This window comes from Astyanax mexicanus, chromosome 5, assembly GCF_023375975.1.
Source record: "Astyanax mexicanus isolate ESR-SI-001 chromosome 5, AstMex3_surface, whole genome shotgun sequence".
NCBI classification, from domain to species: domain Eukaryota; kingdom Metazoa; phylum Chordata; class Actinopteri; order Characiformes; family Acestrorhamphidae; genus Astyanax; species Astyanax mexicanus.
Window position 1 is genome coordinate 26,082,252 of NC_064412.1, and position 128,272 is coordinate 26,210,523.

Genomic DNA, 128,272 nt, shown 5'->3' on the forward strand with positions numbered 1-128,272 from the left:
TTCATACCACTATTTAAACACAGTAATTGGACAATGCAATCCAAAGGACTAAGAAAGCACACAGACATAAAACTATGTTCTAGGGCTTCTATATGATAAGCAAAGATTGTGTAGGGGTAGTTGTACCTACAAAAAGTTTACAAAACTGCCTGTGAAATGATAAGTACATTTACAGCAGGCTTTTCTATCCTCTTTTTAGTTTTATATAGATGTTTTAGATGTGTGCAGAAATCACTCCTGTATGATTTGAATTTCCTACAGATGGTGTTATAGACCACTGTTTTAAATCAGTTCAACATCTCAACAGTTACGATTCATAGTGCTGATATGTGCTTTTCTACTATATTGGAACTTATTTAAATTAGAGTTATTTGCATTTTATGACACAAGAAAACACACTATAAATGTATAATTCAACAAATTTTATTTTTTGTCACCATCTTCTCACCATAACCATCACTCCAAGTACTGTTAACAGAACTCCAACTTTGACCTTGCAACAATCTTTTTCTTTTTGATTCTTAAAACATTTGCAAACACCACACTGGTACGTCTGGGGAACATCAGTGGAATATGGGCGGACATCTAAGACTACACAACGATCACATTCAGGAGAACAGACAAATGGAGACAAGATAGATATAGATATATAATATATAATAGAATGGAAATATAAAATAAAAATATAATAATAATAATAATAATAATCATAGAATGCCAAAATAAACTTGATAAAAACTTTACTCAAAAGAGAAAAATTCTTTACATTTGTACACAAAGTCCAGTGGCAGGCACCTGTTTTGCAAACACTCAACACAGATACAAAAATCGTATGTTTCAGTGCAGGAGCAACATTAAGCTACTCAATGTGATAAAAAAATAAAGAGGTTAACAGGACAAAGGGATCGATGCTGGTTTTTCTTCCTGTTTGTATTCCGATGGGCATGTCCATGTTGTAGTGTAATGCAGCATTTTGTAGTGTTTTGTTTGCACAGCGACTACTGGGTGAGTCTGATGAAGCTACGATGCATATTCTGAATAGAAACAGACGTCAACACTCATAACACTTGTTTGTCTTAATGAGGTAGTGCATGAAACATCTATGAAACCACAACGGCTGTCTCAGTATACTAACAAACACTGTAGTTTTTTACACAATGTAGTGTTCTCTGAGGAGACAGTTTTAAAGGTGATCACTGTTTTGGGCAGATGAAGGTGCTTTACTGGTTGATCACAGTGACCTCCATGACAGATCAGTTAGTCTTTTCTTCCTAAGTGCTTCTATGTCACAGCGAAAATGACAAGATGGAGACAGGTTCACTTACTCATAGCCTATTGGTGGCTGAATCACAAACATGTTCTTTTTTTTGACATAAAATACACTTGAACCAAAACATAATGAAAACAGTTTACCTCAACGTGTACTTATGATACAACGACAGAGAAATTCCAGGCCTAAGAAATAGTGCTTTTGGTTCCCATCCGCCTTACCTTGTTTTTACGGTTTTCACTGTTTTTTTTCATAAAATATATTTAAATATGATATGTTAATTATCTCACAGTATTATACAATCCAAATGCTTGAGGAACGTAAAGGTGAAAGGACTGTGGAGGACAGCAAGTCTGGTAAGTGTTTTCTTGTTCTAGTGTCTTTGGTTCCTGAAGTGAACAACTGGAAACATTTAGAGGGGTTGGAAAACGTCAGCATAGGTAGTTTAAGAAAAACAAATCGTTCTTTTTACTTGATTTAACAGAAAAAGAACTTCACTAACCCCTTTTGATTCAGACTTAATTTAAGTGGTCAATAAGTGCTTTAGTGAGGACAGTAAAAAGGGACAGGAAAGGGAACTTTCTTAAAAACAGATAGTCTGAGTCTGAGAGTTTGACCCTCTGGTTAGTGTAAAACCATGTATTTTCATGCATTAGTGTATAGGTGTCATTTTAGTGTTTACTTTGTAACGGACATTTAAAGGTATCAATGGACCGAAAAGTCAAAGTCAGTTCCTTTTAATCACGTCTCTTATTTCTGCTGCCTCGTCCACCTGACCCCTTCTTTCCACCTTCCTTCCTGCCTCCTAGGCTTGGTTTGGAAGGGGACTGCTGAGGGCTCAGTTCATCGGTTTCTTCAAGCTCTTCCTCTTTTCCTGTCTGCTGGTTGACCTGTGTGACAGCCAGGTAGGGGTGTTGAGGCAGTGTTGAACTGGGTGAGGCGGCTGTGGTGGTTGCAGCACAGACAGGAAAATCCTGGGTACCACTGTTGGACATTGCTCTGTATTTTAACCTTAGCTTGTGCGGCAGCGCTGTAGTTTTCACCTCTGCTTGGCTTTCACCATTTTGGCAAGCACCACTGATGCCGGTAGCTGGGCAGCAAGCAGACAAATGGCCTGCATGGTAGCCACCGGTTTCTGAGGAAGAGGATGATGGGGATTCGTCATCGGTGGAGGCCTCTTTGTCTGAGCTGCGAGGGTCTCCATCACTTGAGGATGTGTCCTTGTTTGAAGAGGTGTGCTCTTGATAGAAACCGTCAGCTCTGGGATCACCTTCGTAGGTCAGAACTGGTGGCTCTTCATCCATAGGGGTGAGGTAGGGGATCTGATGCTGGTACAAGTGAGCTTTGCCAGTCTCACTGAGCAAATCTGGGGCAAAGGAGTTTGGACCAGAGTCTTTACGAGCTTCTAGTGCCTCTGTTTGGTGCTCTTCCAGGCGTGCAAAACGCTCTAATTCCTCATGATCCAGCTTGCCTTTAGTGTATTCATAATTTGGTGAATCCAAAGACCGCCTTGCTAGCTGTTGAGCAACCTCTGAAAGGGTCTCTAAACCATCTGCTCTAACAGGGAGGCATCCTCCTGTTTGGGTGACATGAGACACTTGTCCATTCTGCTGTGACAGCAATCCTGGGTGCTGATCTGCACCTTCAACCCTCTGGCTTTCAACTGGGTAAGAATTGCTGCCAGAGCGGTACAGGATCACGCTTCTCTGGGCTGTGGCAGGCTGAGTAGAAGGGCTGGTAACAGATTCTTGATTGTCCGCTCCGTGGAGATGACGGTTCTGTAGCTGGCTGAGACCATGATGACCACTGAACATGCCATTCAGAACACTTGTCTCAAGTCTGGTAATGTCCATACCTGAACTTTCTCGCTTAATATCATACATCATTGGCTCAGGGCTGTCCCGAGATGATCCGTCAGACATGTCAGACAGGGAGCCACGAGGGGAATACTTGGGTAATGGGGTGTGACGTTCACCAAGTGTAGACTGTTCTGCCTCTGAGGAATCTGAGTTCATCATGACCTGAGAGGCACTGGAGTACCCGCTGCTTGAGAAATAGGGGTTTCCAGGTTTGCCCCCAGATGTACCGTTGCTTTCACCAACCTCAGTCCCACTGCTGATCTGTTGGGACTTCTCCATGTATGAGGCTGTGCTGATGAGCCCGAATCTGAGCTTCAGCTGCAGAAGTTCAGTCTTCAAGCGAATGTTCTCCTCATTCAATGCAATCACCCTGTTCTCCAGCACCATGTCGTTGAGTCTACGTTTCTCCCTAGACCGTTTGGCAGCTTCATTGTTCTTGCGGCGTTTTTCCCAATAGGATGCATCTTTCTTTTCTTCTGAGATGAATTCCCGCTTTCGCCGACAGTTGGCGTTGGGCTTTGGTTTAATGAGCCTACCTTGCCGAGAAGAGTTGCTGATTGGAGGTGATGACAAATCCTCATTGTAACTTGAATAAGTGTCTAACGTGTCCAAGTTGTCATTAGTGGATTGAACAGACTGATTTTGATTTTCCATTGTATTGTTGCAGAGTTGGACTCAGCTGACATTGAAAACAGAGCTTTAAATATTAGTTGATGAATAATGGGTGTGGGGTTCTCATTCCGGTGTTCCTCCCAGAAGGAATCTTGTTGAGTTAGCTTGTTCTTTTCTCTCCTGTTCAGATTTATTGTCAGAATCTTCAAGTGTCTAAATTGGCAAGAAAGATTAGGAAGAGGTGGAACTCGATAAAGATGTCCCTCATTTGACAAGTCTTTGTGAATGTTAAGAAATAGTCTACAAATAGTATGATGGATGGTGGTGGTAGGGATGTGAATTTTCTCTTATGGAAGGATCCGGTTGGCCCGTTGATACGCCTGTCTAGGTTCCACTGGAACTCAGTCTCGAGATGCAACTGTGGAAACAAAGAGGAAATAAAGATTTATTTGAAATAAAGATTTATTTGATGCAATGATAATTTTTTTTTACTACATATACTATAGTTCTTAGTAGGTTTTAGGGTACTGTCTTTACATTAATAACTCTCTACTGGGACCTACTTTTAATAAAACAAACTGTAACATTGTCAGAAATGGATATTATTAATGCAATACAGCTAACTGTAACTTTTTTGACTTTGCCCTTATTCTGAGTAGATTTGTTCATTTGATGAAATGTGATCAAGTGCATCTGCAGTTGAATAATTGATCACAAGGAATGAAAACCAAGTTGTAAGAATGTCTATTTAAATCCATGCTTGCATTCAATAATGTTAATGAGCTCCTGCAATTTAGCTGGCACAAAATACTGGCTTCTTTTTTTAGAACCTTGTACAAGTTAGTCCCAGAGGACACACTCACAGGCTTTGCATTCGTCTCTCGCTATCTGTGGAGCTTTCGAGAAATATGGGTCAGGAGAGTGACGGAGTGTGGTGCGTAACAGCTCTGCAGTAAAGCTGCTTATTGTGTAAGACACTGCACTGTCACATAACCACACAGCACTGTCAGCCAGCCAGGACTGCAGAGCCAGCGCTGGAGACAGCCAGAGACTGTTGGGACACACTCACCTTGACAGCCTCAAACACCTTCTCAAATAACCAATGCTGTCAAGGAATATCTGCTCTGAAACAGGCCTTTCTACAGAGACAATGTTCTGTTGTTTCAAGCTCAAAGACAGGGCCGGATGTGCCCATACAACCACCTCACATCTAAAAGTTTTATTGTAGTTACACTTTTGTTACCTGCCGAGAAGCAAACCTATATCAAAGTGACTTCTGATATTTGGGTTAGAAAATGGAAATGTAATATGATATACATTTATTTTAATGTGCTACTAAGTGCGTATAGCACTAGTTAGGTATTGGTATTAGGTTATTTTCACAACAAAAAAAGAACAGAATCTGTAACTCCAGCTTCAAAAATGGTGCCACTTCTGTTAGTACACTAGTATTATTATTTAACTCTAACTAATATCTAACTACCAATAATAGGTAAGGAATTCAGTAAAACATGTTGCTCAATAAACGTGTCTTTTTAATGTATATGGTATTTTTAGTCCACACTGTATAGCGGTGGTGCAGATATAGCTGGTTGGAGATTTTTGATGGATCTGGTTCTGCTGAGTGTTCCCAGAGGGTAGTAAGTGCGTGTTATGTAACTGCAGACAGTCTACTGCATCTCACTCCTGAACTCCACTCAGCACTATGCTGGAGCTCAGCTCCCTCTGCTAATTCCTAACTGTGGCTCAGGAGGCTTGGAGGGGTTTGGGAACACTGGGTTTTCCGGTCGGACTGTGATGCATTCCGATCAGGAGCACGAGGCAAAGAAAGTGTCCCACTGACCTAAAAACGGTCAGCTCCGTAAACACTGCGCCGCCACTGATGCTGTGCCGGAAAATAGGTCAGTGGGACGGGGAGAGAGAGGGAGAGAGAAAAGGAGGCAAGGCGGGGCGAATGAGCTGGGAGGAATTATAGTGTGGACTAAAAATAGCATCCGGGCGAGGGCGGAGAACTGGATTTGGATTGGCAGATGAGAGTGGAATTCAGCAGCACTGCGGTGCCGGGTCGATAGAAAAAAAACCTGCTAACGTCAGCACTGCTCTGATTATTCACACATCACAAGGTTCCTTACTCTAGAACCAGCACGTACATCACATTCAGGACTGCACTGTTCCCTCAGAATTTCTAAACAGGGTCAAATCTGGATGGAGCAAGTCAAAGTTCTTTACATTTATGGCTATGTAAGCAACCATTATTTAGAGGTTCTGTAAAGAACCCACATTGGCTCTAACATACATAATAAAAAGGGGGCAATTAGGACTCCTAAATTTTGCTATATACAGAAAAGAACAATATAAATGCTTTAAAAATGAAACCCTTTTCTGTTAAGTATACTTACAAAGAGTTTTTAAGGGTTCCCATTTACAGAACCATGAAAACTTAAACACACACTTGAATTTATAAATCGTTATTTTCCTTGTTAAACAGTTCTTCAGATACAATTAAATAAATGTGGACCCTTACTGCAGAGCACCTATTTTAATAATACATTTGTCTAGAATCATTATATTATATATTAAAACCAGTTAGATCATGCTATACAGAACTGAATTAAGAGTGCTTTAAGGAACTGTAATAGTATACGGTACATTACAGTATACTGCACCATTATATTTAAGTTTATTTAAAGAAGCAGATACATGATAACCTTTTTTGTATACAAAGAACCATTTAATGTCAGGATCATAATGCCATATATTAAATTAAGCTGTTACAGAAAAAATTCTTTGATCATAGTTTAAGGCTAGGGTGCTAAAAACTTTTTCTGCAGTCAGAAACTCTATGTATGTAATAATACAGGAAGCAGATATTTGATATGCTGATTGCAGATGTATTTTTACGGAAATTGGTGATACATAACGACGTATACACTACAGAAACATGTTGTCAACCCACCTGGATCAGCATTAGAGTAAAACATAAGTAATAGAGTAAAAAAATGCAAAACATTATAAAGTGCTAGATTTAGCGTAACATTTAAATTCATGTTTAGACATGTTTATGTGTAACGTCTGTCACATATCACATGCACCTACTACATTATATTATTATTAATATTATTATAATTATATTACTAGTTATATATGCTGATTACATACAGCCCAGTTCAGTCTGTATTGAGGAAAGAGTTATTAGTTATATATATATATATATATATATATATGAATGAAATTGTATTTTTTAAAGAAAATGTATATTAATGTTATTTTTTTATTAATTTTACTGTTTAACTATATTTAAAATAAATAGATTATTTGTCATATTTATTTTTTAGATTATTTATTTATTTTCACTCATTATAGAGTTTGGCTCCTTAAACTAAATACATGTAGTCAGAAGCAGGGCAAATTGGGTTAACTCATTTATCACAAATGAACCAAATTAGATTATATAATCGCATAAATTAGTTTTGGGGCATTTGCTAGTGGACACAGAACGCTTTCAGCTCTCAGGCTGTTTAGTGAGTCATGCAGTGTGTGTGTAAGATGATTTACAGCATATGCTATGGCCAGGTGTGTGTATTTGTAGCTATATGCGTGTGTTGTTCGGCAATAAATCAGACAGAGGATCGGAATGGGCTGTTTCAATTATTTGAATCTGTGATCAATTATTTAATTCGTTTAAGTTCACGTGCATGCTTTAACTGTATTAATGTTTATAGCACGTTTAACATATGTAGATCAATCCTGCTTTTTACTAAATTACAACATACTCAATAACCTACAGCTCCTGTGGGAATACAGGGTGAGTCGTGCAGAGTGAGTGGTGCAGGTGGAGCTGTGCCGTGGACGCGGATGGGAGTCCACGCTGCCTTCAGAGTGAACGGCATTGTCTGACAAACACGTGGACTGGAAAAAAAGATTTGGAATTGTATCCATGAATTCTGATTTATTTTGTGCCGCAGCTGCAACTGAAGTAAATATATCTTCCTAAATACCCCCTGTTCTGTTACCCACAGCAACATTTACCCCTAAAGTGTAAAGGAGGGGTGAAAACCTGTCTCGCCATGACATTGAACATGAACAATGCAGCTATCAGACGGTCAGCGCTATTTTGTTTTCCCACCTGCATTTAGGCCAAGTTCCGCCTAATGCGGTAACTGATTGGCGGAGAAACTGTACTTATCCAATCGGAGCGCCGTCTAAGCCAAATCACAGCCAACCACAGCCCAGCTAAGGCGGGTCATGTTGGAATACGGGTGGAAACGAAAACAAACGCTAGCACGAATATTTACGAATAGCTTAGCTTGTATTCCCCCTAATATTCATATTTATATTTCACTTTTTAAATAATTTTAGACACCTGTTGTTATGTTTTAACCCGTTTAAAGTCAACACTACCTCCAAAAGCCACAAACTCTGTCAGCTTTCGCCGTATAACGCAGATTTAACGTGGTCGCTGGTTGTTAGCTGGCCACCACACGTTAATGGCGTTCACAAACTGCCAACTCGTTCTCATAAAACAGTGATAAATAAAGAGAAAAAATAAACACATATCACAGTTCAGAGCGTATACTCACCGAAACAAAGGGCTGCTCGCTTCATTGAGAAAAGAAGAATCCGATTTGGGGTGAAAATGTGGGCTTTTTGTTCTCCCCTCAGAAAGTGGCGCGTTCAGCCGCTGCCCTGATTTCAGTCCAGTCTTCAGATTTCAGTGATTCTTCAGTAAATTCGTGACTAACTTTAACCCGGACTCCCTCCTCTGTGGACGGTGTGCTGCTATTTGCTGAGAATCCCTCCCCGACTCGTGTCCTCATGTCGGATGCCTTGCTCCAGTTTCTCTCTCACACACACACGCACGCACACACACACACACATACTCACACACAGTCTTGCAATGTGTGTTAGTAGGTCAGCGGTTGCGTAACACAAGCTTTGGGTGCCTGGTCACGTTCTTGTTCTCTTTCTACCCACCACAAATCAATTAAAACGCGCCTGGGAGTGATTTCTGAATCCAAATTAACATCTAATCCACTATCCGTGCTTCATTTTCGACCACTTGTGCAACATCACGCAGAAAGAGTGGGGCAGCCTGGCTTGTTGTGGATTACACAATAGGAGCAGAATTACATCACCCAGAGTTTCCTTTTACCGCAGGAACACCAGACTGTGCACCAGGAAGACCTGCTTCTGAAAAAGGCCTAGTAGACACACCTGTCAGACAGGTCGTTTTTTTTTTTTTTTAGAATATTAGGAAAAATAGCTGAGTTTATTGTATAATTCCTAAATTGACATCTTATTCGAATGTCCTGTTCCACCATATATGGTGCTGTAGTGATTTTATTTAACAACTTAGTACATCTACTAGAACACATAACACATGTACTCTTTAAGGTGGAACAAAAAAAAAATCTTTATTTCCTTTATTTTTGTGGGTTATTTTGGGGACAGGACAGTACTAGTGGTGTGAGGCAATCTATAACTATATAAGCTATGATCTATAATAAACCTATAATAAATATCAGATTCCAATACAGGATTTAACCTGATAGGCTGTTGTTTATTTATCAATATTTGAGGTCAAAGGTTGCTCACTCATAAGGTTGAACCACCTGCCAGGGCTAGCAGATGGATGGATTGTTGCTGATATTGTTGTTGTTGTTGTTTTGCTCACCTCTCTGCCCATCTGTTTGCTGACAGACAGGCAGGTGGATGGACAGAATAGAGAAACAGACAAATGAACAAACAGAGATGAATGCACAGATGGGAAAATGGACGCACAGACAGACTTACAGATGAATGGATAGACATGAAGACAGACAGGGAGAGAGAGAGACCGATGAACAAGCAAACAGAAAGACAGACGCAAGCACAGACAGAAGGACAAACAGACCAGAGAAACAGATAGATAGTCAGGAATACAGATGGACAAAAGGATAGACACAAAGACAGGCAGAGAGAAAGTAAAATGTACAGACAATGCACAGACATGCACATGGACAAACAGACAGACAGATGCACAGACAGGTGAATGAGATGAGCAGACAGACAGATGTATGGACAGACAGACATACATAAATACAGAGGAATGGACAGGAAGACAGACAGATAGTAGAATGGACAGACAGGGAGACAGGCAGACAGCTGACTGGACAGACAGACAGACTGCATGGTGTTCCCTTAGAGCCCCAAATAGTCTCTCTGTAGTTTGCTAAACTGTGTTACCTCATGGTCATAGACACACACACACACACACATACAGACATATATAATAGGGTAGGGGGTTTGCTCTGCCCCCATTAGACCCCAGACCCCCATCCCCCAGTCTGTGTGTGTGTGTTGTGTCTGAGACTGCAGCTGGTTGGTTTTGAATTAGACCCTCCCCTCCCCCTTTGTTCACCCCCATTTGCTCCCTGTGTCTGTTAGGGTTCCCTAGGCAACCGTTACGCTGCCTGCCTAGCAACCCCCACCCATCTCAGCACCGACTCACTGAAGCTCTCAGAGACGCCCTGTGTGTGTCTATAAGAGAGAGAGAGAGTGTGTGTGTGTGTGTGTGTGTGTGTGTGTGTGTGTATGGATTATGAGGAAGGATGCAGTGAAGGCATGCTAACCCTCTGCAGAACAGCTATTTTATGATCCCCATCTATTATTATTATTATTATTATTATTATTATTATTATTAATAACAATATTACTTTTCACAATGTATTTGATGTATTTTATATTATTACATAATTATTTTCGCTGTCATTATTTATTGTTTTAATTATGTATTTTGGTGTAATTACAATCCCAGGCCCAAAGAAATTTGTACAATGTGTACCATGTGAATTAACTGAATACAAACAAAATCAATTATTTTTAGATGTTGAAAGTAATTTTCAGAAAAATATATTAACAATTTCAGAAAAGATATGAACTGATTTAGAGTTATTATCTCAAAAGATGATAGGAGAGGTTGTGTCTACCCTTTTTCTTTATTAACAGGCTTTAAATCTGGAAGTGAGGAGTTTTGCAAGAGATCATTACAGATTATCATTAAATGTGTACTATTTACTTTATACTTTTGCAGTTATTAAATGTTTATTATATAAGATTAAAGTGTTGTAAGTTTGTAAGTTGAGAACACTTAATTAGAAACACACCTGTCTGATAAAATTCTTCTGATTAGTAGATCTGAGTAACTGAACACTCAGTTCCTCTACAGGATATTATTACACCAAATGGTTATGAAAACAATACCTTATGCCTTTTGTGTTTAAAATATATGTGTTAAAATCACACATCATTAAAATGGTATTCTTCCCAATGTGCGACTATTTTACCATCATCAACATTCTGTATAAATCTCAGAAGACTTAAAGTGAAGGTTAACTGTTGGGTTTAATGTTGTTTTTGGTATTAAAGGTGTTGTTTATTAAATGCGTTTTTCAGTTTTAACTACAGGTGTTGTATTGCTAATTGCAGTTGTGTTTATTACAGGTGTTGTATTTTAATGTCATATTATACAGAATGTCATATTATCTGTTGTTGACTTGTTAATTGATGTTTTTGGGTAAATAATCAGTACTACACTTATTGAAGCCCATTGTCACTTTATTGTGATGTCAGTTTATATAAATATAGAAATAAAAGTATAAAACAGTGGTGAGATATAGGCTATAACAATAAACACATACATCAATATAATCAATGTAAGACAATTAATAAACTTTTCACTCTGTACTGTTACATAATCACACCTCTATTTTTTGAATAGATACACATATTGGCTGTGTTTATTTGTTTGTACATTCAGGGCACCGGTATTAGGCTGACCCACTGGAGCGCATAGAGAATCGGGTGTTGAAGAAGCAGTTCTGAAGTAGACATTTGGGTCACTCTGGGGAATATTACAGTCTGGGGAAGATTGTGTAACCTCTATTCCACTCAGAGCCCACTGCAGATCTCTCTCTCCTCTCTGTGTGTGTGGCCAAGACTGTGTTCTGTTCACTTTCTCTCTCTCCCTGCTTTACAGCTCCCTCTGCTGTTCCAGATGGGTGACACTTTAATTTACAGCAGATAAACTCAGAAAACCCTAAACTCAGGCTCCATCCCAATTGCGTACTACACGTTAATACTATAAGGTACATACTCAAAGGTGCCAAAAGTATTGACATTCATTATTCAGGTAGACCTATAGACACAAGGGTTTAAAAGTAAAGTATCAACTCAAGCTTTTTATCAAGTTAAAATGTAAAAGTGTAAAAGTACTTAAAGTATAAAAGTAAAAGTAATATAAGGGGGAAAATAACAATAATAAACTTAGGCTGTGCCCTAGGAGCCTAATGTGCACAACCCCCCGCCCAGACGCATATATGCTCATTGAAAATTAATGCGTTTTAATACAAGGTAAATATATTAAGAAGCTTAGTTGAGACATTTGGCTCGAGTTCTGAGTCTTTGCACGAATCATACTAGGCTACATACGTCTGCTAAATAGCTAAATAGGAGTAACACGACTATTTTTAAAATACAAGGAGTAGACGCTTCAGATAATTGCATTAAAATTTAAGGACTAGAGGTAAAAATGAAAGTAAAAAATAATTACTCCAGTTTAATATACATATAAAAAGTACATTTCTATTTAAGTAAGGTATCAAAGTATTTTTACAGAAGGAGATAAAGCATTGCTATACAAGTTCATATGTTACATATGCTCATTTCGTCACTGTCCAAACAAAACAGTTTTACAAATTTTACAGGATTATTTTGAGGGTTACAGGGTTAATTTCAGGTCATTCTGAAAAATATATATTGGTCCATTCATCAAGAAAGTGTAAGGGACAATTTATGTGTTCAAATTATGTAGTAAACTAAAATTTAACAAAATTGACATACTTTGTTTTCATTGGACAGCAACAATATAATATCAAGCCACTTTTGCCGCTGCACTTGCTTGGTTATGTGCCATTTTTTTTTCAAATATTGTTTCAGAAGTAAGCAGCTCCTCCTTTCCTTTTTGCATTGCATTGTACAACATACTTCATACTCAAAAACTAGTTAGTATTAGTAATTAGTACGCAATTGGGATGCACCCACTTACTTTAGAGTCCTGAGAGGATATGAGTTAATTTTATATATTTACATCAATTATCTCTTTTATATACATGTCAGTATGTCTTTGGGTGTGTATCAGGCGTGCCTTTTCATGTGTAGTGCAAGGTGGTCCGAGCGGCTAAAGGCCCGCTGGCACAGCATACATTCATATGGCTTCAGGCCAGTGTGTTTACGGTAGTGACGTGTCAGTTCGTCAGAACGAGCAAACTTCCAACCACACCCATCCCAACTGCAGCTGTACGGCTTCTCACCTGCAGAGAAACACCATCATGAAACATTTATCATAACATTTATCAAACTGTATTCACAAAGTGGTCTCAACTTTTAAAACACAGTAGATTTGCTCACATAGTAACAATGAATATGCAGAACATGTTTTTTAGTTTAGTCTCCAAACCAAATAATATACATACAGTATATAAGCCTACAGAAGTTTAGTTCCACCCATTGAGTCTACAGCAATATAGCCCCGTCCATTCTATCCTTAGCTTAGTTTATCTCCACCCATTCAGCTTACAGTTTAGTCCTGCCCATTCAGCCTAGTGCAGTTTATCTCCACCCATTCAGTTTACACCCATGCAGTCAATTAGTAGCCTATACAGCAGTTCAGTGCTGCCCATTCAGTGCACAACAGTTTAGCCCCACCCATTCAGCTTGCAACAGTTTAGCCCTGTCTTTTCAGTCTAGAGCAGTTTAGCTCCCTCCGTTAATCATACAGAAGTTCAACCATATATTTTCAGCCTACAGCAGTTTAGCCTCACCCATTCAGTCTATTGCAGTGTAGCTTCTCCCATTTAGAATACCACAGAACCTACTTATTCAGTCTACAGCATTCATGTCAACGCTGTCAGTAAAGCACTGTTAATCAACACACCCATTTATCTTGGTTGAAACACAATTAGTTAATCAGCAGCTATCAGTGTTATTTGTGTATGTTAGCTAGCTAACGTTATGTGGGTATGTTAGCTAGAACTATAAAAGTTAACAAAACCCACCAGTGAATGGGAGAAGTATTCATTAATTCTAGCAAACCACTTTTGGCAGGCCTCCTTTACATTGTTTGCATTGTTTGGTATCTCTGTGTTCAGAGCTGGAGGAGTGTTACAGCAGCTAGCCTCAAAGTTAACATATAAAAGTATTGCTAGCCATGTGCTTCTCACAGTTTCATTATGGCTGGTCAAGCACACAGCTTACCTGATATTTGGATGAAGAAATGTAATAGATATTTCAGCTTTGGGCAGAACCTGCCCACTGTGCAAAAGGACACTGGGCCAGATCCGTTTTGAATTGTGCCGGATCCGGGCCAGATCCTTTTTGCTATCTGGGTGGTTAAAATGCACCCTTCCTACATGCTACTAAATTCACAATTTGTATGATCTGCCATTGACTGCATCTTTTCTAATGGCTTCTGACACCATCTATTTGCATACGGAGTGCCCCCCACACACAGCATTCAGAAAGTTAAGTTACTTCGCCACCTCTCTATTACTAAAGTCAACTAAATTAATTCTGCATTAGCATTTTACCTAAATTCTTCAATAAGATTTAAAAACACTTGTCTGTGTATGTTTTGAGACATCCTCACCTGTGTGTGTGCGCAAGTGTGCTTTTAGGTGCGAGCTTTTAGTGTATGTTTTTGTGCAGCCTGGGTAACTGCAGCAGTGCATGGCCACCCTCCTCCTGCCCGCTGTTCTGCGGCTGCGCTTCACCTCCACTGCAGCTGGGGGTGCTGTGGAGTCTGGTAAAACACTGGCAGAGTGAGAATGGGAGGATGGGAAGTAGCCATATCCAGCTTGGGGTTGATAGGGCCTGGAATGGGCATGGTTTTGGACAAAAGTGTACTGGTAATTAGGGAGCGGGGCTATCGTTTCCAGAGGCCCAACCCCCTCTGACAGGTGAGTCACATGGGGATAGTGGTGTCCAAACTCCCATGACCTCGCTTTACGGTCAGTTGAGTGAGGGAAGCTGGGCAAGTGGGATGTGGGTAAGGGCTGGACACCCTTCCCATGATGCTCTGCACTGTAGGTGGTGCTGTAGAGCTGCGTGGGCAGAGATGAGGTCACACTCTCATTGGACAGAAGATTCACCAGAGGGCCTGTATGATTGGCAAACTGGATATCCAGCCCAGATGGTCCCCTCTGCCCACCTCCGTCCTGCAGCAGAGAACTCTGGGAAATGTAGTTCTGAGCACTGTTCTGGTCTGGAGATGTGCTCCCCCACTCAGACAGCAACAATTCCATATCCCAGCATCCCTCATTGTCCTGGGAGTGTTGTTCCTGGTGTCTTAGGTGTTGAGCGGCATCCACGTGATCTGTGCTCACAGACACGGTTCTCTCAGACGGTGAGTGGAGGCTGCTCATCGGACAGTCCTCATACTTCCACATCTTTAGGAGAGAAGGGAAAGAAAACTCCATTAAACATTTGACTAGTTTACTCCCTTTCCACAGATACATAAGGTTTCTTCTGAAAATGTGTTAAAGTTATTTGCTGGTTAAAGTCTTTTTTTTCATTGGTACATATCTAATTGGCTAATCTTGTAATATAGAACACAGACAAAGTCTGTCTTCACATGGTGGTAATATATTCCTCACGTTAACACTGTAATTTTTGTATTTCATTATCTCTTTAAAACACACACACACACATTTATTTATTTTGTACTCTTTTTTTTTTAGCACCGCACAGTGATCCATTAATGTAAATAATACTTACAATATTATTGGTTGTAGTAGTAGTTGTAATATTGTGATAGTATTGTTATATTTCTATTTCTATTGCTATTGCAGTTTCTTGCTAAGTTTGCCATTATTATAATACTTAATAATATTGTTTCAATTGTTACAAACTTTTGATATTTCATAAAAATATTACTACAGAGCTATATTAAATTATACATAGCTTTAATTTTTGTTTCTCTGAAACAGTTTAAACTGCATACTGCATTTAAACTGCATTTGATTTGTGCAGGTTTGCAAACAAAATTATTCATTTGTTTAATTTATTAATTTAAAATAATAATAAGGAGAAGAAGAAGAAGATTTTAAGTCTTACCGTCATGGTTTGTGTAGTGTTGCTGACGTTTGAGAAAGAGCTGAATGAGGGAAGAACAGCTTGAGTTACAGCCATCCGCATACACTGCCTAAAACCCAGATAACTTCAGGAGTGTATAAAGAGGTTCCAAGTTTGCTTCTCCAAAAACCAAATGTAACCAGTATCTGCAATAGCAACAGTGCATCGACTGATTTACTAGTGTTCCTAAAGTACAGTCTGTATTTACACTCAGAAACAGAGCAGCTCAGATCCTCACAGTTACAGTTACTCTATCTCTTACACTCTGTTCCTCGCTCTCTCTCTCTCTCTCTCTCTGACACTATCAGCTGTAAAGTTAATTGTAAGACCCCTGCGCTCAGACAGTTGTGAACTAAAGGGCAGGGCTGCACTATGTGTGCTTGTGTATGTGTGTGTGTGTGTGTGTGTGTGTCATGACTGTTTAGAAAGTTTTCATGCACTTGTGCTACCTCCCCAGTTTCCCCAGTCTTGTGTGTGGTCACGTTTGAACTAGTGAACCATTTATTTATTTTATATATTAACAGTAAAAAAACAGCCCAGAAAAGTGCCATTTGTAAAGGGAATAAAGATTGATTAAACAACCCAAAAGGAATTCACAAGTGGTTGGTCTGGTGTTTCTAAAAGGTTGCTATTCTTGCTTTACTATTTATGTTGGTTGCAGTCTGCTTGATGTGGAGCTCCATGTGCTCGCTTGGTTGTTGCAAGGTTGTAGGGGTAGTATTCCAAAAGAGTGATGTAAGAAGACATAATAACAGCAAACAAACATATGACAAAGTTCTGCCATCCTATTTGGAAATAGTTGTTAAAAAGTGTTTGTTATGTGGAAACCTTACAAAAAGATATACATAACATTAAAAAAATACAAGAACATCTTTTTTGACTGAAGCATGGCTCCTCAGTTAACAGACATTGCTTAGGAGTGATGTGGGAGGAGCACCATCTACTTATCCCCGAAAGAGCATCTCGGACTCTGGCTGCTGATGGCAAGCAGAGTGATCCAGAAATCGACTCTCTTATCACAGTGACAGCATCTTAGCTCCTTAGCACTACTTCACTTGCACTATCCCTAGAGGTAGTGTAAAGACACTGTGTTCGGACAAACAGTAATAGTCAATCTATTATGTTAAACAGTTGAGTCAACAGTAGGGTCAGTTTATCGTGTTAAACAATGGGGTCAAATCATAGTGCGAGAACCAATAGTAGGTTTGTTTGTTTGCTTGCGTTATAAAACCACTTCAGATGATCCAAAATGCAGCAGCGCGTCTGGTCTTCAGCCAGCCAAAAGGGGGAAAAATGTCACCCCGCTGCTCATTGAGCTCCATTGGCTACCAGTTGCTGCTCGTATCAAATTCAAAGCTCTTACAAACGCCTACAAGGTGATGACAGAACAGCTCCTTCCTACCTGCACTCGCTCCTGAAGGCTTACGCTACCTCCCGGCCGCTGCACTGCTCCAATGAACGTCACCTCGCTTTGCCAAACATTCACACAAAGCAATCCAAACTGTTCTCATACAGAGTTCCCCAATGGTGGAACAAACTACCTTCCACTACCAGATCAGGAGAATCTCTCACTATCTTTAAGAGCACTTAATCTCCTAACACCTCTAACTAACTACTTCTAACCTCATTTCCTTCTTCAACCCCATTCCTCCTCTATTTCCAGTTGGCCTATTTAGGCACTGTCTTAAATGTGTTTTTTTCTTCTATTACGTTTTTGAACTTCAATTACTATATGTACATAGGCTTGGACAAAAGCGTCTGCCAAGTATAATGCAATGCGATGTAATGTAATGTAATGTCATGCCATAGTGTTTATTCTATGGGCAGTATTAGAGTTAAAGTTAGAATAAAAGACAGTTTTAGGGTTAAGCTACATTGTTAAAACCAATCAGCAGTATCACTGTTAAAGTTAGAGTAAAAGACAGTTTTAGGCTTAAGCTACATTGTTAGAACCAATCAGCAGTATTAGAGTTAAAGTTACGGTTAAAGTCAGTTTTAGGGTTAAGCTACAGTGTTAGAAACAAACAGCAGTACCAATGTTAAAGTTAGAGTTAAAGTCAGTTTTAGGGTTAAGATACAGTGTTGGAACCAATCAGCAGTATCAGTGTTAAAGTTAGAGTAAAAGACAGTTTTAGGGTTAAGCTACATTGTTTAATCAGTTGTTGTATCAGTGTTAAAGTTAGAGTAAAAGACAGTTTTAGGGTTAATCTACAGTGTTTGAACAAATCAGCAGTTGAACTTAGAATTATAGCCAGTTTTAGGGTTAATCTACATTGTTAGAAACCAAGCAGCAATATCAGTGTTAAAGATAGAGTTATAGACAGTTTTAGGGTTGAGCTACAGTCTTAGAACCAAGCAGCAATATCAGTGTTAAAGTTAGAGTTAAAGTCAGTTTTAGGGTAAATATACAGCCTTAGATCCAAGCATCAGTATTAGTGTTAAAGTTAGAGTTAAAGTCAGTGTTAGGGTCAGTCTATAGTGTTTCACAGTATTCTAGGGGTCAGTTCTGAGAAGCTGTGTGTTGTGGAGGTGATTACGGGGGGAGGCTCGACGTGTAACCTTCTGCCCTGAAGCTGATAACACACACTCAGATCTACAGTCTTTCTGCTGGCCTGCCTCACAGATAAACACACTCACACACACACACACACTCACACTCACACACACCATTCAGCTACAGCTCAAAAAGGTAGAGCTTCAGTTTACTCATCTGTTTTACAGTGAGGATCAAAGAGTCAGGCAGAATAAACAACAACAACAGTAATCATAGAATGGTAATTTATTCTCTTTAATGTTTTTTTATTTATGTATAAAAACATTAGCTAGAATGAGTAGTAAAAATGGCAGATGTTTAAGAACAAAAAAACAACATTAATACACATCATACTAACAATTAATAATAATAATAATAATAATAATAATAATAATAATAATAATAATAATAATATTTTGACATTAAGGTGGAATTATCTGTGGGTTTTTAAGCAGAAATTGTACAGTACAGTAGGTTATTGTTTTTTCTTGATATTTGATATAAACTCTATTTCTCATTACTATACTATAAAACCATTAAACACTATTCTGGAATAAAAACAAAAAAATAACAAAACTAAATCTTAATAAAGCCCTTAATAAGTGTAATTCAGGACACCAGAACATCAGCCCATTAGCCCTGCCTAATGTTCGTGAGTTGTTTAGGGAAGTAAACGCTTTCACAAGACTGGTGGGTGAGAAACAGGATGGTGAGAAGTGTCAGGTGTTCTGAGTGTAAGCATGAAAAAAATTATAAAAACATGTTTTTGGACTTTTTAGCGTTTACCAGTATTTTATTTTTTGTACCTCAGGCTAACCAGTAGGAGGCAGTGGAAGTCTGGTGATCCACACAGATCCAGATAAGTGCTGTTAGAAATGTCCAGGGTTTTAATTTGTACACATGGTTTTAAAATGAGCTTGCTGTGCTCTAAGATCAGTAGGAAGATTTTATTGAGAAAACTTCCTGGAGCATGTCATAATTTTCATCTTCAGTTTCATCACTGTTTTATCAGAAGTGTTGTAGAAGGTTTGATGTTCTAATAGGAGGGTGCTGTGGTGTAAGGATGCTGTAATGGTTCTTCTAATAGATCTTCTAATGGGTTTCTCTAGATAGATCTTCTAAAGATGGATGTTCTGATAGGAGGGTGCTGTGATGGGAGGATGCGCTAATGGTGGATATTCTAATGATTGAATGTTGTGGTGGGAGGGTGTTCTGATGGCTTGATGTTCTGATGGGAAGGTGTAGACATATGGATGTTTGCATGTAGATGGTGGATGTTCTGATGGTTGGATGTAGATGGGTGAATGTTTTGATGGGTGAGTGTAAATGGGTGGATGTTATGATGGGAGGTTCTGATGGTTGGATGTAGATTATGTATGTTTTGATAGGAGGGTGTAGATGGTGGATGTTCTGATATGTGGATGTAGATTATTGAATGTTGTGATGGTTGTATATGGATGGTGGACGATTTGATGGGTGTATTTTGATGGTGGATGTTCTGATGGTTGAATGAAGATTATTGGATGTTCTGATGGTTGTATATAGATGGTGGATGATCTGATGGTTGGATGTAGATGGGTAGATGTTCTGATGTGATGATTGAACGTAGAAGTTAGGTAGGTGAATGATCTAAAAGGAGGACATTTATGGGCAGATATTTTGAAGGTGGATGTTGATGTGGAAATCAGTGATGACAATGTGACTCTTGCTCTGTCAGAAGGAGAGGAAGTTGATCCGTGGGGCCGGGTTGTCTCAGAGGGAGCTCTCTGCCATTGTTCACAAATCTTTCATCTTTCGATTGTACAAGCACATACATCCTCTCTCTCTTACACACACACACACACACATAAACAACCACTCACACAGGAGGACGTTACTGCTGCTGCTGCTGCTAGTGAAGAATGCTGTGTACATTTATCTTACTCTTCTGTTTCTCTGCTGATCTCTTTGGTGAGTCACTTTAAAATGTTTTGAGAATTGTTACTTTAAGGGTTTATCAATGATTGACCACATCAAAGTCTGATCAGGTTTATTAAAATTTACATGTGTAAATATAAGTGACAGTGATGGTAACAGTGGGAATAAAGCCAAGACTTGGCCATTTATTACTGGCTGTGAGATCACTGCTCATTGAGTGTTTAAAGAACCTTTGAGCAAGACAAAACCAAACTGATTCAGGTAAAACCTGATCTTTATCCTGAGAAACACACTTGATAAACCTAAAGCTGAGAATTTAAGGTGAAATGCCACATTTTCCTCAATCGTTTGACAAGCAATTATTGATCTATTAATTTAGCAGATGTAACAAACAGTAGGATGATCCAAACTTATGTTAAGTACAAAAATAAAGAAAACAAAAGTGAGAATACAAAAATCCCTCACGCCTCAGAAATCTGAACCCTGATTAAACTTTCTTTTTTTGGTTTTACTTCTAAGCATCAGACATACACTCACTGGTAGAGATACTAAGAGCAAACAGTAATTGCTCAATCTGCAGTTAAGGGCTCTGGAGTAATTAACCCCTAACCTCCCAAAGAACAACCAAACTAGAGGAACAAAACTAAACAAAAAGTATTGAGTCATTTCTTTTTAGTCCAGTGTTATGCTCTATTCTTCCATGTTTGAATTCTTTGGGTGTAAAATAAAACACTGAAGCACCAGAATGAGAGGAATGATCTACAGTTAAACAGCCTAAGGTCTAAACCAACACAGCACAAGCAACTTAATCCCAGAGAGTCAATAACAGAGTAGACATTGCAAATTGTTACACCTATAGGCCTATCAAACTGAAACAATGGTTCATATTTCAAACAAAATGAGAGCATGGAAAATATTCAAAAGTTTGACAATGTGATAAGCTAGCTACTATGATCACCTTAGCTATTTACACAACATTTTTTTCCAAAATGTACCCAACTAGTTGGCTTCAAAAGAGTGTCTTATACATTAGTGCAAAGTATCCTGAGCTAATCTGCAGACTTATGCTGTTTGTTGAAGTAGGTATGTTTGTAATGTATAAGAATTTCTGTTGTGTCTAAAATCACCACCATACTGTATAGAATGATGCTTCTGTAGTTTATAGAACAATTTTTGCTAGGCGTGTACTTTCTCGACTACTCACCTGTGGCCCACAGTGGACTTAATAGTCAATTAGTCTATGCAAACTTATCTACACTACTGAAGACTTACAGGGTACAAGCTACATCAACCATACAGAGCATGAAATGGTATTGTCATAGTTAATTTCTTAATCTCCAGACTTTGGATTGGCCGATCCCCCTGGCTCTCCCCCTGCTCCAGTGCTGATCCAGGATCAGAACAGAGGTTCTTCCTTGGTGTTGCGGTGCCAGACCCCACAGGGTCACAAGGGTCGACTCTTCAAGTTGTACAAGACACAGGAGCTGGTAGACACGGTGCAGTTGGACGCAGAGCAAACACAGGCTGAGTTTCAGCTGCAGGATGGCACCATGGAGCAGGAAACCTACTATTGCTGCCAATACGACAACAGCATGATCAGTCCATACACCACCGTTAGAGCCCCTCCACGTGAGTTCACATTTTATTTACACTTTTTTTTTTTAGAGGATCCTAACTTGTTGGTAACACAGTCATTAAATGGCAGTCTCTTAATTCTAGACATTCTAGCATTAACATTAGCCCAGATAGCATTAGAATAGTGATTGTCATTCTAATTCTAGTTCTGACAGCCGCCTTCAGTACCACAGCAACCACCTTGCAACATTTAATCATCCACCAGTATGACAAAAAAAAAACAGATATTAGCTTCCTACCCACTCAGTACCTAGGAACTACTCAGCATGACGTAACAACTTCGAAGCTTCCGGTATAACAGTTGAGATGAGACCACAAGAAATGCACCTTTGGTCAACATACAAAAAACCCAGAGCTTAATATATATATAAACATAGGTCTTAGATCACCACTGAAGGCCAGCTGAGGTTATTTTAAGGCTCCTGCTCTGCTGTTTGGAAATGTTCGAGAATTGTTTTCAACATTGAACAGAAAGAAGAACATTTAAAACTGCAGAATGTTTCTATAGCTCGTAATTCTGTTTTGCTTTTAATTTCTCAGCAAAATTGAACAGTAAAGATGTAAAAACTCATTCAGAATTGGTTTGTTGAGGTCAGAGAGATGTTTTGAGAAGATTTAGTGTTTAAAACATTTTTAATTAATTGCACATCACTAGAATGTGGAGGAATATATTTGTATGGTTTCAAAAATAGTAGCTTTGCTCAGATTTGACAATATTTTACTATCAAAAACATTTCATGGTTTGGACAGTAAATGAAGCATCTATGTTTGTGAGTAGTGCTGGATAATATGTCCAAAATTTATATCACGATATATTCCTTAATTTCAGTCGATATGATATAATTTCAATATCGGTATAAATACTTTAAAGGCCTCAGAAAAGCTACTAAGAATCCCTTCAATGGAAATCTGTACCTACTACTGTCTGAAAATTCTAAAAAGTCTTCTAAAAAGTCTCCTCTCACAAAAACTATATAATACTTTAAATATACAGTATTGTGCAAATGTTTAGGCACCTGTGGGAATTTCAGTAAAGAAAAAGCTTCTTACCTGTGAAGTAATTGGTTATAAGCTCAGTAAAACGCTAGCATTACAATAAATACAAACAGCAATTTCACAAAAAGCAGAGCTTTTACAGAGCTGTTTTCCTTAAAAAAATCTCCTAATCTCTCCTCATCTGAGTTTAATAGAGTTATTTCTAGTTCTCATCATATCAACACCTGGTTTGGTAAATTGGTAAATTTGGTAAATCAGGTGAGCTGCTGGTGGAACTGAACGTAAACAAATGCTGGCTGAGGGCATCCAGGAGAAATCTGGAACTACACTTTGTTCTTCAGCTTGGCTCACAGGATATAACAAACTTAGTTAAAAATGAGAATTCCTGGTTACGTTTTACTGTACGTATGTTTATTTGCATCTGTTTAAAACATAAGTGGTGCTTTTTTGGGGGGTAAAAACACTCATATTCCTGAGATAAATGGATTAGTCTAATTTGCTTTGGTGCCTCAAACTTTTGCACAGTAACTTTACTATATATCCCCGTCAAATAAGCAAACCTATAGGCTTTATCAACTATAAATAACTTAGTTACAACATAAGCTACAAAAGTGCTTCAGCCAGAATAAGACAGGTTGGCTCCAGCGCAGGACATTGTGTTCAGCTCAGACTGACACCAGTAAAAAACGCCTGTCCGTGAAATCACTGTTATTGAAACATTTCTTATTGAGATAAATACCGATATCAAATTATTGACCAGGCCTATTTGTGAGAACACTTGGCTTCATTCACTACCACTTCAACAAAAAGGAATCTGAGGCTATACAGGGAACCGTTTCCTACCTAAAACTATGCTGAATGAAAAAGTGTGTGTGTTGAGTAATCTCAGTAGTGAGATCTGATTCAGCACTGTCTGTGTGTACAAACTGCTTTGATTTACATCTTTGTTAAATACACTTCAGGACAAAATTAAGGAAATGACCTGAATTTGCAGTTCATTTTAGCCAAAATTGATTTTACAAATTTTACAATTTATAGTTTAAATCTATAATTTAAAGAAATACAAGAAACAATAAAATAATTTAAACAAATCTGAAATTGTTGAAGAATATATTTGTCATTTGTAATGCAACTGCCTTGCAACCACAAAGCAAACATAAAAGGCGTTATAGTGTGACAAGCTCTCATGTAGAGCATGTCGCTGAATGGGTATGTGCAGTAGATGTCCCATTGACTTCCCTGTAGAAAATAAAAATGCTGAAAAAGGGGAGAAACCCAGATTTAAGATTGCAAAAATGCCAAGGACAACAGTAAGATAGAAACAAAGTATGAATATAACAAATTAGAAGAACAAAATAACAACTATTGCATAGAACAACTATTTAATGTTTATTTTGTGAAAACTTTACCTCACAGGCATTCGGATGTGTTTAACATTGCTGTGTGTGTAAAGTGACGGTTACATTACAACCACAGGCATCCTGCTGAGGTCTAAACTACCCTACTACACCCTTCTCTCCCAGAACCACACACACACACACACACCTGCCACAACACACCATAGCCACCTCAGTGAGGCTCCAATCAGTTTAACCCCAAAATATATTAAAACTGCAAGATGAAAACTTTAACACTGATTTTTTTTTATAATAAAATCTCTGTCTATATCTTTCCATCTTTAACCATTCTCTCCTTTACAGCAGGCCCTATCAGGCCCCTTACTCCTCCTCAACTCTTAGTTACGCCTTCTGATGGCCGTGCCATACCTGGTCAAATGATGCACTTCCACTGCCAGGTTCCCCCCACCTCTCTAGTCCAAAATCCACTGACATTTGTCCTGCGGAGGCGACCGTGGGGGGCCCATATAGATCAGGAGGTTGGCCGTTCCTCTAGCCCCCACTTTAAAGTGGGTCCAGTGAGCCAGAAGGAGGGGGGCACCTACACCTGCCTGTACCAACGCACCATGTCAGAAAGGATTCAAAACTCTGATTCCAGCTCAGCTGTGGCCGTCAATATCGCAGGTGAGATTCTAGTTCATACAAACAGGTTCATGCAATCAGGTTCAGGCAGTCAGGAGCAAGTAGATTGGACAGTTTTATTCAGATAGCCGACAGTCATGTTTCACAATCAGATGTTGGCAGTTGAGTACAGACTGCTGGGTAAATCCTGTACAAATAGCTTCATAAATTTAGGTCCAGTCAGTTGTATAGACTGACAGGTTTAGGCAGTAGGGCTTATACGGTCTGGCCCTGGTAGTCTGGTTTGGCAGTTGGGTTCAGGCAGGCAGGTTCAGACAAACGGGTTTAAATAGTCAGGATATGGCAGTATTTAGTCTAATTTGGTAACCAGGTTCAGACAGTCTGTTAAATACTGTACAGTCAGCTGTTTAAGGTCAGGTCCAAGTTGGCAGTCAGGTTCTGGTGGGCAGGTTTAGACAGTCGAGTTTAGACAGTCTGGTTTAGGAAATCGAGTTTAGACAGTCTGGTTCAGGCAACCAGGTTTGTACAATCTGGTTCAGGCGATCAAGTTTAGGCAGACTGGTTCAGACAGTTGGGTTTAGACTGTCAGGTTCAGGCAGTCGAGTTTAGACAGTCTGGTTCAGGCAGTCAAGTTTAGACTGTCTGGTCCAGACAGTTGGGTTTAGAGAGTCTGGTTCAAGCAGTCAAGTTTAGACAGTCTGGTTCAGGCAGTCGAGTTTAAACAGTCTAGTTCAGGCAGTCAAGATTAAACAGTTGGGTTCAGTCAGTCGAGATTAAAGAGTGTGGTTCAGGCAGTCAAGTTAAGACAGTCTGGTTCAGGCAGTGGGGTTTAGACAGTCGGGGTCAGGCAGTTGAGTTTAGACAGTCTGGTTCAGGCAATCGAGTTTAGACAGTCGGGGTCAGGCAGTTGAGATTAGAGAGACAGGATTAGACACTTGGGTTCAGACAGTTGAGTTGAGACAATCTGGTTCAGGCAATCAAGTTTAGACAGTCTGGTTCAGGCAGTCAAGTTTAGACAGTCTGGTTCAGACAGTTGGGTTTAGAGAGTCTGGTTCAGGCAGTCAAGTTTAAACAGTTAAGTTCAGGCAGTCGAGATTAAAGAGTCTGGTTCAGGCAGTCGAGTTTAGACAGTCGGGGTCAGGCAGTTGAGTTTAGACAGTCAGGGTCAGGCAGTCAGGTTTAGACAGTCACACTTATGCAGTCATGTTCAAAAAGTTATGTTTAGGCAGTCATGGTCAGGCAGTCGAGATCAGAGAGGCAGGTTCAGACAGTTGGGTTTAGAGAGTCTGGTTCAGGTAGTCGAGTTTAGACTGTCTGGTTCAGACAGTTGGGTTTAGAGGGTCTGGTTCAGGCAGTCGAGATTAAACAGTTGGGTTCAGGCTGTCGAGATTAAAGAGTGTGGTTCAGGAAGTCAATTTAAGACAGTCTGGTTCAGGCAGTCGGGATTAGACACTTGGGTTTAGACAGTTGAGTTTAGACAGTCAGGTTCAGGCAGTCACGTTCAGGCAGTCACACTTATGCAGTCATGTTCAAAAGTTGGGATTAAACAGTCAGGTTCAGGCAGTTCAGTTTGGACAGTCTGGTTCAGGCAGTCGAGTTTAGACAGTCAGATTCAGGCAGTTTGGATAAGCAAGTCAGGTACATGGAGTCGGGTTTAGACAGTTGCGATTAGACAGTCCATATATATAAACAATCTAGTTTAGACTGTCTGGTTCAAACAGAACTGTGACAGACTCAAACTGAAGCAATTTAGGCTGGTTTTGGAAAATGTTGTTCTCAGGCTACAACTCTGTGTTTGTGTGTGTTTCCTCAGCACATCTTCCTCCTCCTCAGCTATCTCATGACGGTGAAGGAATGTTAGTTTGCACAGGTTCACCTTCATACCCCGGTGCACACTTCTCCCTGTACCGCCAGGGGGCAGATGATCCTTCAGCAAGGAGGCACGCCCCGATGGTCAAGCACAGTGCACAATTTAACGTGTCAGAGGTGCACAGGCAGGTGGGGGGTGGGTACCAGTGCCAGTACAGTGTGCTGTTGGGACATGAGTGGGCACACTCTGAACGCAGCGCTGCCATAACACTACCCTGCCCTACAGGTGTGTCTGTGTGTTAGTGAGTGTGTGTATTAGTGTGTGTTGTGCAGTGTGCTATAAGTGGCTCTTTGGTTCAGTTTTTAACTGCAGAAAAAAATGCCTTTACCAGCTTCTGTAGCAACCGTCTAGAAAAAACATGACAATATAGCATATTTAAAAGACGTCCAGTAAAAATGTTCATGTAGAGAAAGACTTTATTAAATATAGAAGGCTGGACACCACAACAAGCAGTTAGTAACAACACTTGTTACAGCATAGTAGCAGCCCCATGGAAACCTCATGGGATACCTAATATTCTTGTTAAATTTCATACACTATCATAATTATATTAGTCAGCCAACACTTCTACACAGTGTTAAACACTAACTCTCTTTGTCTCTCACACATGTATACAGGCTCTCTAAAAATATCCTATGCCTCTTTATTGTGTGTGCGTGTGTCTGTGTGCAAGTGATGTAATACATCAGTGCAGTTATACTGGTAACACTTTGTAATTGTCAGTTTGTGTTTAGCACTGAAATGTCTCACAGGTGTAGAATGACTGACTGTATGTAACACAGCTTTACCTGTTCTGTGTTTCAGGATCAAGTTTTTGTAGCGTCCCACCCACAGGTTACATCCCACCATCCAAAGGTACCATGCAGTACATACAGTACATTATACAACCTCTGTATCACATGCACATATGCACTTACCTGTTTCAGGAACTATTCAACCACCTACAGTATATTTCATGGAGACCTGAAAAGACCACTGAGAGCATATATCAGCAAAACACCAATGGGCCAAAACAATAGAACCTAGAGTAGAGTAGAGAAGTAGAGTAAAACTGCTTATTAACTGCAATTCCAAGTTGAATGTGACTGTATGTCATGCCTAGTGGCTGTTCTGAATTTTAGGGTGTGCAGCGATTTTTTACGCCGCACACTCCACAATCACAGTGGTATTTTTACTTTGTTATATTGTCATTTTTTTACTCCATAGCTTTGTGTAAAATAAAAAATAGCAATAAAAAAAAGTATGTCTATTTCCCAGTCCAACTCGACAGAGCCTGAGAAAAATGGTGGGAATTCACCGGCTCAAGCAGAGAATCTAAACTCTAGTGCCATTACCACATATCTTTAGAGGTCTGTAGGGTCTGTTGCTGTACTGAGCACAACAAAATGGTGCATAGTACTCTTGTTAATGTGTTTAGTGTTTTTCTGACTAGCCTAAGGGTGCACTCTTCTCTCCAACAGGTGATCGAGTGGATCTAGCTCTGATTATTGGATCCGTCTCTGCTGCTCTGCTGTTCATGCTGGTGGTTGTAATAGTAGGCATCGCTGTACACAAACACGGTGTGTGAACACACACACACGCACACACACACACACACACACACACAAACACTTACAGTAACATTGTGGAATTTGGCCAAGAATCCTAACTAACTCTATTTCCTCCCATTTTCTACAGTTAAAGCTGCAGCAGTGAAAAGGAGGCAGAGGTAATTAAACATGCAGTGTATTTAAAAATATATCAAAATTGTTAAAAGTGTTGAGGTCATAGGTTCAATTCCTGGTGATGCCACCGATATGCCACAGTATACCAAATTGTGAGAATATAGAAAATAATGTGACAGTGTGTGAGAGCATGTGACAGTATATGAGAATATTTTATATTATGTGAGAGAGTGACACTACATGAGAGTATGTGACAGTATGTGAGAATATGAGAGAGTGTGTGCCGGTACGTTACAGTATGAAGGAGCAAGTATGTGACTATATGAGAATGAGCGAGAATGAGATTATATGACAGCGTGTAAGAATATGTTACAGAATGCGAGAGTATGCGACAGTTTGAGCGAGTGTGTGACAGTGTATAAGTGTGTGAGAGTATATGTGAGTATGTACCAGTACATGAGAGTATATAAGATAATATAAAAATATGGTAGAATATGTGAGGGTACAAGTGCAAGCTTTTTCTTTGTATAATCTCCTTGTATCTGACTGTACAGAGAGCAGGACACGCTCTGGCAGCAGGTTCACTCCAGAGACCACATCGTAGGTAAGTGAAAGCTAGATTATTGGATAATTCCCTTCTGTAGACCTTGCATTCAGCTCTGTTGGATGTTTGATTTAAACTTATCATATTTTATATGTGTTTTATGTTGCAGATCTCACACTACAGAGAATTAACTTCAGCCCTTCGGTAAAATTGCACACTATGCCTTTCATAAACATCATCTTAATACTGGACCCTGAATAATTCACAGTGGATACTGAATCATACAAAGTAGTTTCTGAGTAATACACAGTAGTTAACTATGAATAATTCATATTTAATACTAAATAATCCATAGTATGTACTAATTAGTTAATAGAAAATACTGAATAGATACTTAATACATGCAGACTAATTTATATTACAAAATGAATTGTTTATTGTGGACTATAACGGAATAATTCAGTATATAAGAAATAGTAAATAGTGGATACTAATAAATTCATTGATGATACAGGATAATTCATAGTAGACACTGAATAATAAACATGCAGTTTCAGGAGTTAATAATTTGTACATTTTGTAATTTCAGGATAACTTTGCAGAAGGAAATGGAAGAATTTCAGTCTCAGAGCCCATCTACGACTGTCCGTTTTCTACATTTACCAGCCCTTTTTATAAATGAGTCTACTAGTGTGTATGAATGATGAGAATGGCCAATCCATGGATAGGACCATTACAGGTGTAGGTGGGGCATGCAGATGGCCTGACTGATCAGAGGCGTGAGAATATTTGGTTTGCACTGAACCTGACACTCAGGTAAACACGCCTCTCTTACATAATACAGCAACTCATTTATACTCCCATAAACAGATAAATACACAGCAAAATGTGTACTTTTTCAGTTTCAGGTGCTTATTAGACAGTGTTAACTAAAAGCGTACATTTGCATTTGTTTAATTGCACAGAATTTTAGAAATGGCTGGAATCTCCAAGCTCCACCCATAAACATAGTTTCTCAATAGACTGTTACTCAGTTGGACAAACTTCATACCACCTCTAAATGTTTCACTCTAAATGTAGGTAATGTGATAAACACTGAGGTGGAGCTACAGTCTCTCATTATGCTGAATATATAATAATACTATTCTAAATGTAGGTATTAAAGTATACACTGAGGTGGAGTTCTTTAAAACTTGTCTTACTTATAAACAGCTTGGACAGTTTAGTTAAAATTCAGTGGGCATATAATGTATTTGAAAATGTATGTGGAATAAAGTTTGATCTATGAATAACACAAGTTAAAAAGTATTCATATCTCTCTTTTGCTCTCTCTGTCTGGAGCTTGCACTGGTCATATATGGACTTATGCATTACTGTATAATGTATGTTTACAATTACCTAAATGTTGTGTCATGTTTATAATGTCTTTTTAAATAAATTATGTTTTTATAAGCAGTGTTGTGATACATTTTGTTTAAATTTCATTTGAAAAAAAAAAAAATCACATCCAGCTTCCAGCTTCCAGTTTCAGTACAGATTGTTGAGGGCTGTAAGGTCACTGTGGCAGGACTCATCTTATGAGGTAGAAATTTCATAAACAGTAAAACAGAAGCACATTTAGCTGTGAGTTTATGACCCTGTTTGGTGTATTAATATTGGTGTAGTAATAATGCAGTTTTGTCTCTAAATAACTGAATAACTAACTGTGCTTCAATAACTGAAGTGTCTCTGTGAAAAGAAAGCTGTAAGCAGTTTCTTAGTTTCAGTTTTAGTGTGATTTTCAGAATTACACCTTTGCCCGAGGTTGTCTAACCGTTATGTGAACATGTCTACACATTTTGTGCGAGTTCACAGCTTTACAGACGCTGTGGCTACAAGTAAGCGTTAACTAAAGGAAAAAACACCTTACCCAACAGAGTGTTACATGGGCGTCCACCTGGATAGGATGTTGTGTGGCAAAAGCAATACATAATCCTAAAACATTATGTGGCCAAATTAGGTTTTTATAATAATACAAAAATCAATGTCAAGTCAGCAACATTAGAAGAAAATTACCACTTTTCAGTCCTCCAAGGCTGTGTGTGCAGGCTATAACACTGTATAACACTGGTTAGATTATTATATATATTTCAGAGTAACCGGAGCATTTTGTTGTATGACTTAATAGTTTATTTCATTGCTGTTCTAAAACCTTGTAATTGTGTTGTATTTTGAGACCATTTGAATCTGGTATTTCTTTATATTGTGTCAAAATTGGATAAGTACACCAAAAGAAATGCTCCAAAATTATGTTAAATATTAAGCGATTGTTGGCAAAAACTGAAAAAAAAGTGTAGGTGACTTCCTAGACATTTTATGCCATTTAGAATTCCTTGTAATATTGTGGCTGTGACTAATTAGTTTACTGTGTGTGGCGATTCCGTACCTAATTGTATTAGTTAGCTAAGAGACCGTAATCATCTCACTCTGTCTGGCAAGTTAGGTTTCTCTGTGCTTAATTAGCTTACAGTCTTATTAGTTAGTATATTCTTATCTTAATTATCTCACTGTCTGTTTAGTTAGCATATTATGTGCTTAATTAGCTTACTGTCTGTTTAGTTAGCATATTATGTGCTTAATTAGCTTACTGTCTGTTAGTTAGCATACTGTGCTTAATTAGCTTAGCGTCTTATTAGTTAGCATATTCTGTGCTTTATTAGCTTACTGTCTGTTTAGTTAGCATACTCTGTGCTTAATTAGCTTAGCGTCTTATTAGTTAGCATATTCTGTGCTTAATTAGCTCACTGTCTGTTTAGTTAGCATACTTTGTGCTTAATTAGCTTAACGTCTTATTAGTTAGCATATTCTGTGCTTAATTAGCTTCCTGTCTCATTAGTTAGCATACTATTATCTTAATTATCTTACTGTCCGATTAGTTAGCATACTCTGTGCTTAATTAGCTTAGCATCTCATTAGTTAGCATATTCTGTGCTTAATTAGCTTAGCATCTCATTAGTTAGCATATTCTGTGCTTAATTAGCTTAGCGTCTCATTAGGTAGCATATTCTGTGCTTAATTAGCCTAATTAGTTAGCATTATATGTACTTAATTATCTTACTGGCTTTTTAGTCAGCATACTCTGTGCTTAATTAGATTACTGTCTGTTTAGTTAGCATACTCTGTGCTTAATTAGATTACTGTCTGTTTAGTTAGCATACTCTGTGCTTAATTAGATTACTGTCTGTTTAGTTAGCATACTATGTGCTTAATTAGCTTAGCGTCTGTTTAGTTAGCAAACTATGTGCTTAATTAGCTTAGCATTAGATTAGTTAGTATAGGCTGTGCTTAAATAGCTTATGTGCCTATTTAGTTTGTGTTGTGTTTAGTTAGCGCACTTACAATAGTGAATTTCAACAGTTAGGGTCAGGAAATGTTAATGACGACTAGATGACGTTTATGTGTGACCTCAGCTATTGCTCCAGCTTAATCAGTTGTGCTCATCTGGACCGAAACTGTTAGTGATAAGGACACTGAGCAATAAAGGAGTTTACAGCTCCAGCAGAGCAGACACTATTGGACAGAGACGAGGTGGAGATGAGTCTGGCCAGCTGGAGTGTTTTGCACTGTTTATCTCAGGGTAGCTTAGTTTGCTCTTGGTTTGGACTGAACGAAAGGGCCTCACTGCTCTGTCTGCAGCAGACAGATCATCTGAGCCCAATGCAAATGATTTTGCCTGCATTATCAGCACTGCCAGCCTTTTTTTTTTTCCTGCATTACACCACTGCAGCTCTGCCTCAGCTGACTGTCTGGTCCTGACTTGACAAAAAAAAATATATTTTTGGTTTCTGAGTTTAATTGTACATATTGTAAATGTAATTTTATTCATATTTTACTGTGTAATGCTTTTATTATGTGGATAAAAGTTTTGAGATTTTGCTCCGTTCCTTAGAAATTAGGTGTATTCATAGACGTTCATAGTTTACTTTGTTTTGTTTTAGGTTTGTGTAGCACTGCTGTTATCCAACTCATCCCAGAAATATTGAATGGAGCTATGGCTAAAAAAGAACACACTTTTACTGGACTGTTATAGTGTGGCTGTAGGGAGGGCATTATGTCTTTATATCTATCCCACATCAGACATTGATCATAGTGCTGTAGTTTTATGTTTATTTGCTCCAGATTGTCCTTCTCTATTCACAATATATTTTAATACAACCGGAATAAGGCAAGGCATGTGTTTATTTGCACATCTGTGTCTGCAATGGGTACAGCTGAGTGCAATAATTAGAAGAAGTGCCCCAAAACATTTGGTCATAGCTTAAGTAGTATGTATTGTATGTTGGTTTACCTGTGGGTGCATTTATACACACTTACATATATGTACCTACATATGCATAGCTATATATAATACAAAATACCATGTCCTGACAAATTCTGAAAATGAATGTGTGTGTGTGTGTGTTTGGGGTAGATAAGGTGCTGCTGGCTCATTTGTGGCAGCGTGTTCTCATGCAGCTGCTGATAACTGCTGCTGTAAGACCGAGGCTGATGAATAATTAACAGCAGATTGGAGGGCTGTTTAGACGAGCTTTGCTGGATCATTCTCATGCTTCACTGACGATGCTTTCCCTGGGAGCTCCTCAACTCCACCCACCGTCTCTATAGAGACCCATCTGAAGGCTTATATTGGTGCACTGCTGAGTCAGGAGAGCTGCTGATACTGTACTGATAATTCAGCTGGATTTAAGCCATTAGAGACCAAATGTTGCTGTTTGAATATACATTAATTTAAATTGGCAAAATAATTTTTACTACTAGTAAATATATTTAAGCTTCTTTGATTTTTACTTTTCAGAAAGGAACTCATAAGCTAATAACGCACTCAAGATCTGTCAGTTTTTTTTTTTTTTGCAAAAACAAGATAATTAAGAATTTATTATGCATTGTTGGAGCAACTGTCTCTACTGTCTACAAAATTATGGCATAACAAAAGTATTGGACAGCGCACCACTTTATTTTGATTTCTATCAATCTAGCCCACACGTGGCATTAGGCATAACGTCATAGCTTCATGTTTTTCTGCTTCAGAGAGTCCTATTCTATTGGCAGTACCTCTCGATTTTATCGTAAATATAAGTTTCCCACTAGGATGCACCACATGAACACCCCACCTTCAAAAGTAGGTAGCTGAAGTTGGACAACAAAACTTTCAATGCTGACATTAAAACTTTCCAACATGGCTGATCATATCAACAGTAAGATATAAAAATATAATGTTCATTATATGCCTGTGAAAAAACATTTTGAACACAGTTTAAAATAAATATACATATATATATATATATATATATATATATATATGTATATATATATATATACTGTATATATATATATATACATATATATACAATATACAAAAATACATCATTTGAGCAGACTGAACTCAACTATTAGCTCATGTTAGCTAATGTTAATTAACCATCTCTAACGTATTAAAAAGATGTTGATCTTAAATTATCAGGATAATTTAATCCTAAATATGTACCAAGAAATGCAAGCAGAGTGTCACGTTTTCATGTATTTCGTTTGTTTATTTACTCTCCTTGTGTTTATCCTGTGTCTCCTCCCCTGTGGCCTACCTGTTTTGTAGCTCCGCCCTCTCTTCCCAGGTGTTTCCTGTTTCTAGTCTGTGTCCGTTGGTATAAATAGTCCCCCTCTACTGGTTACCTTCGTCCGTGATTGTGCGTTGTTGACGTCAGTCAGGTTTCGTGATCCCCGTGTTTTCTCTGATCTGTTTCTTGTTTTTCTTTTATGTATGTTAATAAATGTAACTCGCACTTGCGTCCGCCTCTGCGTCCTCTCCCTGTTCCTGCACCTGACAGAATCACGGACCAAAATATGGATGCAGCGAATAACTCTTTCCTGGGTTCCAGGTTAGCGATCCGGCGGATCCCTCTCTCCTCCAGCTTGCAGGTGGGGTGCCCCTCTTTAGAAGCCTCTACCAACCGTGGCCGGAGGAGGCGAAGAGGACCGCACGTTCCGGCTCTACCTGCACCGGCCGGCCCTGTACCAGCGGCTCTCGCCCCGGCGGACTCCGGCAGCTCAGCGGCTCTCGCCCCGGCAGCTCAGCGGCTCTCGCCCCGCCGGACCCCGGCAGCTCAGCGGCTCTCGCCCCGGCAGCTCAGCGGCTCTCGCCCCGGCGGACCCCGGCGGCTTAGCGGCTCTCGCCCCGGCAGCTCAGCGGCTCTCGCCCCGGCCGTTCACGGCAGCTCAGCGGCTCTCGGCCCGGCGAAATCCGGCGGCTCGGTTTTTTCCGCATCGGCGGGTGCGTGCGCTGCGCGCGCTCATGGACTGTTTCACAGACCATTTGAACTACCCAGGACATTGCCTAGGATGGCCCCACAAACTGCTAAAACTTTTGCCAGTCCTAGCCTTCCCTCCATGTTGTTTGTTGTTCCTATGTGCATTCCAGTGTTAGTTCCTGTTACTGTTAGTATTCCTGTACCCCTGTCAAGTCATGTTATTGTGCCCATTCCAGTCACCGTGTTTATATCTATTCCTGTTAATGTATTGGTCCCGGTTCCCATGTCAAATCTCCTGTCAAGTCTTTTGTCCTGTCATTAGTCCAGTCTCTTGCGCTGTCCCCGGTCCCGTCCGTTTTTTTTTTTCAGGCCTCTCTCTTCTGCCGGCTCCCGGGGTTTGGTTTTATGCGCCTCGGGAGCTGCGCATTAAGGAGTGGCTTCTGTCACGTTTTCATGTATTTCGTTTGTTTATTTACTCTCCTTGTGTTTATCCTGTGTCTCCTCCCCTGTGGCCTACCTGTTTTGTAGCTCCGCCCTCTCTTCCCAGGTGTTTCCTGTTTCTAGTCTGTGTCCGTTGGTATAAATAGTCCCCCTCTACTGGTTACCTTCGTCCGTGATTGTGCGTTGTTGACGTCAGTCAGGTTTCGTGATCCCCGTGTTTTCTCTGATCTGTTTCTTGTTTTTCTTTTATGTATGTTAATAAATGTAACTCGCACTTGCGTCCGCCTCTGCGTCCTCTCCCTGTTCCTGCACCTGACACAGAGTAAATTTGCAAACCTGTAATATAATACTATTCTTCTTCTGTTGGTATCATTGCTAAATGCAGCAGCTATCTTGGCTATAGGATATTTTAAAGAAAACAACAGTGCATTTGAAGATTAGGCCACAGTGGAATTATGAGATCCAGCTGGAATGCTCTAAGGAGAGTCTACAGTGCTTTCTACTTCAAAGCTGTCAAGGTAAAACAAAGCCTTCAATAGGAAGAGAAAACCCTGCCCTCGTTGCTGGAACACCATCCCTCAGCAATCTGCAGAGAATAGGCCTGTTTGTCTCTGTGCTGGTTTGTGTTTTTGTGCAGATGGTATGGGTGTAGTCTCTGATGACTCATCAGTGACTCCGTTCTCGTCTGTCTTTTATGCCATTCAAATCAAAAAGGCAAATGCGCAATCAGACGAGTAAACAGACTTTTATTTTTTATGACATTTGTTCACTTCTCTGTTCTACTGAACAGAGCGACATTCAGCTCATAAGGTTCATAAGTGTGAATATTATTTTTAAGAAAAATGCATTATAAATCAACTGTATTGATTGCAGAATGTTAGAATGTACAGTATGTATATATAATCAATATTATAATAATATTCATTAACAAATGCTTTTTTATTGCAAAAAAAAGAAAGTAAGAAGCTTGGTGTGTTTTAATTGTCTATATTCCACATATGTCACAGTTGTGCATTCAGTGTATGTTTAATACCTGATTCGTAGCAAAAGTAATTAAAATGAAATTTGAGATTTCATGCTCTTAATCCTTTCATAAAGCATCATCATGAAATCATAATGAAAGTCAGCTGTTTACACTCCTGTTATTTACTGTCAGTGAGGGAGTGAAGTTAGATAGCATGAACAGCAGCATCAGGTTTTGTCTTTTTCGTGACTGCCACATGTTTTTCTAGAGCTTCACAGTATCTATATAAAAATATGCAAGCTTGACAACTGCGACTATCTATGCTATACCCACCTAAAAAGCTAACACCTGATAGCAGCTTATGTTACCTGCCATTTTATTACCATTGGTGCACTTGGTACAGAACTGCCTTCCTTGATTTTAGTACAGTGTTAGCTTGTAATGTTATGTTGCTATTTTTTCAGGTGGCTTTTGCTCTGTTGATCTATTAGTGTGGGCCCACCCCTTCAGAGGACAGCATAGCCAAAACGCGGTGCATCTGGTCAAGGATGTCTCAAATTCACAGGTATGGAACTACATGTAAAGATGTAGGCTACTGTACACTACAACAGAGGGGGACAAAGATAAGCTTTTAAAAACAATCAATTTTACCCCTTACAGAAAAACAGTTACCACCCAGCACTTGTCCAGAAACTAACAGTGAGCTACAAAATGATGAAACAACATCTGGTTTAAAAAGCGCTGATTAAACAAACACTTCCAGCTCCATCTGCTCTTCGATTGCAGCTGATGTGTGAGATGCTGGTCAGTTAAGTGTCCACAGTTTCTCACAGGGACGGGTGGGTCCACACTTGTTCAGAAGCTCCAGTTTTCCAGCAAATTAGCTTCCAGCATGCTTTCTTATCTAAGCTTTAGCAGGCCTTTTAGCTGTGCTAGTTGTTGGAGCTGATTCTTGTAGGGATTTTTTTTGTGTTTTTTGGTCATTTCTGCTGTTCTCCATGTCCGTTGACCAGGCCGTTCTCCCAGCGTTGCAGTAAAGCACTTTTATGCCGCTTTGGGCTTTTCTGCACCTGTTTGAAATTCACAACAGTTCAAATTACTAATTTCCTCCATATACTAAGTCATGTTTTATGAATCTTACATAGTTTTCATACACTATAAATACAAAACAACAAGTAAACAGCAAATACTAGAATCTTAAATCCCTTCGGTAGCACTGGAGCTGTGTAGCTTAAGTAGCTAACAACTAATGGAAGCTTATACCCCACCAATTAGGTGGGGTATAACGTGATGTCTGACATAAAGTATAATTAGGAGCTATGATGCTAATGTAGCTGACAAGTAATGAAGGCTAAAATGTAACCAGATACCACTGGTGCTATGAGGCTTAAACAAGACTGCTTTAAGTTCCTAGTAGAAAATTTGAACTGGAACAATTCCACAAGTCTTCTCACAAAGTTGGGAATGCCTCACAAAACGCTTGAATTCAGAATCCAGGATGGCTGCATTATCTATCCACAGACGTAATCAGTAGTATTAGTCAGTAGTATCAGTAGTTTGTTAGCACTTCTATCTAGTTGTGTGTCATTAAATCTGTGTTACACACAGTATTATCCAAATGCTAGAGCTACAAAGCTAACGTTAAAGCTAATGAGTAATGATAGCTTACACAGACCCAATTAGTAATTTGCCTGCAATATGAATGTAGCTAACTATTAATGTAAGTGAATCTCCACCGATTAGCATTGGATCTACAAAGCTCTTTCTGACACAGTGTAACTCACTGGTATCTAGGATTATGTTCTGAGGTACATTAGCAAAGCTAAAGACAAGAGCAAATGTAAGGAAATTATTTTTTTAATGATAATCTACACTCTCTCTGCTGAACATTAAACAGCGCTCTTTATTCTGTTGTTGTCTGACGTGATGTCCCACTCCTGATAGGTTCATGTGTCTGCATGTGCTCTTGTGTGATTGGGTTAGCGTGTGTGTGGCCAGCTAGTAAGTCCGTCATGGATATTGGGTTAGTTTTCCAAAATAAAGGGCGATATTCAGGTTTATGTAAAAGAATGAAGAGTATTTCATTGTTCAGTGTGAGTTTTGAGTAGGTTTCCACTTTTAGCTATTTAAATTAGACCAGGTAACAAAGTTTCAGTAGGTATGTTTATAGAAATATTTAAAAATGTTTTATCTTCTTACCTGCTGAAAAATGTTTTTAAAAAAGTAACACACCTGTTACCTTTACATAATTTTTTTGCATGTCTGATTTGAATCCAAAGGATTCTATTTACTCTGATATGACACACTGGCCCTTCTGAGAACTCTTCTCGAATTCTTTTACAATCCATGAGGGCAGCATGGCTGGGTTTAACATGTGCTCAACACCCCTAAACCTCTGATCCCAGAATCCCCCCTGCTTGTTAAAATTATAAAAATGTTAGAATTCAATATCACTGAAGCCAGAGAGGTAGATGCTCAGTCTGCACTGGCACAGGGTTTGATAAAGCTGCTCTAATCTCTTGGCCTGTGACATCTTTAGTTGGTTGTACATTAGTGATAGACCAACTAGTGACACTTTATGCAGAATTTGTTAAAATATCCTAACAGCTTGCTGTTTAGCCTCTCTTTAGGGGTGAGTTTGTTTAGAGACTTCATTTAAATGTATTGTATTCTATCCTGTACATTCCAGTTCTTGTGCTGTTGCTACAGCCAAAGGAATTGTGAGCATGCTTTAGTCTAAACATCTGAAAGAATATAAACAATGACTTTCGTCTTTTTCTGTAAAAAAAAACACAATATCTGTACTTTTATTTTCAGTACTTAAGTAGAACATTTTAAAATAAACTACTTGCAATACTTAGTTAAGCATCTTAAGTATGATGCTTAATGAACACTTCCACTTCTCCTCAAGTCACTTTTTTAGACAGAGCACTTGTACTTTTTCTTAAGTCTAGGTCTCTATTACTTTATACATGGCAGCTGATAAGACTGTGTGTTTGTGCACCAATTAGAAAGTGTGTTACAGTCAGAGCTAGTTTAGCTGGCTTTAGAATTAACAGAGGACACACACTGTAATTTTGTAATGAGGTTAAATGATTATACATCATGTAATAATAACATATTGATTTTACAGTCAGTTACAGTAAGTGTGGTACAGTCAGTCTGAACTACTGCCCTCAGGGCATCGTCCACTGGGACGCACCTCAAACTGCCCTATATTTATAGGCTCGTCAACACTGGTGCTTATGTGCTTTTAAACACAGAGTAAAGTATGAACACACTTCAGTACATGTTTATAGTCAAAAAGGGGTCACACACAGGTCTAAGACTGAACAAATTGATAACCTGTAACATTATTAGATTTACAACTTTTTAAATTCTTTCTAGTAATAGTGTTTTAAAACATATAATCAAATAAAGACAAGAAAAAATATTCCTATAATGCAGCTGTAATTTAAAGAGTTCATGTCCTTCATTTTTAGCTACATTACCATTACAACTGCAGTGACGATTGATATGATATTGTCACGTCTGGAGTCTTGATATCTTCTGTCTCCCTCGCACTCAGCTCTTACTGCACTCTTCTGTCACTGGATTACAATACCCAGAATGCACCACACTTGGAATACAATGACTTATCTGATCACGTGACTCTGCACAGGAAGTAATCAATGTAATTAGCCTTACCTGTTTTTCCCTGTATATATACCCCCTCAGTTCACTCTACCCCTGACAAGTTTTGTTTGGTTTATCCTGCTTTATTATGCGTTTTCCTTGCTCTGTTTTTGATAATCTGTTTTTTGACCCATTTTTCGTGTAACTCTGCCTTTTGCCTGCCCTACAGTGCTGTTTCTTGCCTGTATATCGACCCTGGACTGTTACCCGTTTTATGGTATGTCTCTCCCTGTTGGCTCCTGTTTATTTTGTCTGACCACTCTTTGTATCGCCCCTTTGCTTAATAAAGCTGTCCTGCCAGATCATGACAGATATACCTTTCAATTACAAGTTTGTTACATTAGCTTTGCAGCTCCCATACTAATTGGTTTGGTATGAGCTTTGATAATGTGTTAGCTACATTAGCCTCGTATCTCTAGTGTTAATTGGTGATGTATGTTTTCATTACATGTCAACTACATTAGCGTTGTAACTCAAGTGTTAATTAATAGGATTTCAACTTCCGTTACAACTACTTTGGCCTTGTAGCTCAAGTACTAAATGTATAAGCTTCCATTATATTGCTACGTAAAGTAGTATTGAACAAGTATTGCTTAGCTAATTAAACAGTTTAGGAACATGAATATCTGTATGCTTATTAAACGTTCTGTACCTCCATCTGTGTTTTGTGTTCTTCCTGTGGTGGGGGCCACGTCAGGTCCAGCTTGCCGAGAGACTGTCGCACTGAGGACACACACACACACACAGACAGGTAAAACACATTAATAACCAGATATATGCAAATACTCTTACAGACTGGGTAGTTTTTGTATATTGTATATGATATCCAAGATTGGGAAAAAAAATAAAGTAATTTTCATTGATATCAGCAAGTCAAAGCATTAAGACCACACCTACTTTTAAAACCTTAGCTTTAGTTTACACAGTGGCAGTATTTTTTTCTAAATTTGTATTAAGCTCTAAATGTTTGAAAGTCCTTTATTTAAGGTGGTTTACATGCTCTAGTTTAGTGTTGCTTTTCTGCTCACCAGTCCTCTTGGCGTTGGGCGGCACACTGACCTCACCGAGAAGCAGGAGCACCATAAACTGTGCCGTGTTTAATGTGTAAACCTTGAGCTTGTGTCTAATCTTATTGACTAATAAAATATATAACCTACACAGCTTTCTTGGCAAAACAGGTTCTACATTGTACTAAATAAGGGTTCTTAGACGATGTTTTCCACAATAGATTCTAAAATAAGGGTCATTCAGTGGTTCTTTTGGAAAGGCAAGTCTTATACAGAGCCAGTACCACTCAATAAGCAACACTGTACATTTCACACAGTAGAAAAAAAATGTATATATGAAAAATGAATATGAATCTCACTCTGCCTAGAGCGTAGTAGAATGTTAAGGGTCTATTTCAGCATTTGAATGCTTTTTTTAAGCTGCTTTGGTTGTATACAGAACCACTGCCTTAATTATAGATTTTTTTCTTTGACTTTACCCAATTGAAAACTTCTGATATATATTCAAGGGGAAGAGGGATGATCAAAAGCAATAAACCCAAGCTGAACTGCTCGAATTGTTGCACCAGAGTGGCATAAAGTTATCCAAAAGCAGTATCCAAAAGACTAGTGGAGGAGAACATGCCAAGATGCATAAAAACTGTGATTAAAAACCAGGGTTATTCCACCAAATATTAATGTCTGAACTCTTATATTTAATCTAATCTGATCTAAAATACAATATTTAGTTGTTAGTATGTTAGGTTAGTGCATTAGTGCAGGTTTATTAACTGGTCCTTAACTATTGTTTAAAACTTGACTGTTGCAGCTTCTGGTCTTTTCTAGGTTATAAGTGAGTAAGACAGACTGATACGTAGACTTATCATAAGATATTGTCATTCATAGAACACCTCTTAGCCAATTACAGCCCAAGGTTGTACTTGACTGTGCTAAAATAGTTATGTAACTGATGTTTGGTCAGATTATATTTTGTATAATTCAGGGTTGGTTTGTTGAATCAAGTTTCTGGGTTGTTCTGGGAGATCTACCCCAAAGCTGATGTCTATTTGCTTATATGAAATGACTAGTTGAATGTAAACAGTGGAAGAAACACCTGCCTATAAGACCCTGTCTGTGTTCTGTTGATTTGTTGTTCTGGTGGACGGATTGAGAAATATAATTCTTAGGTCTCCAGGGAAAAGTGGCATTATATAACATCATCAAAGCCTAATATTGTTTTCCTGTGGTCCACGATTAATCTGAATGTGGAACGAAGTGCTCTGTTTAAGCCAATTCTGGGCCAGGTCAATGTTGCTGCTGCTGATCTGTTAATTATCCCTCAGTAATGATGGCCTGCTTCATAACCACCTCCCTGTCCTGACGGACAAAACCCCTATTTACAGTCACCTGATCTGCAGCCTGAGGTGGACACACAGACTTTCACTCATGTCTTTCACACATACACACACAACCACACTAATGTTCACACTCAGCTACCCTCATGTATTAGCAGAAACACGCCTTGTGTTACACATATAGTCTCAAGAAAAAGTAAGTGAATCCTTTGGAAAAATTTTTTTTATAAATGTATGTGTGTCATAAATGTGACCTGATCTTCGTCCAAAGTATTGACAAACATTAAGGGACAAAAAATACACAAATAAAAATATGACCAGTCATTTCTTCATTGAGAACAGCCATAAAAACATCTATTGCTAATGGAACAAGTATATGAACTTTTGTGTTCATGACCTAAAAAAAGCTAATTAAAGTTAAGTGTTAGCATACTTCAAGTCTAACTAGTTTAGAGGTGTGGCTTAGAGTCCCTTGGTTGGACAAAAGTTTAAATTTTTTTAGTTTTATCCCCATAAGAAGGATATACGTATCTGAGCTAATGTCACACCCAAAAGAGCTTTCAGAGGATGAAAAATTGTTGATTTTACATTAAGCTGGAAAGGGTCACAAAGTGATTTCTAAGACTTTGAAAAATCACCAGTCTACAGTAAAGCAAAAATAATCTACAAATGTAGACAATCTGGGAGAGAGACTACTCTGCCAAGAAGTGGTCACCCTGTAAAAATTACCCCAAAAGCACAGTGGAGACTCATCAGTGAGGTAGAGAAACAATCCAGAGTGACCGATAAAGTATTGAAGGCATTATCGGTACAGGTTCATTTCTGTGTTAATGAGTTTACAATACATAAAACTTTAACAAGCAGGATGTCTGTGGCAAAATTAAACTAAAAGTAAATTAAAAGTATGGTGGAGTAAACATAATGATTTGGGCCTGCTTTTCTGAATTAGGGCCTGACCAGCTTACAATTATGAAGGGGAAGATGAATTCCCCTTGTGTTTCAAATAATTCTACAGGATAATGTGAGAGTGTCTGTATGTCAGCTGATACTCTGTAGAAGTTGAATGATGCAACAGGACAATGACCTAAAAAAATAAATGGCTTAAGAAAATTAAAATCGCTATTTGGAGTGGCCAGGTCATAGTCCAGACCTTAGATGCTATGGATTGATTTGAAGAGAGATCCACAAAGAATAGGCTAAAATTACTCCTGAATGATGTGCTAGCAGAAGTGCCTGATTGAGATTATTGCTGTGAAGGGGTTAAAATCTTTAATGTCTTTTGAATGAGGTGTGTGTACCTGGTGTAGTAGAACCTGTGACGGATGTTCTTGCAGGTCGTTCAGATTTGGCTGGGGTGCGGTTGCTTGATGGGGTAACTGTAGTGAATATGGTGCCGTCGACCTCTGACCCCTGGCCGTAAAGGCTGGTCCTTTGCTTGCGGAGTTCCTTTTCTCTCTCTCTGGCATCCAGAATGTCCTGCTGGACATCAGGCCGAAGCGACAGCGATGATCTCAACTTGAAGAAAGGGTTGTCCTTCATTGTGTCAGACTCTTCATCATTATCGTCTCTGCTGTGCCTGTCTTCACAATTGGCGTTTCGGATTCGTCCAACTGAGTAGGGCTTTACAGAGAATGACCTTCCACCTCCTGAGTGATCCACCACTGTTGCAGACCTGTCAGCCAGCTTGTCCACGTGGTCAGATGTGTGAACAACAGACAAAGGGCTGCTCTCCAGGATGATCACCTGACCCTTGGTACCCTCGATGAGTCCTGGGCCATGATGTCCAGTAGAAGTCAAAGTAAATCCTCCATCTGGCTCAGCATCAAGGAACTCCAAGCTTCGGGTGCGTTCTTTAGGGAGTTTGTCCATCACAGGAAACTGAGCTCCTCCATTAGAAATCTCACAGGAGGAGGACGGCCTGTTGATCAGGATAGCGAGACACTCCTTGGGTTCCTGGAATGCTTCAAAAATGCGCTTCTTCTCCCGAAGCTGCCTCACTGTGCCCTTGTCGTAAAACCCAGGCAGCCTACCCAGCTGGACCAGAGCCTTTTCCCTTTCCACCTCAGCTTTGATTTCCTGCTGCATCTTCTTCCCAGCAAACTGCCGGTCCTTGCCTTCACTCTGCATGGATTTGAGCGGCAGCTCCTGGGAGAGGATCGACTTCCTCATGGGAATCTCCACAAACTCCTTCGCTTTATCCTCCTCAGGTTCCAGGCCACGGGCTCGTCTTAAGCTCTGCTCCCGTTTGATGGCCAAGCGGATCTCCCTCTCAATTGGGGTTTCATTGGGATCTGGGGAGGAACACCCTATGGATGTGGAGGACACCTCTGTGGTGCTGCTTGGGGAGAAATCTGCGGAAACCCCACTGTCACTCTGGCTATCTTCAAACTGATCTTTATCCATTCTTCTGGCTTTCTGTAAAACATCCGCAGAAGTCCCTTTCCCCTGATCTCCTGTCCCACTCTCTCTTCTCGTCTCCACCAAGCCTGAACCTGAAACTGTCTGCTTTCTCTCTCTATCTGTTTGCTCACTTTCCCTGTCTCCCTCTCTCCGCCCTTCTGCAGCCTCTATCAAAGGCTCTTTTACCACAATAGCACCGCAGGTTGGGCTTACAGGATCCGGATTGGCTGCTTGTTCACCAGCAACTGTCTCTAGGGGTGGAGCAGGTGTGCACACCTGTTGCACTTCCTGGTCCTCATTGTCAGGAGCAAGAATCTGACCATCTGGCTCCTCCTGCTGGTGGAATATACTAGGATCTGTGTGTGGGGAAAGCTCTTCGGTGATGAGCCCTCTGGAGGAGCTTCTGGAAAAGGCAGGAGTTGGAGGTTTGGTACTGTTACTGTCCCTCCGGACCCACTGCTCTCTTGCAGATGTAAAATCCAGAGGCTTGCAGTCAATCCCCTGCTCCTCACTATCCTCTGACAGAAAAACTATGGAATCTGAGCCCTCAGGAGAATCTGAGTGTTGGTCCATGATTGCCTGTGCTGGCACGGGAGGCCACTCATGATCTCTGGTTGTGCTGTCTGTACTGGTTAGGCAGAGATTTGATTCTACCACTGCGTCTTCTGTGGAACTAGAAGCAGGTGGAGAGGGAAAAGCGTCAGACCTATTTCCAGAGTGACTTTCTGTGTTTGTCTGCTGTTGCTGGATATCTTCATCCAGGGCCTGGGGGGTTAGGTCTCCAGCCATCCACAGCCCACTGCCCCATTCATCCTGAGACTCCGAACCTATTGGACTCCGGAAAAACGCTGTATCCATGGTGGGTTTGGATGTAGAAGGTGGCAGAACTTCAGGAATGTAAAATTAAACCTGATGCCAGAGTGTAGGGTCTGTTATGAAACACAGGACAATATAGATATATTATATAATAAATATATATATAAACATTCATTAAACAGTTATGTAAAGTAAAATACATTTACAAATATGTTTACTGCATACAAAAGAACCCAGAACAACAATAACTGTAGGTCTCACTTGCATAAGTTAACGTCATTGTTAGTGATTTAATAATAAGAAAATCTCTCTGTGATCCTCAGGATTTTGGTAAAATATTCTTTGGACTGATGTTACAAAAGTGGAACATTTTGTTGTGTGTCCCATTTCATCTAGTGTAAAATTAACACATAATTTCAGTAAAAGAATATCATACTAAACGTAAACCATTGTGGTGGTGTATTATATTGTCTGATATTAAAGTTTGTTTGATCATTAAAACATATCAATATAACAAAAAAAGCAAAAAAAAAACAAATCTGTTGGGGGGAAAAATGTTTTTACGCCACTGTATGAACATGTATATTGTGCTGATCCTGATCAGTTGGTTTTGGGTTTTCTATAAAATATACACTGCCTAGGCAAAAAAAAAGGTCACCACCAAAAAAAAAGGTCACACTCTAATATTTCGTTGGACCACCTTTAGCTTTGATTGTGGCGCACATTTACTGTGCCATTGTTTCGATATGCTTCTGTAATGACCTGACCAACTGCAGCAACCCCAAACCATTTCCTTAATTAAATCCAGGTGGCAACTTTTTTTGGGACCAGACAGTGTATATCAGAAGACACACGACTTAAATCAGTCAAGTCATCATTGTGCTTTGATTTGTTTATTTTACTGTAAAGACATACCATGTTAAACCTGTTACTCTTGACTATGTTTTGTTCACACAACAATATTTTAGTTTACTCAACTGGTTATTACAAATATTGTGGGTTTAAATTATTTATTTTTCACTACTTTATAGACAATTGTTATTTTTACTCTTAAATTATTTGGTTAAATAGGCTTAGTCACAGAAACAGTGACAGCATAATGATGTCATACCACAACAGTGAATACTATATAAGTCACTCTCAGCAACAAAGGATAAAGGTAACTTGCTCTTACAGCCTACAACAGCTTCACAAAAAGAAGCCATGCTATTAGTGTTCTGGTATGAAATTACTACAAACGCTGATCTAGAACAGGCGCTAATCAGCTTAATTCTAAACCTGATGCTGCAGAGTACAGGAGGGACATAATGACCAGGTCCTCCCAGTTCACCCAGTTCATTTCCTCTGCCTGCTTGGTGCCTGTTTCAGCACTTGATTGTTTATCAACTGAGCTGCTCTTTAGCTCTCGTATATTACTGTAAATCCTCTGTCAACTTCTGGACACTGTTCTGGCCTTCATGTTTCACTCACTGTCCAGCTAAGGAAGTATTTCTAGGCTGTAGGCTAATGATGAAAACAACACTTAGTCAACAGAATACTTTTAGTAGACAGAGTGACTTAAAATTAGGTAGTTAGACAAGAACTTACTAAAACCACTAGTCAGTGAGAACAAACTTTAAAAATAAAGACAAAGAGAATAAAGGCATGAACACAGTAGAGGAGCTGATAATGAAGGACTTTGGGGAGAACCAGGTCAATCACGGTTCCCCCCATTCCCCTCACACCATAGATGAGCTCAGAGATGGCCCATGTCCTAAATACTTGTCTTCCAAAAATATTACACTCCCTGTATTGGGTATTTGGACATGGATTAAAGAATCACCTTTTAAAGGTTTAATGGAGAGCTGCTTTTGAGTGCCTGAAAGTCTTCAATGAATAGATCTCTAATATTGGCCCAATACATTAGTTTTTATTTTTATTACCAGCTTAAAAACAGTAAAGCATACAGAAGTCTAACACTAGTTAGTATTGCTTAAATGGACAGAGATTAAAAAAAAAAAAGTTAACCTGTGAAACTGCAGTGTTAATTGCAATACAGTCAAAAATCTGGGTGCACCTGTCACCCATATAATATGCTCAATATATTTGGGGTAATTAATGTAATGTAATTTCGACTGATTAAACTGGTTAGAGTTTACCCCATTTTGTGAGTAAATATTACTAAACTGAACAACTTAGCCACTAAAAGAAATGACTTTAAGCCCAACAAAGGGGTATGAGAATCACAGGTAAGATGGCAACACAAAGTGATGCTTAGCACTATTTTACCTGAGTTTAATGTGTAGTTTCAATGTTTTATGGGCATCTTCTTCATAACAAGCATAAAAAAGATCGCTAGTAGTTTTTCTCAATAGCTAGATAGCTAGCTAACTTTCCTGTCCCACCTTAAATGGTGCAACAGACATAGAAAAAATATAAAATAAAAGCTAATTAAAGATAATTTCAGCTCTCCCTCACAGAGGAATTAACAAATAGACAGTAATAATTAATTTCTACAACACCTCCCTCCTTTCTAAAAACATACAATGCCATAGAGTTGGTGTCCATTATTTGCATAATGGGCGTGTCCTCTCACCCCTAACTCACCATCACATCAGAGCTACTTTCCTTTATTGTTATTTTTTCATTTTTTTCAGTTAGTGACTGTAATTAGGAAACTCTTACATGGGGTCTTTGCATTTACAAATACCCAAAATACTTATCGGACTGAAACAGCACTTTAATGTTAGAATTTTTGTGTAAAGTTACATTAAACAGATACAGTGTGTTTAACCTGGCGTAAAGGGGTTAGCGTATCTTAGCCGGCCGTGTTGAGATGTTGCTGTTGTTCCAGGCTGGTTGGTGCTGATTGGATTGGGACACTGTTAATGCCCTGGGCTCTGGGCCTGCTATATTTACCTGCTGAGCTCAAAGCAGCACCAGTGTTTGCAGGTGTCTCATGGTGAAATGCTAATTATATAAGGAACAGATTAGCGTCATTTAATCAGCTTAGCGCCTGACCGACACTGTCAGTGTGACCAGGATCTATTTTCCCATTGAGGAATTACACAGGAATTACTGTGTTCTCCTGAGTGCTGTAACGGATGACCTTAATACACTGTTATTATTTTATTCAAACTGAGAATGCCCTAAACTAGCGCAGCTCTTTGTGAGCTGAAATACCGGGTGAAGATTAGCCTGTGGAAAATAATACATTTCTGTACCACTTTTCGAATTTAGTGATTCAATAAAATATATTTGGGTCTCTTAATGATCAGAGTACACAGTAATACACTGGGTTTGGTTTGAGAAAACTCATTTGCATTTTACAGCCAGCAATAAACCACAGTAACAATATCAATTAACAAGCTACATACTGTGCAATCATGTTAGAGGTTATGTAAATAACCACATGCAAAATTTTCTCCTTGAATGGGAAGAACCTGCTGCCAGGAAGTGAACCATTTAAGCATCTAATAGTTTCTTTAACTTGTAACAATAGTGGAACATTTTTGATGCTACATAAAACTATTTTAAAATATGCTGTAAAAAATACAGGATTTTTTGTATACTCTATGAAAAGAACCCTTTAACCAGGCAGAGAACAATCTAAGCACTGAATGAGTTATTTAACTCATTTGAAAGAGTGTAACATGAACTAATCATTTTGAGATCCTATAAAGAACCAGCTAGATATCATGGGTCTTTACACTTTTACAAAAATGGGCTTCAAATGGTTTCAGACGGGTTCTTCACATACATTTAAATCTTTTTAAATTCTTTATCTTGGATCATCATGAAAAGTGCTCTACATGACTTTAAGAAGTGATTCTACTGTTATTAAAACTTTAAATCTTTTGACCCACCTGAATAAAACGAACCTGTTGCTCCAGTTCCAAATCCTCAGGAGTGTGTGAGCTCCAGTGTGTACAAAAGGCCAGTAGTGGATAAAAACACACCCACACACACAGGACAGCCCACTGACCCAATCAGCTTTACTAACCCTCACGCTCTATCCTCTCCCTCCCTCTCTCTCATCTTTCTGTTTCCATTCTGTTACAGTTGGACAGTGTATAATAACACACAAAAGAGTCCTAAAGATGACCAAAAACAACCGACCAAATGACTTTAAGCAACTGATGTAAAAAATGCACACATTGACTTTCTCCCATAATCACAGCCTCCACTGTTACATCACTCCAGAATGTTAATAGAAAGCAAAAACATTTATTATTTTCACATGTATAACTTTTCACACTTGCTTTAACACAATAAAACAACATTTCTGGCCATAAAGGGATGCACAGTTCACCCCCAAACCTTAGCCTTTGCCATTTTACAGGCCTACGATCCCACAACCTCAAACTACAGAGTTTATAGTTCAATGTCAGGCACGCTAAAACAGCAGAAAATAAGAATGATTACAGATGTGATAATTTTGTAATCAGTCATTTTATAATAAACACCCAAACTGGTGGTAAAAGCTGTAACAATCACAACCTGTAACATCTAATTCTTGGTCAGTCAGTCTGGGTGGACGGTTGTGGAGCTGTTGGGTAACCAGAAGTGGACGGTAGTGTTGGCTCCAGTGGCTCTGAAGCAGCGCGGCTGTAGGAATGAGATCCCAAATCATAAAAGAACGACAGTGCACTCATTCTTCAGTTGTCCACATCGCTCAGGGTCACTCTGGGTCAGTTACAGAAAGTCCAGAAATTCAGGAAGGGTTTACAGAAAAAATAGAAAAAAGAATGAGTAACATTTTATTCTAGTTTTTAATTTAAATACAGTTTAATTACACACACACTGTATTTCCTAAATCTCGATCAATATGTTCTTTATATTGTGTCTGAATTTCATTATGAATTGATTAACAGAAATGCTCCAAAATTATTTGGAATACATTTTTTTACATTTACTCCAACTGAAAATGAAGATTGTTTTGAAAGTAAAGTTGCAGCTTTGGAGATATGAGGTTTTGTTTAGACATTGACAATATGTACGTATGTATGTAATATATACATATATGCATTTTTAATAGACTCATTTGATTGGATTAATTGGTTTTGCATGGTTTATTTACTGGTAAATTTATACAAAGCCGCATCCAGTCAAATAAAAAAGTTTTACATCCAGTCAAATTCCAGTGAAATACCAGTTGGAAATTCTTCTTGGCTCCAGTTAGGATGAAAAATTTTATATGGAAACTGGGACACTCTTGATGCCACTGGCCTTCTAGTAGAAACCAGATGGAAAATCCAGTTCAATCCAGGAAAAATTAAAATATCAACCAGTTAAGTCCAGTAAAACTGATAAATCAAAATTAATTTCCAGAGTAAAAAGGCACTAAATGCAGTAATGTCAGTTTTCAGTGGAGTTAAAGCTCTTAAACCTGCTGTTATTTCCATGTTTAAAAACCTGAAGGCACATCATGGCATGACATGCAGGCTGCATTCACATTACACAAACTGATATTAGGGGGAGTAAATGCTCAGTGGTTACAGGGTGATGACAGGGTTGTGGGTTTAATATCTGATTCTGCAAGCTGCCATCACTGTGCCACTAAACAAGGCCCTGACCCCATTGATTTATTGTTGAATTTTAACTCTCACAGTGTTAACTGAACACTAGAAGTGGTGCTTTAATAATAGCAAGTTTGCTGTGCACTAAGACTTCTATTTTGTTGTTAAGAATTATTTTAAGCTCAGCTGCTGCTGTCCTTTGAGAATGTGCGTGTTTCTTCTTCTAAATAAACAATTATAAATAAACATCAAAACCTGTTCTAAAAAGTGTTTTTGACTTTTTTCACCATTTAAGAAATACACAGTTTATGTGGACTTGCCTATGGTGCCTGTAATTAGAATGGTCAAGTTCATATGATTATTGATGCTCAGTTTATTTATATTATGGCCTACTGTGTATTGGTAAAAAGCTAGAACACAGAACCAATCAATAAAGCTTGAAATGTGAATGCAGCCTTTAGCGTTGTAGTTCAGGTGGATCAGCAGCAGGGGGGGCACCACCAGACAGAAACAGATAAGTGACTGACTCTGGTGGTCAGAATCACATGACTGCATCACATAACTGTGCAGCACTGGCAGGTTTTTGTCTTCGGGCCGCCGACCCCCTCCGTCCGGCTTGGGCCGGCTGTGTCGCTCAGTGGTGCGGCTTTAGAGGCCAGCAGTGGCTGTTCCTCCACCAGCTGACCATCAGTCGGCTGCTTACGGCTGGACTCCACCACCTCCACTGCACCATCCAGGGGAATGTCCTGGAACTGGCTTGGGGAGCATGGAGCGGGCGCTGTAGAGTTTGAGGACAATGATACAGGGTGTAGCACCTCTTGATGGGCTGTGTCAGAGTGCGCAGCTGCAGACAGCTCTGAAATGGCCATTGAAGCCTTGAAAGCTTCTACAGCATCATGTAATGTTCCAGTGTTGGTCTCTAGCTGCTCCAGGACTGTGTGCTCCACATCTCCTTCAGCTGCATTTTCTTTTAAGTCAGGTGTTGTGACCTCAGCACTTACTTCAGCACTTGCTTCAGCACTGGCATCTGTCAAAGATAAAGAAAGGCACTAAGAGTTAGTCCTATAACAGTGTAACTAACAATACAATTAGTTTTGGTCGTTTTTGAAAATAAATCAATTTTAGTATTCAACCTCAAAATTGAGACATCTGCTGGTTTGATAAGGCACCCTGGTCAGTGTATATCAGTTCAATTTTCTGACAGTTTCATGCTAAATTTGATCATAAAAAATTGGGTAAAACACTTAATAATTTAATTTTTTCCCATTTACTTTGCTAAAATAGAAATGTATCTGTTTTTTCAATCTTTAGTTTTTTTTTTAATTCTGCCTTTCGCTAATAGAATTTTAAAAAATAATCTCTCATTTGTTTTATATTTATATTTTTGCATATAAAAAATATTAAAAAATGCGGATATAAAAAACGAAAACCCATTTCTTCTATACTATTCCACATGGTAAAAATTAAATAATAAAGAAGTTTAACCAACCCTTTTATATTTTCTCAGACAACTGTATTGATAAACATTACACTGACCCACCCTGCTGACCATGTGCTGCTCACCAGTTTAAACATTCCAAAATGTTGCTAACACAAAACCACTGGAACTCAACACACTTGGAAGAGAATGCATAATTTTAAAAGACTATTAATTGTGTTAAATCAGATAACACACAGTGCCAACACTTGTTTTTTTGCGAGCCTATCAGAAAAAAACACTTGTGTAGCATTAAGATCTTGCACAGATAAACTTTTACTCTATCATATGGCAAACAGTGCTGTAAGCCACTATGCAAGATGGTGCTGGTGTGTACATTTTTAATCATACTGATAAATATCTCAAAATTCACAACATTAGCAAAGCTCTCACCAAGATTTTCACTGCTCTTCCCACTGCTGGTCTCGGCACTGGCTTCTGCTTTAGCATCTGCGTCTGCATTAGCATCTGCATCTGCACTAGCATCTGCGTCTGCACTAGCATCTGCATCTGCATTAGCATCTGTGTCATTGTTTTCCACCTCTGTAACAGTGGCCTCTCCAGTCTGGTCAGCACCACAAGTTTCTAAATGGTTCTCAGCTGCTTGTGTGTCTTCCTCTCTGTCATCTGCAGACTCCTCTCTCTCCACCAGCTCCTCAACCTCCAGTCTGGGAACTTCTAAAACTTCTTCTCCTTCATCTGTGATGATCACTCTTTCTGCCCGGATGATGGCACTGTCATCGTCACATACTCCCTGGCCAGGCTCCGCCTCTGAGAATCCCAGGAAGGTCAGGGTGATTGCACCTTCTGCTAGCCCATTAGCATGAGTGAGTCCATCCTGCAGAGGGGCCTTGTGGGAGTTCTCCACTTCGCTGGTGCCATTTGTGAGGGGTGGGGCGACCAAAGTTTTCTCTGCAACGTCTGTGACCCCCCTGACCTCCACCGACTGACCTGTGGATCAGACCAGAAGTCATGAAACATGATTTTGTAGCAACTGATTAGTAAATTCATGCATCCAGATGTATCTGGAATACATTTCTAATAATATCCAGTTAAGTAATATCCAGAATGTAGTTCTAAATACATTTATACCAGAATTAAGTTCTAGTGACACTGATAATCACAATTGAGTTCTAATAATATTAACATCCAGAATTAGTTTCTAACAACATTAATATCTAGATTGAATTTCTAAGAACATTACTATGCAGCTCTGAACAAAAAAATCAGTTTCTCTAATTTTGGTATTGATAAGAAAATGTTTGAGTAAAATGAACATTGTTGTTTTATTATATAAACTACGAACATTTTTCAAATAAAATTTTGTCATTTAGAGCATTTGTTTGCATTTATTTATTTAAAATAACACACACAGTTTTAAAGCATCATGGCATGTTCTCCTCCACCAGTCTTACACACTGCTTTTGGATAACTTTATGTCACTCCTGGTGCAAAAACTGGTGCAAAGCAGTTCAGTTTGGTTTGATGGGTTGTGATCATCCATCTTCCTCTTGATTATACTCCAGAGGTTTTAATTTTTTTTAAGGTTTTAAAAATCAAAGAAGCTCACCATTTTTAAGTGGTCTCTTATTATTATTATTATTATTATTATTATTATTATTATTATTATTATTATAATTATAATTATTATTATAATTATTATTATTATAGAATAAAGTTCTAATGACATCAATATACAGAATAAAATTCTAATAACACTAACACAATTTAAAAATCTCCATTAGGGGGTGCTGTTTATGCTTAAATAGCTGTTTAACATTGTGTCATTGTTTTCACAGCATTGCAGAGAGGGTGTTAGTGGTATATCATCAGTACACAAAGTCTTACCGAGTGAAGGAGGTAAAAGCAAGGAGCTGCAGGAGAGACAGAGCAGAACAAGTAAAGGAAAAGTGAGAGAAAGATAGAGGGAGAAGAAAGAGAGAGGGAGAGAGAAACATAAGAAGAGAACAGACCGTGAAAATCACACACTGATCTCATTGGAGTTTCCCCCTCTAAGAATCTACAACTAGACCCCACCAAAACAACACATACCAGATATCCAGCTATTCTTTTTTAAATACAGTTTTTTTAAATTCAGTAATCCTGCTAGAGGCAGAGAAACAGGCCACAAACGGTTTGGACTACACTGTGTTTGTTCTGTCCGTCATGCAGCATACACACACACACACACACACACACACACAGGTGAAGACAGAGGAAAGGCGGCAGGTAAGGTTGAGCACAAGTCTGAATGGGTCCAGGGGGGTAAACAGACGTGTCTCACTCACCTGCTGTCTCTGAAGAATCTCCCTGTGGGACAGAGAGGAGAGAGACGGTCAGCAGGTGCTCACTCTCACTCACACACACACACACACACACACACACAATCTATAATGTTATATATGATACCCACACGCTCTATACACACACTATAATGTCAAAATTATGTGCACACTTATTCTGACAGACTGTAATATACAACAGTATACATGGAATAACTGCTATTACTAAAGGTCCTTTTAACAACACTTTTTTTTAAGAGACCTGTTCCAACATTTTGTACATGCAGTCACACACCCATTCATTGTTGCTCCTGTTTCCTCAGGATTACACACACACACACACACACACAACACATTAACAAAACAGGCCAGATAAGAAAACGGAACATGAAGCTGTTACTGTTCGTGATAAGCATCAGTAAATGTCTTTCTCTAACATTTCCCAAGAGCTTCGGCTGTTTCTCACAGTCCCCTGCAGATAAACAGCTCACACCCAGACTGACCCCACGTATCTGCTTAACATCACGGTTGCAGAGCTGATAGCTGATTATTGATTACATGTTCTACTATTCTATCAGCCTGTTAAGACAGTGTTGTATAGAGTTGATTTTGTGTCAAACGTTAATTAATAAATTAATAAAATCTGCAAGCAATTTTAAGAATCAAAGGAAAAATATTTGTTATAATTATTTGTTATAAGGATAGGAAAAAAATGTTTTAAAAGATACTTGGTAACTTTGTAAAAACTGAATTTTGCCAGTCTTTACTTACATTTGTGTTTTTGTGGATTTTCTGGATTTTGATTCTGAAATCTCTCTTTACTTCGGTTTATTTTTTTTGCTCTGAGTTTCGTCACATTTTTCACTGGTGGGTGGGACTTTAAAGGAGGCATAGCCACGCCCATCCTGCCAGCTTTCATGCATTTCCAATAATGTCATAATGGCCTTGTTCCAATACACAGCAGCAGTTAAACTGAATGTATGCACTACAAAGTTGATAGAAACATTAAGAATAATTGCTATATGGCAATAATGACAAACATTCACAGAAAATCCACAAAAACACTGGCAAAATCTAAATTAAAATAATGTAAATATAACTGCAAAGAAACAAGTTAACCAAGTATCTTTCACTATTTGATATAATGTTTTATATTTTTGTGATCATAAAAATTTGATTTGTTGATTCTGTTTGCAGTTTTTATTATTTTGTGTTTAAGTTATGACACAAAATTAGCTCTATAATGTTCTATAATGGTCTGACTGTGCTGACTGATTATCCACAAGGAGGAGCCAGTGAGCCGTGATATTCAGACGGTCAGAAGTCTGACAGTTAATGCATGTCAGTGCAAATATAGAAATGCAATAATGCATATACCTGATGCCCATATAAATTGTACTGTAAGACTGGCACAGTGTGCCCGGTGTGTTTGAAGTGCAAATACGATGGAGGAAGTGTAGTGGAGAGGCATCCTGGGTAAACAGTCTCTCTTCTTCAAATGTAGAAATGTAATAATTCTTGTCTTGTTTTTACATATGAGGGAGAAGTTGAGTCTAAAGCAAATAAGACTGAGACTGAGTCTGATCCACATATTTGTGACACTGTGAGTCAGTGGCCCATAGGAGTGGCACTGTCAGTTTGAGTGTCATATGGGTGCCACTGTGAGTCTGAAGCCCATTTATGTGGCATTGTGAATATGTTGCCCATATGAGTCACACTGTCTGATAGTCTGATATCCATATTTGTGGCCCTGTGAGTATGATGCCCACATGACTGGAAGTGCGAGTTTGATGCTTAAATGTGTGACACTGTAAAGTCACAGTAAGCCACATAACAGTACCATGTACCTGATGCCCATATATATTGTAGTATAAGACAGGGACAGTATGCTTGATGCCCGTATGACTGGCTCAGTGTGCAGATGTGGTTGGGGGAAGTGTGGTGGAGAATGACACTCAGCCTGGATAAACAGCTTCTCTGAACCCGTTTCAATTGAATTGTCAGAGCAGAATAAATGTTTGTGTGTGATTTGCATTCTGAGCTGCTTCTTCCTGCGGCTGCCTGTCAGCACAGAGTGTGTTTAAGTGTGTGTGTGTGTATGTGTGTGATTGAGATGGCCCTGGCTGCAGGCACTGTGCGGGGTTATTGTGAACAGACAAGCCAAATGCTGTCGCCTCCGCAGACCCCCACCCCGCTTATTGTCACAAAAACACACAAGAGAACTGATGTGATGCCGTGCGGGAGACACGTTTGTTCTTTCAAAATGGATGTCTTTTACAAATGAGTAGCGCAAGTTGTTTGTGTGCTGAAATGCAGCAAAAGCACTGAAAGAACAGCGTGTGGAATAGAAAATGGATAGAAAATTCCATGTAAAACGCAATCCATGGCCTTTTCCTCATCCATGTAATATGCTCTCATTTAATGTAGCTAGTCACTGCACTACCTTATTGCCACATAACCCTTTATAATAAGAGATTTACAGTTCCAGGTCCAGGTATCAAACCTGCTAGTTGTTAGGGGCTTGTAAGGCATCTGCAATTATGCAGCGATCATTGGAATGTGTTTTTCAGCCTCAGATATATTAACCCAACAAATGGCAAATTGCCCTTGCCATTACGCTTTTGTTGCCCTAAAATCACTTAACCCTTGTGTGGTGTTCATATTTTGTTACTTGTTTACTTGTATTTGATTCAGCAAAATTAAGCAATTTTACATTAAAATGCTTTACACATGCTCGCTTCACCTAAATTGCAAGCAATATAAACAGCTTACATGGTTAATATTTGCCCTTTATCTTTCTTATGTTACATTTCTTTAAAAAAGTGCTACTCTTTTTTTATTAGTTTTTTAATAAAATGTAAAAGAAAATGAATTAAACTCAAGATATGAGTAGAAGATTTGTTAGTTTAAAATTTACAAATGAAGCAATGTTTATTAGCCCTTGGCCAAACATACTGTATGTAATATAAATGTGTGTATGTGTGTGTGTGTGGGGGGGGGGGGGGGCGTACAGTGTGTGTTTATCGAAAATGTGTTTTGATATATGCTTTTCACAAAAAATGAGCCAATGCCAATGAGTTTGAGTTAGAAAATTTTTTTTTGGAAAATGAAAACGGGTCCCACAGACCCGAACACCACACAAGGGTTAATGTGAACCTGGCCTTGGCATAGCCAAACTGTTCAGTAAGCATGGTTAAACCAAGCAGAATGGATGTGGCTAAACTGCTGTAGGCATAACAGGTAAGGATAAACTATGCCAGACTTTTAACAGGAACAGGTTAAACTGCTCCAGAGTTATTGGGCATAGCTTAACTACTGTAGAATAAAAAGGCAGTGCTAAACTGCTCTAAGCTATAAAGAATGTATACTGTATATGCAAACTGATCTAATCAGAATGGGCGAGGCTAACCTCCTCCAGGCTGTGTGGGTGGGGCTAAGCTGTTCCAGACTTCATGAGTGCATATGAAATGTTACAGGCTGAGTGAATTAGGCTAAAATGCTGTAGGCTGTAAAATGGATATAAACAGAAATGTGGTGGATTATGGCTATAAATGATGTTATGTAATAACAAAAGTTTGGGAGAAGGACCACGCCCGAACTCTACGTTCTAACTCCACCCCGTATCAATCAACCGTCCTATAAATACCTCCCCTAACTAACTATCTCTCGTGACGAAAGTTCGCAACCCACCTCCTCCCCAACAACCCCCTTTTTCTACTCTTCCACTTCTCATTAAATAAAAAGGGGGGGATATAACTGCACGCTTCTTCAAGCACGCAGTTCAGAACTCCAGCCCAAATTTCCCTGAGTTCCCTCCCCTTTTTCCTTCTTCTTTCTCTACTTCTTTAGGCGTGGTCCGCACTTAGCAAACTGCAGTAATAGCTGTAATCTCTTCTGCTGTGCAGGTTTGCTTTACTGTATCCTGTGTTATTATGGAGACAGATGACTGCGGTAACACTCTGCATATGCAAATGACTGGTTCTGAATAATTAAACTGTCATGTGTTTGCACATTCAGAGTGCTAACTGATTTATTTTGTTTGTATTGAAAGGATGTGGAAAAAAGTGCAGATGGCTGACAGTGGGTGTCTCACCTCTCCGTTGCCGTGATGACCTGTGTGCACCTCCGCCGAATCTGAGCTGTTCTCAATGTGTTCCTGTATCCTCCCTACTGCCTCACTCAGCCGCTCCGTCTCGCTCTGCAACCTAAAATCATCAATATGCAAAGTTAGGCTGTAAGGGTTAGAGTATTGGGGTAAAGGCTTCAGAAACAGTGTTAGTGTGTAGGGTATAATTTATTTTACTCCTGGCTATGTTAGAAATTAACTGTTTCCATTAGGGCTGGACGATATATCGTTTAAGCATCGTCATCGCGATGTGCACACGTGCAATGTCACCTAAGGCAATGTTTTGATTCTTGACGTAAGAAGTAGATACACAGCGTTCACAGAGTGAGCAGCGCCGTCTCCGTCTGTTGCTGAGAAGGGCAAGGGGGAGGGGGAGTGGAGGTAAACACGAGGTAACTGCATGGCCTCCACATGGGTGGACATGCTTTTAAGCAGCAGCAGACAGCCTGTCCAAAGCTGTGCACCTCAGTTCCGCACAGTCATGCACAGATATTTCCAGTTACAGCCGGAATTACACTTTAAAAAAACGTTTATATTTACCTTTTAAAAGGTCAATTAAATGTCTGATTATTGTTGTTCTGCTGTTTTTCTCGGGTTTTAAGTGCTTGGCTGACTCTAAAGCGCTGACTCAGCTCTTGGTTGGTCTGGATCTCTGTCGTTAGACAGCACGCAGGTGGGAGCGGGGCTGGTGCTATCACGGGTCCTGCATTATTTAATATTGCGATATATATTGCAGAAAAAAACAATGCGATGTACATTTTTTTCAATAACGTGCAGCCCTAGTTTTCATACATTTTTCTTGCAAATTTTGCAGATTGCTGATTTGAATCCTGATTCATACTACTTGACCTCAGCAGCCAGAGTCGGAGAGCACGCAATTAGCCTTTCCCTTTTCTCTCAGGGGGGAGTAGATAGTGCTCATTTTCTGTGATGTTGGTCAGAATAAGTGTGTGTTAGCTGTAGAGTAGCTATCAGAGTAGAAGAGCTTTCCTCTGAGTGCGCTGGCTACGCAGTGATACACCCTCTCCCAGAGTGAAGACTGATACATGAAAGAAATCTGGCTTCACAGTTAATGAGTCTACAAGTTCTGAAGAGTCCCCCACTCTCAAGAACAGCGTGTTTAAAGCAGCGCTGGTTGCTATCAGATCCTAATTACAGCAACTAACAGCTGGAGCTCCACCACACCACCAGCTGTTCACAGTAACAACACTGTAGTTCTGTACTGTACACACACACTGTGAGCATCTGAGGTCTAAAGAGAAACTCTGAGTTGTAGAATTTTGAAAGTAGGGTGTAGGTTGCAGGATTTAGTGCACAGTATTATAAGGTGTAGAGTACAGGGGATATGGGTCAGGGTGTAAGATGTTGGGTTTAGAATTCCGAGGTTTAATGCATAGGGTTTAGGAGAAAGATATATAGAGAGAGATGAGGACTTGCTTGTGTATGTTTGCTTCCATCTGTTGGGCTTTTGGACCCCACAGAGGTGAGTGGGGTCCTGTTGGGTCTGGTGAAGTTAGAGGACTCTCCATTAGCCACTGATCCCTCAGAGATTTTCTCTGTTGAGAGAGAGAGAGAGAGAGACAGTCACTGTTATGAACCTGGCCTACTCTGTCCTGTCCGCTTTGCTATTTCACTAGGTTGTGTGCAACACTCAAAGGGAGGAAACCCACACCAGCATTTCTCTGTGATTATTATGAAATAAAACAATAAAAATAGTAATTCACACCACAATAAAATGCAAGCAACATTGTTACCTTACAAATAAAAGTGCTAAAAAATATTAAAGACTCTTGAAAAGCAAAGTTTTAAAGTGAAAAAATTTTAATTAGTAATTTTAACTTGAAAGTTTTCCTTTTCCAGTAGAATAAAGATTCAGAAGAGATGAGGTTTCATTAAAACCACAAGATTGTGCTCCAATATGAGCGATCATTTACGCACTGCTTTATACCGACAGAGGGAGAGATTGTGTGTGTGAACCTGTCAGACCACCTTTAACAAAGAGACACACGACACACAGTGCCAAAGGTAAATCACACACATACAAACACACTGGAAAATGTAGCTGCCACAAAAACTATTAGAAGAAAAGAAAAGGAAAACCAGTCTCCAGCAGAAACAATGCAGAGGGAGAGCACATACCCACACACTTTTCAGGAAATAATCTAATCCCTAGTCACACTTTTATGGTGGCCAGTCTCAGGAAGGGTCTGTGTGTGTGTCTTACCTTTAACTGCTGCATTCTGAGTTTTTCATCCTCCAGTGCTCGTCTGGCTCGATCCTCTTCTTCCTGCAGCCGCCTTTTCTCCTGTCACCACAGACACAGTCAAGTAATATTAGTATCAGTATACAGAACATAGATCAAATAGAATTAAAAAAGTGATTGGAGTTTACACACTCAGGTCCAATCCCATTTCACCCCTTACCCCTACCCCTCTGTTTTAGAGTAAAATGAGTTAATACTGTGAATAAAGGGGGAAAACTTAATATAATGAATAGAAGTGAGTAGAGTGCACATACTTAAAAGAGTGCATGAACTGAGCTGGTATCTGGAATGCATGGAACAATAGTGTCAAACCTTATCTGCAAAGGGAAGGTGTGGCTGCAGGCTTTTATTCTAAGCAACCAGCAGCACACCTGATTCCACTTGTTTAATCAGTTGGTTAGTCAGTCAGTCTTCCAACAACTGCTGACATGTGCTTCAACTTCGCTGGAATCAATACCTGCAGCCTAACTGGCCCTTTGGGGATAGGGTTTGATCTGGTATAGAGAGAGAGGAGTGTATGGAGTTGGTAGGGGGTTAAAGAGTACAGAATAGATGGAATGTATAGGATGAGTAGGTGTTTAGAGTGTATGGAACTAGAAGGTGACTGAAGTGCATAGATTTAGTAGGTGTTTGTAGTGTATAGAGTGAGCAGGTGTTTGGAGTGCATGGAGTAATGTGGTGTTTGGAGTGTATACAGTGAACAGGTGTTTAAAGTGTATAGAGTGAGCAGATGTTTGAAGTACATGGAGTGATCTGGTATTTGGAGTGTATAGATTGACCTGGGGTTTGAAGTGTATAGAGTGAGTAGGTGTTTGGAGTCCATAGAGTGATGTGTTGTTTGGAGTGTATAGAGTGATGTGTTGTTGGAGTGTATAGAGTGATGTGTTGTTTGGAGTGTATACAGTAAGCAGGTGTTTAAAGTGCATAGAGTGAGCAGATGTTTGAAGTACATAGAGTGATCTGGTATTTGGAGTGTATAGAGTGATTTGGTGTTTGAAGTGTATAGAGTGAGTAGGTGTTTCGAGTCCATAGAGTGATGTGTTGTTTGGAGTGTATAGAGTGATGTGTTGTTTGGAGTGTATAGAGTGATGTGGTGTTTGAAGTGTGTAGAGTGAGCAGATGTTTTAAGTGTGTAGAGTGAGCAGGTGTTAGATGTGTATAGAGTGATCTGGTGTTTGGAGTTTATAGAGTGATCTGGTTGGAGTGTATAGAGTGATCTGGTGTTTGAAATGTATAGAGTAAACAGGTGTTTGGAGTGTATGGAGTGATCTGGTGTTTGAAGTGTACAGAGTGATCTGGTGTTTGGAGTGTATAGAGTGAGCAAGTGTTTGGTGCGTACAGAGTCAGTAGGTGTTTGTATAGAGCATGGAGTGATCTGGTGATTGGAGTGTATAGAGTGATCTGGTGTTTGGTGTGTATAGAATGAGCAAGTGTTTAGGGTGTATAGAGTGAGCAGATGTTTTAAGTGTGTAGAGTGAGAAGGTGTTTGATGTGTATAGAGTGATCTGGTGTTTGGAGTGTATAGTGATCTGTTGTTTGGAGTGCATGAAGTGATCTGGTGTTTGTAGTGCATGAAGTGATCTGGTGTTTGGAGTGTATAGTGATCTGGTGTTTGGAGTGTATAGAGTGATCTGGTGTTTGGAGTGCATGGAGTGATCTGGTGATTGGAGTGTATAGAGATATCTGGTGTTTGTAGTGCATGAAGTGATCTGGTGTTTGGAGTGCATGGAGTGATCTGGTGTTTGGAGTGTATAGAGTGATCTGGTGTTTGGAGTGCATGGAGTGATCTGGTGATTGGAGTGTATAGAGCATGGGTGTGAAACCTTATCTGCAAAGAGAAGTTGTAGCTGCAGGTATTCAACCAGCAGCACACCTGATTCCACTTGTTTAATCAGTCAGTCAGTCTTCAAACAACTGATGATGTGCTTTGACTTCGCTGGAATTTAAACCTGTAGCCAAACCGGAAAAGGTTTTACACCTCTAGTGTAGAGTGAGCAGAGTTTTAGACTGTATGGAGTAAGAATGTACGGGTATTGGAGTGTGTATAGAGTGAGGCAGTGTTTGAAATGTACAGAATGTGCAGATGTTTGAAGTGTATAGAGTGAGGCAGTGTTTGTCATTTATAGAGTGTGCAGATGTTTGGAGTGTATAGTGTGAGCTGGTGTTTGGGGTGTAAAGAGTAACCTGGTGTTTGGAGTGTATGAAGATAAAAGACAGTAAGGGTGTCCAAAGTAATCTGGTGTTTGGCGTGTATAGATTATGAAAGTGTTTTGAGTGTATGAAGATAAAAGATAGTTAGAGTGTAAAGAGTACCCTGTTGTTTGGAGTGTATGGAGATAAAAGACAGTTGGAGTGTAAAGAGTAACCTGATGTTTGGAGTGTATAAAGTGAGAAAGTGTTCGGAGTGTACAGAGTAACCTGGTGTTTGGAGTGTAAAAAAAATAGCTAGCTTTTGGAATGGGTAGATGAATGAGCTGGTGTTTAGAGATTTGGAGGGAACACTAAAGGTAGGGGCTGCATTTGTTCCTGGGTGGGGCTTAGGAGAGAACACAGAAAGGAGGGGCTATAAGTGGGTGGAGCTTTTAAGAGAACACTGAAGAGAGTGGTTTTATACAATTTAGTTTTTTTCCATCAACATTTCATTTACCAGCGCATTAAAACAGATTATTTAGAAATTCTTGAAATATTGACCATTGCTAGCTGTGTGTGTGTGTGTGTCTGTGTGTGTGTGTGTGTGTGTGTGTGTGTGTGTGTGTGTGTGTGTGTGTGTGTGCATCTGAAGCTGCCTGGCTGCGATGCGGTTGGGTGTTTGGTTACGGGGTGTGGAGGCTCTGGCTTCACCAAACTCAATTATTCAAACACTGCAGATCACACACACACACACACACACTAACTGCCTCAGTATGTGTGTGTTTGCTTGTATATTTTTAGCATGAAAAATTTCCTGACTTTGCAGTACACCCAGAGACTGAAAAACGGGCTAACCAAACTCTTATCAAAAAGTTTTCTTTTGAGAATGCCTTTTATGGGTTACGCAGTAAATAGTGCTATACAAAATCATGACAACTTAAGAAACAATTTGAATGTGTAGAGCATGAATGTGTAAGCTTTCAATAATACTTTCACGTATTACAGCCATTTTATTTCACTTCCAAATAGTGCACCCCTAGAGGTGGTTCAATCAGGTTGCTGAGTCTGTTACTCCACCTCCACTGACGATAAGATAATGCGGATTTGTCTTACCATCTTTTATGCCAGGTTCACTCTACACAATTGCAAATCTTTTAGTCACTCTGGTTTGCATGAATCATGCATGACGTTGTCATGAATCATGTTTTGTCACGAGAACACACCTAAGAACTGATACAATGTATATTTTATATACATTTATAAAACCTTTTGGCAATCATACAATTTTAAAATAGTTTTGTGACTCTGTGTTCTGATTATGTGTGAATGTGTGTGGGTGTGTGCGTGCGTGTGTGTGTGTGTATACATACCGCTATAGCCTGCAGCCTCTGTTGGTACTTCTCCGCTTCATCCATTCTGAACCTGCAGGGAGAAGTAAAGTCAGTCTTATGACACTTTGATATGATGGCTAATGAAGAATTAGTACATCTACATCCACCCAGCACCTAACTATGCTGCACTCTAATTTCACACCATTTCAGCTTTAATGAATCTGCGGCAAATTAGCTTTTATCTTATTTGCAGCTCAACTTGCATGCCAGATTACTGTCAGAATGATGAGACCAGTGAGGGGAAAAGTTTAGGCAGAAACACTCAAACTGTCTCCAAATAGCATCACACACATAGCACCTCTTACACGTATCTTAAAGCCACAAGCCTAAATCTTCATTGTTTAAAGATTCCTTTAAATACAATAGGTCTCTCTGAGATGTATATGCTTGCTGCACATGAAACTCCTCCTCAAACTCCATTGTCTGCAGTAGCTAGAAAAAGAAAATGTTTAAAAAAAAAACAAGTAGATCAGGAAAAGCACTGTGTCTACGTCAACCTGTGAATTTAAGGCCTCGTCTACCTTGGCTCCCGACCGGCCATAGGCAGTGCTGAAGCCAGCCAGGCACGTCTTGTCAGACAGGAGCTGACAGCGCTAGGAACAGCAAAGCAGTTTGTTCCTGTGTTATTTGTGCAAATATCACATCAGTGATATATCCTTTGGTCAGTAATTTAGAGCTAAGGAACAAATGGTTATAATTTGTCTATGGAACTCCACCAGCGAAGTACAATTAAGATGGGTAGGTGTAAGTTTAATACAGTTCCGGGGTGGATTTTTACTTTCTGGACCTGGACTACCCACCTCTGTGTTTACTTAGGTTTACATAGGATCTCTGGTGGATTCCGTGTTTTAGAGAGACTCTAAGACTAGGTCAGTGGCTGAACTGTACTTAGCAGGGCATTACACATGTTGTAAAGTAGCATATGACATTGCAAAGACTGTTATTAGTGTAAAATGTCTTTATTTGAAAAGTTTCTCATTGGTGTCGCAGTGTTGTTAGCCAATCAGAGGGGATATGTTTGCATGTATGAATATTCATGAGCAAGCCACGAAATCCTCTTGTTCCTCTTCCTCTTCCACCGGACTTAAGTAGTGTTATACTGGATCACCGGATTTTTTTTTTTTTTTTTTTACAAAAAACAGCACACATGGCATCACATGGAACCAGACCTTTAAAGAGTCAGTCAGTTGCCCAAGACATATTGATATATGCAAGAAAATTCTAGGCTAAAGTTGCTAACAATCACTGGACTAAGACTTCCTGTCACCTCATTACTGTAAAAATATTTACCCCATGCTCCCTTAAAACTCATCCCAATCTTCTTTATTTTGGTAAATGAAAATATATGAATAGCACTACAAAACAAAACAGTATGAGGGTGATAGCACAGTTCCAGTTTTAGCCTAAAATGGGTAAATATGGTTAGTTCAACGGTAGCCTACATTTCTATTTTTAAACTTAAGAAGCACACTACAGATATCAGGCTGATCAATTAAATCTGGGATCAGTGATCAATTGTGATACTTTCAGTTGTTTCCCATATGTCATGTCTAAGCTCTTTACACTGTGTGACTGAATCCTCCACAGCAGAGTGTGTTCAGCTCTGTGTTCTGCCTGTACATTAAGTGTGTGTTGCACGTTGAGCGTGTAAAAGTAGGGTGTATTTCAGGGGAAACCTCCAAACAAGCCTCCAGAAGAAACACACACACACACACACACACAAACACTGCTGGGGAAAACAGAGGAGTAAACAACACGCCTTTGATCGGTTCCACTCTGGAGGTCCCAGCAGAACCCTGTATGCTAATTAGACCAAAATACACGGTGTCCCTGTGGAAAGCAGAAAAAGAGAGAGACAAATAGGGAAAACGACAAGAAAGAGAGACAGAGAGAAAGCGATCAAGAGAGACAAGCATCATTCTCTCCAATCCCAGCTCGCTTAGCCCTCCAGGCACAGAGGTAGAGGGTTTAAAAGGGGTACTCCAGAGCTTTCCATCCTAATCTCTATCTTCTGTATCTGTGCAGTCGATTAGTCCACCACTTCAACATGTTTCAGAATCTTAAATAAGGTACCCTAAAGTTTTCATTACTGATTTTTTAATCTCCTGTTTCTGAGGGTATGGTTGTTTACCACAAACAGTAACATAAATATGCATCCCCAAATTTAAAATAGTACAAAAACATACTGGTTCTAAAGATATACTTAGTTTCCCACACTTTATGGTTTGCAATACAAACCTTGCCAGTTCCACAGTTTACACCCGCACCAGCTCCAGCCTCAAATAACTAGCTGCTGCTTTGACTAAAAATATGTTTGAGCAAGAGCAAAACAGTTCCTTGTAACATAAGTAAAGTCAGCATACGGATCCATCTACAATTTAGCCAGTTTAATCAGCACCTGCAGATGTTTTCTGTGAGAGGTGACAAGGGAGTTCCTGCTAGCTGGCTAACGCAGCAGCTCCAACCTGTAACTGAATAATCCAACATTAGTAAAATGTTGTTTGTTTCGAGATATTTTAGTCTGAAAGGGCAAACAAGAAACACAAAATCTGCACTGATATCCGCAGTTGTGTACTGAAATAAGATGGGACCAGAAACATGTTGGATCGTCCATCCCTAATTTGAATGTTATTCTATACTGTTCGGGGAAGTCAACAAACAATATGGAAAGCACTATAACATGCTCCATAGGCAGGGAAAAAACTGTACCAGCATAACAGTAACTTTTTTACAGTTTGGTTAATACATACAAACATTATTATTTCAGTACAATTCTATACTGTTCAAGAAAGTCAATAAGCACATCAAATATCTTTAACCAAATAAATATGTTCCGCTGTGCCAAGGGCCGTATATTTAACCACAAAGTAGCTCTGGTAAAAAATACCAGCCAATCAAACTATATTTTTGATCAATGCCACATCTACAGCATGTTCCTGACCCACCTGTTGGCTTATTTGCAGCAGCAGTGTGTAAAACTACCTCCACCATGTGTGGAAGCTGTACTTTAACCTGGCTAGAGTTGCTGATCAGTTTCAATACAGTGCTTTATTATGCCACCAAGAGAAGATTAAAAAAGTTAGGATTACATTATGAGATTTAAAACACAACCTAGTCATCAAACACACCTACCAAAAAATACACGTTATGCTACAGCTATAGTACAGTCATATGTTATGAATGGATAAATGTCTGCTGACAGATGGGAAGACTGGTAAGCGGCATTGCTACAGGAAAATGAAATGAAGTTCAGAAAAGATGCAGTAACTGCCATCACATGTATTAAAGGAGGCATGTGCTAGTCTAATGGTAGGTGGGATAGTCGGCATTACTAAATTGGGTAAAAGTGGGATACAAATGTAAAAAATAATATGTTTTTAAAAATGAAACGTTCTGCTGAAAACTACAGAAAATACCTGAATCTAATCTGCCTGCATCCTGCAGTTCACTGTTAGAAGCTGTAAAGCACAGTTAATCTTTAGAGAGGGCAAACCGGAACAGGCCTTGAATCTCCCGATCCTGCAGTAGTCCAGACACGCTCAGACCAGTGAGTCACAGACTGAACAATAGTTTTGTGAAAAGACATTAACACAGCTTTTTCCATTTTTATGCTAAATGTAGTTGATCAGCTAAGATACGTTTGGTGGCTCTTAAATTTTGTACTGAAGCTAATGTAGCTAACAAGTCATGAAAGCTTATGACCTACAATTACAACTAGCACTGGAGCTTGATATCGGAAAGTGTGTGTGTGTGTGTGTGTGTGTGTGTGTGTGTGTGTGTGTGTGTGTGTGTGTGTGTGTGTGTGTGTGTGTGTGTGTGTGTGTGTGTGTGAACTGAGGTGGTTCCTGTGGCTTTCTTAATAACTGAGAGTGAATAATATGTCTTTAATTAGTGTTAATGATACTCAATATCTGACCTACGCCTTCACTACACTCAGGTTCTTCTCTTTAATAATGGCTATGATTCTACAAAGGACCATGACAACTCAGTCTAAAGAACCAACTGGACGCTTATTGTGGCTAAGATGAGTCAGATTAGTTGGATCTTCACATCACAAAGTCAAAGAACACTTTATTAGTTCAATATAGAAGTGGTTTTACAGTTACTGAGTTTACAAAGAAGTGTTTAATTACGCAAAGTACTCTTTTACAGATGGGTGTGTTGTGTTGACAATCCAGTGTTTGTTAGCAATGTTAGCCAAGCATCTTAAGAAACACATGTCATTCAGGTTAGATTTTAGCTTGCTATATTAGGGTGGACTGGTAAAATAATAGGTGGGCAAATTGTGCAATAAAAATAAGTAATATAAAATGGTCTACATAAAATAAATATAGTGTAATCTGTCTATCCACATATCTATCTATCTATTTATCTAATGTTGTCCATCAAAAACATTCTCATGGACATTTTAATAATAAAATATCAGTTCATAAGTATTCCTGTAATTGGCAGTTGGTTACAAAGCCCTGCCCCTTCTTTGGGCTGTCTATCAACCAACATAAGGAAAAGTCATACTTCCTAGAATGTATCTAGAACTGTCTAATAAAGCAGTGCATCTGGGTGGGATACAAAATTATGTTTTAAAGCTTGTTGTTCAATTAGCATTAACGTTTCAGGTGAGCAGGGCATAACTTTGGATTATAGCTAAAAAAAATTAATTTAACGCCAGACTGGGTGGGCAAGATACACATGTAGGTTGGCTAAGCCCACTCCTGCCTATAAATACCGCTGGCTCTGTTGTCAGTTATCAATAGGGGTGTCACGATCTCGATATTTTATCGAAATCGAATCGAAATGAGGTCATGGTCTCGAGTATCGAAGTCAAAAAGAGGATCGACGATCCCTCCCGCGCGCGCTACGCAAATAGCGCAGCGCGCTACGCAAATGGCGCGGCACCAACACAGCGCATCCTATTCATTTAAATAGAGAGAGCCACTGCATGAGCGCAGCCCCGCCCTCAGTTCTGCTGTGTGAGAGACAGCTGCCTTTCAACCACGGAGGAGAAACTGAAAACGGATTTATAGAAATATAGACAGGGCTCTCAAGTTTTGAGTGTCGGCGGGAGTGTGATCACTGTTTTTTATCTGTCCAACGGGGGAGGGGGGGCGGGGGTTGGGCGCGCAGGTTTTGTATCTGTATCTAACGGAGGGGTGGGTGCGCGCAGGTGAGAGCGTGTGAACTCGCTGAAATGCGTGTGTCAGTGTGACTTGAGAACACTGACTATAGATCACAGTGAGGTGGATAAAAATCTTAAACTTATAATTGACTACACCTGTTGCTTTCCATTGAATTAAAAAAACATCTTTCTCTCAGATAAAGTAAACACAAGCGTGTTTCTGACTAAAATAAAAGCTTTTCAGGAGAGATATAAGTTGTGTGTAAATATTTATAAGACAATACCTGACAAAATCTGTTTTAATGACGTTAATAAACATCACTGTGACAGCGCTAGTCACAGTTTCACCACATCACTTATCTAACCAGCCTGTACTGATTTCTGCCCCCCAATAATGCTTTCAATAACCTCTAATAGCCTTTAATAGTCTTCAGTAGCCTTTAAAAGACTTACCTGGCGGCCGTGGTGTGTCCACTAAACTCCGTAGTTATAAACATCCTGAGGTTAGCAGCGCGCTAACTGACCTGTTTATAATGTAATCCGAGCAGTGCCTCCGTGTCGGCTGTTCTAACCTGCTGCTGTTAGCTGCTTGGGCTGAAAGATGAACTGTAGTGAGCTGTATTATCCGGTTAGTGGGGTTAAAACCTTTATTTGTTTACAGAAACAGTAAAAACGGACTGGCTGAGCCCTGTAGCCCGTGGCTGGGCTGTACTGAAGTAGTGACTGAGTGAAGAGAGCGGGGTGCTGCTGCTGCTAGTGGTTGGATGAAGAACTGCAGCTTCATGTAATGAGCAGTTTCACCAGCCATCCACACACAGCTCTGATAAACTGCTTGTTTTAATAGTGCACACTGTTGCTACCAAAAAAAGTCACTAGATGGCATTACCATATATATCTTAATAAATAATAATAATAATATTTATAATATTTATAATAATAATAATAATAATAATAATAATAATAAATATATTATTTAAATTTTATGAGGCATAAAATAATAACAAGAAAAAAAAAACAAGAAAATCGAGAATCGAATCGAATCGTGACCCTCAAATCGAAAATGAAATCGAATCGAGGATTTAGAGAATCGTGACACCCCTAGTTATCAAACATGTCTTGGCTGATTGACTGAATCTGGAGTCAGTGTCGTCTGTAGTCATTAATATTGTTACTAAGGTAATCATTCATAATGGTTAGATTTTTTTATCTTTCCTATACATTAGAACTGAATTGATGCAGCACAGCAGCCTCTGATATTAAGGTGTGATTTTCTCTTCTTCTCTCCCTCTCTCTCCTGTGATTGTGGTGATTATCTCTAGGGTGTAACTCACTGATCAGATGGACTTGTTCTGTCCTGCTGGCCATAAAGCTGCTTTCCTACTGTTCAGCTCTGCTTGTGTCAAAAGACTCTGTAGACCCAGATAAAGCCCTGCTCTTCACAGTGCTAATACTAATATTTTTTGGAATTTATAAAACAAAATTAAAATATAAATCAGGACTGTACTTGCACTGGTATCTGAGATAAATCAGAACACAACAGAAACATAGTTTTTTGTATTTTTCTTATTTTTCACTCCTAGTCCCCTGCTGTCTAGAACCCACCCATCAAAAATGCCACAATCATTGGAAGGGCGAATGCTAGCATGAAGGCTAAAACATATCTTTTCAAACTGCTGATAAAACAACCCCACTGGAGATCAACCTGTGTTTAGGAGAATGCTAACTGCTAGTTCTGTAAAAAGCATGTCATGGCTAGCATAGCTGGAAGTGGACTAGTCATGTGCAATAGTCACATCACATGCAAAAACAGATATTTCCAATATTGCACAGCCTTGTGCTATTTAATTTGCACCTATTGCTGGTACTGATGAACAAATAATCATACACAGCTTGTTTAGTCCCTGCAGAAAGGCTTAAACAAACCATGTCTAATGCCAGGCGTGGGTTAAAGGTAGAGATGGGACCGATCCGATACAATATCGGTATCGGGGCCGATATTGACGTAATACGACGAATCGGATATCGGGCGGGCGCTGCCGATCCACTTACCGATCCATATCCCAGTCCAAAGCTTGAGCTGAACGATAAACCCGCCATTACGTTAACACAAAACGCATCCCTGATCAGGATTCCAGTTTAACAGTTTACCCTGAACCCCCAGCAGCTTCAGTCTGCGGCTGACTGAGTAACTTTAGCTGTTTATCTACACAAAAGTCCATTATCTGGAGAGTTTTCACTTTGGAAACGCTGTACAGCAGAACGGTACACGTAAAGTCAGCGTCTGAGAGGTAAACAGATTAACACCAGCAGTCTGTTAGCCTAGCTAGCACTGAACTGACAGCAGCTGCATTCCGGTGTTGTGAAGGTATGAACTACAGACTGGAGTAAACTATATTCATAATCCACGTATCCTATAAAACCACAGCATCTACAAACACTAACCAGCACAAACACACCCATCTGTTATTAAAAAACAGTCATTAATTTAGTTCGGAAATACAGTTAGCATTGCCGCTTAGTAGTGCTGGACGATATGGCCAAAATTTATATCACGATATACTCCTTAAATTTCGGTCGATACGATATAATTTCGATATTGATATAAATACTTTGAAGGCCTCAGAAAACTGCTAAGAAGCCCTGCAATCCCTGCAGCACTGCGAATTTAAATTATTATATAACTGTGTATTTGCACTTTTTGTATTGCTGGCATCAGATACCCTCATTATATGCACATCTATCTATCTATCTATCTATCTATCTATCTATCTATCTATCTATCTATCTATCTAATGGAAATCTGTACCTACTACTGTCTGAAAATTTAATTTAAGACTTTGAAACCTCCTTTCACAAAAACTTTAATACTTTAGAAATAAAAGTAGTCAAAATAAATGAATGCTCAATATTATTTGCATATAGCAAAATAATAACATGACATCCCTGTCAAACATAAGCCTATATAACTATTACCAATAAAAATAACTTTAAATTACAACAGAGGCAGAGCTTCTTATTCTTTGTGAACAAATTTAACAGATTAAAACAAGTGTTTCAACTAGGATATAGAATACAAGAAGCATTTATATACATAAAAGCAACAAGATTTTCCCGTCAAATAAACAAACCTACAGGCTCTATCAACTATGAATAACTTAGTTACAACATAAGCTATAAAAGTGCTTCAGTCAGTATAAGAAAAATATTGTATGTAGTGGAGTTGCTTGAAGTGGTGGAACAGATTAGATGTATTAACATTACCGCAGCTGGTCGGCTGCACTCTTCGGCACAATTTGCAGCAAAGCGGCAAGGGAGCAGACCCGCGGCCGGCCTCGAGGACCCGCGGCCGAGCGAGCGGACCCGCGGCCGGCCTCGAGGACCTGCGGCCGGGCGAGCGGACCCGCGGCCGGCCTCGAGGACCCGCGGCCGGGCGAGCGGACCCGCGGCCGGCCTCGAGGACCTGCGGCCGAGCGAGCGGACCCGCGGCCGGCCTCGAAGATCCGGGGCCGACCGAATCGAGTCTACTGTAGCCTTGGCTCCGCTCGTCCCGGCTCCGTTTGGCTCCAGCGCGAGACATATGTGCTGCGTAGCGAAGCGGACCCGAGCCTAGCCATTTTAACCTAGCCTTGCCTAGCCTAGCCTATTTGGCTACGTGCCTGTGTGGTTACGTCATCACGCACTGACGTAGCCCAGCTACGGGGGCTGAATGTGTTGAGCTCTGGGGCGAGCTGACGCCAGTAAAAAACGCCTGTCCGTGATTCTAATACATATCGATATACCACAAAGCTGATATCACCGTTATTGAAACATTTCTTATCGCGATAAATACCGATATCGAATTATTGTCCAGGCCTACCGCTTAGCCGTTAGCAATCTCCATTAAGATTTGCAGTCTGTTAGCCTAGCTAGCAAAATCATTCCGGCATTGTGAATGTAATAAATAACTATCTTAAGTGAACTACAGCCATAATCCACATCTAATATCAAACCACAGATCCTACCAACCCTAACCAGCACGAAGAAATCAATCTGTTATTAAAAAACAGTGATTAATTTAGCTCGGAAATACAGTTAGCATCGCCAGTTAGCCGTTAGCTATTGCAGCCAATCCTCTGCACTACCTGTCAAAATAAAAGTCTCCTGCACAACCGTTGCAAAAAATGCCCTGAATTTAATATTTAACGTATTTAATATTTTACTTTTTTTTATATTTAATAAAAATTCAAACATTTTATTTGAAAGGAAACTTGTGTAATTGCATATGAAGTGTGTCAAATAAATGACTTTTGAATGCATTTACATTAAATGCACCTGTGGATACTCTTAAAAGGGCTGTGTGGTCTGTTTCAGCCTCATTATTTAACCTTAATCATAGTACTATTAATAAACTAAAAGTATCGGTATTTGTATCGGTATCTGCAATCTTATATCAGTTTTATATCGGTATCGGATCGGAGCTGAAAAAAGTGTATCGTCCCATCACTAGTTAAAGGGGTATACAGCCCCACAGCAATAAGTTGCAGAGCAGTAGGATTGTGTATTTGGAAATGATGATGCTCCATCCAGTACTTTTGGATGCGTTAGAAAGTTGGAGATGAGTTATACCTCACTTATGCTCCTGGTCTTTGTCCATATGTCTGTATATGTGGACTAATGTATGGTAGCTGGATATGGGCTAGAATAGCACAGCACAGAGTGTGTAGGGTGTGTGCTGAAGTAGGCTAACGTAAACTTAGCTACATGGACGTGTGTGTATGTGTGTCTCATTGCCTCCCACACAATGCAGCCTCTGTTTAGGCAGGTACAGAACCTCTCTCTTTCTACAGCCCTGCTCTCTGCAGCCTTACAGGCTGTTCCTCACCACACACACACACACACACACTGTCAGATGTTTTTGATGTGTAAATAGACTGTAACTTTGTGTGAAGCTAACGTAACAAACCAGTTCCTTAATCAAGTTTATAAATATGTCTTATCAGAGGGTGTGATATCCTGGATGTGTGCATTCGTACATAAACCACAGACACACACAAACTTCAGCACATGATTGTGTGACAGGACACTGATGTGATGTTGTGTTAGCAGCCAGGATAACAGCACACAGATTAAGGCAAGTGTTTAATGATCTAAATTTGAATGGAAAGATTGAATGGCTATGTATTCACCAAAAATGTGATCCGCAATTGGCCGTCATTTTTTTTCTAATTTGCCAATCCTGAAAGCTGATCAGCTCATGTTCAAGAATTACAACAGTTCTGTTTGAGGCTTACTGTAGAAAGCTGCAGTTGATCATTCAACCACTCTGTATAAATGAAACAACGGAGCTGGCATGCGGTTGCAAACACTCATTAACAGTTGGCTGTGCCAGGCCAGTCTGGTGTTTCAGATTAAAAATGTTTTAGACTGTATAAAAGTTGTAGAATGTGTAAGACTAATGCATCTAGTAGAGGAAAGATATACTTTCAACACCATTAACTGGACTTCCCTCTCGATAGTGCACCTTTCAGTGACTATACAGTAAGTATTAGAACAGCAACAAAGCCGAGCTAACAAACACCACTTACCACACAAATCAGCAAACAGTAAAGACTACATTTCCCCCCCAAAAAAATTACTGCAACAGCATTCGGTTTTAGCACTGGACAAGCAGGTCCTTTTGGATGTTCAACATCGTTTTTAAAGAGGTTGATTTCAAAACAAATATTTTATCTTTAAAGACAATAAATACACAGTACATTATAGAATCCCTACATGATTATGTATTAGTTATGTACCAAGTTTACCTGAAAAGGATAATGTGACCTCTAGCCCCACCCTCAATCGATAACAAAAATCAGACGAAAGAATATCTGCGATCAAAGTTGTCCCAAGAAACACTTACTGGTTCATCTCTAATCAAGATTTGTAGTTAGAATTAGACATAAACAATACTTACTAGTCATACTTCAATGGTGACTTTAATTTACAATTTCTATTATCCAATATCTTAGACATTCATATTTGAACTACTGCCAAAAAACAAGCTAATAAATGTGAATTACTAAAAACTACTCTCTAAATAGGGAGTAAAAAGACAGAGAAATCTGTCAGTGCTGTGGGAGATTTGGGTGGCAACCCTTAGGAAAAGGAAGAAGGAGGAAGGGTTAAAGGTGAGAGAACAGTACATTGTGTCTGGATCCTCTGTGAACAGACAGGTAGTCCACAAGCAGAGGTACACACTAACCCTAAAGGATCAGCGGGGCTTGAAAATACAATATAATTTTCACGAAATATAAATTAACTTATTTAGCACTTTAAGAGTGTAGCGACAGCTGCCTGCTAAACACACATTCACAGTCCATTAGAATGAACGTGTGACTCACATATACAAAGTCAAATTAACATTTTTAAAAGCTTTCTTAATGTTTGAAAGGAAAAAATCACACTGTTTTCATTTTAGATGACAATATCTACTTAACAATTATATCTAAATTGTGGGATAACTAACTTATGGCAAAATTTGGTAAGGGTGATCATAATAGAGCATTAAAAAGCACTTTGTTATATGAAACAAAAGATGTTATGTGGTTTCTGTTGTCTGCTGAGCTGTTAAAAGTGACTTTCAATGTGCAGCGGTTTCACAATGTTAATATAAACACAGCTTTTTTCAGTTCCTCTCTGAAGCGATTCTGTGAAGCGGCTCTCACCCACTTTCCGCAGATGAAAGTGGACAGGAAGTGCTTTTTCCTGCATTAATTTCCTTGCAATGAAACGTCACCTTTTAACTTGTATTAACCCCACCAGCTCTAGTGCTGTTTACAGCTTGAAGCTCATTTACTTTTTAAAACTGTCTCTACTGTCCAGAAACAAAACCAAAATCCATTTAATGTGTCAATCTACATTTGACAAAACATCAGGCAGGTGTTGTGGAGTGTTTCCACTATGCAGTGGACAGCATGTACCAAAAGTGCTTGAAGGAAAGAGAAATGTGTGTGTGTGTTAAATTAATGATGCTGCAGGTGTGTATTAGATTACACAGTTTCTGTGGTGTACCAGTGGCCCGCTTCATCTTACTGCACTACAAACTTATGTGTTTGGGGACAGTTAGCTTTTCAAAAAAAAACTTTCATACAGATGATCAGGTGTTCTTTGAGTACGGACCAATGTCATACTGTGCTATGGTAAAAGTGGTTTAAGATACTCCAATGTTTACCAAAGGTGTTTATGATGGTGATTAAAGTTGCCTTAGAGAAGTCCGGGTAATGAGTTTTAGACAATGACACTGCCAACACCATGCTTCACAGTTAATGTGAGGTTCTAACTTTGAAAAACAGGGTTGGGTTGGTTTCTTAGAAATCACAGTTTAGCCACAACCATTTAGATCAGCACACTTTTTTGCTTTACTATCAGATCCATCTGGTACCTGGAGCGATAATAGGCCAGAGAGCTTTATCACCCTGTGTGACAATTTTATCAGAGAGATGTGGTAGTGGACAACAAACCAGGGCCCAGGCACCAAGAGGCAAGTAGACCCAAGGAGTGCATAGACCATGCTGTGGAAAAGCGTTATATAATTGCAATTCTTACGTTTTTTAGCTGATGCTATCTGAATGAGTCACAGCCAATCAGAAAACAGTTGATTTACAATGTTAAAGTTACTGTGTAAGGAATAAAGAGAAGTTGAATTTTTGGTTTATAAACTACCATAGATACTGAAAGTGGAGCTTGATGGCTAGTGGGAATAGATGTGGGGATGGGCAAAATGTGGGATATGGGCTTTTAAATCTCTAATCTCTCAAGTCTTTTCTGCAGAACTGAAGCAGAACACAGTTTCATTCTGAACACATCAAGAGTCAAACTCATCACAGGAAAGAGAGATAGAGATAGAGAAACAACGGCAGGCCCGATTCACTTTCCTGTTCAGACAGGCCCTGAGGTGCGCGTGTGTGTGTGCATGCCTCTGGGCTGTAAGCTTCAGCACTCAGATAAAAAACACCCAACATTCTTCACACACCTCACCTCAAACACACTAAACACATTCAGCCATCAAAATGCAGCTGTGGGGTCAGAGGTCAGATAGACATTTACTACTTTAACCTGCATCAATAACCCGCTCCTTCCCGGAAGCAACACTGATTTCAAAGCGATAATTTGCCCAAACTTTCCTGTCTCTCTGGCATGTTGGTGAATGAAGTTTATCATGTTTACAGATAACAGTTGCACAGTGTGAGAAATGTAGGATAGTAACTGTAGGCGGAGGAAGATAGTATTCACTAGCTTGAGTGCTGTCCTGTGACCAGTGCTGATCAATTACTATAGAGGCTATGCATTGTTGGCACATTCTTGCTAGAACACACTCCCCTAGTTAAGAGACTAAGTGGCAAAACCTGGAAATGTTTTTAAGGGCAAAGGTATGCTTATGGTAAAAGCACTAGGGTTTGAGACCAATTCAACAAAATTATCAAACATGTGGACCTGTGAAAGCTACATTCCGGTACATGGATTGCATTTTTTTTGTAAAATTGCAGCAATCCATGTGTTTCTCACTTGTTTAGTTTTCAGCAGTCTGTAAAGTATGACTCCCACATTTTCTTAAACTGTTTGTACAGCTACACACATTAAAGTCTTTCCCATTTTTTTAAAAAGCAATAACACTGAACACTATCCCTGCCACTGAACCTGTCTTTTAGTCACTCCGTGTGCATTACAAGTCAAATGCATACCTTCTATTTACTAGTTTTCATTTTTAGAAACATTAGCTTTAGTTCCAGATGCACTTTTATCTGACTAGCAGTGTTTCATCTACATACAGTTAGCCGCTGTTTCTGCAGAATTTTTAATAAAAACACAGTTATAAAATTCTGCAGAGAGCTTTAATTCGAAACATTAGATACAGACGCCAGAACAGAACCATTATCTGTTGACACAACCCACTATGCAGCCTTTTGATAGTACTATATTAATTTAATTCCTTATTAAAACCACAGAACATCCACAGCCCATAACCTCAGATAACATCGCTAACTAACTAGCTTTGTACAGCTCATGTTTCAGCTTAAAAACAGACACTCTTTGAAGAGGTAGTAAATGAGCACTCACTACCAAGACAGGTAAGTAATGCTAAACCCACTTAAAACCCTGCTGAATGTTAGCATTGTCACTAACATGTTCCAACACTGCCAAGTTTGGCTGTTAGCGTTACAGCTAAACTGCTAAAAAACCACTGCTCCGGGGTCCCCCTGGAGTCTGGAAGTGGAAGTCATGCTTTGAGGCACCCCACAAGAAGGCTTATATGCTTTTCTAGACTTTTGAGTCATTAAAAGCTAAAGAAGCATATTTGATCCTCAGTTTACTGATATGAGATCGGGAACAGACTAGTGCTCTTTTACATTCGTCTAGCATCTTTCGTATTAAAGTAACAGAGCACACAACAGATATGAAACATGTCTTGGCTGACTACATTCCTTATCCATGAATAGAGAACAATAGACAAAAGAGACGTAAAGGGTTAACTATCCCGGTCAGACAGACGTGTAACTATCCTGTGGTGAGTTTTTAAGGGATTACAACTGCATTCCTCTAGAACCTGTTTAGGTTTAGCTTTAGTGCCACAACAGCTCGTCTGCAAGCCTCTGCATGCACAGCACCCACTATGGCACGGCTCTGGTAGAATGGAAAGTCTAGAAAGTGTAGAAATGCTTTATTGATGGCGAGCGGGGAAGAGTGTGTGCGTTTGTAAAGTTCCCCTGTTGCTAAAAGGCAACACTGAATCGCTGAAGGAAGCTTGGCACGCCAAAATTAATTTAGCTCAGAGAAATTACACAAGGCAGGCCGCTTGTAAGGATGATGTTCTGGCTGCTAAATTAGTAAAGTTTCATCTCGGCAGACGCTGATTATACCCAGCCTTCCCTCTAAGCACGCAGTCATTATCTGCTGCAGCTCAGAGAGGTGTGTTACTGAGGCCTTGTCTTTAATTAGCCATTACGGCGGCCCCACTGCGATCTCCTGCACTTAAACAGGTAATTTATTACCCAGTTTATTACACGATTAATCCTGAACAGTGTGTGGGTGTGTGAGTGATCCAGCTGCTGTGGATGAGGTGATGAGAACATTCTGCTTGCTGCAGAATTTCAGAAATGTCATCAGAAGAAGAGATATGCTCAAAATTACTATAGCGCAAACATTAATATGAGTAATATTAGTAGTGAAGAACCCTAAAAGAGGAAACCCTATTGTGCCATTCCATGAAAAGATTCCACAACTATTTTTATTTTCAGTCCCCTGACTGTCTTGAGCTCAGCCTATCACAAAATGATATCATCCCAGGGAGGGTAACAGCTAGCACGTTGTTCATCTTTATTTCCGCAGCAGTTTTCTCACATGGCGTAATGGTGCTACACATGCAGCAGCTTGCAGTCCTGAGACTTCAGCTAAATTCAAACTGGTTCTAAAGGAATGCAGTGCAGGTCTAATCCAACATAAGGTCATTTTACACACCACATTAGGCCACCACACTCACACACATACCCCACACAGTTTAGCACAGCAGTCAACAAATAAATACTGCATTCATAAAACCTCATTATGTCATTACATGAAAAGAGCTAACATTTCTGGACTGTCATTAAAAGCGTTAAAAAGGAAAGAAGCATCTGCAGTGAGAAGGTAGAGTAATATTACAGGATTTTACACAAACAAGCAGAACCATTTTGATACTGTAGGCACAAAAAAACTTATTCATTGCGATGTTCTTAAATGTTCTTAAAATAAGCTGATATATGAGTTAACAACTCTTTTCCTTTCCAGTTAAATAAGCTTGGAGGAGAACACTAACCACTAATTCTGTAACGTAAAGCAAACAGACTCCTGCGGTAGCATTACTAATCCTGAATGATGGAATCAGTTAGGCTAGCAGTTAACTCTATAAACGTAAGAAACACTTATCAGATACCCCACATGTCTTGGCATTTCTGAAAGCATCTTTAAAAATGATGACCTTTTGATGAACAAACAAGTCTCTTGCAGGTTTTGCAAGTCTTTTGCAAGATAAGCACCGAATTAGAGGCTTTCAGAGGCAAAACAATGTTTTTCCTATTCTCTACAGTAGCAAGTTATACTGGGAAACAAATGTGAAAAAATCTAAAAAGTGTCAGCCCCCTTTCCCACCCCTTAAAACAGTTTTTCTTTCTGGGAAAAACATATCTCTTATGAATTCTGAATGTCTAGAGATCACGTCTTTCCTTGCATACAAAAACCGGCAAAATCTAAAACGAAAACTTCTCGTTTCACCCCCCTGGCCTTCACAGGCGCACCCAAATCTCTGCTAAAGTGTATGTGTGTGTGTGTGTGTTGACGCCACAGGGTCTGAGAGAAACACACTCTAACAGCCACTAAACACCACTGTCAGTGTGCGCTAATGCTAACTGCACTATCAAGTGTTGGTTTCAGACCAGTATTTCCATTTCAAAAGGCCAAACAGATACAATAAATCAGACAGGATCCTAAATCCTTGATCCTAGTCTCCTAAACACAGCAATACTGCTGTTTACTGAAATTGTTTAAAAATCACGCTTAAGTTGCTTCTCTTACCATAGATGTAATTGATCAGTTAAGAGCAAGACCACCTTTCTAGCTACATATCATATTGAAAAATGCTAGTAGATGTGCTAGACCTGTGGTTGTTTCACTTTTAAGAATCATGGCACTGCCCATGTTTTCTACAGTCATTGGTTAAGAAACGCCTGGTCTCTAAAGTTTGCTTATTTGGTTAACAACAGTCCCAGGGTATGTAATTATGCCGTATGATACTAGGAAAACCCTAAAAATAAATATACACGTACACTGTATTGTCCATTACAGAGAAACAGACATTAAATTCTAGATTAGACTAATTAGACTACAGCTGTAGCACTGTTGGGTGGCACTGTAGCCAATCAGTTCCCTCAGTTGTTCCTTTAAGCTTAGCAAGTGTAATTATGCCCTTGAAAGCTCTGAAAACTAAAGCATACTGCAGCCCTCTTTGAAAGAAAAGGTGATTTTTTTTGTTGTTTCAGATTGTTTAAGGTGAGAATCTGATGATGATTAAGATGAAAATGCTGGTCATCCACATATCCTATACTTTATACTATATTATTTCTATATAGTTATCTTAGATTTTGACCAACATAAAGTATGTTTTTATTTAAGGTTAATAGAGAAGCTAGTCTATCAACATGAACCAACTTGGCTAAACTGGTTGTCAAGCTTGCCATACTGATTATATAGTTTGGTAATGATAGTTGAACAGTTTCATTTTAGTGGACTGGCACTGTTTTGCAGGTCGAACGGTGAGACCAAGCTGATTAAACATTCAGCTTGGTCCACTAAAGAACGAAAGTTGAAAACTCTCACCAAATATGTATAAACTAATAGACTACAAGGAGAAAACTCAGGAAAATAGATTTTTGGTCAAACTCTACGTTTAACCTGCTGTGACTTAGAGAATCTCAGACAGCAGCTGTGTTTAAACACGAGGCATGCGCTAAAGGTTAGCATAGGATTAGTGCAGGATTAGGCTGAATCCATGTCCCATAAAAGACGTCAGTGTCACAACTGACACAAGCCATTCCGGATCTTTGTAAAACAAACAATACCTGGCTGAGGTGGTAATGAATCAAAGTTACTCTTTTACTATACGTTTTTTGAGTATCATCATTATTATTTTTAAATTGGAATATAAGTAAACCTGTGTGCTCCAGGTGAACTTTCACTGCAGTAGCAGCAGCAGGAGTCTTTTCACCATGACAGACTGAATAGCTCAGCTTAGCGGTAGATAATACCATTCCACATTATGACTGACAGGAGTATGTGGGCTGCTTCTTATACACTGTTGTCAAACCCATGTGTGAAGGTGAAAGGTGAGGGTTAAATCCATCTGAGGGCCCTTACAGTGGCCTATAGGCATTGCTATCAGTGAACTGGGGTCAGCCACGGGTCAAAACTGTCACTGGGATCCCACAGACAGTCTATAAACGCACACAAGAGCAATAAATACTTAATGACCTTTTAGAAAATATCATAGACATGCAAGTATTCCCTTGTAGCTCTGCTTATATCAGTCTTACAGTGATAGCCAGAGGGGCAATTGTACTAACATTGTAAACATAGAGTTATAAAGCATTCAGAGATCAGTGCATTAGCATTAGCCTTTGTGTAACAGCACTATAGCCTATGGGTTTTCCGCTTCTGCTGTTTTAAACAGGGAGTGCTCCACATGTTTTTCTGCCTCACTGCATATGTGAGTCTGCTACTGAAATCTTTAACTTCAAATAAAGGTGAAGAATAGTCCATTATATCAACACCTACCACTGGAAACGGAAACCACCCTAGGACTATTGTTATCTATTATTGCCTTTTAATCCAGTGTGTCTTATGTATGAATTTTACCAGTCAGGTTGTAAGGAGCAGTAAAGCCATTCCGCTGAAGTTCTCCAGCACCGGGTCTGAAACAGCATTAGCATTAGCCGCTAACCGCGACTTCCCTGTTCAGAGGTGAGTATTATCGGCCTGTAGCCTGCTGCTAACCCCAGCTAGCACTGCTGGAGTACCATCCGCATTACCCGCTAACCGCGCTCGCTATTTCCCTATTCAGGGATGCGTATTATCGGCCTGTAGCCTGCTGCTAACCCCGACTAGCCCTGCTGGAGCAGCATTAGCATTTCCAGCTAATAGGTAGCTGCTAATGCTAATGCTCCAGCTTTAGTGCTGCAGAAATTCGGGGATTTAAGTGTGCTGTAAATAAACTCACCCAAATAAACAGTTTTATTTGGGTGAGTTTATTTACAGCACACTTAAATCCCCGAATTTCTGCAGCGAATTCGGGGATTTCGAATTTCGGAGAGAAATCTGTGTAGAATATAATGCAGCACTCATTTGACTTTAAAAGAAAGTATTTTTTTTATTACAGTTTTGTTTACTTATCTTAGCTTTTCTTAACTTAGTTAGCTAAAGTTACCCCCCACCAGCACCCAGCAGCTAGACCTGCTGAACTAGAAGGTTCTTATAGTGTCTCTTAAAATGCGCCTTATAACTGGGTGTGCCTTATATATGGAAATAAACCAGAAAATAAATGTTCACTGATAGTGAAAAATATAGTAGACTATGATCACACTGTTGTATTTTAACAGTCTGGATAAACCACATTAAATTAGATCTAAATCACATTTAGAGACGGTCTGAAATGCAATTACACTCAGATTTGTACATAAGCATTAGTCTTTATGCTTCGGATTATGAATTTGAAATTGGATCACCGCAGCAATGTATGCAAATCAACTTGCACATAACAGTGCATTTCACTAGATCTAATTTAAGAAACAAATCCAATTTGCCTGCAGTTTTAACACAGCCTTACTGACAAGCGTTTATGAGTTTTATTTTTTTTTTCTCCAAAGCTATCCTAGCTACATGTGTGGGGTGTGTGTGTGTGTGTGTTTCCATCAGATCTAATTAAGCCGCTAAGTCCATGCTAACTTTTTGTGTTCTATATATATGCTAATAAAACACTAGCAGTGTTAAACTGTGTGTGTGCTGTTTAAATTAGAAGAAGCCTTGGGAAGGGCAGTCTAAACGTCCTTCGCTTATTATCAGCCAACAATACCTACACACCCCAACACACACGATTACGGAAATAACCTTATCAAAATCAAGTCTGCTCAGCTGCTACTGTAAAGCTAAATAATAGCAAATAGGGTTGTGTATTGACAAGAACTCAATAATAACATAGGTATTACAATAGGGGTTATGATTCAATATAACAGAATGTAATGAGATACTGCAAGCAAGGTAATTATAGTATATATTGAAATTGTTTAAATGAAATTTTAAGAAAGCTGTTTTAGTACAAAACACTAAACATTTTCTAATCATTTTTATAAAATCTGTATAAAAGAAAAGTTATTTTTATCAGTTATAAAATTGGGATCTAACGACTAATGGTCAGGGTTTAAACACAACACATACATGTAAACATACATAACATGTAAACTTATAATTAATATTGATTCAGTGTTTTTGAAAATCTATACATTATTGCACAACAAAATATTGCAATACTTCAATATACTGATATTCCCTTACACCCCTAACATCACACCCTTGGAATACCATATCAACTCCTTGAAACAGCACAGCAGCTCAATACCAACCATCTAGGATACCATAGCAACAACATGGAACAACATACATAGATGTTTTGACTGGATTAAAAGTAAACTTTTTACTCAGATTTTACAAATATGATGGTACGTTTTTCCCAAATTATACAAAAAAATTAATTAAAGTATTGCAATATATCGGAATATACTAAATTGCAACCCATGTATCATGCTACATGCCATGTATTGTCAAGTTCTTGTAATACCCAACCCTATTTTTTACTGAATTTAACTAATCTATTAAACTTAATAAAAACAGTAACTGTGTATTAAATAAAGCAGAATGTCTGTACAGGATGTGACTTATGTACGTAACATTTACATATTTATTGTATATTCCATACTGCCAAAAAATTAAAATTCATCTTGGTGACAGTGTTTATACCCCTAGGAAATGCAGTGTCTTCTGAGAGTATAGATCACATCCATCCTCTTTCCCCTGACTGAGCGACTAGAGCTGAGAGTGTTTGCCTGCTGTGTGGGTGGAGTTATGAGAGATTTTATTTTAGATTTGAGTTAAGTGATTATATAACGTCTGTTCGTGGAGAGCGTGATCACTCTGAGAGCTTCTCAGCAGCTCTGACGAGGGGAGCGCTGCTGGAGTCGGAGATGAACAGGTGAAACAAGCAAAAACGTTTCATTACATAAAATATTACATAACTCTCGGAGTGACGAGCTGCTGAAGGGTCTCCGTCTATATAATCAGAGCTGTTTGTGTGCGCGTGTGTGTGCGTGTGTGTCTGTGAAGGTGGTGATCTGCACGTTGACGAATTTCCCTAAAGCCGAATACACACATTTCACACCAAGCACAGAGAGTGTGGGATTACAACCTCCGCTCCCAACACATCTCTTTCTCTTTCACCTCTCTTTCTCTTACTGCTATACAGACAAAGATATTGGCATAGACTCAGAAACATCCTTTTGGAAAAACACAGCAACTGCGTAGGAGCCCCATATTAACCGCCTGGGATGCCAAAGCAACAGTTTAGCAAGACTACAACTACCAACTGAAACCAAATATGTTTTGGACTAATCCCATGTTCACTGTTTATTCCCTTGTTCCCTGTTTGTTTCACTCTTTAGTGATGGAGAACACTATAAGAACAGGAGATGTACCCACAGGATGCAAAGATGGAGGGCATGTCAGAAAAAGTTTAGTCGACAACCAAAATTATCAATAGTTGCAGCCATAGTAGCAACCACTACAAAGAGATACCCGAAATACAACGGCTACATTACAAAACACAGAAAGAAACAGCATGGCCACCATCTGGGTATACCAAAGCAACCTCTTAGCAAGAGCAACTGCTTGAAACAACCCAAATACAAAACAAACAGAATGACAGGGATTATTTACACCAGACAGAACCACCCCAACAATGACTAGAAATCCAGCCCAAACCACTCAGCAACCACCTTGGACATCATAAAAGTTACTCAGCAACACAAAGTGGCAGCCATTAAGAACACCAGTAAAAAACAATAGAAACAGCTTGGCAAAACCATAGCAGCCCTTTTGAAATACAACTTCTAAATCAACGCTTTCCCTTGGATGATAGGGAAACCTGTTTGCTATATAACTCGAGTAATCACTTTGCATACCATAACAATCACCTTGCAACTCCATAGCAACAACATGAGATGCTATAGGAACTGCTTTGTAACACCAAGCCAAGCACCCAGCACACTTCATATAAACCACTTTATACGTAAAATTCATTTTATTTGTATTATCCAACTAAACTTATGGGTGAATCACATAGACTTTTAATAACTAAGATACTAACCATATTATTACCATCTTAATGAAGCCTAACAGCATAATTCTGTATAAGTGCACAAGTGTTTCCGTGAAGCAATCTGCCAACTTAATGCCACATTCAACAATATACAAAGTGATGGCTTGCTCCTGCAGCCTTCAACACAGAGGTCACAAACATACCTACAAATAAGGTAGCATGAAGAGAATGACTACACACTGATGGCAGTTGACATAGAAAATACACACCCAGTATGCAAATAAAGGGTGCCAGGAGCCAGTGGAAAGGTGTTTTGAGTTTTACTCATAAAGATTGCACTGCCCAAGCAGAGGTTAGGTCAGTTCATCACTAACCAACGGAAATGCACTCTCAAGCCCAAACTGTCGATGGCAAATAAAATAAGTTGCGGGTTTGATTATACCACATCATTCCTCTTATGTGGAACTTTAAATGTAAGCAAATTAAATTGTGTCTACAAGAACTACAAGGACTAGTGAAATGGTCATTTGTTTCAGTCAAACAGATGCTCATGTTCTTATCTTCTTTTAACGGCAAACATAACTGATATGTGTAAAACCAACAAGGTCACAAATGACTGCTGTATAACACTAAAGCATCTCTACACAACTACGTAACACACTGCTTTACTTCTACTATCTGACGGACCCCCAGTCACATGAGGTGTGTGTGACACTGAGCACACACTCCTGTAGCTGACTCAGCTCTTTGCAAGCATGAACATCCACTGTGGAACTGGAACACGCCCACGCCCCAAGCTTCTTTGCCACTGATTGGCTATGTTTGTCAGCTGTAATGAGGCAGGAAGTGTGTTTACTCTCGTTTGTTTTCTCACCTCGCTCTGTCAACAAGGCCTGCTAACACTGTGCCACAGTAGAGCGTTAATCCAGCTGCACAGCTCACACTCAGAGAAGCAGCTCACTGATACACAGTTACAGAGACAGTCTGGAGGAAATCTCATAATATCCACCAATGTTAGTGAGAGCTTTGACAGTCAACATCCTGAATAACAATGAAGGATGCTAATGGGTAAATGAGTAACACTTTACAATGAAGAATTGCAAGTTATGACATGACAAAATGTAATATTTGTATGTATCATTCAATTGGAAGTTTATGTTATAGGTCTAATAATGTCCATATACATCTCACAACACCTGTAGTATCTGTTTTAGTCTAAAACATTATGAATATGAACTTGTTTTCTTTGCATTATTTGAGGTCTGAAAATCTGACAAAATCAAAAACTGAGAAACTGATACAGAAACTGAAGTGTTTTCAGAACTGTATGTATAGGTCTTGTTTCAGCTGCACGTCTTCCAATTCTTCTATAGGTTTTATAGTATGCCTAATATATCTGTACACTAGTTTTATTACACCTGCACAAGTATGTAACAGAAATATAAACACCTACAAAACATGTGACACGTTTTACATCACCACACACAGTAAATTTGCAAGTGTTCAATAAACCCTCATAGTGTTAATGTGTTATTTCACACAGAAAAAATACTGTGCAATTTAATTCTTATATTAACTTATCTTAACTTGTATACGTTTCATTTCAATAAGTATTTATCAAGGATTGTCTGTGTTCATTCAAATGTTAAAATATCTTTCACTGATAACAGTCCTAAACCCGTTGTTAAACCGTTATATACTACTGTGTAAATTAAAGGATGCAAATATACACACCGCTGCTACAGTACACACACACACACACACACACACACATACAGAGAGAGAGAGAGAGAGAGAGAGAGAGAGAGAGAGAGAGAGAGAGAGATGTACTAACATACACGCGCAGGAAAAAGTTAGCACGGGGCTTAAACGCTGGTCGAACTCTCCAGTCCACCTTAAATTGTGCAGTAGTTACATTCTGCCACCACACGTACCTGCCTGAACGTAACTGCTGCGTCATTTAAGGTGGAACGAAGAGTTGGGTTACATGTAGCCAACTTCTGCCTAACTGCTCGTGAAGCTTTAATGATTGGACACTTACCTGGCAGTAATGTCCTCCTCAGCACTGCACGCGCAACTTTTTAGACACTTGGATAGCACGTTCCAGTAGATTAACCCACTTCTAACGTACACACACCCCGTCTCACACACACCGCCCCACACACCAAACCCAACGCAGACACCTCGCCCTAAACACACACAGCGCTGCTGGAGGGAAGTTAGTGTGTGTCTCGGAGTGTGTGTGTGTGTGGTGTGTGTTTAGCTTGCACTCGACTCTCCTCCTTCTCCTTCACTCCGCCTCTTCTGGCTGCGTTTTGCGCGCGCTCCGGTTACCTGCAGGAGGCAGGTGCGGTGTGTGTGTGTGTGTGTGTGTGTGCGTGCGTGTGTGACTCCTGCTGTCTTTTAAAACATATATATGTTTAACTAAACCTGGAGATATATCAAAGTATGTGCACACAGCTATATGTATACATATCTGAAAAAAGAGACCACTTAGTTTCTTTGATTTTACTAAACTGATAACCTCTGGAACATAATCATTACATTTTTGCACCAGGAATGGCATAAAGTATTAAAAAAATCAGTGTGTAAGACTGGTGGAGGAGAACATGCCAAGATAAATGAAATCTGTGATTAAAAAACTGTTATTCCACCAAATATGGATTTCTGAACTCTTTACGAATATGAACATGTATTCTTTGCATTATTTGAGGTCTGAAAGCTCTGCATATATATATATATTTTTTTGCCATTTCTCATTTTCGGCAAATAAATGCTCTAAATGACAATATTTTTATTTGAAATTTGGAAGAAATTTTGTCATAGCAAAATCAGAGAATCTGATTCAGAAACTGAAGTGGTCTCTTATTTTTTCCCAGAGCTGTACAGTATATAATGTATATTGAATAACTATTCAATCCCCTGCTGATTTTGTAGGTTTACCCCTCAAACAAAACTGTGACTTTATATATTGGTGGTGAACTTCGTTGGAAAGTACAGTGTTCAGACCTTTTTTGACGTTGGTCTCCAGGTTTGCGCACAGTCCTCTTCACAGAAATCTCTGAATCCTGAAGGTTTCGAAAATGTCGCATTGCACCTCGATGTTTAAGCTCCCTTCTCAGATTTTCTACAGGTTTAAGAAACGGTGCCTAGGTAGGTCACTCCAAAATCTTAATGTGCTTCCTCTTAAGCCACTCCCCTTTTCTGCCTTGGCTGTATTTTTTTGGGTCACTGTCATGCTGGAAAACCCATCTAAAACCCATCTACAGTGTTCTGGATGAGACCAGATGGTTCTCATTCAAGATTCTACGATTCATGGCCCGGTTCATCAGCCCCTGAATGTCTGAAGGTGATGAAATCTTCCTGTACCCTCAGCAGAAATTTTTCTGCCTCCAAACACAGTGAGTTGAGTTGATACAAAAGAGCTCAATTTTGGATTGATTGTTTTGACAGCTCTTTAGTCCTGCCCATGGTTGTCAAGAGGTTTAAATGGAAGAGACTGCTTCTGTAACATGTGTCTTTTATACACATAGTGATGTAAGATTAACAGTATTTTCTTAAATGGACAGGACAATTTTGTGTGCTTCATGGGCACGTAACCTGTCTGCTGAGGTAAGAATTCTTGTTTGTTGATAGGGGATCAAATACTTATTTTACTTAATCAAATACAAATTAATTTATAATCTTTTTGTTGATATTATGTCTCTCTCTGTATCTCTGTTAAAATAAACCTACCATAAAATTATAGGCTGTTTATGGCTTTTTAAGTGAGTAAACTTACAAAATCAGCAGGTGATCAAATAATTATTTTAGGGCTCCGATAGATCGCCCGTTCAAACCCTGTTCATGTAGCTTGCTATCGGCTACTGCAGTCCTGAGAGAGCACAATTGGCCTCTCTGGCTCTCTGGTTGGGAAGAAGGCTCTCTCACCCCACCTCACTCCAAAGGGTGATGTTGATCAGCACGAGGCATCTGAGAGCTGATGTTACGGAACCGAGTCGCTGCTCTTTCCTCCGAACGCTGGCTACTCGGAAATGCCTCATCAGCTGAAGGAAGAGGCGATGGCTGATTTCACATGTATCGGAGGAAGCATGCGCTAGTCTTCCCCTCCTGGTGTTGGGGTATTACTAGTGATAGGGGGAGTCCTAATGAGTGGGTTGGGTAATTGGCCGTGTAAATTGGGGAGAAAATGTGAAAAAAAGAAAAGAATAAAATTATAAGATAAATACAATTTAAAAATATATAAATATATTATTACCATTTTAAATCCATATATTCATACTTACACACACATACCTCTAGTTGTTTTATGATACCTGCACATGTCCAACAATACTCAGGTTGGCCCTGTACATTTATTATGATACCTTATGCACGGTCTATAATATCTGTATTAATTGTAAGATACCTGCACAAGGTTAATGATATATATATATATATATATATATATATATATATATATATATATATTGGAGCTGTAATGCCTGTATAAGTTTTGTGACACCTATATTGTGACCATAGACCACATATGCATATATATATACACATAATACCATACAATTCACAATACCTTATGAGACCAAAAATCTATTGAAAGATATCTCCCTAAACTGCACTGACACTTACCTACAGGCATGAACAAAAGGATAGTCAGGCTCCACAGTGATACTACTCAGAATTAGCTGGTGATGGGAAAATAGAGTCAGGGGAAGTTCCATACAGCGAAACCGGTTCTGCAAGAGAACTCTTCAAGCCAATTTATCCACTAAACATATTTTATACATTGCTTCCTCAATTACAAAATGTAATCAGATTGTGTTTCTTTTATTTATGAATCTTTTGGAATATGTAATTTGCAAAGTAAAGCCATTTAAATTGTTGTGGTTCCACCTACAAGATTCAGCATATAATGTGACATATGTTTACCTGTAATGCCTGACGTTATCTCATTTATTCTCTGTGTGTTTTAAGGATAAACCTTTCCATGACAAATATTTCACAAATGTTCTTCTGGCTAGCCACTGCCACCAACAGTGTACTAGGGTTAGGGTAAGCATTAGTCCAAATTCTAACCCTAACCCTAGCCCTACCTCAAGCCCTACGATGTCACACCCTCTCAACACTTCCCAATACTTAAACTGCTTTCAAAATTTTGTTTGCGGCATACTTCAATTGCAATGCATGCTACTGGCAAAACAGCAGTGAAAATGGAAAGCATTGCAATGGGATGACCTTATATTGTCTGTCAGGTACAGCCCAGGACCCTCCTTGCTTAAGTCATTCTGCTGGTTGATTACTCCTGGGAATAAATTCTACTGATGATATACAAGCAATGTCCCAATCTAGAACTACAAATGTGCATGTGATATAAGAACTCTGTGGGAACTGAATCAAATAGCCAGAACTCACTTGTGAAAGTAACCCTCTTGTCCCTGAGTACCTGTATATGTTTGAGGGGTTCCTATCAACCCCTCAAAAGCCATCATGCCTGTGCAGGTTGTCTTTGCTGCTGTGTTGGGCTCAGTTACACACACAGTAAAGCAGGTTGCACTTCTGAAAGGTGTGTTTTTATCAGAAAAGTGCTGGCAGTGAAACCGCAGGCAATTAAGCGCACAGTGGAGCGATAGCTGAAGATCTGTTCCTACTGGAGCTTTCATTTAGCTTTTATTCATTCTTTTTTCCGCTCCATTTTAAGAGTCATAAACATTTTCCATGCCTGTCTGACATTCTAACACCACTTCAAGTGAACGTACTCACTGACCGACCACACGGCATAAATAAAATTGGGCATGCAGCTTCAATGTGACCCAGTTTGAATTGCCTAAGAAAACACTGCATGGCTCTGTTCACACGGAAAGAGTGGGGAAGGTGTGTGTGTGTGTGTGTGTGTGTTTGTGTCTGTTACACAGCTGCAGGCATACAGAGCCAACGCACTGACAGTGTTTTTGTCTTCCAAAGCGGCAGATAAACCCACAGTGGGACCAGAGGGAAATATGCTATACAAACACACACACTCACACAGACCCTCAAACTTACTGGCCACTTTATTAGAAACATCTGCCTTCTTGCCACCTTGGCTGTTAGTCTTGAGGGGGTCAGTGTGTGTTTGGGTGGGGGGGGTGGTGTTAAAATCACTACAGCTGAGGGAAGTTTCTGAACATTAGATGACCTATAAAGCCGTGCTGGAGAGTCTCTGAGGCCTCATACTTTACATTATCACTGTGTGTGTGTTTGTGGTTATTGAAGTACATCGTGTGGCTGTACAGGGCTCAGGGAATTTAAAAGGTAGTGTGTGTGTGTGTGTGTGTGTGTGTGCGCGTGATGTTAAGAGCGTGTCTCCTGCTATGTGTGCCATGGTGCTGGGGTTTCCATGGGAACGATGAATCCACCTCTCACCCTGTGCTTTTGAGTGTGCTTGTGTGTGTTTGTGTATGTGCATGTGCGTGTGTGTGTGTGTGTTCCTCATTCTCCTACTCTCTCATTACCTTACTTACACACCTTTCCATCCCCTAAATCACTGTATCATTCATTTACTCACTAAGTCACTCGCAGATTCACTTTTTCAACCTTGAATCACAAAGTCACTCACCAAGTCACAGATTCACTCACTTATGCACTTATTAATTTACTCACTCATTCATTACGGAATCACTCATTCACTCACATACCTACTTATACAAACTTAGTCTAATGTTTATTCCATAAAATATTTTTTTTTGGTATTTTCTATTTCACTCACTGAATCACACATATTCTGATACTCACCTTTTTTCTCACTGAGTCATTCATTCACTCTCTGAGTCATTTATTCATTCATTTTTTCACTTATTCACCAATCACTCACTGAGTCACGCTTATCAATTCACTTATTCACTTGCTGGATCACTTACTATTCCCTCATTGAGTCATTCATTCACTCACCTATTCACTTACTGCGTCATTCATTCATTCATTTATTCAGGGTTTTTTACTTATTCACCAATCACTTACTGAGTCACGCTTATCGATTCACTTATTTACTTGCTGAGTCATTTACTCACCTATATACTCATTGAGTCATTCATTCACTCATCTATTTACTTACTGAGTCATTCATTCATTCATTCACTAAGTTATTCATTCATTCACCAATCACTCACTGAGTCACACTTATTGATTCACTTATTCACTCGCTGAGTCACTCACTCACCTATTCCCTCATTGAGTCATTCATTCACTCACCTATTCACTCACTGCGTCATTCATTCATTCATTTATTCAGGGTTTTTTACTTATTCACCAATCACTTACTGAGTCACGCTTATCGATTCACTTATTTTCTTTTATGAGACATTCACTCATCTATTCACTCATTGAGTCATTCATTCACTCATCTATTTACTTACTGAGTCATTCATTCATTCATTCACCAATCACTCACTGAGTCACACTTATTGATTCACTTACTCACTCACTCACTCACTCACTCACCTATTCACTCACTGAGTCATTAAATCACTCACCTATTCACTTATTTATTCCCACTCTCATTCCCTCATCTTCTCTTCATATCTCTCATCTGAGTTACATTTATACACAACCCCCCCCTCTCTCTTAATCTCCATCTGACTCGCACTCTCTCTGTGATCCTCTCTATTTTTACTGTGACTTTTCTACACAGTACAGAACTTTTCACACTCACTTTGTTCTGCTTGTGCTTTTCTATTCTTTTATACTCTCTAACACACACACACAATCTTTCTTCCCCAACATACACACTGTTCCACACACATTATCTTTCTTCCCCGACATACACACTCTTCTACACATACACATTTTCTCAGTTCTTTTACCTCCTGGCAAGTATCTTCTCTCCATAGTTCTACTCCTTTCTCTGGTTCTGCTCTTATTTCTTGCCCTGCTTGTCTTTGTTCATCACTGATGTAGTTTCTTGTCCTGGCGTTGTTTTGATCCTGCTATTGTCCCACTTCTTGATACTGTCTCTGTTCCTGTTCTTATCTGCTGTCCTACACATATCCCTTGACTTGTTCTGTCCCTTGTCTTACTGTCCAGGGAAAGCCTAATTTGAAGCAAACATGTCTCAGCTTATACTGTTGTTCTTTGTGATCCAGCTTCTGTTCTTGTTCCTGCTTTCATCTCTGATTCTCCCTTTCTCACATTTGGTTCTGGTTGTCTGTGATACTGTATCAGCCCAGGCCTTGCTCCTGTCCCTGATCCTAAAATTATCCCTGAACCTGATCATATCTCTAGTTATCATTGTCTCCTATTTTGCTCTTTACACTGGTCCAACTCCTGCCCTTGCTCTTTTCAATTGTCCAGTTTGATTCTGCAGTGCTGCTAAGTCTGCTGCCCTTGGTCTTCCTCATATGCCTAGTCCAGCTTTCATTCCTCATGCTGTTCCTGTCTAGGTCCAGAATTTGTTTGAATGTTTTCTGACCCTACTCTCGTCTCTTGTCAAGCTCTTAACCCTGGTCCAGCTTCTGTCTTGGTTGGTCTTGTACTTCATCAGCTTCTTGCCCTTGTTTTTAACCCTGGTTCTATTCATTATTCCCACCCTTTATGGTTCTGTGTGAATGCCTCATCCAGTTTTTTTCCATCATAGTGCCCCTGCCTAGGTCCTGATTTTAACCTAATCCATCTCCTTTCCCTGCTCCTATCTTTTGTTTAACTCTTGTCTATAGTCCAGCTTCTGTTCTTGGTCCTGCTCTTGACCTGCTTCTGTCCCTGTTTTTGAACCTGGTCATTGGTCTTGCTCTTTTCCAGTTGATCTTACTATGGACCAGCTTCTGTCAGCATTTCTGACCCTGGCCCTATCCATTACCCCCCACCCCTGATTGTACTGCCTGTATACCTAGCCCAGCTTTTGTTCATCATACTGCTCCTGCCTAGGACCTGAATTTGGTGTAATCCATCTTCTGTCCCTGCTCCCATCACATGTCCAACTCTTGTTCCTTGCCCAGCTTCTTTTCTTGGTCCTGCTCTTGGCCAGTTGGTCTTGCTCTTGACTGGCTTCTGTCCCCATATCTGAAGCTGGTCCTATCCATTATCCACACCCTTAATTGTTTTGCTTGTGTGCCAAGTCCAGATTTTGTTTCTCATACAGCTCCTGAAAATTTTCTAATCCATCTCTTTTTCATTGACCATCTTCTGCTCCGGTCCCTGGTTCTCCTCTTGACCCAAGCCAAGCATCTGTCCTTGCTCTTGCTCTTGGCCAGCTTCTGTGCCCATTTATGACCCTGGTTCTATAGAATACCCGAACCATGATTGTCTCTGTTCCAGATGTGACACCTGTTAAGTTTGTCTGCGCTTAAGAAACACTATTTTTGTGTTTTGCTCCTCAGGTTTCAAACAAGGTTGTATGTTCCTTATGTTCACCAGGCACATGCTTTGGTACACACTCTCTCTCTTTCTCTTTCTCTCTCTCTCTGATACATCAGTCCTTTTTGCTTCTCTCAGATCGAGGACAGGCGTGTCACTGCTGTAAGATAAAGACTACAGCAGAGGGGGGGGGGGCTTGTGAGAGGAGAGGGACAGAGAATAAAGAAAGAGAGGGAGACGGTGGAGGAAGAGCGAGAGAGAGAGAGTGCACCAAGCATCTGTTCTTTACTCTTGGTTCTGAACTCGCACTTGTTTCCGCCAGAGGTGAGCGTGAGTGTGAGTGTGTGTGTGTGATGTAGCAGCTCCACTCCCATCAGCACAACTGATCCAGCAGAGGTAAGAGCTCTCTCCCTCTCATTGTGTGTGTGTCTGTGCGTGTGTAAAAGATTCTACTGTTTAATAGAGAGGCTTCAGAAGATCAAGAGCACAAGAGCTCTCAGCCGAGTGTGAGTGTGTGTAGGAGAGAGAGAGAGTGTGTGAGTGTGACCCATATAGTGTGTATACAATGTTGCAGCACCGCAGTAACTGACAGTTACAATATCAATGCCTTAATACGGCACTAAAAAGCACACCATGCAGCATATCCTGGGCAGTGTGTGTGTGTGTGTGTGTCTGTGTGTGTTTGTGTGTGTGTGTAAGTGAAGAGAGACACTTGCTGGAGCAGAGTGAGGGTACAGAGACATTGTAAAGTAAAGAGTCAGAGAGAAAGAGAGAAAAAAAGGCATCTTATAGTTGTAGATAACCCAGAGCAGTACCCCAGAGTTTAATGCCTATTGGTGCATGTTAAAAATGTGTGTGTGTGATGATCTTTTGCAGCCTTGATGGCTTTAATCTGAAAACGCTGCAGATCCATACACACACACACACACACACACACACACACACACACACACACACACACACTTTAAAGCTACAGATTAGAGATGTAACCATGGTCTCTAATGCAGATGAACTGTCAGAAAACCAGCGTTTATAAACAATGAGCTGCGCCAACACTATACTGCTTCCCGTCTCCGTTTCTAATCTCATTAGATTACAAAACATCCTGGATATAGCACAGAATGGAATCAGAGGCTCAGTTTATCACTACACCCCTGCTCTGAGCACTGGCTCTGTCATCAGGGGGTCGCAGGTTCAATTCCTGGTGATGCCACAGCCATCCATCAGTAACCACCAAGTTAAAGAGTGCTATGCTTCTGCATCAAATCTATGCCATGCTGTTGTCTGATGTGCACCTTACTAGAAATGTAACTAAAGCCCTATCCGGACAGGATTAGTTTCTCAGGTGGACGTCTGTGAAAAATATTTCACACTTCTACTCAGTGATAAAACTCTTGCATCCGGACTGCAATAGGGGTGTCACGATTCTCTAAATCCTCGATTCGATTTTATCTCCGATTTTAGGGTCACGATTCGATTTGATTCTCGATTTTCTTTTTTCTTTTTTTACATCAGTGAGGCCTATGCCAGTTTTAGATTAGTCTATGGTCATTCATTGGTTTGATTAATCAAATTTACAATATCTTATTTCAAAAGGTGGACTTGATATAAGTGATGCAAAGTGATACAAGTGATCTGTAATACACCACATTAGCACTAATGGTCAAATTTAAATAATTTAATTAAGACATATATGTAATGCCATCTAGTGGCTTTTTTGGTAGCAGCAGTGTGCACTATTAAAACAGCAATGTGCAACATAAAACTAAATAATTAAAAATATAAATGATAAAACAATTAGAGCCTTAACAAACTGAACTTTATCCTACTATAACAGTTAAACATGAAAAATAAGACTTTAAGTTTTTTTCTTTAACAAAGATATATTATTAACTTTATCTGAGAGAAAGATGCTCTTTATGGTTCCAAAACTATTAATATATTTGAGGCTAGACAAAACAACTGTTATTTTTATATTTTCAAGTTTTTCTTTAAGAAGATGAGAATGTCCACATTCTCTGGAAAAAGGGCTCACAATGTTAGAATGTCCGCTGCGTTGGCTACAGTGTGCTGCGCCATTTGCGTAGCGTGTACGTGTACTTGCGTAGCTTAGAGTAAAGGGTGGTCGATCCTTTTTTTTGACGTCGAGGTTCGAGACCATGACATAATTTTGATCAATATCAAAATTGTGACACCCCTAATGTCCACAAATAGCTATTTTATTAAACACCAACTGAGATATATGGATCCAGACGGAACTACAATTACCCTACGACCAGAGAGTTCAGCGAAAAACAGAAGGCAATTCAGCCTGTAATTTTTTCAGGACTCAGACTCAGTTAAGATGTATAAATAAACATTGTGTGAAAGAGTTTCTAGAAAGGAAAAATAGATAATGACTAAACCACAGTTTTAGCTACAGTTGGTGCTGCTGTTACAGTCCCCTGCAGTACTAAGTGTCTAATTGCCACTGTACCACAAACACTGCATGCTGTAACGGCTGTGGTTGGCAGATTTTCACCGTTACAAATCAATGTATGTCACATTACAGTATACATTTTACCAACTTATATATAATAGATATATTCATAAACTGTTTATAATATATGAATGTACAGCACAGTATTTAGACCTATAAATAAAATGCACCTTTGGCAGAATTTGACTGTCCAAAATATGGATCAAAGGGTCCTAATATTAAAGTAAAAGATAATAGCACTGCATTTTTTTTTTTTTGTTTAGGTTGGAGTTTGATTCCATGTTGGGTTTTTTTTATTATTTTGCACAGAGAGTCGTGCACTGGCTGAGTGTTGTTATTTGTGTTTGCATGCTTGCTGTCAATATGTTGCTGCAGACAGCACCATCTCCTGGGTATTTAAGAATTTAAGGAATCTACACTGTCCTTCTGTCTTTTCCTTAATCTTATTTTTGTTTGTGTTAAAGTAAACATTATATATATATATATTATTACAGCTAAAAATACAATTTTCAAACTGTGATTTTTTTTTATTAAACAAACAATATCAAGGTTTCACAGTGGTTTCTTTGTGGCAAGCATTGTAATGGAATTAACATGGAATCCAAAAATCAGTGAGCCAATCAAATGGACTATTCCAGTTAAAGTGTTACCCAAAAATAAATAGCAGCCACAGCATGTAAATATTACATTGTAATTGGATACTAATATGAAACTCTCACTCTGCAACTGCTCAGGTTTTAAATAATTTGTAGGACAGTGTAGAGAAAATCAGGCATTCCTAGGGAATAGTAGAAGCGTCCAGAGTCTTTCAGACTGGCCGAGAAAACTGGAATAAAATTAACATTTAAAATGCGTCACATTTGCATAGCAGTGATCTGATCTCAAGGCAATACTTTGACCAGAACTGACTATAAATAGATAATTACTGTATTAATTTCTTGTTAGTTTCTTGTTTGCAAAAGAAGCAAAACACTGAATCAGCTCAGCTCACCTCGTTTTAGACCGGCTTGGTTCATTGCTTAACTCCACCTGGCTCAGATCAGCTTGAATCGACACAATGTAGCTGAGCTTTTTTTGGTTCGGCTTTGCTTTAGCTCAGCTTGGCTCAGCTTAGTTTGTCTCGGCTCAGCTCAGCTTGGTTTACATCTCAGTATGACTCAACTCAGCTCAGCTCATCTTTGATCTGTGCTGCAGTAAAGGAGCTGCTGTGTATAAACCATGACAGCTACTGCCGACTCAGTTCAGCTCAGCTCAGCTTCACTCGACTCAGCTTAGCCCAACTCAACAGTTCTCTACTTAGATCATCTCAACTGAACTGCACTCAACCGGGCTCAGCTTAGATCATTTCATCGCATTTCAGCTTGATTTAGCTTGGCTTGATTTCTCGATTCAGCTTAGCTTGGCTCTGATCAGCTTAGTTTATCTCAGCTCATCTTGGCTCTGTGCCACGATTCAGGAGCTGCTGTGTGTAAACCATGACAGCTACTGGCATTCCCACACAGAGCATTTGCTGTCTCATGACTTATTAATGCTCTCTCTCTCTCTATCCCTCTCTCTCTCTCTGTCTCTCTCGTCCACTCTTTACTCTTTTCTCCTCTGTCGCTCCTTCTGTGATTATATCTGTAAGTGTATGTGTTCACCCAGAACAACAGGGTGTCTCTGAACACACACACACACACACACACACACACACACACACACAAACACATAAGCAGCTGTTTTCTAAAATTTCCTGCTGTCATTCAGACTGAGGTCCTGTACAATCTGTTGCTGCACAGTTTTAGCACTGCTCCACCAGAGAACCACAAGTTCTGTTTAACCATGAAGCGAAACATTCAAGCATTTAAATCAGAATGTGATTGGTTAAATTTTAGAAGTACAAGAGCTAAAATGAAACATTAACTGTGTCCTGTTCTCGTCTTTTTTTGCGTCTCTCTGGTCTGTCCCTGTGTTTATTTACTTTCCTCTGCACATGCCCTGTGTTTAATCCCGTGTCTCTGCCCCTGTTGCTCACCTGTTAGTTTGTAGCACCGCCCCCTTGTTACCTAGTCCCAAGTGTTTCCTGTTTCCTGTCCACTTCTGTGTGTATAAATGATTCTGCTTGTTCCTGTGGTTGCACGTCTTACGTCAGTCAGGTTATATGTTCCTTTGGTTTGTTTTATCCCCATGTACCCTGTTTCTCAGTTTTTGGTTCTTTTTTTGTTTTTTTGTTGGTTAATAAATGCGTCACAAATGCGTCCCCTTTCCATGTCTTCTTCCTGTTCCCTACCTGACAATCTGCATGTAATGCAGTTATTGTTAAGCCTATGAAACAAATATTTTCACATCAGAACAAACAGAAACAAATTAGTTATCCCATTTACCTACTTACATAATTTGCTAGATAAAAGTGTAATTACATGTACATACTGTAACAAAAAAAAACAGAAACAAATGTGCAGATTTTACAGAGTACCATGTACTACACTGTACTAATATATAACACCACCATATAGTATTATGCTTTTGTACAATACTGTACAACACTACAGTACTATAATGTAGTACTACACTACACTTTGACATGGTACAATATCATGTATAATATCATGTATAAGATAATATTAAGTTACACCACTGTACTATCATGTAGTACTACACTACACTATGGCATGGTTCAATACTGTGTTACACTACTGTACTATCATGTAGTAATATCATGTATAAGATCATACTACACTACACAACTGCTCTGCAGTACTAGACAACCCTATTAAATACTACTAATACTAATACTACTGTGCTACAGTAAATCACTTTGTAATACTATTCTATAACTGTGTGTTATTACAGTGTGTGCATGTCTGTATGAGACCCTGACAAAGGACAGAGATGGACAGAAGAATGGTGGGAATAAGAGGAGGGCTAAAGAAGAGCAAATACCTTGTTCCCTGCTTCCTCTGCGTAGAGGTGAGTTCAGAGCTGTGCTGTGCGCTCAGTGTTTCTGATCACTAATCACATTGCACACATCCATCCCATAATAACACACTTCATTAAGCATAAGTATTGCAACCAGGAAACAATTCATTAAAAAGAAACATGTGGATGCAAAATAACCTGCACATATCACTGAGCTGTTGGTGTCTCTCGTATCCCTACTAGGGGTGACCAGCTTTTGCGAGTAATTGCTTCCCAGATCATCACAACAGCAGTTGAGGCAGTTGGCTAGGTTCACATTACCAGGCTGGTTCACATTACATAAAATCACATTTTTTGGCTCAATATGGCTCAGATCAGTTTTTTCCTGGCTGTGTGAATGTAACAAATAATTTTTTTTTTCAAATCAGATTCGAGTCAATTTCATATTTGGTCCTAAATCAGATACATATCCGATCCATGAACATGAGACATGAATGTAAACAGTCAAATCGGAATTCATGTGACTTTTTGCTTTCACGCATGCGCTACGTGCTTCTCTCTTGTACCCACACATTTCTTGGTGCAGCTGTGCATAGCTGCAAAAACAGCAAAAGCAAACCGCCTGGCCTTTTTTCACCTCCTTGACCTGAGCATGTTTGCTCTTCATTTGAGCAAATTATGCTCCACATATGATTTTGTTGGTGGTGAAGAAGGCGAAGTTTATACCTGTATTAATGCACACATGTGAGGCATTTCAGGGACAGATTTGTTTACATTACACACAGGTACAGGTCATTTACATTTGTGAATGTGAACAGTCAAAATAGCCAAATCCAATCTGAGCAAAAAAATCTGATTTGAACAATGTGGCTTGTAATGTGAACAGAGCCTATGTTGCTCCACAGCAACAGCATGATCAAACACATTAATTAATTAATTAAATTATTAAATATGTTTATTTTTAAATACATAGTTATGTTTGTATGTTTAGCTCCTCAGTTAAATTTAATTGTAGATACTTTTGTGTGTTAGTGTTTTTCTTTTCTTTTTTTGTATTGGCTTAGAATGTGATACAGATGACCATAGGCGTAGGAACCGGGGGGGATGGGTGGGACATGTCCCACCCAATATTAGAAACAGGTGGATTTGTCCCCCCCAAAAATGATATCAGTTCGCTCAGGTCAGCTGTACTATTAATGAGGAGACAGACCGGACCAATCACGGAGCCGGTTCAGGTATTAAGTCACGCCTCTCAGTAGAAACAGCCAATCAGCTTGCTGGTTTTGCGGCGCGCGGAGCAGAGGCAGTTTGCTGTTGGGGAAGCCCCGCCCCCTCGCTGTGAGATTTAGCAGCGGGATCGGGACGCAGCAGCTTCAGCTGATTTTAAAACAGAGATGAATATACGGAGATTTTACTAAAAGAAAGGTAACGATAGGCTAACCACTTCAACTGTGATGATATGTTTCTGATAGCTGGTTAAAAATACACGTCTCTTATCAAAGATCTTAGCTTATCTTTGGAATTAGCTAGATTGGGAGTCAGGGTTAAAGGAAAAAAATAATATATATATGTAATGTTTCCCTGTACCTGATCAGCTAATCACTTTAATTTTCAAACTGTTTATTCATTTAGTATTACAGGACTTACTGTGAGCTATAATGAACGAAAATTGATTTAACTAACTAGTTATCTAGAAAGCTGGATGTAGATGATCGCCAGAATTTCGTACAGTACTTTAAGTTGGTAGTTTAAAGCAGTTACTTAACCCCGATCACTGCCCTAAACTAGTGTTTTCCACCTGATCAGCTAATAAATAGTCATTTACTGAGTTTACCTGTTAAAAACCTTTAGCCCCCTATGGAGCCTAAATTAATCATGTATATCCACCAGAGGAAGCTCTAGAATATGCAGAACAGTTTTAATATGCAGTAGAATATATAAGAACTGGGTTGAGAAACACTGCTGTAACGTGACTTCTGTTCATTTGTATTTCACAGTAAGACCACATATCCTGACGTTTATAAAAGTCTCTATGAAACGTAATTACATTCTTTTACATAAAAGGACACCATCTTAAGAAGAGCTCTCAGTAGAAAAAAATAAAAGTGCAGGAGAAAATGTAAATATACAACAGAATTGACATGCCAATACATAATAATAATAATAATAATAATAATAATAATAATAATAATAATAACAATAATAATAATCTGTTATATTATTTTAAATATTAGGTGATAACTGAAATTTTTTGTCATATGTACATAATTCAGACATTGCTTGCATAATTTTTAGTTGTATGTAATGTTTAGGTTGTAAAATCACCTTATAATAATAATTTACTTTTAATTAAAAGTAATTTCCACAAATGTTGTTCTAGGAAACAATTGGGTGGGCTTGGGTTCATATTGGCAAATGTGTCCCCCCCAATATCAAGCCCGCTCCTACGCCCTTGCAGATGACTGTTTTATACGCTGGTTGTAGCTGTATATTGGTCAGTTCTCCACCTCTGCACCTTCTCTTTTTGTCCTTCTCTCTCTCTCTCCATCCCTCTCTCTCTCTCTCTCTCTCTCTCTCTCTCTAATCCCTCAGTGACTCGGAGGACTGCCTCAGAAGTGCTCTTAATTAGCTCTCTAATTAAGCTCTGCGCTACGTTAGCGCATTTATTCTGTGATTGCCTGCCATGCCACGAACAAGCCCTGAGGGCAGGAGGCTCTGACCCAGAACAGCAGTAACCATGCTAACAACTCAGCTAGCTTTGATTTCAGAGCAGGCTTTAGCGCTGACTTTGAGTGTCTAAATGGTAGAGTCAGTGCGGGGTGTGAGGGTAAATTCCAGGCGTTTACACTGTTTTAGGCAGCAGTAGTGCTAATCTCTGGCTTTACAGAAATTAGTCTTTAATGTAAGACCTGCTACGCTCTCAGTGCTTACAAACACACAAAAACAGAAATGTGATATAATTGATGATAATGGTGGTGGTGGTGGCAGTGGTAATGTGATATCATGGGAATTTTTTTTATTTTTGTTGATAGTAGAGCTGGACAATATTGTAAAAAAAAAATAATCTCAATATTCTTTAAATATATGAGCGATTACGATTCTACAATTTAGAATTTTAGATATTAGATAACAATATCAGTTTTTTATTTCTTACAGACAAAACCATTTTTTATTGTTTCCTCTACATTATTTTTTTATTTTTATTTGCTTAGTAAGCAGACCATTTTAACCTTACATGCAGTTTTTTATATGAAACATGATGCAAAAATAACCTCCCTGAAGGAAAAGTGTCAAAAATATGAAAATCACTGCTACATAAAGGAGTTCTTTAAAGGTTTCTGAAAGACGCATATGTATATCTACTGAGATTCCCTCTGGCAGCTACCATATGTAAAGATGTACAATCTTGATTATCCTATTTTGAACATCACATTAAACAGTAATTGAATTAATCAAATTAATTTGATTAATCTCTGAGCCCTAGTTGATAGTAACAGTAAGGATTATGATAGAGATGATCATCAAAGTGGTTTTACTGATAATGTTATACATGATAGTTCTATTAGTGATGTTAATGATTGTGATATTAGTGATGATGTTAATAAGGATGGTGATGTTAACAAGGCTTAATGACATCATCACTACTAGACTAGCGATTGTAATGGTGGTGATGTCAAAGAGTGATGTGGAGTTTAATGATTCTTATTTGTGATTTTTGTAATGTTATTGTGTTATTAGGAACGTAAATTATGGTGAAGGTATCTATATTGCCAATGTTATGTTTTGTGATATTAATGATGTGATAGTGATGTTGGGAATGTGGATGATGTTAGTGACATTATTGATGGTGATTTTAGACATAATGGTGATGTTAGTAGTGTTACTGATTGTAATGTTTGCTGTGTTATGATGTTAATATAATGATGTTATAGATGTTTGCTAAGTGCGGACCACGCCTAATGAAGTAGAGAAGAAGAGGAAAAAGGGGAGGGAACTCAGGGGAAACTGGGCTGGAGTTCTAAACTGCGTGCTTGAAGAAGCATGCAGTTATATCCCCCCCTTTTATTTAATAAGAAGTGCAAGAGTAAATGAAGGGGGTTGTTGGGCAGGAGGTGGGTTGCAAATTTTTCGTCACGAGACATAGTTAGTTAGGGCAGGTATTTACAGAGCGGTTAATTGATACGGGGTGGAGTTAGAACGTAGAGTTCGGGCGTGGTCTTTCTCCCAAACTTTTGTTATTACATAACATCATTTAGAGATGCTATTGATGCTGATGTTAGCAAGGTTAGTGATAGTGATATGATAGTGATGTTAGCAATGTTGGTGAAGATAAGGGTGTTATTGATTGGGATGTTGATTGAGTGATTGGGATGTTAGGGATGCTACTGATGCTGATGTTGGTGATGTTGAGGAAGTTATTTATTGTTATTTTGGCAAGGCTGAGGATGTTGCTCTTTTAAGTATTTCTATTCTGATCTCTTTCTTGCTCCTCCTCTTCCTTAAACCACTCTTCACACAGTGTTCCCTGGGGTGCATGATTCTTTGTTCCTCTTTTGAATCTCATTATAAGGTGTGTTGATAATAGCAAGCCTCATTCTAGTGTCTTCTCATTACACCTCATATGGATCTCACTCATTCAGCTGTGAGACAGCGAGAGATGAAGAGTCAAAGGCGGCATGTTATCTGCTTTGTGGATGCGTGTGAATCCTCTCCCTCTCTGATTTTCTCTCTTGCTCTCAGGGCTTTACTGAAGCGCTAAGCTTCTCTCTCTCTCCTTTCAGCACTGTAATCAAGCCCAGCCCAGAGAAACTCTACAGAGCACGCCTGGTGCTCTCATTAACATTGAGGAAAACCATGCAGGCTGCACACTGCTCACAGCAGGAATTTTCTCTATAGAGTCCAGCCTGAATAGATTAGAGCCTTCACACTACACTGTGAAGGCAACAGCATGACCAACTCTTTATCACCACTGCAACTAAATGGTTCTGTTTGTCCGTCAGGGGAAGTAAAACAAGTTGGTGATGGTAATGTTAGTGATGTTAGTGATGATGCTAATGTTGGTGACGATGGTGATGTTACAGTCCATGGAGAAGTTATGTTAGCAATAAAGATAATGTAAGCGAGAATGGTAATATTAGGTAGGTTGGTATTGTTAGTGACAATGGCATTGATGGTGTTAGTTGTGTTAGTGCTGATGATAACATTACTGATGATGGTAACTTAAAGGTTTTCTATCCGTCCTTTTCTTTTTTGGTGCAGTAGCAAAGTAAATGTAAGTGTGTGAGTGTTTTCAACCAAACCTCAGATCCCAGGTCAGTTCAGGAAGGTGTGTTTTCATTCTGATTTGTGCTGCTTGTGTGATTTTGACTCTCATGCACAATTGATTCGTGGTTCAGTCTGTTCTGTTGTGTCCCTGTAGGGTTGGGGAAAGTGATTTCTTATTCATTTCCTTTGCTATTTATAGTAGTGTGTGTGTGTGTGTGTGATGGTGAACATTGGTTCTACAGAAAATACAGAATGGTTTTGCAGCTTAAGTGATTTCCACCTCCTGGCAGTTGCTAAGATGTTGCTTCATGGTCACTTGTGTGAAATTGTTTTTGCTAAATGGTAGCTATTGAATCCCAGGTGGTTTTTATGCTGTTTCTGTGGTATTCCTGTTCATTTCTAGGTTGTTGGTATGCAGTACAATAATATTTCAGGAGATTTCTAAGAGGTCACAGGTGGTTGCTAAAGTATGTTAGATGGCTGCTAAGGTGTTACTGGTGGTTCCTAAGGTTTCAGGTTTTGTCAATGCTTAATCATGTTTGGTGCCAAGAATATAATTAGTCAGTGATATTTGGCCAAGCCCTCTGGAAAATCAGATGTAATACAGATGGTAGAAGTCATTAAATTCAAACTTTCAAAGGTGACAACAGTCACCAGTTACGGTGCACGTCCACTAGCACTTTTTTTCAATGCATGTTGCCGAGCTGGATCTCTTGGCTCGCCACGTAGGGGCGGGTCTGTGACGTTTTTGAAGCAACAGATGTAGTCAATCATAAACCTCACTGTGATCTATAGTTGTATAAATCCAGGCTCGTCTGTGTGTGGCGTGACAGCCTGCTGTTCCCTGATTGGCTGGACGCAGCGCGGCGGCCAGATTCATTGCAATAAAGTTAAGATCTGCTCAACCTTCTTGCCGGAGGGTGGGGCTTCGTTTAACACAGCACAACCCAGCATGCACCGTGGCATGCAGCGGCTCTCTCCATTGAAATGAATGGGATGCTTAAGTGCCAGTGGACGCGCACCGTTAGCATTATTTAATTAGCATCATACTAATTGGTGACAACTAGGTGCCACTAATTTCTAGCAACATTGGCAGGCCAGGTTGAACTACTCCTTTTAGACTTTAATCTTTTCTGATCAGTGAAACATTGCTTCCTGCTAGATTGACTGCAGCGTTATAAATACAGCATTTATTTAAAGCTGATGTTCATAAGTCTTGGGATTTAGAGCCCTCTCTGTTGAGAATGGGTAATCATTTTAAATTGGGAGGGTGTGATGCGGTCAACTTTCAGAGTGGATGAATCCGATTCCAAGTTAAGTTCGATCAGAGAAAGAAAAGTCAGAAACTCCACTCCTTCGTTTCTTTGCTTTCACTATGAGTGAATGAGCTACTGAGGTCCGAGTTTCCCCTTCTGAAGTCTCCATTGCTCCACCAGCCGCTTGTGTTCAGTAAAACAGAGCCAGATTCTCTTTTAAAGGTTGTACATGTGAAGTTAGTACGTAAAGACGTGTGACGTGGGCAGAAGAACTCCCTTAAAAAGCGACCCAACACCCTAGTTTTTAGAATTAATATATTAGTCGTAGCAGGGATAGTGGTTTCAGCACACTGGTACCATTAAACTCAATACTTGTCCCTTCTCCAGTCATAAATGCCTCTGCTTTCAGAAACAAACCAATACGGACTGCTGCTTTAAGGTGGATATACCCTTAAAAGATTTACCCAACAGAGTTGTTTGAAAGAAGCAAATCCTTTGCGAAGGACACAACACCACACACACACACACACACACAGAGATGTGTATTCGGAAGCAGGCAGGTGTGTGCACAGACAGGCTTCTCCAGGGACTGCAGCAAATTCATACTGGTGATCCACTTTCACGCTGTTCCCCCGTCCTTTTGTAACCTCACACACACACACACACACACACACTTCCTTTTTGTGTGGTGTATAATATCAACCTGATGTGGTCAGTCTAAGAATAGCTCCAGTGGCCTACTAAAGCACTGAAGGACTTGTTCACACTTAGCAGGCACCAGCGCCACGACCCTTACAACAACTGCACCCTTGATCCCTCATACAAGTCAGACCAGCACCAGTTTTAATAAGGTCTGTCTCGTTTTCAGAACTGTGTAGTATGTTCTCCCTCCCACTTCTCCACTAACTGGAGAAAAACAACCTTTTGAAACAGCTGAACAACTACGGAAGTACTTCTAGAACCCCAGTAGAACTTCCTAGTTCATCTGGCATCCATCCAGAGTAGAACATTCCTTGAATATAAATGTATTTTTGAAATGTTTGCAGAACAATGTATTTGATATTAAGAAAATTATAGTTGTTTAGTTTAGTAAATCTAGCCTTCTGTTTTCTTGGGTGACAGCTAATGATAACACAGCTAAACACTAAAATAGTGGTATGAAAAAGATTGGAAACCCATTTTCACTTGCACCTTCATTTCACTTCTCAAATATCACTGTGTTCGTCTGCTATATGGTTCATTGAACTAAAATTCCTGATCGGAACAGCCAATGATTTATAAAGGAAAATCACTTTTTATACCACTGTATCTGACTGTAAAATGACAGTAAAATGAGATATCTTGGCAATATCAGGACATATTATTGCCTTTTATGTGAGTTAGTGTGGACAGCAATGGATCAATTTAGCATTTCTCCCTTACAATATTAACTAAACAACAGTAATCAAGTAAAATGGCTACCACAGTCCAATTTCAAAACACTGGGAAAAGTTTGCCCCCTTGTCAACTGTTAGCTAGCTTGATGCACAGCTGACTGTGTTAGCCAAAGCTAAGTCTGTTGTCCTGAGAAAAAACACACTGCTCTGAAAAAACTCTTTAACTCTGGAGTTAAAGTTACTACTTAACAGATTCCGATAACATGCTCGGTTTAACAGATAGCTCAGTGCTAACCTGTTCAGGAGAACATTAGCCAGCTCAACACACGTAATCGTAGTCCTTCTGGACTTCTGTTTAAATCTCTCAAACATTGTCAATATTTAATATTAGAACGTTTAAGAAGTATGGCAAAGCTGCAGCACACTGTGTCGCCTGCATTGTGTTCCATATCTGTGTGTGAAAGCAGAACCAGGGAATTCTGCTCTGTAACTGAAAATTCACAGAAGAACATTCACACTGCTGTCAACAATGTTTCCTTAATATCTGATAACACATGCTGCTCCTTCTATGAGTTAGTACACAAAACATAATATATATTAGTAATTTAAATATTCTTTTTATTACCTTAAATATAGTGAAACACAGCTGATGTTGACGAATGAGTGGGATTTTCAGCTCCACCTTAAATGGTCCAACAGAATTGTCTTGGTATTTGCATATTCAGTTTTGTTTAATGGCTCTGAATTTTTGTTTCCACTCTGAATGGTTCAGGAAAGTGCCCTTTTTACATTTTCCATTTCACCTTAAATAGTTCAGAAACTTTTCAAGCCACTCATACCCCAATTCCACTGCCCCATTTAAGGTGGAACAAAAAAACTAGAACAACCCAATTCTGAAATATAGAAACTCTGCAGTTCACAGAGTCACCAGCAGAGTGCAGCAGTATACCAATTATTCTGCTCAACCAATCAGAGGCCTGTTGATTTACTGAGGGCTGTAAGAGTGCTGTAACACATTACATTACATTTGGCAGACGCTTTTGTCCAAAGCGACTTACAATAGTCACGTACAAAGTTTACCCCTTCTGAAAAATCCGGAACATTCTACAGTCACATTAACAACAGGAAGTTACATCAGTGGGTTCTTCTAAAGAGCATGGGAAGACCAAAATTAAGTTTCCTCATATGTTTTTATTTATATTTGATCTCATTGTAACTATGACTGAGGAAGTCAATCTCAACACTTTATCCTGTTACCAAAATGAATTCTTAAATATTAATTGTTTATTTTTAAAATACATTTAGTAACAGGACATGAGTGCCAGTGGCAGGAGGGCGTTTCAGTAACATGAATGAGTGCTATTAACAGGAGTGATGTTTTTGTCATAAATATCAATTATTTAAACATGCAGTCAACAATTTCTTGAAAATAAAGACTTTTTGATAGAAAATCAAAGGAATTAGTAGACTTGCTTTTAAACATGCTTTTTTAAGTCTCACATGAGCTTTGTAACCATTTTTGGCTTAAAAACCTTGCACAAAATTAAGTAAATCTGCCTAAGATTTACCAGTACATGTTTTGAATAGTGAAATACAGATTTTTAAAAATAAGTTTACTTTGGAGGAGTTACAACAAGCAAATGGCCCTCATTTGGTGAAATAGCCCATTTATTCCACCAATCTGTTTTGGTTTAGGGCAGCCAATCATTTACATATATTCATGTTAAAAGCACGATAAGATTAATTGTAAGGGATTAACGATTTCGGTTTATAAACAGACACTGTAATGCAGTGTGGATTTAGCTAAAATAGGCCACTGTTTAATACATGACCATCAAATAAGCTTTGCATGAAACCTAATACTATTTTTGAGTAATAATGAGAGTTAGAGTATCCGTAGATTCCATTTTGAGCTAAGGCACGATATTCAGGTAAGATACGCCAGTGAAATGTGCTATGTTGTGCTCACTTACCGCATGATTTATTTGGCATACTTTTTCTCCTAGAGCTTTCTGACCCCGTGCTGCCCCTATCTCTGAGCTGATACGATTAGAAGTACAGTGAGGTAGACAGATAAACAGAGAAGGTCAGGAGTGTTAAACTCGCCTGGAGGGTTTAATCACACACACACACACACACACACATTGCTGAAGCATTGAAGAAGTACAAAAATAAACTGCAGGACACGTACAATGCTCTAATACAGAGTGTGTCTATGCCTCACTTTCTATCTCCAGGTATTAGACTCGGGTCGATGGTTTAGCTTAGAGAAAACGTCAAAGCAACTACAATCTAAAGAGCAACTCACTTAGAAACCAGGACACTGTTTTTTTCCCATCATGCATCACTGCTGTTTCTCTTTTTAAGTGCACACAGTTAAGCTTTATTATGTGAAGACAGGTACTTTTGCTCCTGGGCTCCCCTACAGGGAGTGTGATTAACTTTTATCAACTGCCCTAAATACAAATAAGAATTGGAGCACCCCTTGGGGACAGCTGTACACCTGCATTTGTTGACAAGCTGAGAGATACAGAGGCAGTATTTTGAGTGAAGAAAAAAAGCCTGTGAACTATGTGACTTATGTGACTATGTTTGCACAGCATTACACAGTTCTAGTGAAGGGTTGCATGTTTTTTCACCAAAATTCCATATTGCAGTAGCCTGGACTGAATGAGTCGCTATTCACTCTATTACCTATTGGGATCAGCTACAGTTAGTGGAAGAGCCTACAAAACAAGATGATTAAGACCAATCACAGTGAGGGAAAGAGTGATCACAAGAAAATAATTAAATAATGCTAGCTAAATTGTGTTAAAGTGTGTGTAAGTGTATGTGTGTGTGTGTGTGTGTGTGTGTGTGTTTATTTCCTTGTTTGACTTTCTCAATGACTTTTCTCCCATCTGCTCTGGCCTGGCAGATAAGCCTGATGCTCCAGGCTGTGTGTGCGTATGCGTTTTTATGTCACTGTACTGTAAACTTTAGCAGGAGGATTTAAGGTTTGTGCGAGTAAGTACAGAAATGGTGCTTGTGATAGTGATGACAATGATAAGGGTGATGTTGACAAGGTTATTGTGGTGACAGTGGTCATTTTATTGGTAATAGTGATGCTACGATAGTGATGACTTATAATAAGGGGTAGAGATGGTAATGGTGATTATGGTTATAATAATGATGGTGATGATTTGGGATTTGATTGTTGGTGTACTTATTGGTGTATTATTTTATTGAAAAAGGGGACATACATACAGGTGCATCACTGGTGCTAGAATTGGTAAAAAAAAAAGTAGTATCTTATGCACCAACACCTTAGATATTACTGCTTAAGCCAGGTGCAGGAGTATCTCCTGTGGAATAAGTTGTGTGGATCAGTTAAGAGGCCTGACTAAGTTTGGGGTTCAGGGGTCTGAACAAGTTTGGGTTTTGGGGACTTGAACATGTTTGGTGTTTTGTGGTCTAAACAGGTTTGGGTGTGGTGGTCTGAACAATTTTTTTTTTTTGTCTAAACAGTGTTGAGGTCAAAAAAAGGGTTTGGGGTTTGGTGTCTAAACATGTTTGGGGGTAGGGGGCTTAACAGGTTTAGGGTGTGGTTGTCTGGACAGGTTTGGGGATTGGGGGCCTGAACAGGTTAGGGGTGTGGGGATCTGAACTAGTTAGAGGTTTGTTCAGAGGCTGGTTTATGGGTGTTTCTTTAAGTTAAGGGTGAAGGCTGTTGTTCTAGGTTTAATTTACATAAATTATTACTGGAGTCTCTGAAGCTCAATGAGAGCAGAAGATTAAACCACAGACACTAGGGCAAAGCTCACATTAGCATAATTAACTTCACATAAATATCTGCTGTAAAACTCTCAAATTAATTACACCCTCTGATTATGCCTGCTTGCATATCATTAACTCAGGCATGTCCTAAATATCTCTTTAGTTAGTACTGTTAAAGTAGTCCTCATAGATTTTAGTTTGTTGAAACAAAGCATTGTTAAAAAAAGCATTGTTATTGTTAAGTCATTTCCTGGCCACTTTATTAGAAACATGGTTATTACATGGTCATTTTGAGATTTCTCAAGTCCCTGTAGTCAGTTCAACAGTTATGATTAGTATATACAGACTACTGAATATCTCACAATACATTACTGGGGTTTTGGAGATGTTCTGATCCAGCATATCAACCTCAATAACTGACCCTCACTTCTGCTTCATCTATAGGGCCACTGGAACCAGATAACCAATGTTATCATTTCACCTGCCAGTGGTTTTAATGTTATGGCTAATCCATGAATGGGAGTCTGCTGGACACTGGATTCAGGACTTAGTCCTCATTTAGTCCTCATTTAACAAGCACTCATTGTGTGTGTGTGTGTGTGTGTGTGTGTGTGTGTGTGTGCTCATTATTCAGGGTTGAACATACAGTCACTCAGCTCCAATAAAACACGCACACACGTTATTTGGGTTGTTTGTTCATCACCCCTAATAAATGTCAGAGCGTCATCTTTTGAACTCTCCCTCTCTCTCTCTCCCTTTTTTTTACGATAGCTAGCTTTTGTCTTTCTTATCTCATTCACTGCAATCTGTTTTCTCTCTCTTTTCTTCTCAGTCTTGTTCACATGCTCTTGATGCTCATGATCTTTTTCTCTTTCTTTTATCCCTGTTTCCTTTTCACCCGCTTTCTGCTCTCTCTCTTTCTTTCTCTCTCACTCAGCGAAGATTTTTTTCAAAATCATTGCTGTAGCCTTCACACTATGTATTATTTTACTCTTTCTCTTTCTTTCTTTTTGCAATCACTTGCTTTTTGTCCACTTCTATTTTCTATTTATCTCGATCCTTTTACTCTGTTTTCTTTTTTTTCTTCTCAGTCTTGTTCTGTTGCTCTTGATTTCTCTTTTTCCTTTATCCTTCTGTATCCTCTTCAGCCCTCCTTCTCTCTTTCCTCTTTTTCTCTCTCTCTCCTCTCTTTCTCTCCTTTCCTCTCTCTTTCTTTCTCCATCCCCGCCCCCCCTCTTGCTCACTCAGCTGAAAGACTTGCATCTTTTTTTTTTTTTTACACCATTTCTGTTTCATTCAGACAGTGGATTATTTTCCCTCTCTCTCTCCCTCTCTCTCAGTGTCTCTCAGGTCTCTGTGTGTGTGTTTGACAGTGATGTTCTATTTCCAGCTGGTGATTATGTCCGGGACGGTTCTGCTGGCGTACTATTTCGAGTACACGGACACGTTCCCGGTCCACATCCAGGGGTTCTTCTGCTTCGATAAATCGTTCTCCAAACCGTACCCGGGCCCCGAGGACTCCAGCAGAGCTCCCCCCGTTCTCGTCTATTCACTGGTCACTGCCATTCCCACCATCACGGTAAGACTCTCATTCAAAGGGACAGTATGCGCGCGCGTGTTCACGCTCTCGCTCTTAACGCGATAGTTCAGAAAAGGCTGAAGTTTGCTTCTTTTAATTTCTCACTGAAGCTACCAGACAGTATACTGAAAAAATCATAGTGCACCAATTAGCTATGGGTCTACAAGTTCATGTAGCTAACCAATAAAACAAGCGAACAGGCAAACAATTAGCACTGGCCATAACAACTGAAAGAAGGTTATAACCAACCAATTAGCACTGAAGCTATGAAGCTAAGGTAATTTGCATAATGGAAGCGTAAACCCCACCAAATTAGCACTGGATTTACGATAATAATATAGCAATCAATTAATAGAAGATGATACACCACCAGATAGCACAGAAACTATTAAAGTGATTTAGCTGAAAAGTAATATAAACGTAAACCCCTTTCAATAAGCACTAGAGTAATTGTTGCTTAACTACACTTTATAAGCTTATACCCCACCATTAAGCACTGAAGTTAATGTAGCTTAAATAAATCTGACCCTTTTTTTCAGTAACGAGTAATCTAACGCGTTACTATTTCCAATCCAGTAATCAGATTAAAGTTACTTATCCAAGTTACTGTGCGTTACTCTCTCTCTCCACCTCACTCACACACACACACACACACACACACACACACACCCCGCGCTCCCTTCCCCACCCCCCCTCCGCTCTCCCCCAATCACATGCGTCTCGCTTCTGTTAATGAGGTACAACCATTGGTTTACTCACCGCACTCCCCTGTCTCTCGCGCTCGGCGTGTCTTTAGTTTCCGCCCATTTTCGTTTTTCCGCCAGTTCTCGGGCTCCCTATCTCTTTATAAAGGCGTTTTTTCCCGGCCGCGTCCCAATTCACTAGCCAGGGCAGCGGTCTGCACAGATCTGATTGGCAGAGGAGAGCGTTTGAAGATTTTACACCACTCGTGATTGGTCTGCAAGTTTACCGTAACTAAGTTACTTTTTAAAGGAGTCATCTGTAATCGGATTACTTTTTCAAAGTAACTATACCATCACTGGAGTTAATGTAGCTTAACGAACATATAATATAAGCTTATACCCCACCAATAAGCACTGATGCTTTTTGGTTAATCACAGCTAATGGAGAACAATTTATGTTTAGCAATGTTTCGAAAAGGGTCCAGGAATGTTAACCTTTAAAGTTACATAAATAATGTTCCAGGAACTTATAATTATGGTTTACAACACAACCTTATTATCTTTCATAACATTCACAGATAGACAAATACTAACATTATGAAAAAAAATGAGAAGACAAGAAATTAAAATTGCCATAACAAAAAATGGAAACATTGAAAAGTGACGTTGCCAGAACATTTAAAACATTAAATGAAAATGTTCTAAGACTGTTAATTGTAACATTCAGAAAACATTATACTGTCCAAAAGTTGTTGTCTGGGATGTAGCAAACAAGTTGCGCTTGAGATATGAGGTTAAGGTAGCTAATTAAATTACCCTACAAATTAATTCTGAACCTTTGAGGTTAGTGTAGCTAAAAGTGATAGAAACATACCCCACCAATTAGCACTACAGTTATAAAACTAGCTGATAAATAATGAAAAATCTTGTCCCAAACATTAAGCACTAGAGCTAATAGTTTTAAGTTACAAACAAATAATAAAAGCTAGTGTCCCACCAGTTAGCACTAGAGCTACGAAACTAATTTAGCTAACAAGTAATGGAAGCTCCAGCTCTGCCAATAAGCGCTGGATGTTTGAAAGTAATGTAGCTATCAAAGATTGCTTGTGTCCCACCAATTAGCACTGAAGGTACAAGACTAAAGTGGCTAAGAAGAAATTGCAGCTGGGTTTGTTGACAAAAAAATCTGGCAACTGGCCAGACCAAAAAAGTGTTGCAAAATGGCTAAGACAATCCTGGGAAACCCTTGACGTGTGTGGGCTAGCATTATTCTGCTGACTGAGAGTTCCTGTATACAGCTGTGGAAAAAAATTAAGAGACCACTTCAGTTTCTCTAATTTTGCTATTTATAGGTACATGTATATGAACATGAAAAATGAACATGAACAAAAAATCTGAGCTTTCAGACCTCAAATAATGCATAGAATTCATATTCATATTAATTCATATTCATAGTTTTTTAAGGGGTCAGAAATAAATATTTGGTGGAATAACCCTGGTTTTTAATCAGTTTTCATGAATCTTAGCATGTTTTTCTTCTCTACCAGTCTTACACACTGCTTTTGGACAACTTTATGCCACTCTTGGTGCAGTTCAGCTCGGTTTGATGGGTTGTGATCATCCATCTTCCTCTTGATTATATTACAAAGGTTTTCAATTTGGTAAAATCAAAGAAACTCATTGTTTTTTGAGTTGTCTATTTTTTTTCAGAGCTGTATATGTCCACCAGGAAAGGCAGCAGCTAGCACTCACAATTGGCCAGCCGCTGCTGCCAGTGATTGCACGTTAATGCTAGTGTTAGTGTTATAATATATGGTACACACTCTTTTTAATACAGTCATTGAGCCATACACAACTATACTCTCTCCCACACATACACACACATTAAACGTCTTACCTTTTTGAGTACTTCAGTATGATTTTATTTCATCTCTATACTTCTGTTTTTTCTATTTATGTTTGCCATCTCTTTCTTTCCCTTTGTGTGTGTGTGTGTGTATGTATGTGTGTGTGGGTGTCTTGAACAAAAGGTGGGAGCTTAATCTGGAGCTTACTGAGCCTTGAGCAGTTTATTCAATGAGAGCAAAACAGAGAGAGAGAAAGAGTAGATGGGGTGAAGGGAATGAGTGTGTGTGAAGGTGAAGATGCTATAACCCAGTTTTCCAGTGCCACTTTAACACAGCACAGCTTATGTGTTGCACAAACAGATTTGGTGCTTCTTTAGTTTTGTATTAGCTAGAAAGCTAACAAATATTGAAAGCATAAAACCCACCAATTAGCATGGTGCTATGTCATTACATAGTGTACTTTGAGATAAGGATTTCTTAACCAGTGACCGTTTCTTAAGAGTGGGCCATGAAGCACCGTCTTTGGAGGAAGGCAGGAACCTGTAGTGGACCAGTACATACATTTGCCACTCATGTCCATGCAAGCTGCTGTCAACACTACTTACTCCATTAAATGCTGTAATGTTGTTGATGTGCTGAAGACAAGCTGCTTTCTTTTTGGGTGGTTTTCTTTGCATATTGGGTTTTTTTAAACATGTTTTACCTGGACGCCAGTGTAGCAATTTGTTAAATTCCATTTTGCAATTTGCACTCGCAGAAATAGCCAATGTGTATGGAAGTGCACTGGTGAATTTTCTTTGTTTGGCTCACATCCGGGCCAAGTGTTGTATTTGCCAACACCCTTGTTTGCCAAGTGTAATATGACAATTGGCCTGAACCACTTGTGCCAACATGTGTGTATGCCAAGTATAGTATGGGAATTAGCCTGCGCCGCTTGTGCCAACTCTCTGGATGCTGAGTATAAATCACATTTGTCCAAGTTTAAGCTAATACTGCCATATATCAACTGAGATTGGGTCAGTCCTTAATGATATGTGTGCTTGCCACAGTGGTTGAGTATACGCTTTCTTTGCTTGTTAGCCATATTAGCCTCATAGCTCCAGTGCTTATAGTTTAGACAGTCTCATTGCATAGCTGTAAACCTAAAAAAGCTAAGTTATCGCTTAAAAGAGAGCTGAGTGTAGATGGTGTCTGTTGGTGTACGATTGGCTTATCTTCTGCATGGATGCCATGGTAACAGAGAAGCGGGCATATGTGCCTCTGTCCCTGGTGCCTCTGGGCCTGTTGCTGAAAAAAGACACCAAACATACACACAGGCTTGTTTGTATGTATGCATCAAGAATCCTGAATTATGTGAACTGATGTGTTTACAGGTGCATTTGATACACACAGCAATCACCTAGTAACCCTATATCAAAACAATGTTTTCAGTGTGAACTTCTTAGCAGCTTAAAAGCTACCTTTTTCTTTTGGTTCATGTCAAACTTTAATTTGTCTCAGAAATTAATATTAACTTCCTGGCATTCCACAGAAACCAACCAGAAATTAGTGGAGCAATTTTTCTAGGTGGTTTACATGCCAGTCAGCACTCAGAATTCCAGCCTATCAGCAACCTGTGTGGGTGTATGCGTGAGACGCTGAACATGTACAGGATCTTGCTTTCTTTATGCTTCACTTTGAGTTCAAAGCTTTTGATCTGGCAGTGTTCCCTGGTGCTGCGGAAGCCCTCAAACACACACTCATCTTCAAACCCACACCAGTCGTGATCAGTAGAACACACTCCTGCCTGTGGTTCACCCCCACATACTTCTCAGAATCAGCAGTTTCATTAATGAACCTTTATCTCCAAACACTCAGCCTACAGTACTTTAACCCATCCATTCAAGCTACAGTAGTGTAGCCCCACCCATTCAGCATACAGTAATTTTGCCCACTCATAAGGCCTACAGTTAGCTTTGCCCAGTCAGGTTACAGCAGTTTAGTACAGCCTATTTAGCCTACAGTGGTTTAGCCCCACCCATTCAGCATACAGCTATTGTAAAAGTGTGGGTAAATTAAAGGACATGTAACTAAGGTAAGTGCTGTAAAAGTGACAAAACGGAAACAGCTTCACAATTTATTCATAAGATATATATATGTATGAGGAAATTCCTAATGGATGTAAATGGATTGTGTGTGTGTGTGTGTGTGTGTGTGTGTGTGTGTGTGTGTGTTAGATTTGATGCCTGTTAATGATTTAGAAGCAGGGAGTGTTGTGTAGAGGGGAAATGTGCCAACGTTTTTTGTTTAATTATTCATGTGTCACTCTCTCTCTGTCTCCCTCTCTCTCTCTCTCTCTCTGTGACTATTACACATTTTCTTCTTTGTATAGACTAAATTATTATGTATAAAATCATACAGGTTGGTGGAACTTGGTTGAAAAGTTTACATTTGATCAGTGGGGGATGAACTTTTTTACAGTAATGTGACAAGATTAGGACATCCATTAAAACTTTTTGAACATATATAAATTTAGGAAAATGTGATCTTATTACTATTTTAAATGTGTCATATTAGGGACATGTGTCAAACACAGCTTCAAATGAATAGAACATAGTTATAGAGAATTTTGGATGAGCCTATAGTTTCCTAAACCTCTGATATGTTAGCTTGTTTTGCTGTTGGTTGTTGTTGAGTTTAGTGGCATCAGTATATATCAGTATAAGTACAAAGAGCTCTCAGAGGTCTATAAAAGATGGTTGTAGATACAGATTAGTCTAGGAAATTATTTTAAAAGATCTTAGAAGTCATTTCACTCTGGCAGGAAAAAAATCATCACATTAGCTACTGGTCCCTCTATCTCTTAAAATCTTTCAAATGAAGATCCAATATTTAAAGATATTTCTACAAATGTTTAAGAAGTGTCCTATTTACTAATTTCACATGAGTAAAATAGGAATAAAACATGTTACCTAAAATAATGCATTCAATGTCCCTGTTATACCCAATAGTGGCTGCTAGTATCTTATTTACTACTACATTCTGGACAGTGTGTAAATCCAGTTTTTTACACCTATGCCAACAGATCCATTTGTCATGTTCTAACTGAGATGAAATCTGTCATATACTGACTTTTGTGCGTTATCTGTTTTGCCCTGATTACTGCTGTAGATCCTGATAGGTGAGCTGGCATTGTTCTTCTCAAAGCCTGAGGCCCTGCAGGAGAGAACCATCGTATCTGCAGACTGCTGCTACTTCAACCCTCTGCTGCGTCGCATTGTACGCTTTCTGGGTAAGACAGTATATTTAAAAGTTATATACAGTATATACAGAGCAGACTTAGTAAGTATCTGAAAACAATGTGCCACATGTAGAGGGACCCTACCTTTGTATCATATTGTGTCCCATGACTTTTGTCATTCCTAGTCCCAAGAACGCTAAAGAACCCTAAACTAATATGCGGTTTGGCCTCCAGCATTAAATGTGGATGTAATTTCTGTTAGTTCTGTCTTTTTGCCTGTACAGTTCTTGCCAGATGCCACCGCTATCAATCATTATCACTCATTGTGAAGCCCACACTTTATTATCAAGTTGCATTTTTCTGTCTCATAATTTTTGATATGCAAATGTAAACCCTGGGTTTGCCCAGCACCAGCCTGGTATACGTTTTATTTGGAGTTACTCTCAGGAGGACAGGCATTACTGTGATGGGGTAACTTACATGAGAAAGGGATATGTTTCAATTTGGATCATTATGTGTCTTTTTCTTACTGTCCCTACTGCCCTTTTTTAACACCTTAATATGGACCTTAATAAGCTTAATAAGTGCCATATTGCCATTTAGTGTTTATGATGGCTCCCCATAAATGTGTCACATGACCCCACTAGAAAAAATATTTACCCTGTAACGAAAATGTAATATATACAATGAGTTTGCCCAATTCCAGCGTGGTCTGCTGTGTTCACATGGTTTCAGAAAATATTTATGCCATTAACACTACAATCTTATCCACCCAGTGTGAAAGCAGAGAGTAATGTTAATTTGGGCCCCCAGACACTGCAGAACTTTTTCTCTTTTTCGTTATTTTTGTCTAATCCCGCTCTTCTGTCATTCCTTCAGGTGTTTACTCATTCGGTCTCTTCACCACCACCATATTTGCCAATGCTGGTCAGGTGGTGACAGGAAACCAGGCACCCCACTTTCTGTCTGCTTGCCGTCCCAACTACACAGCGCTGGGCTGCCACTCCCCACTGCAGTACATCTCAGAGCGGCGGGCATGCACAGGAAACCCCTATATTATCAGCTCTGCCCGAAAATCATTTCCATCCAAAGACGCTGCACTCAGCACCTACTGCGCCATCTACACAGTGGTGGGGAACACAGGAAACAACCTGCACAATTACAGTCACTGAAAGTGTTGAGGATTTGTATTGATATATAGCAGTAATATAGACATTAAAAAGACACTTAGTGGGGGGAAAAATAACATATTATACATCACTGGAAGTTAAAGAGATCAGTAACTATTAGTCAGAGAGAGAGAGTGGTTTATTATGGAGGGGAGAAAATGTGGATGAAAGGGGGGTAAATATTTTGCAAAAACAAGTACCTATTGTGGAGATAACCCAAGAAGAAAGGGATGACTACTGTAAAGAATCTATCAGATGGAAGGGGCAACTTCTATTGGGATAACTATCAAGAAGAAAGGAATTGCTTTTTTTGGATAACTATTCAAAGAAGGGGGATGGCATTAATTGGAATAGATGTCACAAGGAAATGGATAACCATTGTGATAATTATCTCTAGAGATTTATCATTGCCACTGGGATAACTATCGGAACTAAAGGGGTTATTTTGATTGGGATGACTATTTGGAGGAATTGGATACTGTGATATAGCCATCAGATTGGGGAATGGTGTGAATAGTAAGGGAATGACTAGTTAGCTTGTTCTTTTCACATGCAAGGGAACAGTCTTTATATTGATCTATTTGTGAATGTGTGTGTTTTCTGTAGATGTATGTCACTTTAGCATGGAGGACTAAAGGCACACGCCTGACAAAACCCACACTCTGCCTCACTCTGATCTCATTGGCTGTGCTGGTGGGCGTGGTCCGTGTGGCAGAGTATCGAAACCACTGGTCTGATGTGCTGGCTGGTTATGCCACAGGGGGAGCTATAGCCGCTTTTCTGGTAAGAAAACAATTAACCAGTGCAAATTAAGTGAATGAACACTTGCAACTGTAAAGCCTTAATTGTCATAGACTAGGTTATTTTAAGTTTCTTAAATCAGTTTCCAAATACTTGTATTTCATCTGTCTCTTTTATTGTGTGTTTTATCATCTTCTGCAGGTAAAATGTGTGATAAATAACTTTAAGCAGACACAGTCTGCCCCAACACTACAACATATTCGAACTCCCCGGCCAGAACCTTCCCTAAGCATGCCCATGGTGGCTATGCCCAGCGTGGAGAGTCCACTAGAAAAGTTAAGTGGCCCTCAGGTAAGGGGTGGGCAGTAGAGGGCATTAGTGCAGCAAGGGTGGATAGAGGGGACAGTAGTGCAGCAGTGGTGGATATAGATGGCAGTAGTGCCCCCTAGAGGTTAGAGGTAGGATAACTTGGGTAAGCTGTATGTTTCATCAGAATATATATTGCCATGAAACGAACATACACTAAAATTGAGTTTAGGGATTATGCAGTCAACCCAGCATAATCATAACAATCAAGCAACTTGACTTCAGACACACTTTCTGATATCTGTGTTGTTATCTATAGTGATTAGGGAGGAGGGCACTAATAGGCTATGTTCACATTACCAGGCTAAAGTAACTCAAATCAGATTTTTTGCTTAATGTGGCTCAGATCTGATTTATTTCATGGCTCTGTGAACGTGCCAAATCTGATATCTTTATATCAGATTTGAGTCACTTTCACATGTGGGCCTAAATCAGATAAGTATCTGATCCATGGATCCAATGGTCAAATCGGAATTCATGCGTATTTTTGTTTTTACGCATGCGCTACATGCTTCTCCCTCATGCCCACACATCTCTTGGTGCAGCTGTGCAGCTAAAGCTGCATGTACTTCAGACAAGCTGTTTGCTCTCCACTCGAGCAAAAGATGCTCCACATATGAGCTGCTAATGCATCCATTTCCCTTTATAAAGCTACGAGTCATCTCTTAAATATGACACTTTTTGTTGTTGGTCAAGAAGGCAATGTTTATACACATATTAATGGGTGCACGTTAGGTGTTCAGGGACAAATTCGTTCAAATTACACACAGATACAGGTCACTTACATTTTTGAATGTGAACCGTCAAGATAACCAAATCTAATTTGAGCAAAAAATCGGATTTGAGCAATGTGGCTTGTAATGTGAACGTAGGCATAGTGGTAGTACAAGAGCAGATATGGTATCTACACATCTACTCCAAATGTCTTAGATAACTAAACAAATTAAAATAACATAATAATACTATTAATACTAACAAAAAACTATTTTTCTCTTTGTAGGTTCCAGTCACGCTCTATTCAGGGGTCACATGACCATCAGCCCTTCCTAGTCCCCGCCCCTCCCGACGTTCTCATTCACTCACGACGCACCATTACCAGCGCAGTCTAGACCTGCCCTCAGAATGCCCCACCCACTCCAGTGCCCAACCCAACCTCATCAGAGGTTACACCACACAGGTCTAGACACATCTTCTCACAGCTGACTACTACTGGACTAAACAGCAACAACAGCAATATTGCTCTCTATCATTTCCCACCAGATGACACTTTTGTATCAGTACTGTTTATGTTAATTATTTCCCCTCGTCTTTTTTCCTCCTCATCTTTTGGATCTTCATAAGCTAAGCTGTGAAAAAAGCCTCAAGTGTAGCGAGGAAACTAAGACTGGAACAAAACTAAACACTTTTATAACCTGGGACTGAAAGTAAATTAGTAAATTAGGTAAAAAAAACTGAAGTGAAATTTAATAAGAATGAAAAATGTAAACATAAAAATAGAGTAGGTATTTTAGAGTTATTATCAGTAGTATTATCTAGTACTAAAAGATCCTTCTGACCTGTAAAAGTCACAGGTAGATAGTGTATATTTTATAATACAGATTATGGGACTGTTAATACTAAAACTAAAACATTTTAACACACTATAAATATATACATATATTTTTCCAATGACAAAAAAATAAAAAAATACAGGAAAATAGAAAATAGAGTAGAAACTGTAGCGCTAGAGTGTGTAGCTGTGTCCTGTTCTGTGTGTTATTATTGACCTGCACCACAAAAAATATACACAATTTAACACCTATTATAAAATTTCTCATTTTTTCAGATTGTGGTAAGTAAAACAATATAATACAATATAAAAGAAAAATGACAAAAAAGTACAGTTACACATAGAGCCCAAGCCATTATCTTACCTAATATATACTCTAATCACCAATACATCACAAGCTCTATACTTTCACAAATATTTAATTTAATTAAATCTACGTCCATTATCATTTCTAACCAGCCTTTGTTGCTGTGCTTTAATCAGCAATATATACATTATTTGAAACATTCAGCTGTTCTGATGTGCAATAATATAAAGAACATAGTTTTTACTTATTTGTAAAACATTTTACTTGTTTTAAGTGAATCTTTTTATAATACTCTGCTGATTATAATGTTTGTTTCTTGAAACAGCGAAAACTAATCTGCCTGCTTTCACTATCTTCAAATAAAATGACTTAAAACAAGTAAAATAATCATATAGTATTTTTAAATCAACCTGTTCCTGAGAAATATTTTGATTTAAGGTCATTTCGTAATCAAGTATATAATTATTTGTGGTGTAGTTTGACGCTGATTGTGTAAATTTACTGTGAAATCCAGCATTTAACTCTCACTCACTCAGGAGAGCCGAAATCGGGGTTCTACACAACTTTGTTTAAATGTTGTAGATGAAGTTAAAGGTGTATTTTTTGTAGTTATAAGGTGTTTTAATCTTTGATTGATATGAGATTGTTTACAGTCAGAAAGGTGAAGGTTAAACTGCAGAATCAGAACAATGTTTTAGGACAATTATAGTATGTAATATTTTGAGTAATAATAACAATAATAATGAATATACAAATATAGGATGTAGCAACAGTTTTATATGTTATGATCATTTAATCTATTTCTTGTCATTTTAGTAATAAGTACTAGCAGTTTCGGCCTTGGTTCCATTTAGAACCTTAAATACCAGTTTCTGTCTGATGTTTCTGCAGAGTATGATTGACTACCACCAGCAATTATTTCAACACATTTCCCTCACAACAGAAAACACTCTGTTACAACAGGAGTCAGTGATGCAGTTGATGTATTCCATCAGTACATAAAGCATGTATAGCTTTTTAATTTATATAAAGGACCGGTTATTCAAGGGTCTGCATAGAATCATTGAGCGTTGGATGTTTAAATGTTTTTTTAAAGGACTCTTTAATGGAAAATCTTAGTGGCTAGTTCTAGAGACCATTATTTGTTAAATAAACAGCATAGATGCCATTACACCATAAAGCTAAAGTTGCTCCTGTCACTGATTCTAAAACTGACCACTGGTTTCTGTTATGCAGTTGTACCAAAGTGTGTGCACCCCAATTCACTACAAATATGTAGTTTATATTTTCTACAATAATATGCAGAAATGTGTCTGTATAGGACTGTTTAAAAATACAAATCAATATATTAGAAAAAAAATTAATAACCATATGTACAAACTTTTGTATATGATTCAGTTAGGGTTTTCTGTATCTTTTGAAATAATTGATTATGGTAATCAACCAATCTGTGATTCAGATGGGACATCTGTTTAACACATGATTGGGTGCTAACTCTGGCCACACGGTGGGGCCAGTGGGAAACAGCACTGCACAGTTCTGACTGTCAGTCGCCTGGCTCTGCTACAGTTTTCTAATGTCAGTGTCTTGTGTGTCTCTGTGTATGTTTCTTAACTAAATGATTCAATAGTTTAGACTGGTTTAGAATGATGTCACTGTCTGTAAGTTAGACAGTGAAGATGTCCACGTTCATCATCTGTTAGCCACGGCCATTTGTACAGAACTGTAAATAAATCTCTTTCTCAGAAAAAGCTATTTTATGAAAACACTGAATGTCACTCCAGGATCTAAGATGCTGACCACACCACTGAGTGGCTCAGTGATATAGATGTAAAACATTCACCTAAATTCACCTAAAATCACCTATCTTTCCTCACAAACAGACTGTTTAAATTCATTTGGGGGATATTTTTGTAATGAAAATAGCATATTTATGTATATCCCTCATTTAGTATATATTAGTGTAGCCCCACTTAGCCTGCAGCAGTTTAGCCCCACTAATTAGCACCTGAACTTCTGAAGGAAGTAAACATTGCTGTGGATGAAAATTTACCTACAGCAAAGATCAATGATAATCAATTTTTGTTCATATTGACGTTTGATGTTTTTTCAGTGTTTTTCTATATGAAGTGTTGAGTCAGAACAGGAATGGGTTCACATAGTGCTGCTTGAGTGTTACAAATATGTTCTAATGTAGCCCCTTTTCCTTTTTTATAACAGTTGAATATGAAAATAAATTATAATAAAAGCATCTGAAGAACAACATTTCATTGTCCTTTACTGGTCAACGTGGCCTTCCTTGAGTGTCCAGTGTTGTTCATTCATTTTCATGAGTGTCCATCATTGTCCATAAATGTCTATTAGGGGTCAACATTGTCTCCTGGTGTCCAACACTGTTTAGAAGTGCCCATCAGCACCCTTACATGTCCATCAGTCCATCAGCATTGTCTATAACTGTTCATCAGCGTTTGAGTGTCCAGCAGTGTTTATTAGCATACTTCATGATATTTCAGTGCCCAATACAATTAGAACAACAATTAGCTTTTGTTGCATTTTGTTTATAAATTGCGGATTCACCAGTGTCAAGTGTCCACAAATGTCTACTGTGGGAAAGGTCCAGCACCACCTGTTTCTGTCTTCCCTCAGCCATCCTACCACAGTCGTAGTTTCTCTTATTACCCCTCATTAAAGACATAAGACAAGACAGAACACGACTTATTTCTTTGACATTTCACAAGAGCTTCAGGAACTCCTGCCAGCCAGAAACACCACAAACAAGCTCAAACCAGCACTAAAATGGCCTAAATGAGTGAAAGTCTCATATAAGTGAGTTTCACAAATATGTAATAGCCTTGCTTATGTGTTTTCTTACACTGTAGGACACTGTGGTTATTTATTGTATTTTATTGCATGTTCTAGATCAGCAATTTTCAAACTGGGGGTATTAGGGGCAGGGCACCGAAAAATATTATAGGTTATATCACTTATGTGTATAACGTTTGATATGTCCATTTGGGACATTTGGTTTGAGGGTTTGCAGTGGCACTTAGCTAACTAAAAAGTTTGAGAATCACTGTGAAACCGCAAAAATAAGTCCACATGGTTTAAAGAGAGTATGTTATGATTTAGATCTTCAGGTAGCGCTATGCTATTTGTGCTAAAGCAAATGATTAATTGTTAGCTACATTAGCTTCAAAGACCCACTGTAAGACTAAAAAAGCACCAAACATATCTTGGCTAATTGACACGTTTAGGGCATGAGGGAAAAGCTGTATGAAAGCAAGAAGCAATATACATTAGAAA

The 128,272-nt window shown here is 39.2% G+C and overlaps 6 protein-coding genes across 10 annotated transcripts; 2 read left to right on the forward strand and 4 right to left on the reverse strand.

The window, feature by feature from the left end:
* Positions 1–407: 407 nt before the first annotated feature.
* On the reverse strand, positions 408–8,870 carry nfil3-5 (nuclear factor, interleukin 3 regulated, member 5). The gene is made up of 2 exons (XM_007257166.4): positions 8,322–8,870; positions 408–4,159 (listed from the first exon to the last, which is right to left on the reverse strand). Exon 2 carries the CDS (start codon positions 3,781–3,783, stop codon positions 2,008–2,010), a length of 1,776 nt encoding a protein of 591 aa, XP_007257228.3. The 5' UTR covers positions 3,784–4,159; positions 8,322–8,870; the 3' UTR covers positions 408–2,007.
* Positions 8,871–10,456: 1,586 nt separating this feature from the next.
* klf1 (Kruppel-like factor 1 (erythroid)) lies at positions 10,457–18,357 on the reverse strand. Its single transcript, XM_007257167.4, has 3 exons — positions 15,892–18,357; positions 14,426–15,224; positions 10,457–13,091 (listed from the first exon to the last, which is right to left on the reverse strand). Exons 1-3 carry the CDS (start codon positions 15,970–15,972, stop codon positions 12,916–12,918), a joined length of 1,056 nt encoding a protein of 351 aa, XP_007257229.3. The 5' UTR covers positions 15,973–18,357; the 3' UTR covers positions 10,457–12,915.
* Positions 18,358–18,574: 217 nt separating this feature from the next.
* On the forward strand, positions 18,575–30,493 carry LOC103029644 (leukocyte immunoglobulin-like receptor subfamily B member 3). Of its 2 annotated transcripts, none has more exons than XM_007257168.4 (11): positions 18,575–18,683; positions 19,254–20,392; positions 21,701–21,988; positions 24,691–25,011; positions 26,783–27,064; positions 27,644–27,694; positions 28,300–28,398; positions 28,517–28,547; positions 29,058–29,107; positions 29,217–29,251; positions 29,637–30,493. In XM_007257168.4, the coding sequence occupies exons 2-11, from the start codon at positions 20,344–20,346 to the stop codon at positions 29,727–29,729; spliced, it is 1,299 nt and encodes a 432-aa protein (XP_007257230.3). In that variant the 5' UTR covers positions 18,575–18,683; positions 19,254–20,343; the 3' UTR covers positions 29,730–30,493. The 2 variants fall into 2 exon arrangements, with proteins under 2 accessions (XP_007257230.3, XP_007257232.3); XM_007257170.4 differs by having other exon boundaries at positions 24,694–25,011.
* A 6,005-nt stretch (positions 30,494–36,498) lies between these two features.
* On the reverse strand, positions 36,499–49,899 carry misp3 (MISP family member 3). The gene is made up of 4 exons (XM_007257171.4): positions 49,811–49,899; positions 44,048–46,078; positions 41,061–41,131; positions 36,499–37,803 (listed from the first exon to the last, which is right to left on the reverse strand). Exons 2-4 carry the CDS (start codon positions 46,005–46,007, stop codon positions 37,714–37,716), a joined length of 2,121 nt encoding a protein of 706 aa, XP_007257233.3. The 5' UTR covers positions 46,008–46,078; positions 49,811–49,899; the 3' UTR covers positions 36,499–37,713.
* Positions 49,900–50,151: 252 nt separating this feature from the next.
* Positions 50,152–89,467, reverse strand: palm3 (paralemmin 3). Of its 3 annotated transcripts, none has more exons than XM_007257172.4 (8): positions 89,202–89,467; positions 65,112–65,163; positions 61,573–61,653; positions 60,786–60,904; positions 59,316–59,427; positions 55,229–55,250; positions 53,334–53,891; positions 50,152–52,490 (listed from the first exon to the last, which is right to left on the reverse strand). In XM_007257172.4, exons 2-8 carry the CDS (start codon positions 65,154–65,156, stop codon positions 52,018–52,020), a joined length of 1,410 nt encoding a protein of 469 aa, XP_007257234.3. In that variant the 5' UTR covers positions 65,157–65,163; positions 89,202–89,467; the 3' UTR covers positions 50,152–52,017. The 3 variants fall into 3 exon arrangements, with proteins under 3 accessions (XP_007257234.3, XP_022530908.2, XP_007257235.3); XM_022675187.2 differs by lacking the exon at positions 89,202–89,467 and adding an exon at positions 72,298–72,760; XM_007257173.4 differs by lacking the exons at positions 65,112–65,163; positions 89,202–89,467 and adding an exon at positions 61,866–61,909.
* A 7,249-nt stretch (positions 89,468–96,716) lies between these two features.
* plppr2b (phospholipid phosphatase related 2b) lies at positions 96,717–127,244 on the forward strand. 2 transcript variants are annotated; one of them, XM_007257175.4, is made up of 8 exons: positions 96,717–96,874; positions 101,790–101,906; positions 114,899–115,087; positions 120,768–120,888; positions 121,717–121,967; positions 122,613–122,789; positions 122,949–123,098; positions 124,114–127,244. In XM_007257175.4, exons 2-8 carry the CDS (start codon positions 101,829–101,831, stop codon positions 124,144–124,146), a joined length of 999 nt encoding a protein of 332 aa, XP_007257237.3. In that variant the 5' UTR covers positions 96,717–96,874; positions 101,790–101,828; the 3' UTR covers positions 124,147–127,244. The 2 variants fall into 2 exon arrangements, with proteins under 2 accessions (XP_007257237.3, XP_007257236.3); XM_007257174.4 differs by having other exon boundaries at positions 122,949–123,082.
* The last annotated feature ends 1,028 nt before the right edge of the window (positions 127,245–128,272 follow it).

Excerpts from the sequence above, each read along its gene's own strand:
- nfil3-5 (XM_007257166.4), bottom strand. The coding sequence starts at position 3,783 with ATGGAAAATCAAAATCAGTCTGTTCAATCCACTAATGACAACTTGGAC.
- klf1 (XM_007257167.4), bottom strand. The coding sequence starts at position 15,972 with ATGCGGATGGCTGTAACTCAAGCTGTTCTTCCCTCATTCAGCTCTTTC. Across the intron at positions 15,225-15,891 it reads ACACTACACAAACCATGACG|ATGTGGAAGTATGAGGACTG; the intron begins GTAAGACTTAAA and ends TCTCTCCTAAAG. Across the intron at positions 13,092-14,425 it reads ACACTTGCGCACACACACAG|GTGAGAAGCCGTACAGCTGC; the intron begins GTGAGGATGTCT and ends GTTTCTCTGCAG.
- LOC103029644 (XM_007257168.4), top strand. The coding sequence starts at position 20,344 with ATGCTGTGTACATTTATCTTACTCTTCTGTTTCTCTGCTGATCTCTTT. Across the intron at positions 25,012-26,782 it reads TGTGGCCGTCAATATCGCAG|CACATCTTCCTCCTCCTCAG; the intron begins GTGAGATTCTAG and ends GTGTTTCCTCAG. Across the intron at positions 28,399-28,516 it reads CATCGCTGTACACAAACACG|TTAAAGCTGCAGCAGTGAAA; the intron begins GTGTGTGAACAC and ends CATTTTCTACAG.
- misp3 (XM_007257171.4), bottom strand. The coding sequence starts at position 46,007 with ATGGATACAGCGTTTTTCCGGAGTCCAATAGGTTCGGAGTCTCAGGAT. Across the intron at positions 41,132-44,047 it reads CACAGGTTCTACTACACCAG|TGCGACAGTCTCTCGGCAAG; the intron begins GTACACACACCT and ends GTGTGTCCTCAG. Across the intron at positions 37,804-41,060 it reads AACACAAAACACAGATGGAG|GTGCAGAAAAGCCCAAAGCG; the intron begins GTACAGAACGTT and ends AATTTCAAACAG.
- palm3 (XM_022675187.2), bottom strand. Across the intron at positions 61,654-65,111 it reads AGAGGCTGCAGGCTATAGCG|GAGAAAAGGCGGCTGCAGGA; the intron begins GTATGTATACAC and ends CTGTGGTGACAG. Across the intron at positions 55,251-59,315 it reads GTCATCACGGCAACGGAGAG|GGAGATTCTTCAGAGACAGC; the intron begins GTGAGACACCCA and ends TCTGTCCCACAG.
- plppr2b (XM_007257174.4), top strand. The coding sequence starts at position 101,829 with ATGGACAGAAGAATGGTGGGAATAAGAGGAGGGCTAAAGAAGAGCAAA. Across the intron at positions 121,968-122,612 it reads ACTGCGCCATCTACACAGTG|ATGTATGTCACTTTAGCATG; the intron begins GTGGGGAACACA and ends TGTTTTCTGTAG. Across the intron at positions 123,083-124,113 it reads GTGGAGAGTCCACTAGAAAA|GTTCCAGTCACGCTCTATTC; the intron begins GTTAAGTGGCCC and ends TTCTCTTTGTAG.